At 44.9% G+C, this 143,760-nt stretch overlaps 2 protein-coding genes across 7 annotated transcripts in view; one reads left to right on the forward strand and one right to left on the reverse strand.

The window, feature by feature from the left end:
• The first annotated feature begins 6,754 nt into the window (after nucleotides 1-6,754).
• AKAP12 (A-kinase anchoring protein 12) lies at nucleotides 6,755-111,102 on the forward strand. 4 transcript variants are annotated; one of them, XR_007152304.1, is made up of 5 exons: nucleotides 6,755-7,071; nucleotides 65,530-65,644; nucleotides 104,390-109,394; nucleotides 110,076-110,408; nucleotides 110,505-111,102. XR_007152304.1 is itself a non-coding variant. In XM_047859578.1 (4 exons), exons 1-3 carry the CDS (start codon nucleotides 6,910-6,912, stop codon nucleotides 109,384-109,386), a joined length of 5,274 nt encoding a protein of 1,757 aa, XP_047715534.1. In that variant the 5' UTR covers nucleotides 6,755-6,909; the 3' UTR covers nucleotides 109,387-109,394; nucleotides 110,076-111,102. The 4 variants fall into 4 exon arrangements, 3 of the variants coding, with proteins under 3 accessions (XP_047715534.1, XP_047715536.1, XP_047715535.1); XM_047859578.1 differs by having other exon boundaries at nucleotides 110,076-111,102; XM_047859580.1 differs by lacking the exons at nucleotides 6,755-7,071; nucleotides 65,530-65,644 and adding an exon at nucleotides 86,154-86,351 and having other exon boundaries at nucleotides 110,076-111,102.
• Nucleotides 111,103-120,968: 9,866 nt separating this feature from the next.
• ZBTB2 (zinc finger and BTB domain containing 2) overlaps nucleotides 120,969-143,760 on the reverse strand; it is a 23,846-nt gene continuing 1,054 nt past the window's right edge. For 2 of the 3 annotated variants that reach the window (XM_047859893.1, XM_047859894.1), the window contains exons 2-3: nucleotides 129,206-129,390; nucleotides 120,969-123,758 (exon numbers count right to left, since the gene is read on the reverse strand). In XM_047859893.1, the coding sequence (XP_047715849.1) occupies nucleotides 122,387-123,758; nucleotides 129,206-129,378 (1,545 nt within the window). In that variant the 5' untranslated portion in view covers nucleotides 129,379-129,390 and the 3' untranslated portion in view covers nucleotides 120,969-122,386. The remainder of the gene's footprint in view (nucleotides 123,759-129,205; nucleotides 129,391-143,760) is intronic. The other variant, XM_047859896.1, reaches the window with a different exon arrangement.

The raw sequence follows: 143,760 nt of genomic DNA on the forward strand, positions 1-143,760 counted from the left end.
CAGAGCCCGACATGCGACTTGAACTCACAAACCATGAGATCATGACCTGAGCCGTAGTTGGACGCCCAACCTACTCAGCCACCCAGGAGCCCCTGTCAAAAAATTTTCTAAGTGACTGTTGGCAACTTTCAATCATGGAATCCGTTCTGTATAGTTTTGCTTGAAATACGAATTTGCAATCACTCTGGATATTCTTTTCACTAACTCATTGTTTTTACTTAGGAAAACATCCTGTAATTTTGCACTCTGAAACAATCAGTGTTACAAATTCTCTCATAGAAAGTAAAATTCAAATAGTTTACTCATAATTTCTTCCAAAGAATTCTGAAGAGCACAACATTCAAAACAACATATCCAAATGATTATTTCATTTTTCAAAGCTTTCATTGACTTAATAGCATAAGCAGCTGCATATTTTGGAACCTGTTTCGTGTAATTAATTATGCTCCCAATGAAGTTGTAATGAAGTAACACGTTGGGGGGGAGGGAAGGAAGGGGAAGTGTATTTAGTTTCATTATTGATTTTCTATCCTTTATTCTGATTTATCACAGCTATCCTTCCTATAGATACTGCATTTATAGAAGTGACAAGAAGTCATTAAAAAGAAAGAAAGAAAGAAAGAAAGAAAGAAAGAAAGAAAGAAAGAAAAGCAGCTGACAGAGTTAAGATGAATCCTCAGGAATACAGAATCTTAACAGGACATCAAATGAGATTTAGATGGAAACTCTATGTAAGATGGGATAAAATGGTCAACCTCTTCTGTGTACCTGATTTTAATAATTCTTCAGGTCAACCGTTGGTCTTGTCATTGTTAATCACATGCAAATGACAATTGAAGTATTTTTTGATGTTAAAGACAGCAAACATATTGTAGACCTGAGATTAAAAATTCAGGAATTGGGCGGGGGTGGGGGGGCGCCTGGATGACTCAGTCAGTTAAGCATCTGATCTCAGCTCAGGTCTTGATCTCAGGATTGCTAATTCAAGCCCCACGTTTGAGTTCTGCACTGGGCATGAATTAAAAAAAAATCTATATATATCTATATATCTATATATATATCACAAAGAGGCAGTCACCTGGCTGGCTCTGTTGGTCTTGATCTCAGGTCATAAGTTCAAGCCCCCCGGTTGGGTGTAGAGTATACTTAAAAAAAAAATTCACAAAGGGATTCAAGTTAATAGAGGAACATAAAAATCTCTCAGTAATTTACAATGTATATTTCTAATGTCTTTTATCAGTAAGCAATGCTGACTTTTGAAACCCAAGTCTTCAGCTTTGAAAAGTCCCAAGCATTTTGCCTAGTACTTAACTCAATAAAAGTTTGTTGAATTTACTATGTTAAAATATATTTTTAAATATATTGGATACTTACAGGACCTGTGTAGACTTTGTGAAGGGATTTGATGTTATGAGGATTACAGTAACTTGGTCTGCTCTGGGGAGTAGGAACCTTCTGGATACCTTCAGATACCCTCTCCAATGTGTACCCGCGAAATCTTTCTCCATACTGAGCAAACTGTTCGCTATATCATAGTTCCAGTCATGAGTAGGTGGAGAGCAGCACAACTCTGGAAAATTAGGAGTCAAAGCTATCCTGGCTTATTGGTGACTGCATTTCTATTGCATTCATTTGCTTGTCTGGTTATATTTAGGCACATTTTGAACGGAGCATGGCAACTATATCAAATTAGTTCTCTGTGAATAATTGCCTCTATTATATAAGCTTCCACGGTGGCTGGAAAATATAAATGAAAAAAATATATACATACGTAAAAGAAAGGATTAACTCCTCTCCATCCCACTGCCCTTTTTGTTATTTTGGCATAATCTCAGATTTGGGGCAAGAGCCAATCTCAAATCTTGGTAAATGAAACTGATACACAAAAATCTGGCTTTATAGTTAACCCAAAGCGATAGATTTCTTTAAATTTAGAAGAATAGGGGCACCTGGGTGGCTCAGTCGGTTGAGCATCCGACTTCGGCTCAGGTCATGATCTCTCGGTTCATGGGTTTGAACTCCATGTCGGGCTCTGTGCTGACAGCTCAGAGCCTGGAGCCTGCTTTGGAGTCTGTATCTCCCTCCCTCTCTGGCTCCCTTGCACTCACACTCTGTCTTTCTCTGTCTCAAAAAAAAGTAAACACTAAAAATTTTTTAATTTGGAAGAATGGCATTTGCCTGTATGTATAATGTATGTGTACATGTGGTTGGCCTTTGAACATCATCTGTATATTGAACTTTTTCCATAGCTTCTGGATGAATATTGGATTATTTGTCATGAATAAAATGAAATTGTCAATTCTTATAGTTTTCTAGTTTATAATTTGCAAATGCAAGAGAGGAGAGTAGGAGTTGGGTTCTTTGATGATTTAGATACCTTGATGTAAGCAGTTAAGTCAGAAAAAAACTAGGCTTCTTATTTAGCGAATACAGTGAAGTGATAAGAGGTAGTTTCAAGAGTGAAGAATTTCCATGTTCTTTTTTTTTTAATTTTTTTAAATTGTATTTATTTTGAGAGAGACAGAGACAGTGTGAGTAGGGGAGGGGCAGAGAGAGAGGGAGAGAGAGCGACAAAGAGAATCCCAAGCAGGCTCCATGGTACCAGCACAGAGCCCAATACGGGGTTCGAACCCACCAACTGTGAGATCACGACCGGAGCTGAAACCTAGTCAGACGCTTAACCAACTGAGCCACCCAGGTGCCCCAAGAGTTTCTACGTTCTTTTAAAAAAGATTTTTTTAATGTTTCTTTATTTCTGAGAGACAGAGAGAGACAGAGCATGAGTGGGGGAGGGGCAGAGAGAGAGGGAGACAGAATCCGAAGCAGGCTCCAGACTCTGAGCTGTCAGCACAGAGCCCTGCATGGGGCTCGACCCCATGAACCGTGAGATCATGACCTGAGCCCGGGTTGAACGCTTAACCAACTGAGCCACCCACGTGTCCCAAGAGTTTCCATGTTCTTTTTTTTTTTAATTTTATTTTTTTTAACGTTTATTTATTTTTGAGACAGAGAGAGACAGAGCATGAACAGGGGAGGGGCAGAGAGAGAGAGGGAGACACAGAATCTGAAACAGGCTCCAGGCTCTGAGCCGTCAGCACAGAGCCCGACGCGGGGCTCGAACTCACGGACCGTGAGATCATGACCTGAGCCGATGTCGGACGCTTAACCGACCGAGCCACCCAGGCGCCCCAGAGTTCCCATGTTCTAAGCGAAGTTGCCTGAAGGCTTTGTAGCTAGAGAATGAATCTTTGGGGTAGAGTTAAGTGTTGGTTTTAAATTGTTATAATATTTGTAATTATTATTGCTTTTCCAAGGAGTTGTATTAACTCAGGTATAAAATGTTTCACGTTTGTGAACTCATTTAAAACATACTTGAAAATGTTTTGGTGTGTGCACCAGACACCCAGCTGTGGCTTTAAATTTTATGGGTAAATCTCGTGTGACCTGTCTTTCTGGAGAAGCGAGCGTGAAGCCTACGAGTTCAGCCTGCTGTACGGGCCACGTCTCTTTGTTTTGGAGAAATCTCGAGCTGTTTTTATGAGAGTATCAACTCTCACAGGGAAACGACTCAACGTCAGCTGCCCCATGGGGGAGGATGTGTGGGACACCTGCGTCCTGCTGTTTGGAGGAGAAACGGGCTGCTGGCGACATATCGGGCTAACTGACAGCCTTGGCCCGAGAAGTGGAAAACTGAGAACAGCGGCCTTCCTCGCTGTCATGGACACTCATCCAAGCAATTCTAAAGGAGTCTCCGAAACCCGAGAAAAGAAAACCTTGGCGACTTGATTTAGAAGCTCCAGTGGGAAGCACAGTAATGGAAGTGCAGTAACTCTGTGCTTGGCACCTACTAGGCACTCGATAAATATGTGTTGAAAAATAAAGGAGTGGTGTACCTGACTGGCTCCGTGGGTAGAGCATGTGGTTCTTGATCTCGGGGTTTAAGTTCGAGCCCCAGGTTGGGTGTAGAAATTACTTAAAAACATAAAATCTTAAAAAAAAAAAAAAGGAAAGAAAGAAAGAAATGAATGCATCAGCTTCGTAATGTTCTGAATGGCATATCTTCTGTTCTGTTGAATGTTCTTTTTTTTAAATTTTTGAATGTTTATTTTTGAGAGAGACAGAGACAGAGACAGAGTGTGAGCAGGGGAGGGGCGGAGAGCGAGGGACACAGAGTCCAAAGCAGGCTCCAGGCTCTGAGCTGTCAGCACAGAGTCTGAGGTGGGGCTTGAACTCATGAACCAGGAGATCACGACCCGAGCCGAAGTCAGATGCTTAACTGGCTGAGCCACCTAGGTGCCCCTGAATGTTGGTTTTTTTGTTGTTTATTTATTTTTGGGAGAGCGCAAGCGGGGCAGGAGTAGAGAGAGGAGGACGGAGGATCTGAAGAGGGTTCTGAGCTGACAGGCTGACATCAGCGAGCCCATGCGGGGCTTGAGCTCACAAACTGTGAGATCATGACCTGAGCTGAAGTTGGATGCTCAACCAACTGAGCCACCCAGGTACCCCTATTCTACTCAACATTCTAAATAACATATTCAGAAAGTTGGGACATGTCATTGCTAGGAATAATAAATAGCATAACTACTCTTCTTAACAAAAATAAGTCCATGGAGAGTAACCCCCCAGTTTACAAGCAGGGATGGAAAAGTTGAGAAACCAAAGGTGCTTGTGTGAATTTACAAAAGAGCCTGTTATTCTTAATACCTCCTTATCAGGGAGCTGTTTCAGGCAGATTAGGGAATACTAGAATGTGCGTATTTCTTAAAATAAGATTTTACTTAAAAAAAAAAAAAATCAGACTGTGAGCGTGTTCGTGGCCTGGAAAATAAACCTAAAGCAAGCATTTGCTAAACTAAGCAGACACTGGCCATGTCTTTCTCAGTATGTGGGTTTGTATACTGTTGGTTTGAAATCTTTGGCCTTGCAATCTTTATCTGAAAATTTAAAAGCCGGGAGATGTGAAAAGCTTTGTTAAGAAGTTCCCAAGAATGGAGTAAGTATAATCTCACAGAATGGGACATTTTGATAGTGTTTGCACTACTTACTGATACATTCTTTTTACGCGCTGACGTTAGTCCTTCTCAGATAGGCTTTAACAGCATTTTTAGCCCTTAACATCTTAGGTGAGGCCTAACTGCCACTTTTCACAAGTAACCCTGAGAGGAGAGAACACTTTCTACAGAAGGAGAGTGAAGTGTGGTACATAGGTTCGGTGTGGGAAGAGGCCTTGCTCTTGTGTCTGCCTGAAATGCCGAGCACCTCATTTAATTGCCCTGGGCCCACTTTTCCCCCACGCCATTGGTAAGATGAGAAAAATAGCACCTACCTCCTAGAGTTGTTGTAAGCATTAGATATGATTAGATATGCAAAGTGCTTTGAATGGTGCCTGGCACATAGTGAGTACTGCAATGTTTTCTAAGTGGTAAACATTTAAGTTGAAATGGTTGGAATGCTTAAAAATTCTGAAAACCCCACCATGTTGCAAATATATTGCTTCTTGCGGGATATATTCCAGAGAAAGTGGCCTTTAGGTACTTCTTCAACTAAAGACGATAAATTGAGAAAAATTTTATGCCGGATAATCGTGTGCCATCATACTGCACCCCACAGTTAATTAGGCCCAAAATATTCTACTGCTGAGCTAACCGCTTGCATCAATTCTCCACTAACTCGTACAAAATCTGGGTATAGGATATTCATCTGGTATCTCGTGTTGACAACCCGAGTGTCTTCATTCCTCCAACTATTTGTGAAAACTAAGGCACTTAGTTGCCAGGTAAAACTGGCCCCATCACCTTCATGCTTATGTGCCAAATAATCCAGCTAAAGATTCGATTTCGTTCAAATATGGCTTGGCTGCCTGCTACCTTCATATAACAAGCATTAGATCCAAGAGTATGACGGATAAGAATGCAAGCCACTTAGGCTGATCTTATTTAAAGCCTCTACCTATGGAGAGCTACCAACGGCAAGGGAACAGATCTACGTCGTCATGTCTCCGCATGGCGCGAGGGACAAGTGGCCTGTACCTCCAGCATCACGCCCTCAAAGAGAGGACAGGCTCATTTCCCGTCACCGTCTCCCTTTCCCGAATTCCCCAGGGAAGGAGGGCAGCCCGCGTTGCTGATGGCATCGCCTGACATCACTGGTTCCGGATGATAGGCGAGCGTGGGGCCGCCTGGCCCACCTCATCCGTGGCCTGACTGCATTAACCTCTCGGTTCCCAGCTCGGGCCACGTGAGGTGTCCTAATATGGTCAGACTCCGGAGAAGGCGAGGAGCGCTTGCCTTTCTCCTGCTACCGGGGAGGAGGCAGAACTAACGCTGGGGGGATAACGCTGTCTGCAGGAAAGCTACTGGGGACCGGGGTTCGCTTCTGGGCGAATGGAAAGTGGGCTGCAGCAGCAGCTCTGGTTCTCAATCACTTAATAAACCTCAGTAAACCCAATCGCCCCGGGGGGCTTTCTGCCCTCCCCTCCCCTCCTGCAACCGTGGGTCTTCCTCCCGTCCCCACTGAGCAATGGGAAGCGCCCAGGGGTCGGGGTGGGCTGCCCGCCTGGACCTGGGCTCGAGGCTCGGGCTGCGCCTCGGGTCCTACAGCCTGGGGGGAGATGCTGCTGCAAGGCGTGTCTGGGGCTGTGCTCATGTGATGAAGCGAGGGAAAAACAAGGGGGAGGAGGAGGAGGAGGAGGCAAAGAGGTGGCTTTTTTTTTTTTTTTTTTTCTTTTAAGGAGTTTGCCGCGAGCGCGTCTCGTTCATTCGCAGTCTGGGCGCGTTCGGAGGAAGACGGCGGGAGAGGAAGGCGTTCTTGGGACCTCGCGGGCTCACGGCTTCTCGCTCTTCTCCGCGTCGCTGCGATCTGGGGAAGGTGTAACCGGGCAGCCAGGCGCGGGAGAACCGCAGGAGAGCCATGGGTGCCGGGAGCTCCACGGAGCAGCGGAGCCCGGAGCAGCCGGAGGCGGGGAGCGCGACGCCGGCCGAGCCCGAGCCCAGCGCCGGCGGCCTTGCGGCGGAGGAGGCACCCGGCGCGCAGGGGGATCCGGCCATCGCCGCCGCCGACCCCGCCACCAAGGTACGGGCGCGCCGGGCCACCTGCCCGGGGGTGGGGGGTGGAGGGTGGTCCCTCTGATTTCCGCCTGCGAGAACTTCCCGGCCCGTCCAGCCCATTTGCAAACTCGGGAGCACGCACCCCTCTTTCTAGCTTTCCGGGGTCTCTTGCGCCGGGGGTGGGACCAGAGCAGCAGCGAGCGCGGCGGGCTTGCATCTTTGTCGTGGGTCCCCGGAGGAGGCGACTGCGCCTTCCGCAGTAATAAAATCCGCCCCCCGCCCCTCGCTAACCGAGCCTTTCTCCGCACTCTTCCGGTGGGAGAGACCCAGCCCGAGACGCACGAGCTGCGTGGGGGAGTCCAGGGGGGAGGGGGAAGTGACCTATCGACCGAGGGTCCTGGGCCCCCCGCCCCTCTTTCTCCCGGATGTGGAAAGTCAACTGTTGTCGGGCCGGGACCCGTGTCGCAGCCGGGCGGACCAGCCACCCGTGGGTTCCCCGCCGCGTATGGTCCTTGGCACCAGCTGTGCCTGGAGCGGCCCGGGTTTGGTACCCAGTCTTGCTGCCGCAGCGCTCGCGCAGACACCGCCTTCCTGATGCAGAGAAAGCCTGGGGTGTAGCTCGCTCCGAGCCAAAGAAAACCTGGGTAGACGCTGCACTTCCAAAACGAATGACAGGTTTCGCAGACAGGGCAGCGTCGTCCTTTTCGCCCAGTTCATTGCCCGTGGACTCAATTGGATAAACAAATACTGGGGGAGAAGTGAGAACTTCTCAAAGGATGCGGTCAGAGGCGTAAGCGAGCATTCATTCCTTGCACTCATGTCTGTGAAGGCAGTGCTGAACCTCCTGGAAATTTTGTATTTTATAGCCTTAAGTCACGAAGGCTGAAATATTTACTCTTGGCGGCTACAGCCGCCAGTACGTTGGCTTGTTCGGGTAGTTGTATTTTGTTTTTATTACATAATCTATTTTCCAGCAAATGCGTTCATTAGCAAGGCGGCACCTAACCTGTCCTGTGATATCTTCTGGAAAGATGGTGGATAATCGTATTTAATACTAAAAAAAAAAAAAAAAAAAAAAAAAAAAAAAGGACATACTATGTGTTGTATCTGAGGATATAGGATATGAGGACCTTTAAGAGTTATCAGGAAGTGTAGATGTTTACAGTGTGAAAAACAACCTCCCGCCCTGAAATCTAGGTAAATTTCTCTCAACTGTGATGTCATCGTTGTGACCTCTTTAGCTGTCCTAGTCTAGTTTGGGCTGAGAGAGTGCTCTTAATTAGATTACCTCTAGCGTTTAACTTGTAACTACTTGTAAAACCCGTGGTCCCTAGAGCTGTAGGTGGTACCAAGTACCAATTGCCTGGAATATCGAATTTTCTAAGAGGTGCCTAAGCTTTAGGCTTGAGTCAGGTACTATCCTATTGAGATCTGACTCTCATTTTAATACTCACCGTACGTCACCTTTTGATGCCGACTACTGCCAAAATGGCCTCATGAGCAGTATTTAGAGTCCCGTAATGAAAGTAGTTTTAAGCTGTAATTACTAAAAGCTTGCAATTGGGGACGTTTTTCCCCTCGGTTTTTACTGCTTCAGGTTATCTTAACAGTTCATGCTGAAATAGGATACCTAATCTGTTAAATAAATCTGGTAAACTTGAATTCGTTCATTTAAGAACTATTCCTTTGGCTCTCTTTTTGTCCTTCCGTAATCCTATCCACCCTCTTTCCTAGTCACCACCGTCTTGAAGCAGCCAAGCCACCTCCTTTAAAAAAAATTACTTAAATAACATCTAGAATATCATTGAACTCTTTGGCATCCTGCCCAGTTATCAATTTGGAGACAAATCAATACACTTACATGTCTCCTTGGAAAATGGTGTCGTTTTTCATTTCAGCTAGCAAAATTTATTACTCAGGTTTTGAAAACCTGTCTTTTCGAAAGGACTCCCTAATTAAGAATGACTCAGCACAGAGCTCTTGCCTCCCCTCTTTGCCCTGTTAAACCCTAGTTGCTGACCTTCGAGTAATCCTGTGTGCCATGCCAGGCTCCTGTAGCACCCTTCTTCCAGCAGTTTCCACATTTGTAGGTTTAGTGACTTGACTAAGTGTTCTCCTGGCTGTTGTAAATGCTCCACGGGACAGGGACCGTATGTGTGTTTTTGCTCAAGTGTCCCCCCCCCATGTGTGACATGCTGCCTGGCGTGTAGGATGTACTGGCTCCCTGGTTTTGATTGGATGCTACTTTTTCTACAATTTAACCTTGGACCATCTCATTGTCGTGATCTGCCTCTTGTATCAGTGACTAAACCACAGGTTGTTCACAGACCAAGTGACTGTTTTGGCAAAAACTCTTTGGGGTCTTTGGTTTCTATTTCTCTAGAAATAAAGTGACTTGTTCGCATTGCAATTTCAAATTGTCTTTAATTGCAAATGCACAAAATATTGTGAATGCAAGGGGCTCAAGTGAGACCACTTCCTAGGTTGAATTAGTTATGAATACATCTTGAGCTTTCTTGATTGCGTGTGTGGACATTTGGGGGTTTAGACTAATACAACCCCCCCCCCTTCCCTGTTAGGATGCTGATCACAAATTAAAGGCTATTTACAGATTTTTTTTTTTTCCATCTCAGTGATGTTTATATGACATGCATGCTGCCTATTTAGCAGTCCAGTTTACTTTCTCTTTTTTTGTGGTTAATTTTAGTCATCAGCCATTTACTGAGTAAGTACTTCTTAGAAGACATTACACTAATTGAATATCACTCCTAACAGGTCAAATGGAGTGTTAAAACTTGATTACTCAACCCTAACATTTAGGTGCACTGAAGCACAAGTCCTGGGTTTATCTGGTATATTTCAATAAAATGGAATCTTTTCAATCTTTTACAATCTTATATATGTAAATTCTGGGGGGAATTGGCTTGATCAATTATTTATCAGTTTTAATTTTGAGACTTGCCCATTTTGGCCACTGCAGGGGCAGGAATTTCAGACTACCCCAATGCAGTTAGTAAATGAAGCCTCATATTCCTCAATCACCTATTTTTATTTTTTTTTTAAAGATTTTTTTAAAAGTTTGTTTATTTTGAGAAAGAGCAAGCAGGGGAGGAGTAGAGAGAGGGAGAGAGAAATAATTCTAAGCAGGCTCCGCACTGTCAGTGCAGAGCCTGATGCAGGGCTTGAACTCGTGAACTGTGAGATCATGACCTGAGCCGGAGAGATCAAGAGTCGCTTAACCGACGGAGCCACCCAGCAGCCCCAATCATCTGTTTTTATTTTTATTTTATTTTTTTAATATGGGAGGGCTTTAAGTGGAAGGATCTGTTCACAATTTTTTTTTTTTAAGTTTATTTTTGAGAGAGAACGCTTGTGCTTGTGTGTGAATGTGGGAGGGGCAGAGAGAGGGAGAGAGAGAATCCCCAGGAGGGCTCTGCACTGTCCATGCAAAGCCCAGGTGGGGTTCGGACTCAAAAAAGGTGAGATCATGACCTATGCTGAAGTCGGGCGCTTAACTGACTGAGCCACCCAGGCGCCCCAATCATCTGCTTTTTAAAAGTTTGTCTTTGAAAGAGTATTTTTTTATTCAGATGTTAATGTAGACATGACATTTACTTAAAGTTTCTGGGAAATCTTGAATTTTTTTTGAGCAGCAGGCAAAAATTTATTAGAGTATAAGATCAGAAAGGAAAAATAGTAGGAAAGCTCTCTTTACAGAGAGGGGACGTTCGAAAGTGAATGCCTCTAAATCTTGATTTCTTGAGCCAGGCGAAGTTTGGACAATCATAATTCTCCGGATTATCCTTCTTGTATTTCCTGCTCAAGCAATGACTTCAGAGCTGGAAACGGAGCAGTGGTCAGTTGCAACGGTGAGGCCAGTGTCCCTGGCAGGTGGGGAGAGGAGACTCTTCACTCCTTCTGGTTGCTTTTCCATTTGGTTACAAGAGCTGTGAATCACCAGAACATAAAGATGTACTCAAGTAGAAGAATCCATTGTCTGATTGGTAGATTTAAGGATGTCTTTGCCCTCCGAGCATGAGGGCACACAATTGAGTTGGCCAGCTGCATTTCTTAATTCTTCCCAGCCTGAGGTAGGATGCTTTCTCCCACTTGCCTTCTGTTTACAAAATGGGAACTAAGGAAGAAAATGACCTTCCTGTGATGATGTCACCAGTTTTAAAATAAAAGGGCCAGAATTTAGAATGACTAGGAGAGAATTATGTGTTAACAGAGTGGTGGTTTGTGAATACAGGCTACCTGTGTGCCTATGGATTTCTCCCAGATTCCAAGAGGCACTACTTTTGAGTAGAGCACAGGAGATGTGGGTGTGAGGACAATCACTTAGGATAGGTAGCCTGTGGGGACCGCCATGCCAACCCTTCAATCCCTACTAGCCTTGTAGCCTAGTGGATGTGTGAGATCAGTGGAGATTTCCTCCTGAAATAGTTCCTTCTATGATGAACAGGCCTCAGACAGTGTATGCTTTTGAGTCCACTTTGGGTCAGCTAGCCTCTACCTCAGATCCCTTTAAAGCGAATAAGGGGGCGCCTGGGTGGCGCAGTCAGTTAAGCATCCGACTTTAGCCAGGTCACAATCTCGCGGTCCGTGAGTTCGAGCCCTGCGTCAGGCTCTGGGCTGATGGCTCGGAGCCTGGAGCCTGCTTCTGATTCTGTGTCTCCCTCTCTCTCTGCCCGTCCCCCGTTCATGCTCTGTCTCTCTCTGTCCCCAAAATAAATAAATGTTGAAAAAAAAAATTTAAAGCGAATAAGGATTATTCTCATTTGGTATTTTATAGGATAATTGATAAAACAAAATGTTATGCTTTATTTATTTTTAAAATTTTTTTTAATGCTTTATTTATTTTTGAGAGAGAGAGAGTATGAGCTGGGCAGGGGCAGAGAGAGAGGGAGACAGAATCCACAAAGCAGACTCCAGGCTCTCAGCTGTCAGCACAGAGCCTGACATGGGGCTCGAACCTGTGAAGCACGAGATCATGACCTGAGCCGAAGTCAGATACTCCACCAACTGAGCCACCCAGGCACCCGTAAAATGTTTTGCTTTAAAAAGGTATTATGAAGTGCTCGCTTCGGTAGCACATATACTAAAAAGGTATTAAGAAGTTGTTTCTTTTTCTCCATCAGCTTTAACTCACTGTTCTAGAATACCACTGAAAGGCAAACCAAGCTCAGTGGTGCACATCCTTGGCCTCTGTGATTCTGTATGCGACAGTCTATTCGGGAAGTAAGAAATTCAGATTTATAGCACTGAGAAAAATTTATCAGTCCTTTTATCTCATGAAAAAAACAAAGCTATAAAATATCCTTGAACCCAACACTTCATTGTCTTACACCTGAAAAAATTATAATTTAGAATGTTTTATTTTAAAATAATAAGAAATATGAAAAAAGCTGAGTTTGGAAGGGAGAAGCACTATATATTATAAATGTGCAAGCTTATTTAAGAGAAATCTTAAAGGGGCGCCTGGGTGGCGCAGCCGGTTAAGCGTCCGACTTCAGCCAGGTCATGATCTCTCGGTCCGTGAGTTCGAGCCCCGCGTCGGGCTCTGGGCTGATGGCTCGGAGCCTGGAGCCTGTTTCCCATTCTGTGTCTCCCTCTCTCTCTGCCCTTCCCCCGTTCATGCTCTGTCTCTCTCTGTCCCAAAAATAAATAAACGTTGAAAAAAAAAAAAAAATTAAAAAAAAAAAAAGAGAAATCTTAAAAATCTGTAATATTTATTTGACTTGTCTATTTAGATTTTGGGTTATTTTCTTGCTAATTAGCACTTTTTTAGAGACCCTAAGGGTAGGGTTTTGTATGGTCAGTGTTTTGTTTCCAACTCGAAAAAGGATTAGGGGAAGATGTTAATAATCTGTAATAATTTCAATTATCCATACATTCATATTACTTATGAATAATTGAGTTATTTAAAACTGGCTATAATCTGACATTCTTAAATCATAACATCTTCATAAGATCAAAAGTCCTTGTTTATTCTTATTGAAATGATTTTTATTTAAAATCATTGAATAATAGGATTTATGTTTAATTTTTTTAAGATTTTTTTTTTTTAAGTCACGTCTACACCCAACGTGGGGCCCGCACTCACAATCCGGAGATCAAGAGTCCCGCGTTCTCCCTGAGCTATCTGGGAGCCCCTAATGTTTATTTTTCTAAAAATGTTAATGGTTGAAAACTTGGATTTGTAGAGTTTGGTGAAAAGTAAGTCTCTTGTCACCTCCCAGCCACCAAGCATTCACTGTGGATAGTTTGAAACCAAAGTTGGTGGTTTCTTGCATGTTCTTTCAGAAGCTTTATGCATGTAGAGTATATAAATAAGAACAGGTCCATTATTTTTTAAGTAATCTCTACACAGTGTGGGGCTTGAGCGCAAGACCCTGAGATCAAGTCGTCTGTTCTTTTTTTTTTTTAACTTTTTAATGTCTTATTTTTCATTAAAAAATTTTTAAATGTTTGTTTTTGAGAGAGACAGCGTGAGCAGGGAGGGGCAGAGAGAGAGGGGGACACAGAATCCAAAGCAGTCTCCAGGCTCTGAGCTGTCAGCACAGAGCCTGACATGGGGCTCAAAATCATGGAGTGAGATCATGACCTGAGCCTAAGTTGGACAATTAACTGACTGAGCCATCCAGGCACCCCTCATGTTTATTTTTGAGAGAGAGAGACTGAGCACGAGTAAGGGAGGGATGGGGCGGGGGGGGGGACACACAGAATCCGAAGCACGCTCCAGGCTCTGAGCTGTTGGCACAGACCCCGGCACAGGGCCTGAACCCACAAACCATGAGATCATGACCTGAACCAAAATCAAGAGTCGGATGCTGAACTCATTGGACTGAGCCACCCAAGTGCCCCTTAACCCCCCACCCCCATTCTTATTTATGGCTACATAAATTTTCCCTTTATGGGTTGAAATGCAGTAAAAGTTTAACCAGTCCCCTGTGTTTACATTGACATTTTCCTAGTCTTTTGCTCTGTTAAGTTGCCACAGGGAATATCCTAGCTCTGATATCTTTGTATGTGTGCAAATGTGTCTCTAGGATAGATTTCTGGAGGTGGAATTGCTTGCTCAGAGCATTTATATGCATTTAAAATTTAGATAGCCCTTGCTAAATTTACCTTCCAGGGAGACACTCTGTATCCCCACTCTGAAGATCACGAGTTTTTGGATGATTTGCCTCAGTGCAGGGCAGATTTGCTAATATTTGCTACTCTGCACCCAAGTTGGCACTTGAGTTTCCTCGATGTGTTTTTAATTACGTATATCAGCCATATGCTTTTCCTCTCCATGCCACCCGATCACGAACCAGACTGGTTTCCAGAACATTAAAGGCTATGGCTTATTTTACTGTTAATTTTTAAAGACTCCCCCACCCCACCTCAAAGTTACTCAAAATAAGGAAAAGCAAGTTTAAGAGTAAAAAGTGGGGCGCCTGGGTGGCTCAGTCGGTTAAGTGTCCGACTTCGGCTCAGGTCATGATCTCGCGGTCCGTGAGTTGGAGCCCCGCGTCGGGCTCTGTGCTGACAGCTCCGAGCCTGGAGACTGCTTTGGATTCTGTGTCCCCCTCTCTCTCTGCCCCTCCCCCCCTCGAAAAAACGAATAAACGTTAAAAAAAAAAAAAAGTGGCCGAAGTACTGCTTGTGTTTACTCATTTTTCCCAAATTCGTAAACAGTCTTAATTTTATTTACTTGGACAGTGATCTACTTTAGCAATCGTAAAATTTCTCCCCTGGGAACAATCTAAAGTCATCTAGTTGCCAGAAATTTCTCCATACTTCTGATCCATGAAATGTTGGAACCTGGGACTGGGGGGCGGCAGAATTCCACTCCTGGGAAAACAATAGACTGAAGATCCCCGCCCCGGGCTCTGTTCTCATTCCTATCACAAGCTATAGCCTTCCTCTGTTAACTGGAATAAATGTGATTTCCCAGAAAAAAGATAGGTGCTCAAAGCACAGAAACTACAAGGTCTTTCCCAGACCATGTTAGATTTTTCTTAATACGCAGATTCATGAGAGTTGAAAGGTTTTTGTCTTCCAGGCAGCTTGTCTGTGATGTTTTTTAAAAAGCAGGGTGGGTGGGGCGCCTGGGTGGCTCAGTGGGTTAAGCGTCCGACTTCAGCTCAGGTCGTGATCTCGAGCCCCGCGTCAGGCTCTGAGCCTGGAGCCTGGTTAATATTCTGTTTCGCTCTCTCTCCTCCCCTCCCCTGCTCATGCTTTGTGTCTCTCTCAAAAAGAAATAAACATTAAAAAAAAAATTTTTTTTTTTTTTTTAAAGTAGGGTGGAGTATGGACAGCCTTGTGGTTTCATTCTGCCTAACTTTAATTCCGGTTTTAGTAAATGCCAACTTACTAAATGTCAAAGTGTTTGATTTGTAAATGAGACAAGCTAGAATTTAAGAAGGGGAGGATTATTGCCACTTATTGACTGATCTTCTGTTTGTTAATGTGCAGACATTGTGAACCGGGTTGCACAATTGAGTAACCTGGTAGCTTTCACATCCTAGACACATTGAAGCAGAATCCCGGGCAACTGAAAGGTCAGGTGATCAGCACCTTAATGCTCACCAGGTATTCTGATTTGCCTGCTGTGGCTGGCATTGCCTTAAGGAAGGAGGTACAGGCTATAGGGGCCCACAGAGGGCCAGGGAGAAGTGGTCCAGGCCAAGATGACAGCAGAGACTGACCGAGGTTAGAGCCCGTGTGGGTGGGAGGGAGCGTTTCAGATGATGTTGGAAGAGCCGGTATTCCGCCCCTCACATTTTCAGGAGAAAATAAAGGGAAATATTCCTCCTACATAATTCCGTCCTTGATTCTACTGCGTTGAGAAGAAGTGTGCTGCCAGCAGAGGCTTTTCTAAATGGAATGTTATCCTATTCAGGATAAATACATGTTGAATTCCATGCCATTATCCTTTCTGAGCAAGGAGGAGCCTCTTGTCAATGTTCATTTTCATTTCCACCCGGAGCCTCTTAAACCTCTTCCCTCATTTGTCAATTTTAAAACCTCTGCCGTGCCGGGTAAGTGGAAAGGAGCTGAGGGCTGAGTTTATGGTATTCAGCTGGTGCAGAAATCCTTGAAGAACTCTTAAAACCTAACCAAGTCGTTGATGATCAGAATAGGGTTCTGGCCTTGCTTGTCATGTGACTACTCAGTCTTGATTCCATAAACATGCCTTTACTCTCTGTTCTACTCCAGGCACGGTGCCAGGACGGGGGATGGAAAGAAAGAACCCCAAGAGCTCAGGACTAAGAAAGTCACAAGCTTTCCTTTCCACACACTTGCTAGAAATGAATTGTTCTATGTCTGGAGGGAGAGATCCAAATTTATTTGCCATACTGGTTACCTCTTGTTTCCAGGACTACTGATTAAATAGTCACTTCTGTTTAAAACTCGAGTTTCCCCACATATGCACAAATCTGTTGCTTACTGATTTCTTTTTTCTTAAAAGGAATTTCCTGCTGTGTTTATTCGTATTATAGTAACTTAAAAGCATTAAGGGAGTGGCTAAAAATGTAATCAGTTACAATAGCTAGCCTGTGGTTTACATCTTACATCTCAAGTGTTACCTGTAGAGGCCGCTTTTAGACAACAAACTTCAGCAGTGGAAACTTGATCGAGGCACAAGGGCCCACAGGGACCACCGGGCTGAATACAGACAGGCCCACCAGGCGACCCACCTCAAAATATCCATGGGCTCTAACTGACCAGTGGGGCTACTTACAAGCGGGCACAGTTACCAAAAAAGGGAAAATTCCACACATCCCCAAACCTCCTCACCTTCCTCCTTTAAATACAGCCATCACCCACTGCCTTGTTGCAGACCATCTCCCCTTTGCTCTCCTGCCCGCCGCTCCCCTGCAGTGTATTTAATAAACTTCCGACTTCGGCTCAGGCCACGATCGAGGTCTGTGAGTTCCAGCCCCACGTCGGGCTCTGTGCTGACCGTTCAGAGCCTGGAGCCTGCTTCGGATTCTGTGTTTCCCTCTCTCTCTGCCCCTCCCCACTCAAACTCCCTCTTTCTCACTCTCTCCCAAAAAGAAATAAACATTAAAATTTTTTTTTTTTTTTTTAAAAACAAACTCCTATCTCCTTTGTTATGCCTTGGTGAATCCTTCCACCTTCCCGTGCCACCGGCTTCCACCCATTGGTTGCCCACATTTGGGGGTCCCCATCGACACACCAGGGACACCACATTACCCTGGTCTGCCATGGCAATGGTGAGTTCATACGTACGTAAATATAAAAAAGTGGGAAGCAGACGTTACGTTCTAAGCTTAATTTTTCTTGGTGTGTAATAACTTGCATTAAAAATAGTCAAGTGTAGGGGTGCCTCGGTGGCTCAGTCGGTTGAGCGTCCAACTTTGGCTCAGGTCACGATCTCCCAGTCTGTGAGTTTGAGCCCCATGTCAGGCTCTGTGCTGACAGCTCGGAGCCTGGAGCCTGCTTTGGGTTCTGTGTCTCCCTCTCTGTCCTCCCTCACTCGCACTCTGTCTCTCTTTCACAAAAATAAACATTAAAAAAAGTAGGTGTTGGGGCGCCTGGGTGGCGCAGTCGGTTAGGCGTCCGACTTCAGCCAGGTCACGATCTCGTGGTCCGGGAGTTCGAGCCCCACGTCAGGCTCTGGGCTGATGGCTCGGAGCCTGGAGCCAGTTTCCGATTCTGTGTCTCCCTCTCTCTCTCTGCCCCTCCCCCGTTCATGCTCTGTCTCTCTCTGTCCCAAAAATAAATAAACGTTGAAAAAAAATTAAAAAAAAAAAAAAAAGTAGGTGTTCCATAACCACTTAGCAGGTGAGAGGAATTGGTCCAGATGCTTTGAGAAACAGAGAGATGAGAACACTCAGCTTTATCTGAGTACCTCATAGTCTGAGTGAGGGCAGAGGGTCCCTCTAGGAAACACTCCATAAAAACGGGTCAACTAAATTGGATAGAAAATAGAAGAATTGCCATTACTTGGTACGTGTCTTCTCAGTGAATTGTCAAGATAGCTGCCGTAGGGAGAAAACGTCTTGGAAAGTGTTGCAGGTGCATGAGGCCATGAGTTGGGAGGCCAGAGGGACCAGCAGATAAAGGAGCTGCATGCTTGTAAGGGGCAGATGGAAGCAGCAGGCTGCATAGAGCTTGTTGGGGATGCTGCACAGGCAGCCGAGAGCCAGGGAGGGCCGCTCGTGAAGAACGAACCGAAGATGCAGGTGCCACGTGAATGGGTGGATGGGAGGGTGGGGGGCGGGTGGGGAATGAGGCCAGAAAGGGTGTTGCCGGGAGGTGGTGCCAGATAACATTTGCACCATCTGGTGATGTAGCAGATACTCAGGACCCAGTGGGGATTGGGTGCAGGGCATAGGTTTGCATGCGGGCGGCCCACAGTACCCGAGCGGTCAAAACTTGGCCTGCAGAGTACCTGGGACAGGCAAGAACGTTCCCCTCATGGTGTAGGTTGCAGTTCATTGTCTATCGCTGTAAATGTACCGTGCCGAGCCGCGGTTTATGCCGCAGAGAGGATCTTCCGAAGGGAGAACATCACTTGGTAGTAACAACTTGGGACTTGTGAAAAAGAAGTTTGCAACAGACTTTATAGGCAATGACGGAGGACTCCCATGAGACCAATACCATTTCTGTAACAGCCATCCCTGTCAGAGCAGAGACCATGGCATTGGGTGCAATCCAGGATCACTGGGTGGTGCAGGTGGGGGGCCTAGAGGAAGGCCAAGTATAAGCAACTTAGGGTCGTGGCTGTGGACAAAGTGGAAACGAGTGACTATTAATAGAAATCTAGGTAGAACAGATGCCAGTGAGTTGAACAGCTATCGGACCCACTGCTGTATACAGCAGGGACTTTTACCCCAGCGCATCGGGTCCGCCTACAATGAAAGCCTCTGATGGTTGACTCACGTTCCTTCCACTTGTAGGCAAGGAATCTAGGTAACGTGGAATGTTTACTTTCAAAGAAGACCCTTTGTGATTTTTTCCGTCTCCACTGCCTGCCCTCTGTTTTGTTCAGGGGACGATTTATGGTTCGCCATTTTTCGTGTCTGAGCACATGATTTTATACTGAATTGAGCCATTACACACCGTGGGCTTGGTCTGCAGCAAGGATCAATTTTCTATCATCACTCCCTGATATTGACCATTTTAATTTAAAACCTGTTTTTTAAAGACATTTTTTAAGACATTGCACCCCTGATAGATTTCCTGACTCCATAAAATATATATTGTTGTGATGCATAAAATAGGATTATTGATGTCTCTAATGGCTTCTAATCTTTTTTTTTTTTTTTTTACATTTTCAGTGCTGGGTGATAATTTTTCACTAAGTTAGCAAACTGTAGAATGCGTCTTAAGAAACTTTGGTTTGAGGGGTGCCTGGGTGGCTCCAGTCAGTTAGGTGTCCGGCTTCAGCTCAGATCATGATCTCGCGGTTTGGGAGTTCGCGCCCCGCGTCGGGCTCTGTGCTGACATCTCAGCCTGGAGCCTGCTTGAATTCTGTGTCTCCCTCTCTTTCTCTCTCTCTGCCCCTCCCCTGCTTGTGCTCTGTCTCTCAAAAAGAAAGAAAGAGAGAGAGAAAGAAACAAACTTCGGTTTGAAGTTATCCTTCATTTGGATAACAGTTTTACTCCATACCCATAACAAATTGCAGGCTGTGCAAAGTTCAGCCTTAAATGTGGTCTATCTGCTTTGCATTTAAAGTCGATGTACACTGTAGTAATTGGAGGGCCGGGGTGGAGATAGGTTTGTTTGTCAACTATAGGAAATTGCTAAGAATCAGCCAGGCTCTCTATGATGAATTTTTCTTCATTATTTTAGAAATGACATGTTTAATATTCAGACATGAGCTTCCCTCTCTGTCTTTCTCTAGTTCTTATTTGAATTCCAGTTAACAGAGTGTCGTTAGTTTCAGGTGTATAATTCAGTGACTCGGCACTTAGACATGAATTTCGGACTCCTGTAGTGTTCATCTAAATATTTAAAGGGAAATTTTTGTTCTTGAGCTCTGTTTTCCATGAAGAAAGTTAGTGAAAACCAGTAGAAAATGTCACCACTAATGTTTACTAAATCAGTCTTGATTATTACCATCTTTTCTCCAATCCTGACAAAAGTCAGTGTGTAAAATTTAAAGAGAAAGTAGTTGACAGGACTGGGGACAGATCCCTAGTTGATCTGGTTTTGTAGCTGATAGTTTTTCTTTGTAAAACTTTCAAGAGTTTAAGTTAACTTTAAATGCAATTCGATGGCAGTTTTAGGTCTCTCAGTTACGATATAGAAAGCTGGTTTGCTTTGATTAAAACGGAGGTCGGTTATTCTTTTCACACTAATTAAAGACATACTAGATCTTTTGAACGCTCAGAAGGTTTTTGTCCTATATGCAGAGTCTGTGGTGACCAAAGAGGACGTACAGTGTTATCTAGAGAGCGAGATTTCAAGTCCCTTTTGGAACTGTGCCTGATAAACAGTCCTCCAGGAGAGGAAGGAATGCAAAGAATGCTTAAGTATTCAGGGAACTAGGTCATGGTTTAAAGTATTACATTTGTCAGAGAAAGTTTCTCAAGCCGTCCCTATGATCCTTGGCTCCTTGCTTCGTCCTTACCCAGTGTGCTTTAGTCTTCCGGCAAATTAAGTGCCTGGATTCACTTCTCAGCCTCTAGGAGGGCTGGTCTAGAAGTAGCAGACCACCTTGCAACACCAAAACAAAGGTAAGGCTCTAGGTTAGTGACTGGGAAGCCATAGATGTGATTAAGTGGGTTTTATTTATTTTTTTTCCTTAATTGCATGATCTCAGACTCAAAATTTTTATTTAAAGAGTATGTATGCAAGCGATAATAGGCTATGCATAGGTATATTTACAAAGAAAGGGAAAATCAGAGAGTTCCTTTTAAGTGAACAGGGGTTGGTGGGGGGAGGGTCTTTCTTTGCAGTGGGTGTTAAGCACCTCAGGGGACCAGCCCGGTTTCCTGCAACTACATATGGCCACAGTGCCCACAGTTTATTGTGGACTTAAGCTCATGGGAACCGTACTGTAGCTGAGTGTTGGACAAGGGGCACGGCCGTGACAGGTCCGGAGGCAAGAGGGAGCACGGACTGAGGTACCAGGAAGGGGGACACAGAGGATGCAATGCATGGAGTGTCCCCACAAAATTCATGTGCGGAAACCGGAACGCTCAGTGTGATGGTGTTAAGAGACGGGGCCTTGGGGAGGTGATGGGTCATGAAGGTGAGCCATCGTGATCGTGTTAGTTACCTCACAAGAAGAGGCAGGTGGGTGGCTTTCTCGCTCCCTGCCACGTGAGAATAGGATGAGGAGACAGCCCTCTCAGCGGGACCCAGATTGGCCCCCCACCTTCACCTTGGACTCCCTGCCTCCAGGACTGTGTGAGAAATACACGTTTGTTGTCTAAGCCCCGGTCGTTTGTCATAGCAGCCCGAGCCAAGATCGAGGAAATAGAATCTATGGTGAATTGTTGAAGAACGGAGAGCCTTCAGAGGGGGCAAGAACGTTGAAAAATAGTACAATAATAATAAAATTTGCAAAGTGATGAAATGGGGCCGCCTACTCTTCCTTAACTGCAGATCTTGGCCGCATCTTTAGTATGTTGGTAATTATTAATTACGCCTCTCCAAAAGGGGACACATAGTAGGCCTCTTTATGCAAACGCAGTTGAAAAAAGCTGGGCGAGAGAAGAGAGCGTAGCTGGAAGAGGGGTTGAGGAGGGCCCAGGGAGGCACTTGAGGCCCTGCTGCGGAGAACACTGAATTCTGGGTGCGGCGTCTGCATTTATTGTGATGGGTAGTGTGGAGCCAATAATTAGTTGGGATCTACGTCTGCATCTGTTAGCATGTAGACGGGGACCGCAAATTTAACAGTTATTCCTAATCTGAGACTGAGACAATAATTCTAACGTATTAGGGAAATGTGTTCTTTTTTGGTGGGGGGCACAGGAAGGATGGGTTTTCGTTTCATTCATGTAAAAATGATGGTATTTTTTTATATATTAAAAAAAAATTCTTTTTAAACATTTATCTTTGAGACACAGAGCATGAGTGGGGGAGGGGCAGAGAGAGGAGGCGACACAAAATCCGAAAGAGGCTCCAGCGGCTCTGAGCGGTCAGCGCAGAGCCCGAGGCAGGGCTTGAACCCCTCAACCGTGAGATCATGACTTGAGCCAAAGTCGGACGCTCAACTAACTGACTGAGCCACCCAGATGCCCCCCTGAGCCACCCAGATGCCCCTTATGTATCTGATTTTTAAATGAGCCACATGTAGAGAAATTCCTCCTCTCTGGTTAAACTGGGAAAATGGGGGCTATGTCCCAGCTTTTAAATGTGTGTTATTTGGGAAATGCCTCAGATCAGCCTGAGATGAAATATTTCATATTTTCCTATCCTTAGTAAGTGATGTCTAGACTTGCTAATGGTGGGGGGGAGGGCCAAGAAAGAAGTAGAAAATTGAGGTAACAGTAAGGATCATTAAAATTTGGGGGGCTGACAAATGTCCATCGACGGATGAATGGATAAACAAGATGTGGTATGTATACACACACACACACACACACACACACACACACACACACATATACGTACACACATATGTATACGTATATACATATGTGTACACATATATGTACACGTATACATATATGTATACGTATATACATACATAGGTAATGTATGTACCTATGTATGTATATGTATGTACATATATATGTACGTATATATATGTATGTATGTATATAGTGGAGTATTACTCGGCAATCAAAAAATGAAATCTTGCCATTTGCAACTACATGGATGGAACTAGAGGGTATTATGCTAAGCGAAATTCGAGAAAGACAAACATCATATGACTTCACTCGTGAGGAATTTGGGAAACAAAACAGATGAACATGAAGGGAAGCAAAAATAATATAAGAACAGGGAGGGGGACAAAACATGAAAGACTCTTAAATATAGAGAGCAAACAGAGGGTTGCCGGAGGGGTTGTGGGAGGGGGCATGGGTCAAATGGGTAAGGAGCAGTAAGGAATCTACTCCTAAAATCATTGTTGCACTAGATGCTAACTAACTTGGATGTAAATTAAAAAATAAATTTTCAAAAAATTTTTTAAAAATTGGGGCTGAGGACAGTTTGGATGAATTTCATTGTTGAGGTAATCCAGATAATTGCATCAGATTGAGATTATTTTCAGTCTGCAGTGAGTCTAATAATAACTATTTATAGACTCCATTTCTATGGCACTTAATTGCACGTAGAGCTAAATATCCTAACGCAAGCCACGTTATGCCTTCAAACTTTGCCTTAACCATATTTTCTGGAGCCAAAGACAGTTGGACTAGTGTGAAGTTAAATGCTGTAAATTGTGTTCCTCAAACCCTTTCCAGCTCCTGCAGCGAGTACTGGTTGTATTGTAGCTGTATGTGAACCTGAACGGAGATCAGGGGAAGGTCCAAATAGAGCCTTTTTGAATGGAATTGCAAATTCTTCTGGCGAATAAGAGTAAAGAGAAATGTCATCTGCTTGTTGCTTTTTATGGTCATGAAGAAGGAAAAATCCTCAAAGTTTATGATTCCTTTACTATGAGCCAATCAACTGGCTTATATGGGCTTCGGATAAAAAGTTGAGAAAGACACTGATTTATTTTTTCTTGAGTCTGATGAAAGCAAATAAAGCAAATAACTGTATTTGGGATTGTAACTGAGCAAAATTTTTAAGATAGCTGCTGCTTTTAAAATCTAAGAGTCAGGGTGCCTGGGTGGTTCAGTCGGTTGGGCATCAGACTCTTGATGGACTCAGACTCAGTCAGCTCTGATGGATCAGACTCAGGTCGTGATCCCCTGGTTCACGAGATCGAGCCCTGCGTGGGGCTCTGTGCTGACAGCACGGAGCCTGCTTGGGATTCTCCTGTGCTCCGTGTCTCTCTCTCTCTCAGAAATAAACATTAACAAAAATTTAGGGGCGCCTGGGTGGCTCAGTCGCTTAAGCGTCTGACTTCCGGCTTGGGTAGTGATGTTGCGTTTTGTGGGTTTGAGCCCGTGTCAGGCGCTCTGCTGTCTGCGTAGAGCCCACTTCAGATCCCCCCCCCCCCCCCCCCCCCCGCTCCTCCCATTGTCTCTCTCGAACATAAGCATTAAAAAAAAAATCAAAAAGTCACCATAGGGCTATTCTTGGGAGATTGTTTCAGGCCACAATAAGCTGGAGCAGGTCAATCTAGGCATAAGGTACTGATTCTTGCTTCTGAGTAAGTATTGGCTATTATTGGGTTTATTTTTTAAATCAGTGTATACAAAATCTATATTAATCGAATATGCCCACTTACTGACCCTTTTCTTGAGTGTAAATTTTTTTTTTTTTAATGTTTATTTTTGAGAAACGGAGGTGGATAGGGCATGAGTGAGGGAGGGGCAGAGAGAGAGAGGGAGACACAGAATCCGAAGCAGGCTCCAGGCACCGAGCTGTCAGCACAGAGCCCGACGCGGGGTTTGAACCCACGAACTGCGAGATGGTGACCTGAGCTGAGGTCCGGCGCTCAACCAGCTGAGCCACCCAGGCGCCCCTCTCTCTCTCTTTCTCTCAAATAAATAAACTTTTTTAAAAAAATGAGCCATCAAAGTGAAAATTGAACTAGGAAGTGGAGCTTTTGTTTCACTAGCTCTTGAGTTTAATACCAGGGTCTCCCTGTGGTTGGCTCAGCTCCCAGTTTTGGGGCTGGTGGGTCCAGGACCACTGCAGTGTGAAGGGATCCTGGCTGTGAGGCCAAGAGAACATGTCTTTTTTTCTTCTCTCTTCCCTCTTCTCTTTCTCCCTTCTCTCCTTCCTCTTCTCCCCCTCTCCCTCCTCTTCCTTCTCCTTCGATGTCTTTTATTAACTGAGGGGATACTAGACAGCTCCTAAGGTACCAAATGCACTATATTTCTAAGTATTTTAGGATACGTTACTATATCTGTAAGGGGCAAATGATTCATCTTCATTAGCCAACCTCTTATCTCCACTGTCCCGACTCTGCCCACTCCATCATGGCCTGGAAGTAGCTGATGCCGGGCTGTACGAGCAATTTGGGTTCGGAGGTAAGTCGCACAGCCTAAATTAGAAGCAATACTACTTATTTTTCTCTTTAATTTGGCTGTAACTGACAGCCAGGCCCCTGCAATCACCCCCTTTTCCCTTCCTGTTTTGCTCTGCTTGCCTGACATCCCAGTTCCTCATCCTTCCTACTGGGCCCTGATGAATTCCATTCCATTTCAAACACATTTCCTCCCTTAGCACCATCTCCCAGCCGATTTGCCTTCCATGATCAAGGCATGGTCCTTAGGAGATTCTGTCCTCTCCAGGGTTTTAACACTAAATCATGTCCACCAAGTTTCAGTCCCATGTATAGGTCTGTGCATTAGACAAGTTTACCTTAGGGGAAGCCTTCCTTCTGTCCCTTTGGCCCCGCTTGTTCCCATAAAGGGGAACTCTTGGAGAATGGTATCCCTGTCTTCATCTTCTCTTCCTGTCATTTATCAATGTCCAGGCCGCCGTGAAGTGTTCGTTGGTTCCAGTTCTGGCCCCTTAGATCTTTTCCTTGTTCCCAAATTGTAAATATTCTATGTCATATATGCAACATTCATCTAAAAACTAGTCTTGCGACTGGAAGCCCCCACTGCCCAGGCCACTGAATGGGTAGGAGCAACACTGAGTGTCCGTAGGCTGCTTTTCCAGAAAGACAAACATGAGGAAATGAGGTTTTGGGAAGTAGTTACTAAAAGGTGGGGGTGGGGGGTGGGGAAACAGTCTTCCTGGTTCTACCCATTTTTCTATACATATAATTGCTTTATAGATGTAGATGGTTATAAAGTTAGAAGTACCCTGGACCCCTGTAATTGGAGAGGCCCTCTGCTTGCAGGTGTATATAGCCCTCCAGACTTTCTTTGCTTCCAGTTACGCACCTATCATTCCCGTATTCTTTATTCCCCAAGTTACATCTTTTTTTTTTTTTAAACATTTATTTATTTTTGAGACAGAGAGAGACGCAGCATGAACGGGGGAGAGGCAGAGAGAGAGGGAGACACAGAATCGGAAGCAGACTCCAGGCTCTGAGCCATCAGCCCAGAGCCCGACGCGGGGCTCGAACTCGCGGACCGCGAGATCGTGACCTGAGCTGAAGTCGGACGCTTAACCGACTGCGCCACCCAGGCGCCCCTCTTTTTTTCTTTTTAATGTGTATTTTTGAGAGACAGAGAAAGAGAGAGAGAGAGAGCACGAATGGGGGAGGGATAGAGAAGGGGACAGAGGATCTGAAGTGAGCTCCACACTAACAGCATTCGGGCGTGATGCAGGGCTCAAACTCATAAACCTTGAGATCCTGCTCTGGGTCAAAGTTGGTTGCTCAACTGACTGAACCACCCAGGCGCCCAGAAACCAATGGTTTATTAAATGTTTTCTTTTGATCTTCTATACATTTTTTTTTCCCCTTTCAATCAAGGTAATCATGAATGTAAACATCGCATGTCTAATTGTAAGTACTTTTCCATTGTGGTGCAGTAGTCACATGGCCTCAGAGAAATGGCGACACGACTGAAGTCAGTTTTCCGCCACCTTGGCCATCATCGATGCAGACTGTGGTATCTTCATCATATTTGTACGGAAACATCATTGCAGTTTGGGCTATGCATGGATTTCGTGATTGGGTCGGCTTTTATTTTGGGAATTCTGTTTGAAGCAGAAACCTAGGCAGTTGACTTAAAGGTTCAAACATTTGATTTATTGTTATTTTCCTTTTCAACAAATAATGTCCGGTACGAATTAACTGACGTTTAGAAAGTCTGTGTTTTCCTTCTCCTCCCCACCTCCGAAAAGAAAATCCCTAAAGCCTCTCTAACTTTTATGGCGAACAGCTAGGCTTAGTATAGGAGGCAATCTCAGTGAAGCCAGCGTGTATCAGGACTGTCACACGTGAAGACTGCCTCAGCCCCCGACAGCTGGAGAGACATTCCGCAGTGCCCACCAAGTCTAAGGTGTTGACAACGTTTCTGGGCATTACTTCTGGGCATTATACTTCAGAGTTCAAGCACATTTTCTTTGCCTGCAAACCAGACCGTTTGCTGCCCGAAGTTCTCTGCCTTTAGATTGATTTCTTGTATGTGTATGAGGTGTTGATGTGACCTCCAGAATCCTGTCTTCTTTTAAAGTTCAATGTTCTGTGACTCACATGCTGATGATCCTCTTAGAGTCTGGTAATGTAAAGGCAGAAGTACCACTTGCTGAACTAGAAGCTTTGGGCTTTCTCTAACTCACAACTCAAAGTAAACCGGTCTGGGAGGCCCCCGTTCAAAAACTACTAAATTCCTTCTGTTATTTCTTCAGATATTGTTACACCACAGCCTCTCGTGAGGTGTATCATCCACTGGCTTGGCTTCCGTTATGTCTGTGAGCTGTTGGATTCTGAAACCGTCCGTCTCCACCTGGGACACCTCTGTCCCGTTGTCTTTTGTCCCTTCAAGCTGAGCCCACCCACCTCGAATCTATACCTCCTGTCCTCTTCCCTGTCGATTGCGTTTTCCAGATTGGAGCAGGTGGAGAGGAGACTTCTGTGAGAAAAGCTAGTGAGATACAGAAGGGATGGAATGAAAAAGAGGAAAGTAAACAAGAGAACATCCTCTTGGAGGGTAGCCTGACACTCCTAACTTTGCCATAGTGAAAAAGCCAGGAGCAAGGAGAGGTCCTGAAAGGTGTAAATGAACTACTGACCTGCCTTGAGGGCCGGAGGCAAAGCCTTTTAAGTCAAAAATATTCTATGTTTTGGGCGCAAGAGTGGCTCAGTCGTTTGAGCGGCTGACTTTGGCTCAGGTCATGATCTGGAAGTTCATGGGATCAAGCCCTGCAACAGGTTCTGTGCTGACAGCTCGGAGTCTGCTTGGGATCCTCTCTCTCCCTCCCTCTGTCCTTCTGAGGCTTGCTCACTCTCTTTTTCAAAATAAATAAACATTAAAAAAAACTGGGGGCGCCTGGGTGGCGCAGTCGGTTAAGCGTCCGACTTCAGCCAGGTCACGATCTCGCGGTCCGCGAGTTCGAGCCCCGCTTCGGGCTCTGGGCTGATGGCTCAGAGCCTGGAGCCTGTTTCCGATTCTGTGTCTCCCTCTCTCTCTGCCCCTCCCCGGTTCATGCTCTGTCTCTCTCTGTCCCAAAAATAAATAAACGTTGAAAAAAAATTAAAAAAAAAAAACTGAACAGTACATACATAGGTATATAAAAGGCAATTCTTTTTCCTTACCCCATCCATCCCCTATCAATCTTCTCTCATCATAAAGAACTGCAGTTAACCGTGATTATAATATTCTTCTTGGCCTAGAATGGATTACTCAGTGGATATGTGAAAAAAAAAAATTGGTGATCACCAGAAGTCAGGTTGGGTTCACTAAAAATAAACCCAGTAATCAAACCTCTGCTTCTTTTTTTTTGTTGTTGTTTTCAGGTTTCTGTACTATAGCATTTTTGAGATAAGACTGATAGCGTTTCTGGATTCTAGCAGAGATGTGACAAAATTGAATAGTTCAGCAACTCTCCTTAAATGTGGTCAAACGTACGGTTGGATAAACATAGTTGACACATCATCCTAGTAAGCGTCGCCAGCTACAGAACTCCCTCGGCCTGGCCAGAGTTAATGTTTTACCAGCTTGCGTCAGAAGTGACGGCAGATGTCTCAAATTGGCAAATGACTGAAAAATTAGAAAGTGAGGCTGGATTGTGAGGCATGGCGACAGTGTTGGGATAAAGAGGAAGGACTGTGTAGCTCTCCCCGCACCAAAGCAGACGGGCGTGAAGCACACGGTGCAGGACAGAGAAAGATACTGGGGCTGTGTAAGGACAGGGAGAGAGAAGTGCATCGAATCGAACGGAAGAAAAACGCCCTGAAATGCACGAGTTCCTGTGCTTTTTGAAAAACCAAATTCTAAAGCAATCGGGCGACACGCTGGACCATGTCGAGTGTTCACATTTTTTTGTGCCAGCACGCCTAACTTTGGAAGTTCAGCAAAAAAGGAATACAAGAGCAGGAAAACTATATGCCATGCGATGATTATTACCACTGTTTATCGCTGCCTTGTTTAAGGTACGGAAAGATCGGCAAAGTGAATTACGTGTGGCGCATACACTAGATCCTTGTCATTAAAGGGTCGTGAGAGGAATTTGTGGCATCCTGGCCACATGTGTGGTTTCAGAATGCGGGGGAGTATGCAGAACTGACTTCACAATAGCAATTCTTTCTCTATAGTAGTGTGAAAAGGTGTGCCTGAAAATGAAGCGTTAGAGTGACAAGTGTTTTAGATGATTTCTTTAGTATTTTTCTTTTTTTAAGATCGTTGAGGGACGCCTGGGTGGCTCATTCGGTTAAACGGCCGACTTCGGCTCAGGTCATGATCTCTCAGTCCGTGGGTTCGAGCCCCATGTCGGGCTCTGTGCTGACAGCACAGAGCCTGGAGCCTGTTTCCGATTCTGTGTCTCCCTCTTTCTGACCTTCCCCTGTTCGTGCTCTGTCTCTCCCTGTCTCAAAAATAAATAAAACGTTAAAAAATTTAAAAAAAAAAAAAAAGATCATTGAAAAACCAGATCAGCGTGGGAGGGAATTTCGGATGAAAGAGGATCTAACTTATAAGCTGGAGGGAGGTAAATCACTATTGTTTATTATCTTTATTCTTTTAAGTTTATCTTGAGAGAGAGGACCAGTGGGGAAGGGGCAGAGAGCGGGGAACAGAAGATCCGAAGCGGGCTCTGTGCTGACAGCGGGGCTTGAACCCAGGAACCGTGAGATCATGACCTGAGCCGAGTCACTTAACCGACTGAACCACCCAGAAGCGCCGATAGCTGGGGGTTTTAATTGATTTTATGTTGACAATAGTATAAAATGAGGGAGGGTGGCTAATACACAGCGTTTCAAGTATACTCTTAATGCTTTGTTAATAAAAATACTATACTGTGGTTTGCACTGGTCTATGTGGAGTAGTGTCCTTAGTAATCAGAGCTACATTTTAAAAACTACATTTAAAAAAAAATTTGATTTTAAATTTTTAATGTTTATTTTTTATTTTATTTTATTTTTTTTTAACGTTTATTTATTTTTGAGACAGCATGAATGGGGGAGGGTCAGAGAGAGAGGGAGACACAGAATGTGAAACAGGCTCCAGGCTCCGAGCTGTCAGCACAGAGCCCGATGCGGGGCTCGAACTCACAGACCGCGAGATCATGACCTGAGCCGAAGTCGGACGCTTAACCAACTGAGCCACCCAGGCGCCCCTTTAATGTTTATTTTTGAGAGAAAGAGAGAGAGAAAGAGAGAGCGCGCGCGCGCGCGCACATGAGTGGGGGAGGGGCAGAGAGAGAGGGAGACACAGAATCCGAAGCAGCTCCAGGCTCTAAGCTGTCAGCACAGAGCCTGACATGGGCTCGAACCCACAAACCGTGAGATCATGACCTGATCTGAAGTTGGACGCTTAACCAGCTGAGCCACCCAGGCACCCCTCTATGTGTAAGTTTTTGAGTGACTACCAGACTTCTCCAAAGCAGCTGTGCCATTTTACTTTCCCACCAGAAGTGGAAAAGGGTTCCATTTTCTCCACATGCTCCCTGGTACTTGGTTCATCTGCCCTTTTGAATATTATAGTCATCTTAGTGGGTGTGCAGTGCTTGTATCTTACTGTGGTTTTGCTTTGCGTTTCCTTGATGACGTCGATCCAGTTTGTTTTTAGTGAACTAAATTTCCAGTGTCTATCTTCATCCACATAAAGCTAAAAATTAAAGACGCCTTCCGGAAGACTGTGCAGCAAGCCCCCTGATGCATCCGTGTGAACGTTGTGGGCTGTGCGCCCCTGGTAATTGAAGCAGTGCTCTTCTGGCTTCTGAAAAACGGTTCTTAACAGCCATGACTATTAAGCTCTTATCTGTTAAGATAAATTCTGCTTGTGGATGGGGGAGTTGCTCAAATAATAAAATGTTCTGGGGCGCCTGGGTGACTCCGTCGGTGAAGCGTCGGACTTCGGCTCAGGTCGTGATCTCCCAGCTCGTGGGTTTGAGCCCCACGTCGGGCTCTGTGCTGACAGCTCGGAGCCAGGAACCTGCTTCCGATTCTGTGTCTCCCTCTCTCCCTGCCCCTCCCCTGCTCACACTTTTTCTCTCTCTCTCTCAAAAATAAATAAACATTAAAAAATTAAAAAAAAATGTTTTGTAGTAGGAAGGCGTAATGGTGAGAATTTCTGTTGGTTAAACATAATTGTACGGAAGCAGTTCAAGACTGACCGGTCATGAACATTTTGCCAGACTTGTTTTTGGTCTCTTACATGTGTCCTTTTGTTTGAACTCTGAGACGTCAGAATACTTGGCAAGAGGTTAGCACTGATTCGTAAGAATAAATTCCTCATTCTTCTTCACCACAGTACCATTATCCCACGTGAGAGGCTTAACATTAATTTTATCATCTAATAATAGAGTCCATATTCAAACTTACCCTATTCCTTAAATGGGTTTCATACCTGCGTTGCAAAAAAAAAAAAGATCCAGGATCTCCTCAAGGTTCCCAAATTTCATTCAGCTATGTTTCTTTTTAGTCTCTTAAACTAGAATATGTCTCCCATCTTCTTGTTTTTCATGGGATTTATTTTTATGGAGAGCCGGCCAGTTTCATGCATAGTGGGTTTATCCAGTTTGTTTTTCTACGACTGGGGAACATTCTTAGCCAGACTACATCTCCCTGATGTTTAGTGCTTACTGTTACATCACATCAGGAGTCTAGAACATTGGGTGGCCCCACTCTAGGCGATGCTAAGTTTGATGATTTGGTTAAGGGCTCGTACCAGATCTCCTCATTAGAGAGATGCTTTTCCTGGGGCTCCTGGGTGGCTCATTCGGGTTGGCGTCCAACTTTCAATTTCAGCTCAGGTCATGATCTCACGGTTCGTGAGTTCAAGCCCTGTGTCAAGCCTGCGGTGCAGAGCCTGCTTGGGATTCTCTCCAGCTCCCTCTCTCTCTCTGGCCCTCCCCTGCTCTTTCTCTCAAAATAAATAAACTTAAAAAAAAAGAAAAAAGAAGCGAAGCTTTTCACTGTGGGGTAACATGGCATGTTGATATAGACCGTACTGTGGCCAAACGATGTCTTAGCATCCGCTGATGATTCTTGCCTGACTCCCGTTGGAGGTTTGCAAAATGGAGACACTCTTATCCACTATTTTTTCTACATTTCTTCACTTGGCATTCTTAGGTATAAAAGACTTTTTTCCCCCCCCTTTTTCCCCCGTCTTTTCTCCCTTTGTTTTCCCCTTTACATTAAAGATAGTTTTCAACAACGTTACGAGCATGTTTCCAATTTTTATTTCAAACTTGCCTCAAGGAAGGAAATCCCTAGCAGGGCACTTCAAAGACTCCTCTTGGTGGGGACATGTCATAGAACAAGAGAAATGGTGAGATAATTGTTGTTGGATTGGTTAAAAGAATGGGACCAAGGTGGTTATTACCCTTAGTTCTTGAGGATCACCTGGCTGGGAGTGGTGATGGTGGAGGGGGGGTAGGGTGGCAGGGAAGGGGGTCACTAGAGTAGCACATCTGACTTTAATTAAAACATGTCAGAAAATTTTGGCAGAAATGCTTATTTTTTTCCTGAAGGAAGTTGTGAATTACCTGATGAGACATAAGGAGTTCTGTATCTGAACAGGTCAGGGTCTTTAAGCATTGTAAATATGGAAACTAGAAATTGTAGAAAGATTAAAAAATAGCAGGAAGAAAAAAGTTCCAACTTAACATAGCCTTTATCTCTTTTGTATGTTCTTAGAGAAAGACTCACAGTTTTAATCATTTTTAACTTCAAAGCTTTGAAAAACAGACTCAGGTTCATAGCAACTATGGTATGAAAATGGAGGTAATAGTTCTTTTTTTCCTTTCAAAAAATTTTAATGTTTATTTTTGAAGGAGAGAGAGACAGAGCATGAGTGGGGGAGGAGCAGAGAGAGAGGGAGACACAGAATCCAAAGCAGGCTCCAGGCTCTGAGCTGTCAGCGCAGAGCCCGGAGCGGGGCTCGAACCTGCGAATCGTGAGATCATGACCTGAGCCGGAGTCAGACACTTAACCAACTGAGCCACCCAGGCGCCCCCGTTTTCCTTTTTTAAGTGTTTATTTTATTTAATTTGAGAGAGAGAGCGAGGGGAGGGGCAGAGAGAGAGAAAGAAGATCCCAAGCAGGCTCCATGCTGTCAACAAAGAGCCCCACATGGGGCTCTATCTCAAAAACCGTGAGATCATGACCAGAGCGGAAATCAAGAGTTGGCCATTATTTTACCGACTGAGCCACCGGTGCCCATGGAGGTCATATTTCTAAGTCAGTTCTCCCAGACCTGTTTGAACCCCATGAAGTCAAGCGATGGTGCTGATTGTGTTACCCTGACTGCCATTTTTGTTGCAACAAGCTGTCCTTTTAATGGCTCTTAACCTGCTGTTTCTGGAAGACATTTGGGAAGCCAGAGGTTTGGCAAATGAGAATCTAGAGCTGGACAGTGTCCCTCGTGTTAATTTGAGGTTTCCATTGTTAGTTGCATTCAGGGTGTTGAGCCCTCCGAGCGTCCCTTTAAGAGTGCACGTCCATTTTACGTTGAGAAAAGGGAACAAAACCATTGAATACATTTTTGAAAAATGAACCCACCCTCCAAGAAAGTGGTGTAAAAAACAGCTTGACTATGATCTTCCCTTAGAAACACTATCGTAGGAGACATCACATTGCTAAAGTTCACATGTTGCTGTAAAAGACCTTTGAATGAATCATTAACAGGTTTTTTTTTTTTTTTGTCAGAATACTTTACACATTTTATATTGATTTAGTAATTTGAATGTTTAAAAAAATCTCATACTATCACTGGAAGAAGTAAGATTTTATAGGATTATTTTCCTGCCATCTGTCTCAACAGGACCACCTACATATCATTTTTTTATCCAACAAGTTGTACATTTATATTTTCCACTATAGTGTGGGATTGCAGAAAGGCTGTTTTTATTATTTCTGTTGAATGACTTTATGCAGATTAAGCCATTAGAATACCTCGCTGACTTGGAAAAATGTTCTAATTATCTAGACATCTAGACTGGTTTTGTTTAATTGGTTAACATTCATCTTTGCAAGAAGAAAATAGCTAGAAAATAATAAAAATTAGATTGAACTCACTAGCCATTTGTCTCGGTCCTACAATTGCTCATTGACACATTGATCAGACTGAAATTTTGTGTACAAACAGAACTCTGGTAGTGTTGAGCCTCCACGGACTGTGAAATACAGTTTGCAGAGAGTTAATAAATTTTGTGGGTTTTTTTTTCCTTCTGTGTTCCAGGAGACCTTTTAAATCTTGAAACAAATTTACATGTAGCAAAGCTAAAACTGTGCAAGCTAATTTTCCTAGCAAGGTGTTCTGGTGGTTGGAATCACTGTTGCAAAGGCTCCTTAGGAGAAGCCAGCAAGGGGTTGAAAATGTAGATTTCTACCTGCAAGTGTCTGCTTCCTGTGTTTGAAAATGATGAAGACATTTGTATAGGTGCTAATGCGCTCCATTGCATGTTTCCGTTTTTGCTTAGGGCTTTAGTGGAACTGAGAGAGAAAGGCTAATGAAACGGAGTTAGCTTTAGCTTTGTCAGCAGTTCCCCCCCCCCCCCCCCCCCCCCAGTTGTTGAAGGGATACGATCAGGCTCACGCCCCAGCTCTGCAGTCACTGCAGCTTGTCTCCCTGGGGACAGAGCCTCACACAAAGGCAAGCCAAGCAGGACTGGGAGTGGCTAGAGGAGCACAAGACACCTGGAGATCCAAGATTTGGAGGAACTTATTATTTATTTACCATTTATTTTACCTGCCCCACCCCCACCCCCAGGAAGTCGTTGATTGTGTTTTATCACAGTCTTGTGCCTTTATGAAAGATTTAGATAGCCCGTTGATTTCCCTGTTCCTTTTTATTGTTGTGTCTCTTTAAAAGAAGAATACAAGGGCACCTATCCTTTACAAGACTTATCCTTTTGGGATTGATGTGGAAGGATTGACTTCGAGGTGGAGTTCTTTGTGAGCCCGAGCTCAGTTTAAGCGATGTAAGACAAATCTTGCTCACGGTCATTTAGTTATTTAGCAAGATAACAAACCTAAAAACAAACACAGCAAGTTATACAGTCTTGAAGATTCGGAAGAAAATGAATCCGTCCTTTCCTAGGGGTAATTACTTCTGCAGCTGTTTCAAGGTGGGTTCTGTACTCTGGGGCTCCAGATCTCCATCAGACAGATGGAGATGTCGAGCAAATGTCTGAGCACGGTTATTAATCGATGGGGCTGCAATAAATGTTTGTCAGTTATAAATGTTATGTAGACTGGAATGCTTTACTAAGCTATACATATATATATATATATATATATATACACACACACATACATATATACGTATATATATGTGTGTGTGTACACACACACACACACACACACACACACATATACACACACATGCTTTTACTTAAAAAAAAAGAGAGACCTGGATTTTATCTTTTTTTAGGGGTGGAAAGTGCCTATGATAACCACACCCATACAGATAAGTAACTCATTTTCTGGGTCTGCTCCTCTTTAAGAGAGTTTTTAAAATGCAAAATGGATGGAATAAGAAATCCAGGCATATTGTTCCTAAAGGTCTAGACATTTACGAGGGGGAGAGCTTTATAGAACTGAAATAATACAGAACTGTTAAATTCCTTTAACTCAAAATTTGCTGCTTAATAGAATCTCAATAGATATTTATTGAATGAGTCTCACACTTAGATCTTAAAATGAGAAGGCATAAAACCACAAATAGACCATGCCTCCTATTTTCCCATTTTCTTTGGTATAGTATATTTTAACAGGGCTATAAATCCTACTTCTTTTTTAGCTTTTCCCTTCTGTTCTTTTTGAACAAATATAAGACATTTTAAATGCTAATAAGTGTATACATAGGAACAGATTTTAGGACTAATGTGTGGATTTTGTAAGAATTTATTCTCCAAGTGTATTGGTTTGCCAGATACTGGTGTATCTTCTAGTAAAAAAAAGCATTCATCACTGAACTATACGAGACATGGTAAGCCTTCCCTTTTCAGACCCTTAGGGAGTAGCTCATAGATGCGTGTGTTTCTTGCACTACTGTGGAAAGAGGAATAGTAGATAGAATGTGTTCATCTTCTCATTTGTATTTTATTTAAAATCTACGATAATGAAAATGTATCGTGTCTGATAACTGAAAATTTCATGAATTAACTGCATATTAATTTCTGTGTGAATGTTGGGGTCTATAATGTATGAATGTGGATAGACTCACAGTGAGGGAGAATTCGTGTGCTGTTTATCATTATCAAAGATGCAGCATAAGTCCGGTTGGATTTTGATTTGGGAAAGGTCCGTTCTTTAAACACAGATATGCTGGAGATCGCTTTCTCTCTGCAGTAGACAGTGGTGCTTCAGTTATGTGAAGAGAAGGCCTCGTTCATGACTGAGCTTCGGACAATGAGTTTAAAAGTGTTCTTCCAGCAAAACCTCCTGCTTATTTTCTAAAATCCTTCAATAAATCTTTAAAATTTTTTTTTTTTCTCAACGTTTTTATTTATTTTTGGGACAGAGAGAGACAGAGCATGAACGGGGGAGGGGCAGAGAGAGAGAGGGAGACACAGAATCGGAAACAGGCTCCAGGCTCCGAGCCATCAGCCCAGAGCCTGACGCGGGGCTCGAACTCATGGACCGCGAGATCGTGACCTGGCTGAAGTCGGACGCTTAACCGACTGCGCCACCCAGGCGCCCCTCAATAAATCTTTAAATTCATACTGTACTCTTTTAGTGGCCTAGAATGCCCACACCCAGAACCTTATTCCAGAACTCTTGGGAAGACACTTGTTATTCTAGTGTTGTTTTTTTTTTTTAAAGATTTTTTTTTTCAACGTTTATTTATTTTTGGGACAGAGAGAGACAGAGCATGAACGGGGGAGGGGCAGAGAGAGAGGGAGACACAGAATCGGAAACAGGCTCCAGGCTCTGAGCCCTCAGCCCAGAGCCTGACGCAGGGCTCGAACTCACGGACCGCGAGATCGTGACCTGGCTGAAGTCGGACGCTCAACCGACTGCACCACCCAGGCGCCCCTAGTGTTTTAAAAGATTGTATTGTCGGGGCGCCTGGGTGGCTCAGTCGGTTGAGCGCCCGACTTAGGCTCAGGTCACCATCTTACACCTTGTGAGTTCACCCCCTGCACCAGGCTCTGTGCTGATGGCTCAGGGCCTGGAGCCTGCTTCAGATTCTGTGTCTCTCTCTCTGTCTCTCTCACTCTGCCCCTCCCCTGCTCACGCCTGGGGTCTCTCTCTCTCTCTCTCTCAAAAATAGACATTAAAAAAAACTTTTAAAAAAAGGTTGTATTGCCTAGTATTATCTTCTTAAATATTATCTTAAAAAAAAAAAAAAAAAGTAAAGATACAGGAGACAGGAACAGTGGCCAGGAAGCTGGGATTTTTGTAGGGTGGTTTCTACTCCAAACAAGGTCTGTGACTTTGGGGCAAGTTCTCTCAGAGTTTGGTTCTCAATGGTGTAGTTAGAGGAACTATTCTAAATGATCTTGAAGAGGAATCCTTCAAGCACGACTGTTTCATGATTTTGCTGTATGTAGTTTTTATTTATTTATTTTTGAGAGTGGGGAGGGGCAGAGAGAGAGAGAGAGAGAGAGAGAGGGAAGATCCCAAGCAGGCTCCCACACAGTCAACATGGAGCCGGATGTGGGGCTGGAACTCACAAACTGAGACCGGGACCTGAGCCGTCATCAAGTGTTGGACGATTAACTGAGCAACCCAGGCGCCCCTATGTCTCCTTTTTAAAAAATATGATATTATTAGATACTTTACAAAATACTCAGAACACTGCCCCTCCCAATTTTGGCATATGAAGACTATCTTTCATTTACAGAATTCCCTATGTTTCCATGTCACTTAACAAATACATTACAGCTGACTGAACCATTCTTTTTATTTGCCAGTGAACACAATGACAGCTTATTTCCATTCCGCAGGGAGTGACTTTGTTTACGGGCCCTCCCCCTGTTATTTCCGCAAGGTAAGCGTCCAAGGCTTCGTGACAGAGTAGAAAGAACACGGGCTTTGTAGTCAAGACATGTGTTTGAATCCCTGTCTGCCACTTACACAAGATAAGTAGCTTAACGTGAAGTTTTCCTCTACAAATTGGGTAGAAGGCTGCAAAGGGCTTGTGTTTACAAGTTACGCTAATTTCGATGCCACTGGGGACAAGTAAGTGCTCTGACTTTGCTGCCGCATCCCTGATATTGGTAGTTTTCCCTTGACAGGCCAAGGATGGTATCTTAAGTTTGCTTTGGTGTTTGCGTTTCTTTTTAAGAAAAAAAAAATTAAAAAAAAAATTTTTTTTTTCAATGTTTATTTATTTTTTTTGGGACAGAGAGAGACAGAGCATGAACGGGGGAGGGGCAGAGAGAGAGGGAGACACAGAATCGGAAACTGGCTCCAGGCTCTGAGCCATCAGCCCAGAGCCCGACGCGGGGCTCGAACTCCCGGACCGCGAGATCGTGACCTGGCTGAAGTCGGACGCTTAACCGACTGCGCCACCCAGGCGCCCCAAGAAAAAAAATTTTTAACATTTATTTTTGAGAGACAGAGAGAGGCAGAGCAGGATCAGGGGAGGGGCAGAGAGAGAGGGAGACACAGAATCCGAAACAGGCTCCAGGCGCTGAGCTCAGCGCAGACCCCAGTGCGGGGCTCGAACTTGTGAACCATGAGATCGTGATCTGAGCCAAAGTCGGACGCTCAACCGACTGAGCCACCCAGGCGCCCCTGGTGTTTGCATTTCTTTAGTTTATTAGAGCAGACAATACATTTCCATGTGTTGATTCATGGATTTAATTTCATGCTATCAATGGTATTTATTGCCCACTTAACCTATTGGGGTCTTATTATATGCTTCAAAACTCATGGTTTATAGTTTCACATTTGCAGGCAGTCAGCTATATAATTTTTCCAAATTTTGAGTGTGTTTGTGTGTGTGTGTGTGTGTGTGTGTGTGTGTGTGTGAGAGAGAGAGAGAGAGAGAGTTGTTTACAGTGTCTTCTTTTGGGTACCAGGCAAAGCTCCCAGTCCTGACTTAACCCATTGTGTCCTGATGATCCCACAGAATTTTCAGTCTTGGGTTTTGGTGTGTAAAGCATTCTACGTGAGGTTGGGACCCAGTTTCTTGGGGCTTCTTTTCTCCACATACGTTTTTGTTTATTTAACAAACACTTAAATAGTGTTTACTCTGATTTAACTTGAGCAATCCTATTGATGTTATGAGTTATTAGCCCCATTTTACAGATTAGAAAACTGAGGCACGCTCTGAGTGGTGAAGTAGCTTGCCTAAGGTAACACAGCACCAGGAAGCAGAGCCTGGGTTGAAATCCTGGAGATCAGGCTCCAGAGATGGCTCTCTTTACCTCTTATTATGCTAATGGAGTTATTCTAATGGAGCATACCAAGTTTTTCCCTTTAGTGCGTGGACCAGTCACATAACTTGGTTTTGGCTCTCACATAAGCTCACCCCTCACATTTGCAGGGCCCAAGGCAAGAATATAAATGAGGATCCGCATACCACATGTCGAAATATTTTAAGTCTCTTAATCAAGCTAATAAACTGTTAAATGTTGTATCCTCGTTCCTGACCATTAAACCTTCATAATGACCAGGAAGGCCAAATCTGAGCATAGAATTCTTTTCATTTTTTTGAAAATTTTATTATTATTTTTAATGTTTATTTATTTTTGAGAGAGACAGAGTGCAAGGCGGGTAGGGGCAGAGTGAGAGGGAGACACAGAATCCGAAGCAGCCTCCAGGCTCCGGGCTGTCAGCACAAAGTCTGTCCCGTGAGCTGTGAGATCATGACCTGAGCCAAAGTTGGACGCTTAACTGACTGAGCCACCCAGGCTCCCCGCATTTTTTTTTTTCTCTAGTTTATTTACGGAGAGCAGGAGAGAGGGAGAGACAGAGAACGAGTGGGGGAAGGACTGAGAGAGGTGGGGGGACAGGATCCGAAGCGGGCTCAGCGCTGACAGCAGTGAGCCCCAGGCGGGACTTGGACTCACAAGCCACAAGCTCGTGACCTGAGCCCAAGTCGGACGCTCAACCGACTGAGCCACCCAGGCGCCCCTGCGCTTGGAATTCTTAGACCTTCCATGTCAGAATGTGGGGATGCGGGGAGCAGCAGCATCCGGCCCGCCCTCTTCTCACTCCTGGCTCACCCTCCACCTTGAGGGGCCTTCAGCTCACGCATGTGATTGTCTAGCTCATGGTCCGAGCTATGTCCCTACGCCCCAACCTTCACCGTAACAAATGCCCTTTGGCTGGCTTCTCGGCCCTGTGAGCACCATGATCTTGGGTCCCCGGGGCAGGCGGGACATTGATTTCAGGTAGGTTTCTACTCTTGGTGCCTGTAGGGAGGGGAGAGCCAGAGAAGGGCCAGAATGGGAGTCTATCTAAAGTGAGGTGCTCTTTGGCCTGAATCTAACAGTGTTATTGCTCATCTGGATGCTTTGAAGCCATTGCTTCTCTCCTGACGCCTCTCGTGTGTGGACTTGATCGCATCCTTGCTGTCTCCCTCCACTTCTTGTTATTACTCTTGACGTTCAGGTCAGACAAACGTGAATTATTTACTTAGAGCATATCGTGCGTAAGGTGCTGGGTGTGTAAGGGAGATGCTGTCCCCACCCTCATGAGTCTCTATCTCAGCTTAGCCCTCGCCAGCTTCCCACAGCACAGCCCGCATTCACGTTGTGTCAAAGTACAGAGGTGATGGTGAAGGATATTGATTTCTTCCTGATTGGCCCAAGACGGATCCTTCTGGAAGGAGGGTAGGGGGAGCAATGGAAAGAGGAGGCTGTTCTCCAAGGAGGCTCCGCTTGTGCTGTCGGATGGTGAGGAGTTAGGGTTTAGGAGGCAGGCGAGACTCACATGGCAGATGCAGAACTAAGGAAATTAACAGGGAGGCCAGCTGTCCGGACCCTGCAGGCAGCAGGAAATCAGACGTGCAGTGTTGATGCCTGAGCTAGGGCAGAAATCAAAGAGTGGATGATGCAGACAGCACTGAAAACTCAAAAAATGATGGGACTTGATGGTGTAATATGATAGGGAAAGGATAGGATAAACCCGGCAGAGAGGTTCAGGGTAGGACCTGAGGCCCCTGCGTGGGGAACGACACTTATTTTGGAACAATGCTGGGAGTGTCTGACCACAGCAATCCCCCTCAGGTGAAAGGTTCCTGCTAAGAATGTAACAGATACCGCCTAAGACCTGACTAAGAATCAACAGTAGACCATAAAACCTGTGACCCACAAGGGACCGTATGGCCACAGACCGCCCCTCCTACATTGGAAACGAGCCAATCGGGAATGGACAACCCAGCACCTAGAGCTATCAAGCCAATGAGGGTTGGACCTGAGAAGGAACCAGCGGGATGGGAGGGGGAGGGGACGACCAGAACCTTATGTAAAACAAGTCCCGCCTCTAGTCCGCGGGCATTTACCTTTGAACGTCCCCTCTGTGAACGGAGCTTTCCTACTTTTCTTACTTTCTAATCTTGAACTCTAATAAACTCATGCCTGCCATTCATCCTGTGTCCACTCTTCATTCTTCGAGTTGGAGACACAACGAATCCCTGGTACTGCGGTAAAAAAAATCTTGCAACAGTATCCGTGTGGGGTTGAATGAGAAGCAGAAAAGCCCAAAACGATCCCCCAAGTGTCTAGGTTCTTAAACCTAAGAAGTTACTCCTTTCCTGGAAAGTAGTATCGAGAAAAGATGGCCTGGGGGGGGGTGCCTGAGTGGCCCAGTCAGTTAAGCGTCGGACTTCAGCTCAGGTCATAATCTCTCATGATCTCAGGGTTCATGAGTTCAAGCCTCTCTGCTGTCCGTGCGGAGCCCGCTTCTGATCCTCTGTCCCCGCCTTTCTCTCTCTGCCCCTCCCCCGCTCGCTCGCACTCTCTCAAAAATATAAATAAATAAATAAATAAATAAATAAATAAATAAATAAATAAATAAAAACTTACGTAAATACAAAAAGATGGCCAAATGCTAGGAGAGGGCAACAAAAGCAGGGATTTGTTCTTTGTAATGCTAATAGCTGACATTGCTTACTACCTGTCGGGTGCTTTCTTAAGCACTTAATACGCACAAACTTGTAAATCCTCTTTCTACCGAGGGCAGAAACAGGTACCTAGAGAATCTGGGAGTCCTTTTTTCAGCGTCGGGTCCTGTTGGTTTCATCTCCAAAATACATTACAGGTTGAGCGTTCCTGTCCCCAGACTCTCCTCTCTGGTTCCAGTGCTGATATAGTTGCAGTCTCCCTGCCTCCATTCTGGGCCTCTTTCATTCTGTTGTCCACTTTGCAGCCAGGTTGATGGTTTGGGTGGTTTTCAGTGTGTTTATGGTCAACTGACATCCCATAAAGCGTGCGTGAGGTGTGTGGCTTTGGTGGATTCTTACAAAATGAACACCTTCGTAAAGAGCTTCTGTGTCAGTTTGTAGAACATTGCCAGCGCCCAGAATCCTCCCTTGTGGCCCCTTGCAGTGCGAATTGTGTCCCCCTTCAAAATTCGTATGTTGAAGCCATAACCCCCAATGAAACTATTTGAGGATAAGATAAGGAGGTAATCAAGGCCAAATGAGGTCATGGAGTGGGTCCTGATTGAAAGGATTTATGTCCTTAGAAGAAGAGACACCAGAGAGTGTCCCCACTCATTATCTCTGTGTGCCTTTATCTCCTTCCTTTGCCCTGTGAGCGCACAGTGAGAGGGTGGCCATCTACAAGCTCAGAAGCAGGCTCTCATCAGAAATCAAATTGCCTGGCACCTTGATCTTGGACTTCCCAGTCTCCACAACTGTGAGAAATAAATTTGTTGTTTAAACCACCCAGTCTGTGGTATTTTCTTATAGCAGCTTAAGCTGACTGATACAGAGGCTTTGGAAAGTGAGCTTAGAAGGTCAGTAAAGAAAACAAAATGCAAGAAGTATGGATAGATAGTGGTCTAGGTTGCAGATTCATTCCATGGACTTGTTTTAAGAATAGTGTGAGGGGCGCCTGGGTGGCTCAGTCGGTTAAGCCTCCGACTTCGGCTCAGGTCATGATCTCACGGTCCGTGAGTTCGAGCCCCGCGTCGGGCTCTGTGCGGACCACTCAGAGCCTGGAGCCTGTTTCAGATTCTGTGTCTCCCTCTCTCTCTGCCCCTCCCCTGTTCATGTTGTGTCTCTCTCTGTCTCAAAAATAAATAAACATTAAAAAAAAAATTAAAAAAAATAGTATGAAGAATGTAATATGAGGCAGCAGAGTGGGGAGTGTATTTTGGGTCAAGTAAGACTAATTCCATCATACAAACTTAACTATTAAAGCAGAATGTTTATCCCCTACTCCCCATAGGCAGTGACTGGACAGGTTTATAAGACATTTGCTAATTTATATTTCAGTCTCAAAGCTTTTTCCCCCATCATTATGTGAACGGATAGCAAATAATATTTTTCTGTCTGGACAGTGATTCACTTTATTGAGTTTGCCATTGAACTATTTTTTCTTTGCCTGGAAGGGGATCATACAAATTAGAGAAAACTGCATTTCATTTTCCGTGTGTCTTTTTCAAACTGCAATCCTCAAGGGGGAGTTTATGGAAAGGAGGGAGAGGTTGCTTTTTAGCAGAATAAAATGCACATTTGAGAAGAATGATAAAACAAAGTTATTTTTTTTTAATTTTTTTTTTTTTTTTTTGTAGTAACGTCTCCAGTAATCTCTTGTTTAGGAAGGAAAAAAAAGTTTTTAAAAAAATTTTTAACGTTTATTCATTTTTGAAAGACAGAAAGAGTGTGAGCAGGGGAGGGGCGGAGAGAGAAGGAGCAGAATCCGAAGCAGGCTCCAGGCTCTGAACTGTCAGCACAGAGCCCAGCGTGGGGCTCGAACTCACAAGCTGTGAGACCATGACCTGAGCCTGAGTCTGATAACCGACGGAACCACCCAGGCGCCCCCATCAGCTGTCTCTATTAGATGCCAGCTGTTTATGAAAGCACTTGTGGACAAGGCAAACCAGTCTGTTCTGTCTATCCTAGAGTCAGATCATTTGCTGACTGAGATTCCTGAATGTGGTCTGTTGAGAATGGTAGGGCTCAGAGCTCAGAGTTCTGAGCTTATATTTTCTAGAACAAAACAAATAAGAACCAGAGCTGCCAGTGTTGACCTGACCAAGATGCCACAGTCGTTGGTCTGGCGGAGCCAGCTGAGGTGGGTGCAAATTCATTAAAGAACCATGAGCACACTGTTTAAACTGACTTTTCAAACAGTAGCTGCTAACATTAATTACGTGCTGTTGTAAAGTTGGTAGTTACAACTGAGGATTGAAAATTTTAATTCATGTTTTTGTGGGATTTGGGATACATCTGTCTTGTGTCTCATTGTCCCTACCCCACCCTACCCTCCCTACCCCGGAATTAAAAACTTCTGGGGGCCCCTGGGTGGCTCAGTCAGTGAAATGTTGGACTCTTGGTTTCCGCTCATGTCATGATCTCGGGGTTCGTGAGTTCAAGCCCTTCATCAAGCTCTGTGCTGAGAGTGGGGAGTCTGCTTGGGATTCTTTCTTCTTCCCTTTCTCTCTGCCCCTCCCCTGCCCCTGCTTGCTTTCTCTCTCTCAAAATAAATAACGAAGTAAAAACTTCTATATTTGAAGACAGAGTTCCTCCCAAATTAATGCTTCTGTCTCGTAAATTGGGACAAGACTCCTTGAGTATTTATGTGGGGGCCTATTCTCTGTCCCACTGTCATGCTGATAAAGCTAAAAATTAAGGTATTAATACCATTACTAGACGTTCTCTATTAGCTAGCAGCTCTAAAAGCTATTTTGACAGGTATAACTTATGATTTATAAATTAGGTTAATGGACTCCTTTTTTACTGGAAAATGCACTTGTGTGAGATCACTTATATTTAAGTAATAATTAAGTACCAGTGGCAAGTGCAAATGCACATTAAGAGATTCAAGCTGATATCTTCCACCCTGAATGCTTAGAGATGGTTATGCACATTTACGTTTCTCTGTAAATGCACCATGATGCTTAGCCAGACTGAACACTTCTTTTGTGTTTTTTTATGTCCAATACTTTCATTTTATTTTATTTTTAATTAATTTATTAAAAGATTTATATCCAAGGGGCGCCTGGGTGGCGCAGTCGGTTAAGCGTCCGACTTCAGCCAGGTCACGATCTCGCGGTCCGGGAGTTCGAGCCCCGCGTCGGGCTCTGGGCTGATGGCTCAGAGCCTGGAGCCTGTTTCCGATTCTGTGTCTCCCTCTCTCTCTGCCCTTCCCCCGTTCATGCTCTGTCTCTCTCTGTCCCAAAAATAAATAAACGTTGAAAAAAAAATTAAAAAAAAAAAAAAAAGATTTATATCCAAGTTAGCTAACATATAGTGTAATAATGATTCCAGGAGTAGAATTTAGTGATATTTAGCAATTCGTTACTTACATATAACACCCAGTGCTCATCCCAACAAGTGTCCTCCTTAATGCCCCTTGCCCAATCAACCCATCCCCCCACCCACAACCCCTCCAGCACCCTCATTTAAGAGTCTCTTCTATTTTGCCCCCCTCCCTGTTTTTATATTATTTTTGCTTCCCTTCCCTTATGTCCATCTGTTTTGTATCTTAAATTCCACATATGAGTGAAATCGCATGATATTTGTCTTTCTCTGACTAATTCCGCTTCATAGTTCCATCCATGCAGTTGCAAATGGCCAGATTTCCTCCTTCTTGATCACCGAGTAATATTCCATTGTGTGTGTGTGTGTGTGTGTGTGTGTGTGTACCACATCTTTATCCATTCATCAGTCAATGGACATGTGGGCTCTTTCCATACTTTGGCTATTGTCGATAGTGCTACTATAAACATTGGGGTGCCTGTGCCCCTTTGAAATAGCACTTCTAATTAAGGCTTTTTAGAGTGCTTGCTTACACACTAGGTGAATTTTCTGAGCTCTATGTATCAGAAACAGAAGTCTGAGGGAATACATTTGGTAGCAAAGCCAAGCAAACAGACAAAAAAAAAAAAAAAAAAAAAAGCCCCCAAACAGCTTGTAGTTGATGCAGTTTTTACAAGGCTTTGTCAATGACAAAAGTTTTTCACAATGTCTCCTTTTTAGAAACCCCTTTGGGTGGAGTCAGATCCCGAGAAGAAAGTTGGTCTATGTGTGGTGGAACTTATTAAAGAACTGTGTGAAGGGACGCCTGGGTGGTTCAGTCGCTTAAACATCCGACTTGAGCTCAGGTCTTGACCTCACAGCTTGTGAGTTCGAACCCCCTGGCGGGCTCTGTGCTGAGAGCTCAAAGCCTGGAGCCTGCTCTGGATTCTGTGTCTCCCTCTCTCTCTCTCCAAGTATAAGTAAACATTAAAAAATTAAAAAAAAAAAAAAAAAAAAAAGAACTTTGAGAATTTTCTCTAAAGTTTATTCAGTCAGAGAGAGAAAGAGAGAGAGAGATCACGAGAGCGCGAGCGAGCAGGGGAGGGGCCGAGAGAACTTTCTAAAAACCAGGAAAATAAGAATCCAGAGCTGCCATTTTTACATCAAGGTGTTGTCTTTCTTTTTTTTTCTTTTTTTAATTTTTTTTTTTTTAACGTTTATTTATTTTTGGGACAGAGAGAGACAGAGCATGAACGGGGGAGGGGCAGAGAGAGAGGGAGACACACAATCGGAAACAGGCTCCAGGCTCCGAGCCATCAGCCCAGAGCCCGACGCGGGGCTCGAACTCCCGGACCGCGAGATCGTGACCTGGCTGAAGTCGGACGCTTAACCGACTGCGCCACCCAGGCGCCCCAAGGTGTTGTCTTTCTTAGAATAAGTTTCTTCATGCAGTCCAAACCAGTCTAGATTTATCTAGAGAAAGGAAGCATGATGGCCTTTGAATACAGACACTGTGGGGGGAGGGGCGTCCCAGATGCCACTTCGCTTCTCCAGGTTTTATTACTAGGCTGGTGTCCCGATTATTTGGAACAAAAGCCAAAGTATGCTTAACTTTCTGAGACGTGTGTTGTGTAACCTAGGACTGTGATTCTTTATTCTTTGAGTAAGAGGATGACTAGTATGTTTGGGGTTTGTGTCAATTTTGTTTTTATTTTGTTTTGTTTTAATGTCCTTTTCCTCGTCCAGAAGGCAGGGCCGGGGAAGAGGCATCTGAGCAATATTGTCTGGAAGCTTACTGTTGACAGAAGAAACGTATTGACCAATATAACTCTGCTCTTTTTTTTTTTTTTCGTTTATTATTATTTGTTTTATTAAAAAAAAAAATTTTTTTTTTTTTCAACGTTTATTTATTTTTGGGACAGAGAGAGACAGAGCATGAACGGGGGAGGGGCAGAGAGAGAGGGAGACACAGAATCGGAAGCAGGCTCCAGCCTCCGAGCCATCAGCCCAGAGCCCGACGCGGGGCTCGAACTCCCGGACCGCGAGATCGTGACCTGGCTGAAGTCGGACGCTTAACCGACTGCGCCACCCAGGCGCCCCTGTTTTATTTTTTTTTAATTTGTATTTAATTTATTATTTTTTTTTTTTTAATTTTTTTTTTTTTTTTCAGCGTTTATTTATTTTTGGGACAGAGAGAGACAGAGCATGAACGGGCGAGGGGCAGAGAGAGAGGGAGACACAGAATCGGAAACAGGCTCCAGGCTCCCAGCCATCAGCCCAGAGCCCGACGCGGGGCTCGAACTCACGGACCGCGAGATCGTGACCTGGCTGAAGTCGGACGCTTAACCGACTGCGCCACCCAGGCGCCCCATAATTTATTTTTTTAACATATATCCAAGTTAGTTAGCATATAGTGCAACAGGGATTTCAGGAATAGATTCCTTAATGCCCCTCTCCCATTTAGCCCATCCCCCCTCGCTCAACCCCTCCAGCAACCCTCTGTTTTTTTCTCCATATTTAAGAGTCTCTTATGTTTTTGTCCCCCTCCCTGTTTTTATAAATTTTTTTTTACATTTATTTATTTTTGAGAGACAGAGCACAAGTGGGGGAGGGGCAGAGCAAGAGGGAGACACAGAATCTGAAACAGGCTCCAGGCTCCGAGCTGTCCGCACAGAGCCCGACGCGGGGCTCGAACTCACAAACCCCGAGATCGTGACCTGAGCCGAAGTGAGATGCTTAACCAACTGAGTCACACAGGCGCCGCCCCCCCCCCGCCTTTTTATATTATTTTTGCTTTCCTTTCCTTATTTTAACTGTTCTTAGGATAGTCACTATTTCTATATAGAAAAAAAAATATTTTAGTGCCTCTGCATGCTTAGAGGACCTAGTATTACGGTGTTCCTTCTCAGTGAGTTCAGGTTGCTTGATCAGGGCCATTCGGGCGACAGGACACGGAGGAGGCCAAGGTGCCATCTTGGCTGAGCGCCCCACGACGGTGCTAGGTAAGAGATCCTTCCAGCATGACCCTGCTGCACCAGCTGGACACCATGATGAGCCGAGTTTAGGCCGGCCGGCCGGACATGAAGCAAGGCCTGCTGCCATCTCTTTTCTTCCACCCCGGCCCTCCCCTAACCTCACCTCTCCCCTGCCCCCGCTCTTCTCCATCCTGGGGGGTGTGCCCGGTGGAAAACCTCCAGCCAAGCCGACTGATCCCTGGCACGAGGGCCTCCAGCATTTAGTCAGGATGCCTCACTGCCTTTGTATCAAATGCTGTACGAACTCACCTGCATTCTGATTTGTTTTCCTTTTGAGAGCTGTTTCCCCGTTGTGGCAAATGACCCAACCCGGGGTCCCCGTTCACCAGTGGTCAGTCTCCTGCGGTCAGCATCTGCCTCCGGGGACGGCGGCTGCCTGTGCGAACCCCCTGAGGACCTGTAGAAACTCCTCTAACAGCTGGGTACCATTCCCTGGGGTTCTGATTTCATTGGGTCGGGGTGGGGCCACGGCAACTTTGCAAAGTGTTCGTCCCATTTTCTAGGCTCTGGATGAGAAATGTGCTCAGAGGTCTCACGGCTAAAAAGGAGGCCCAGCTGGGATTCCCTCCCCAACTGCCTCACTGGAAAGCACGCCCTTTTGTCTCCCGTGCCCTCCTCTGCCACTGGGTCTGCAGAAGCTTTGTAGTATTTTTACCAGTTAAGGGCATGGTCCTGCCATCACCTGCCTTTTATGAATGTGTGGGCCTCGGCAGTCTTTGTTTGACTCCGACCTGACTTAACATAAACACTGGCTGTGCTCTGGCCGCAGGACCGCTCACGTCACTTTTATTTTGGTCTGCAGCAGGCCATCTGAATTCCGGGGAGCACAGAGCTGAGCACACACGTCCGAGAAATCCATGTCAGTTTATCATTTTGCTTCTGCTCTTAACCAGCTACAAAACCCTAAATGGATTCTCCAAAATGGCGTCTTCAAGTCCATTATCAGAGCTAAATGTTTAATAACTTTATTAAATAATCCATGCCATGGTGTATAGGAAACTCTCTTTAGTTTTTTGTTTGTTTTGTTTTGTTCTCTTTTTAACATGGAAGGGGGCATTTCTGAAAGTCTGGAGGGCTTAGCATAGCTCTCCCGTCCCCCACTCCTCCTTCCTTGCGGAGTGCCTTTCCTAAAAGCTGCAGATTGGAGAGGTTCTGACTGTGCCCCTGCGTGGCAGGTTTCAGAAAGAAGCAGATGTGAGGCAGACATTTAATCAATCGAAAAGCGGTTTAGAATTCAGCCTGGGAGGCTATAGATTCGCTTTTCAGCAAACACAGCACGGCACTCTGGAAAACTCTGTGTTGCTTTTCTCGTCTGTAGCACGTTTTTCTCCGCGACGAGGCTAGAAATATTTGGAGTAGAACATTGTGGAATAGCAGTTGTTGGTTCTTTGCTAAATCACATTACCTTCGTTCTCCTGAAAACAAGACCAGCAGTCCTGCTTGTTCGTTTCCTTTTTTCACATCACAGGGCCCACAGACTTAGAACTGAAGTAGCAACACAGCGATCAGTACATTCACTTGGTGATCAATAAATTCACTCTCTCTGGATTTTTTTTTTTTTAATCAGCAGTTATTTTAAGCAATGTGGTTCAAAGGCAGTACAACCACTAAATAGGCATACTGATAATGTATGTTATTTAACTTTGATCTCAATTATCCTCCTGATTAAATACTTCGGTTGGGCAAAGCTTGTAGTAAACTTACGGTCTCATTTCCCCTCGCTGTAGTCATCCACATGGTGTAGGACCTGTAAGAGGTGGTAATTTGTGGGCTGCTTAGAACAAGCAATTAAACCAATTCATCAGGATGGGAGAAGAGCTTATAAGACACCCTCTCCAACTTTTCCATTTCTGCCTTTCTTTCTTCGTATATACAGATGATAGCCCTCTACCACTGGACTCTCGCTCGATCCCAGATGTCTATTTTGGTTTGCATAGTGGAGTTAATTGTGCCAAGTTCGGGCGCTGCACATTTTTCATAACTTACTCCCTCTCGGAAGTTTCTGATGCTCATGGCTTAGGGATACATTTTTGGTTAGAAGAAATAATCCTAGCGCCTAAAGGTTTTTGAACCTTAAAATCTATAAACTTTACTTCAGGTGATGTTGGTTTCCTCCTTTGTCAAAACTGTTTACCTCTCAGGTTAAGAAACTATCCAGCCTTTCTAAGACATACAGTGGATTTTAGAACTTTTTGTATTATTGAATTCCTAAGCAAGGATGCGATAATGGTATTTTGCTACCTAATGCAGATCCCTTTGAGAGAGTCTTTTTTTTTTTTTTTTTTTTTTTATGTTTAGTTTTGAGAGGGGAGGAGCAGAGAGAGAGGAGACACAGAATTTGAAGCAGGCTCCAAGCTCCAAGCTGTCAGTGCAGAGCCCAACGCAGGGCTCGAACCCATGAAATGTGAGATCCTGACCTGAACCAAAGTCAGACGTTTAACTAAGTCACCCAGGCGCCCTTCCCCACCTTTGAGAGGGTCTTAACAAGAGACTAGTTACTCGAGTTTGGTGTGTAAGGATTAGGTGGGAATTGGGCTCCTGATTTCTGCAACTACATTGAACTTGATGGTACATGGATCAAAAGGAAAAGGCATTAGAATAGTCAGATGCTTCAGAGCACCAGTCTTTTGCTTTTTTTTTTTTTTTTAATTTTTTTTTTTCAACATTTATTTATTTTTGGGACAGAGAGAGACAGAGCATGAACGGGGGAGGGGCAGAGAGAGAGGGAGACACAGAATCGGAAACAGGCTCCAGGCTCTGAGCCATCAGCCCAGAGCCCGACGCGGGGCTCGAACTCTTGGACCGCGAGATCGTGACCTGGATGAAGTCGGATGCTTAACCGACTGCGCCACCCAGGTGCCCCACCAGTCTTTTGCTTTTAAGGTACTCATCTTCACTGTTCTCTTCACATTAATATTTTGCTTAATTTGCATTTGGGATCTGCAGACAACAGTGAAGTCAATATGGCAGGCAGTTGATTCCCCCCATACATCTTGCAGGTGCAACAACTCCGAGGAGGAAAAATAACCTGTCTTAGACATTCATCATATGGCATAACACTAGAAAATGTGCTTTAAGGATCCGTATCCTGAGATGTACAATTTGACAAGATCTGGAGAGCCTCACCCCACTCTGAGGTCCACACTCAACCAACCAACAGATGTTAGCTGCCTACTAGGGTTTAAACATGGACCTTCAGCATTGCTTAGAAGCTTAAGATGAAAGTCATTAACCTGAAAGTGCGGCTTGTTTCCTGTCCTTCACACAACAAAGTTTTCAACTGTTGGGTTGTTTAGTCTGGTCTGTTCCCCCCAAGTGGACACACCGGTCCCGCCACTTTGAATTTCTGTATTAGATGGGTTTTATCAGTGACCCAAAGGTATATAAGTAGGACCGTGTTTCCTGGTTTAGGGAAGTTGGGGGGGGGGGACAGTTTAAGCTCCCCCCTTTTCTGATTCAATGAGGCTGAGTAGTGGTTCTTAGCCAGGAGTGTTAGGATCACTACCCAGAGGGGACACGTGTTCGGTAGAGGCCACCAGCAATACCTCCTGTCCTGTGATTCCAGCACACAGGAGGATGCTGGGGCTATCAGCGTGCCAGAATCCTTGACCTAGGATTCACGTGTTTCTGTGGTTTTATTGAGCATCTCTGTTCTAATTACGACACAGACCTAAATGCTGTGGGAGCTGCCAAGTAAGCCCTTCACGTACTAGAATCCTGGTGGACCATCTTCACACAGCGAATTGCTGTAATTAATTGGTAGGTGGTACTTTTCATTCCCTCATGTCCAGCAGAGATCTTATAAATTCCCTTTGTCTGAAATCAGCACGGTTGATCTCCTACCTCTACCAGATTTAGAGCTCTGTTTTCTTTCACATACTTTCCCAGAGAACCGAAGATCTTTAGTACGTTTTAAAACAACTGTAACTCCTTTTTAAAGGAGGGGAATATCCGACTGAAATGTTGTGTGTTAAAGCATATGGCATTTACTCTGGTGTCTTTACTTAACGCGGGCTGTTATTAATTGCGGTCTACGAGGTGGGCAGGTCATTTTAGAAAACGTTACAGTGGGGCGCCTGGCTGGCTCAGTTGGTAGGGCGAGCGACTCTTGATCTTGGGGTTGTAAGTTCGAGCCCCATGTTGGGTGCAGAGATTACTTAAAAATAAAATCTTAGAAAAACTTGCAATGATTTCCTCCCTAGTGGTTCAGAATGCACACTACAGAGAGTTTTCCCAAGATCATTTGAGCCCAGCATACTTCTGAGATAATGCCTGGTACAATGGCATTTGATAACGCCTGGTGTACTGAGTATTGATATTTCAAAAGCCTGATCAGTTGGACGGCGTGTTTTCTTTCCGTGAGGTTGGTGGGTAGGGAGCCCCATTGACTCTAGCGGATGGTACCGACATGCCCACCCCCTTTTCTGGGTACTTCAGATTAACTCAGTCATGTTCAGTGTCACCAACCAGTAAGGAGATACTTTTGTTTGTTGGTTTTGTTTTGCTGAAGACAGGAGTGGGAAGAAATAGCGCGGAATTAAAAGCAAGCAGAGGTTTTATTTCGAGATCGGGTGTTTCAGGGCATCTTACAACTTTAAGGTATTAAAAAATGTTTTTTAATGTTTATTTATTTTTGAGAGAGAGAGAGACACAGCCCGATGCGGGAGGGGCAGAGAGAGAGGGAGACACAGACTCTGAAGCAGGCTCCAGGCTCTGAGCGGTCAGCACAGAGCCTGACTCGGGGCTCGAACTCACGAACCTGAGATCATGACCTGAGCGAAGTCGGTGGCTCACCTGACTGAGCCTCCCAGGTGCCCCCCAGGGCATTAGTATTTTAAGACGTGGAATTGCCGCCTCACCTACAGCAGGGCATTTTTCAGGAGGAAAATCAAGATCAGCCAGAGATCTCCTAAGGTCATTTCTCAGATAAGGACATCTCGTTTTTAGCGGTCACTAGAATCACTCTTGCCCCCGAGTATATACTGTTCTTGATTTCATGTGGTATGAAGAGCTTTTGGTGCAGTGTTTATACAATACTCTGAAACATTAGAAGCACTTCTTTTCTCTCTTTAAAGGCTTCCTAGTTTAAGGGCCTCCTTTTTTGTTGTTTTTGTTTTTTGTATCGTTTTGTGAATCGCCATGCATCTTTTCTAGATTCATGGAATACAGAATAATACAACAAACCCCCGTACCCATCCACCAGCGTCAGCTGTGACCAACATGTTACCAATCTTAGTTTTGTCAGATTGTAATTTTTACGTTATATTTGCTTCTCTTTTTTTTTTATTTAAAAAAAAATTTTTTTTTTCAACGTTTTTTTATTTATTTTTGGGACAGAGAGAGACAGAGCATGAACGGGGTAGGGGCAGAGAGAGAGGGAGACACAGAATCGGGAACAGGCTCTCCAGGCTCCGAGCCGTCAGCCCAGAGCCTGACGCGGGGCTCGAACTCCCGGACCTCGAGATCGTGACCTGGCTGAAGTCGGACGCTTAACCGACTGCGCCACCCAGGTGCCCCTATATTTGCTTCTCATAAAACAAATACAAGATCTGGTGTCTGCAGACCTGTCATTATAAACATAATAGCTGAAGACTTTGTCAGACTTTACAGAATTGAGCTTTTTGGGAATCTTAAAAAGAAAAACCTTTTTACCACTCTCATTCTCGTACGTTTTATTTCTGCAACTCGGAAGTGGAGTGTCCTTGGGGTGGAGACAGCCTCTTAAGGCTAACTTGTTGGGAGGATGGCTGTAGGGGAAGGCGTAGAGGGATTCAAGAATTCAATCCAGTTAGCTTTCAAAAACCAGGGCTGTAGCTTGTGAAAATTTTTTATAAACATGGATTACGGATGGAGTCATCAGTTTCTATATTTAGCTTTCAGCTTATTTCTAGAAATTTAAATTTTTGTTTAAAATTTTTTTCTAGTTTATTTAAAACTGAACTGTTGGCACAGAGCCCGACGCGGGGCTCGAACTCACGAACCACGAGATCATGACCTGAGCCTAAGTCAGACACTTAACTGACTGAACCACCCATGCCACCCCTAAGGCTTATTTTTGAGGCACACACACACACACACACACACACACACACACACACACACGCACACACACATACACGCACGCACGCACGCACGCGGTGAGCAGGGGAGGGGCAGAGAGAGAAGGAGACACAGAATTCGAAGCAGGCTCCAGGCTCTGAGCTGCCAGCACAGAGCCTGATGCAGGGCTTGAATCCATGAACTGTGAGATCATGACCTGAGCCAAATTCAGATGCTTAAGTGAGCCACCCAGGCCCTCCAATTTCTAGAAATTTTAAAACAATTTCTGAAATTCTCTTTGTGCTTGTGTTTACTAAAAGGGAGGGATGAAATGGTTTCACCATATTCAGGTGTGTGCTGTTTGGACAGTTTGGTTCTAGAGTGAATATAATGTTTGGAGCTATGGCTGTTGACTTGTGTGAAATAAGTCTTCAGCCATAAAGATGGTCAATTTTTTTTTTTTTTTACCTTTATGTAAACTCTGCCTCCAAATTGAGGCTTGAACTCATGACCTTGAGATCAAGGGTTGCATGCTGTAACAACTGAGCCAGCCAAGCGCCCCAAGATGGTCAACTTTTTAAGCGGCGTTGACAGATGGGCTCATTAATCCCCATGCAGCCATGTATACGTGTGGTGGTGGGGAGGGTCCTGTACGGTCTCCTGCTCACAGCAGGATAATTGTGTTTTGCTACCTGAGGGTCAGACCCACCAGGAACCACCCCGGGCAAAAGAGCTTACATGTCTTGAGTCATCGTTTCCTCTTGACCAAGTTTATTCCAAAGCTCTGGCCTGCTTACTAGAGGGGTGCCCTGTGTCTTGAGCTATAACCCTGTTTTGTGTGCAAGATCGGGTATCGTGAGATGCATTTTCTGTAGACACATGGCTGTATCTAATTTAAAAAAAAAATTTTTTTTAACGTTTATTTATTTTTGAGACAGAGAGAGACACAGCATGAATGGGGGAGGGTCACAGAGAGAGGGAGACACAGAATCCGAAACAGGCTCCAGGCTCTGAGCTGTCAGCACAGAGCCCGACGCGGGGCTTGAACCCACGGACCGTGAGATCATGACCTGAGCTGAAGTCGGACGCTTAACCGACTGAGCCACCCAGGCGCCCCGAGGACAATTTCTTAAAAGTTGGCTCTAGCACGATAGAAAAATACGGGAGTAGATCACGGGTGGATTTGGGCAAGTGGACTGAGACACAGCGGCTTCCGACACCTTTTCAATTGAGGAGAGCTTTCCCAAATATTACTTCACTTGAAACTCAAGACGATCTGAAAACCAAGATGGTCTTTGTCCCCATGTATATAGTTTGGAGAATGAGCCCAGAGGTCAAGTTCCATAGCTAACAGGAGCCATACTGTGCCGTTTGCTGTTTCCTCCATACTTCCTGTGGTTAACAAAACAAAACAAAAAACAACTCGGGTGTCTCTCCTCTGCTTAGACCTTTGTGTCAACTGCCTTGCCCCTCTCTTCCTACCCAGACCATTAGACAACTAGAAGGCTTACAAGCCTTTATGCTAAATGTTGTGTTGAGTGCAGAGTGTGGACAATCCAGAAAGAACTCTTGAAACTTTCTTTTTTGAAAAAATGTTTTAATGTTTATTCATTTCTGAGAGAGAGAGACAGACAGACAGACAGACAGCACAAGGGGCCCCCGGGGGTTGGCAGAGATAGAGGGAGACACAGAATTCGAAGCAGTCTCCAGGCTCTGAACTGTCAGCACAGAGCCCAAAGCAGGGATCGAACCCACAGGCCATGAGATGGTGAGATCATGACCTGAGCTGAAGTCCGACGCTTAACTGACTGAGTCACCTGGGGGGCCACTTGAAGCATTCGTTTTGTAGGGGGGAAGTGGGCCTGGGACAAGTAGTTCCCTTTATTTTATATATATTTTTAAGTTAAATTATTTATTTGGAGAGAGACAGAGGGCACAAGTGGGGGAGGAGCAGAGAGAGGGCGAGAAGAGAGCGCAGAGCCGGATGTGGGGCTCGAACTCACGAACCACGAGATCATGACCTGAGCCAACATCAAGAGTCGGACGCCTGCCCGACTGAGAGACCCAGGAGCCCCATTAGATCACACTTATGACAGCAAAAGGCATAATAAAAGCAGCTGCAGCTTAGATTAGTAGTGGACTTATTAAGAACGTGTCGGGGATGCCCCAGATACTCTGTGAGGTAGATAAAAATGAATTCTTATCACATTTTTACAGAGAAAGGGAGGTAGGAGAGGCTAAAACGTGTGGCCCAAAGCCACAGATCAGACCCCGCTCTCCTAGCCACCTCCCATTTGCTGGCCTGGAAGGAACCCCACCACGTTTCAGCCTGAGACAATGAGGGGACAGTTCTAAAATGCCAAAATGAGGTACTTAATCTTGCCCCAGCGAGTACCAGTACCCAGTTCTCCACTCTGCTTCTGAGCCCGCTGTGTTCTCTACACTTGAGGGAATATGGATTAGTTTGCATGACCAAATGCCTGAAATAGGATTTCACTGTTGCATTTCTGTCTTAAAGCAGTTCTGTTTTCTCATGAAATTCATGTGACTGGTAAGAAATTAGAATTACAATGCTTCCCTGTAAAGCAAAATTTTCTTAGCGGCCTCTTGCCCATTCTAAAAATAAACAAACCGAGACAGAATATCCAGCGAAGGAAAAGCTCTCCCACCCCCCAGTTGTAAAAATCATCATGTTACTTAGATAAAGAACATAACATAGAAACATAGAACATAGAAACATCGGAACATAGAAAAGTAGAAAAATAGGGGTGCCTGGGTGGCTCAGTTGGTTGAGCGTCCAGCTTCGGCTCAGGTCATCTCACGGCTTGTGGGTTCGAGCCGCGCATCGGGCTCTGTGCTGATGGCTCAGAGCCTGGAGTCTGCTTTGGCTTCTGTGTCTCCCTCTCTCTCTGCCCCTCCCCCACTCAGGCTCTGTCTCTCTGTCTCAAAAATAAATAAATATTTAAAAAAGGAAAAGAAAAGTAGAAAAATAGAGGGTATCAAATATTCATGGTTCCTTCCTCAGTGATATTTTGATATATTGCAGTATGAACGGTATGGTAATGTTGCTGTTTTCCAGTATGTTCTTGTATGTATTTGTAATCATTTTATATGTATAACTGTTATGTTCGCTCTTTTTTTTTCAACTTTTTTTTTTTTTTAATTTATTTTTGGGACAGAGAGAGACAGAGCATGAACGGGGGAGGGGCAGAGAGAGAGGGAGACACAGAATCGGAAACAGGCTCCAGGCTCCAAGCCGTCAGCCCGACGCGGGGCTCGAACTCACGGACCGCGAGATCGTGACCTGGCTGAAGTCGGACGCTTAACCGACTGCGCCACCCAGGCGCCCCTTATGTTCGCTCTTTAAATTGAATATCACAACATAAAGTACATCCCCATACTATTACATACACTTTGTAGGTAGTATTTTTAATGCCTGCGAGATGCACTATAACCATGCCCTAAATTTTGGATATTTAGAATTATTTCTTAAGTTAATTTTTGAAATCTTTTGACTTTTGTCCTCTTAGTGTTTTTTGCAGTGACCTTAACTGTAGGAATTAGATCTATTTAATTTAATTAAGTAAAGTGTCTCCTCTTCTGTGCCTTACTCTGTGGCCTAACAGTTTATATCATGTTTAGAGTTGGGTTTACATAGCTTTCTACTTAGATTAGTTTGAAATAAAAATGGCTACTTTTTAAAAGAAAAGCAAACCTTTCAAAACCCATAATTCTGTTGGTGTTCTGTAATTGACCTCTAAATTAGAAGGAAACTTTTAGCTTAAACATAACCCAGGCTGGCTGGTATTGTCACGATGACTTTTTTTTTTTTTTAAATAAATGTTTATTCAGTTTTGAGAGAGAGTGTGTGAGCAGGGGAGGGGCAGAGAGAGAGAGGGGCACAGAAGATCTGAAGCAGGTTCTGCACTGACAGCAGCCAGCCTGATGTAGGCCTGGAACCTACGAACTGTGAGATCGTGACCTGAGCCGAAGTCGGTCGCTCAGCCAACAGAGCCACCCAGGTGCCCCGACAATGATTTGTATTCTTGCAGCCTGTGTCACTTTTGTGAAATGGATTGACTGGGGTTTTTTCCTTCAATCAGAAATTCTGCTCTTAAGAAACTCAGTGCCAAGGCAGAACATGCTCGCGTTAGGCCGTGTGTGTAGCTCAGGTCACCTGGGGTGAGTCCCGGCTTCCCCACATCTTGGCTCAGCCCCTTGGGTGCAGTACCTCTCCCCTTCTGCTGGCCATAAAGTGGGGGTGATGGTAAGAGTTTCCTTAAGGTGGACGGTTAAATTAGCAAATGTATATAAACGACATTGGTGATATGGGTCCATAATACATGTACTAATATATCGGGAGCCTCGGGTAGCCTGGTGTAGAGCTGTGATAGTCTTGGCTGTGTCTTCGTCAATATTTTTGGTTAATGGTGTGGCCGAGGGGGTTATTTAAATGGTAATCACATTTGGAGATCATGTGAACAGACGGGTGAAAGGTCCATGGGATCAGTTTGGTCCATTGCTCAGAGGATCTGAAAAGGTTTGTGAACCCTGGAAAGCCAGGTTATTAGCATGTGATAGCCTCAGAATCTGGATTTTAAGTTTCAAAGCATTTTCACCTTTGCAATGATAAAGTAAATAAAAAGGAAGCCATGCCTTCATATAATATATATTAGTTATGCCTCAAACAAAGCAAAACAAAACTGTGTCTCTTCCCCAACACCCTTGCAAAGGGCAGAATAACTAAAATTCCAGAGGCAGCATTTGTTAAAGATTTTGTATAATGTTGTTACAGTTTTTTTTTTTAATGCTTATACAAACATCCGAGGGAGCCCTCCCACCCCCATCCTTCTCTTTCTCCCTCCCTATAAGTGGGTTATTTTTGTCTTATTTTTTTTTTCTATTAAAAAAAATTTTTTTTTTAAATGTTTATTTGTGTTGGAGAGACAGAGAGAGACAGAGCACGAGCCGGGGAGGGGCAGAGAGAGAGGGAGACACAGAATCCGAAGCAGGCTCCAGACTCTGAGCTGTCAGCCCAGAGCCCGACGCGGGGCTCGAACTCACGAACTGTGAGATCATGACCTGAGCGAAGTCGGACGCTTAACCGACTGAGCCACCCAGGCGCCCCTATTTTTGTCTTATTTTAAACACATAAAGGAATCAAACATTCTCTATAACTTGCTTTTCTCACTTAAACTGGAGACATCTACCTATGTCGGGGTGTCTAGGTTGACCACGTTCCCTTCGATGCTGTTATGTGGGTTGTGTGTTGTGTGTCATGGTCCCTATACCTGCGTAAGGAGGGAAAGCCATGTCTGCTAGGATAGTGTGGTGGGTGGGTATGCACATTCCAATTGTTTCTGGCTATTTCCAAATGGCTTCCCAAAGACATTGTTTACGGAATGATAGTCTCATCTCTATTTTCTTCTATTTGACAATTTTATTTATTTATTTATTTATTTATTTATTTATTTATTTATTTATTTATTTAAATGTTTATTTATTTTTGAGGGAGACACAGAGCACGAGTGGGGGAGGGGAAGAGAGAGAGGGAGACACAGAATCCGAAGCAGGCTCCAGGCTCCGAGCTGTCAGCACAGAGCCCGACGCGGGGCTCGAACCCACGAACCGTGAGATCATGACCTGAGCCGAAGTCGGACGCTCAACTGACTGAGCCACCCAGGCGCCCCATATTTGACAGTTTTAAAGGTTTCCTTCAAAATGCTCTATATTAGAATGGAGAAAAAGACATTGAAGAGTTTTCCTTACAAGTTTTGTCAGGGATTTAAAATCCCCCCAGATCATCTTTTTTTCCCCCAGATCGTTTGTGCGTGTGTCCCTGTCATACTGACTCGCTTCTGGTTGCTCCTGCTCACATCCACCTAACATTCCGTTTCTGGGGCTTTGCCAGAATTGCACTGGTTGGAACCTCATTTACTGCAAGTAGGGCAGGACTGTGGGGGACAGTGTCACCTGTGAAGGTCAGCTGATCATCCGATGAGAACATAGACAACGAGGGTCACTTCTGTGGTGAAAGAAGTTGCTTCAGCAGGCTCGTCGCCTCTACCCCCAACATCCCGAGAGCTGTCGAGAGCCCATCTGTTTTGTTCATTGTTTAACTCATTCATTAAAGAGCTTAATTCTCCTGGGGCCCCTGGCTGGCTCCATCAGTGGAGTGTGTGATCCTTGACCTCAGGGTTGTGGGTTTGAGCCCCGTGTCGGGCGTAGAGACTGCTTAAAAATAAAACCTTAAAAAAGAGAGAAAAGAGCTTGAGACTCCCACTGCTTACTCTGCAAAGGGGCTCAGAGCAAGTCGTGGGCAGTCCTGTGGAGGAGGAAGAGGAACGAAGTCTGGTAGTTTCTTTCTGCAGTGTCCCGGCTGCCATTTTGGAGATTCCAAAATCTTATAGGAACGAGAGGAAAATACTGCTGCTGGAGGCACTGAGGTGTTTTTTAAAGCTTGTTTAGTCGTAATGTGGGAATGCTTCACGGGAATAAACTCTGGCTGACCCACTCAAAGGATATAAGCTTGAAAACATTTAGGGTTTTGATTTGCTCGAAAGAGGCGTTTACGCTTTTTGAAGCACAGATCCAGTGGGAATAGAGGTTTTCTGGTGCTCCCTATGTTCAAATGCAGAGAGCATGTCTTTTAAGTCTAGTGTCTACCTCTGTGTTTGTACAAGTGTAGAAGTAAGTACAGAAGGGTTGGAGAAAGCTGAGTGAGGAAGCTTCAGAATGAAAGAATGGAGTAGAGGGGCGCCTGGGTGGCGCAGTCGGTTAAGCGTCCGACTTCAGCCAGGTCACGATCTCGCGGTCCATGAGTTCGAGCCCCGCGTCAGGCTCTGGGCTGATGGCTCAGAGCCTGGAGCCTGTTTCCGATTCTGTGTCTCCCTCTCTCTCTGCCCCTCGCCCGTTCATGCTCTGTCTCTCTCTGTCCCCAAAATAAATAAATGTGGAAAAAAAAAATTTAAAAAAAAAAAAAAAAAAAAAAAAAAAAAAGAAAGAATGGAGTAGAAATTTCCGCTTTTTCTTTTCTGGAAACTTGAGTCCCGACGCTGCTTTCCTCCCTGAAGTAGTGACCCGGAACACTACATCTGGCTCCGACATTCACCTCCCGTGTCACTAAGTTGTGCGACTGCCTCCTTCAGTGTAACTGATAAATCAATCCTTGTCTTCTGTGGGCATTTGAATTACAGGCAAAAGAGAATGGCTGAGTTCACCTCAGATAGGTGCTAATTGACAACGAAATGCATCCACTATGTATGAAATAATCAGGCATAAAACATGTATTCTCCCTTTTTAAAAAAATGCTTATAGATACATATACACATAAGAAAAGACAGAAAGGACTTAAATGTTAAGGAACAGTGGGTTAGGTTTCTTACAATTTGAGGTGACCTTAATTTATTGGTAACTCTCAGAAGCACCTGAACCTTTAACAATAGTATCAACTGTGTAAATGGTTGGGGTTGGGAAAAAAAGGAAAACAAAAACACTATTTTTGTCACAGACAAAAGTGAGTTTTTCCTTCTGCAAGATTATGTAAACAGCATCTCCAAGCAAAACACAGAATGGTGGAAATATCCGAATATGGCTAGGAATGAAGTCCCATTTTTGTGTGGAGTGTTGGTGTCTCCTGGGCTGTGAATGTTCACTTGGGGGGTATCACCCGTGGGGGTCAAAGCTTGGGTGGCCCACTCGCTTTGAGACTCAAGCTATGCTTGTAACAAAATTGGCTCAAAACTCAGTTTCAATAATATCCCTGTCATATATTGTCTGGTACCAACATTAATCCATCAAGTGCTTTTTGGAAATAGGGACAGGGTCCTGTGGTCACTGGAAATAACTAATCCATAATCATCACACTTTGGGTGTAAGGAGGGCTAGCAAGTAATGTCAGATTTTAAGACTCATCTGATGTTATTTAATGTACTTCATTATATGTATGTAACATTTACGAGGAGAGGAAGGTTTGTGCCTGTGTCCTGTAGATGTTTTGCATTTAAAAACACTCAGTTTGGCTCTGGGTAAAGATAGCATGAGTTTGACAATTCGTAAAGAATTACGAGAACTCTTCCAGGAATTACAGAAATTCTGTAGGATTCTAAACGGTAAAACTTCAAACTGTTGGTTCCTAAACAAGGGGCACAGTTGCCCAACGTTTATTGCATTGAAAAATTGAGGCATTAAAACTGCTTTCTTGGGGCGCCTGGGTGGCTCAGTCCGTTGAGCGGCCGACTCTTGGTTTTGGCTCAGGTCACGCACAGTCTTGTGGTTTTGTGAGCTCAAGCCCTGCCTGGGGCCCTGCGCTGGCAGCACTGAGCCTGCTTGGGATTCTCTCTCTCTATTCCTCTCTCTCTCTCTCTGCCCCTCCCCTACTCATGCTGTCTCTGTCTCTCAAAATAGATAAACTTAAGACAACACACTGCTTTCTCATGTTCCCCATTTAGTTTGCATATCATGGTGCATGCACATCAAGCATTTTTTAAATTTTTTTTTTTTCAACGTTTTTATTTATTTTTGGGACAGAGAGAGACAGAGCATGAACGGGGGAGGAGCAGAGAGAGAGGGAGACACAGAATCGGAAACAGGCTCCAGGCTCCGAGCCATCAGCCCAGAGCCCGACGCGGGGCTCGAACTCCCGGACCGCGAGATCGTGACCTGGCTGAAGTCGGACGCTTAACCGACTGCGCCACCCAGGCGCCCCACATCAAGCATTTTTTAGATTGAAGATCCACGGGATTTCTGCGGAGCTCGCAATAATACACGTTCCCTGCTTTCCTCCTGCCTCTTCTTCACGTTGCTAATCAAATCTGACTTGGACGTGTTCACATAACCAGTGATATTTAGTCCAGATACTCTTAAAACGCTGACCTTTTTGCTAATGGGCATTGTGGAGACCTCCCTCCCCACCCCCCACCCCCCACCCCCACTTTTGTCTTTAGGTTTCATTTCAGACTCCTATCTTTCATAGTTTGGTAAGAGCAGACTTTAAGTGGAAATGTAATCTGAGCATTCTCATAAGTAGACTCAGCGTGGGCATTTTGAAGCCGACTCTTCCATCTGGGGAGTAAGTATTAAAAAGTGCAGTGGTATTATTTCAGGAGGCAGCCCGTGCCGCCGAAGGGCAGCTTTGCTGGGAGCCGGCAACAGCCAGGTGAAATCAATTTAGCTCAGTTCAAGACTTCCCGATTGACGTGTCTTGAACCTGCTGTCCCTTCAAGGCTGCGATCAAAGTCCGTGGTTTGGCCAATGTGCTCTGCTAGCCTGTAAGCGGCACGGACTGATGCCAAGGGGAGTGGTGGGCCCGGAGATTTCTTTGGGCTGGGCGGGTCTGGAGACTGCGGAATGCTCTTAGTGCCATTTTTTTTTTTTTAAATTTTTTTCTTAACGTTTTTATTTATTTTTGAGACAGGGAGAGACAGAGCATGAGCAGGGGAGGGGCAGAGAGAGAGGGAGACACAGAATCCGAAGCAGGCTCCAGGCTCCGAGCCATCAGCACAGAGCCCGACACGGGGCTCGAACTCACGAGCCGTGAGATCATGACCTGAGCCGAAGTCGGACGCTCAACCGACTGAGCCACCCAGGCGCCCCTCTTAGTGCCATTTTATCGTTACGCACCGCAACAGGTCCTTCAGCAATCTGTAGCACTGTGGAAAAAACCCTGGAAGTTCTTGGTGGGGAGTGCTGGCTTTCAGGCTATGGTGCTTCCTTCTGAGCTGTGGGATCTGTGGCCCGCCAACCCCCACCCTCTGTGATCCCACTGGGTTCCAGTGTCCTCTGCTCTAAAATGGAAATAACAGCACCTGCCTGCATTGGTTTTCATATACTGGGAAATGTGTGCAGATTGTAAAGCATTGTTGACATCCTGAGGTTCCTAAATGGTTATTGAGCTATTTTTGTAATAGCCTTAACACTTTTTACCTATATTCTCAGGTTTAGAAAAAAAAAATAAATAATATAGGGGCGCCTGGGTAGCTCAGTCAGTTAAGCATCCGACTTCAGCTCAGGTCATGATCTCCCGGTCCGTGAATTCGAGCCCCGTGTCGGGCTCTGTGCTGACAGCTTGGAGCCTGGAGCCTGCTTCGGATTCTTTGTCTCCCTCTCTCCCTCTCTCTCTGCTCATGCTCTGTTCATGCTCTGTCTCTGTCTCAGAAATAAATAAACATTAAAACAAAATAACGGTATATCTATATGTCTACTATTTTTGCAACTGAAAACATCATTTGCATAGGGTATTTTCCGGGTTAGAGGACCAATGTCCATTTTAGTAACATTTTAAAGAAAAAACTGACTCGGAAAAGCATGTGTGATGCATCTCTTCTTTGTTCTCTTGTCTCTGAGTACACTGGTCTTCAAACCATGGGGTTCCTAATTTGCCTCCCTTCTCTGCCTCCCCTGCACCTTTCTTTTCTCATATGCCCATCACGTGGGAACTTCAGTCTCAGCTTTATCCGTACTCCCTTTTCTCCCAACACCCCATAGGTCGGGGCTCCTCTGTTTATTGTGACTTGTGTTTCTCCACCATGAGTTTCCATAATTGTTTATTTACATGTCTGCCCTTTCGCCTGGGAAGGTCATATTGTCACTTAGGTATATCCTGGTCAAATGTATAACCTGCATCTAAACACAAGGAAAAACGTTGCTTTAAAGAAAACAACATTTTTTTCTTGAAGTCTGCTTTTGATGGAAGTTTGTAAGCTCAAGGGGGCTGGGACCACACCTGACTTACTCGTTGTATATTCGATAGGACTGGGCTGTATGTCAGGGATGGCATTTAGGTGAGTGAATGGATGAAGGAGTGGTGCACACATTTGCCCTGATAAAACGCCGTATCTGCGCCCGGGACCTTTTGTAAGGTAGCGGGATCATGCAGCGTAATAAAAGACTTAAATCTTCATCGTCATTGAAGTTTACATGGTTTTGTTTCCCGTGTAGCTCCTCCAGAAGAATGGTCAGCTGTCTCCTGCCAATGGCTTAGCTGAGGAAGAAGATTTCAGCCCCCAGGAGGGAGCCCTGAATGGCCAGGAAGAAGAAGTCCCTGTCACAGATGGTAAGCTGCCTCTTCGGGCTCTGGGCGGAAGCAGGGACTGGAGGGTGGACGACACCTGCAAGGAATCCGTGGAAAACAAGGAAAACAGGCCTGGGAAGAATATAGAACATCCCGCCTGGGGTTGCCTGATTTCGACAACAAAAGCGATCAATTGGTTCCAAAGGGAAGTATTTCTCTATACTTAGGTGTCGGAGTGAAGTCACGTTTCATGTTTCTTAGATATTTTTATCTGGAACTTTTTTTTTTTTGCCTTCTCTCAACTACTCGTCTGGTGTTCACTGGCGTTCCTGTGAATTCTTGTTGGAAACCCCAGAGTCGTGGTTGCTTTAAGAGTCAGTTTCTCTCACTCTGGAGAGTAGCCTCCTCTCGCACAGATTTTTCTAGTTGTGTATGTTTCAGGATGCACGCTTCTCTTTGCCCGTGTTTTCTAGCTCTTGAGACTACCAGGTCCCACGGGGGTGGTTACTAGAAAGCGAATCTTTCACCACATTGTCACCTAGTTCGAGTCAGCCCCCGCGAGGTAGCAAGGACCATGGTTTAGGGTCATTAGGGTCAGAATCAAGTACCTTGACCGAGCACCCTTCTCTGTGGAAGGGCCACAGGTTGAAGAAGAAACTTCCTGTGTCTCTTTTCATTCAATCGTAAACAAAGGGATAATTTCACAACCACTCTAGAAGATATATGAAATGATGATTTGGCATGCAGTGAATTATGTCTTCTATGCAACATAAATAAGACAAATGTAGGGGAAAGCCCCATGAGAGGAGACTGGCCATGGCCTTGGTTAAATGAGACTCTCCTAACATGTGGAACCTGTTTCTCTTCTTGCTCAATACCCCCATGGAGCTACTTCAAGCAGCGAGCTGCTTTTGAAGTTGGTGGGAATACTGATCTTTATATAACACCACAGGCACAGTATAACGTTAGAAATATATACAGTCTCACAGAAGGGAGGATTTGCATGACCCGGTGTGAAAGTTTCAAATCATCTCTACCAAAATAAGTGGAATGGCCCCAACTCAAATTCCAAAGGCCCGGGCTTTGTCCTTCCCATGGCAGCTTTTGAATCGAGTCAAGCCACAGCAGGTTGGGAGCCTTCTGTGGCCAAGCCAACTGTGCTCGGTGCTTCAGGGAAGATGAACAAACTGAGAAACGACCCACCACTGGTGGCGGGGTTGGGGGGACAACAAGAAGCGGGTCTATAGCAGGATCAAAGGAAGGTCAAGACAGAGCAGCGTGGTGGTTATCGTGTGAGTTTTGCAAGGAGGGAGAGCTGCCCTCCGTTCTGGTGGTGCAGCCATTTGAGATCCAAGGGTGGATAAGATCTGGGGACGGAGGCAGGGTAGGGGTTAGGTTTGTTGACAAGGGATGAGAGCCAGAGTGAGTAGAATAATAACAGCCAACACTTCGCAAGCTTTTCCTCTGGGTCCTGGATCTGTGCCTTTTGTGCAGTGTGGTCTTTAATGAGGCGGGTACTATTGTTCTCAAGGTTCAAACCCAGATCAGCAGATTCTCAAGCGTGAACTCTTAACTGCTGTGCCTTCACTGTGCTGAGCACGTCCAAAGCCTTGTCCGTTAGGACAGTGTCTTCTGAGCAAAGAATAGAACGAAAACCCAGCAAGGAAAGTGTACTAGATAACCGGGCTGTGAAAGCAGAGTGCACTTGAGGAATATTTAGTAGCAATGTGGGATCACTGAAATACACCACCAAGGGAGAGCCTGGCTCCGGCAGGCTTCCTATCTGACGCTGGCTGATGGATGTGATCAGCAGAAGGCAGAGAAGGATCAAGGACATGCCTTAGCAGAAGATCATTCCATTGTCTCCCTGAGCTGACCTAGGCTTCTGATCATGGCCTTGGGGCTCGAGCAAATCTCCAATACCTCCCTGCAAGAAAAGTGGCAATTAATATACCTTGCCCTTCAAAAGGCCTGAAAAGGCCTTGTCACCTACGAAAAGACAGGCAGGGGGCCTAGGGCTGCAAAGGCCACCACCTGAGGCCCTGCTTTTAGGATGAACTGTCATTCATTGACTTACTAGGGTCTCCAAGGGAGCTTGGTACACTGGTTTTTTTTTCTTCTCCCTTTTACTTGCCTGGCACTGTAAATACGGACAGTCTTTAGGGCAAATTATTAAAAAATATTTTTTCATGCTTTTCTTTTGGGCGGTGATAGCCTAAGGCTATATTTTATGGTTATTTCCAGAAAATCTCTTCCCCAGCGATGCTTACGATAATGTAAACAAAGGCATGATTTGGTGCATAACACTTAATTGTAGGATTTGAGGGACCCGGGTTTCCACTCCTGTCCACAACAGTAAGAATAGATCTGACCCGTCTTGTTCCCTTGGAGAATTGACCAACAGTGTTGGTTCTGCCATAAATGGATCAATTAACGGGAGAAAACTGTGAACAAGGGCCATTCCTGCTAGAGGTTTCTTAATGTTTGTTTATTTTTGAGACAGAGAGACAGAGTGTGAGCGGGGGAGGGACAGAGAGAGACACAGAATCTGAAGCGGGCTCCAGGCTCTGACCTGTCCGCACAGAGCTCACCGTGGGGCTCGAACTCACAAACTGGGAGATCACGACCTGAGCCGAAGTTGGATGCTTAACAGACTGAGCCACCCAGGTGCCCCCTGCTAGAGGGTTTTTAACTTAAAGTGGCCAAGGGGCATCTGGGTGGTTCAGCCTGTTGGGCATCTGATTTCGGCTTACATCATGATGTCGAGGTTGTGGGTTCGAGCCCCGCATTGGGTTCTGTGCTGACAGCTCAGAACCTGGAGCCTGCTTTAGATTCTGTGTCTCCCCTCTCTCTTTCTCTGCCCCTTCCTTGCTTGCTCTCTCTCTTTCTTTCTCTCTCAGAAATAAACATTAAAAAAAAAAAATTAAAGTGACCGACTATATTTAGACAGAGCCAGAAGTGAAAATATTTTCTGACCTTAACTTGCTTGTTTTCTTGCTAAAACCAGGAATAGTGGTAATTCAGAACCAATCTTCTTCCTAGAATGAAAATGGAATCCTGTTTCCTTGTAAACTTTCCATAAATGACACAAAAAAGGAACTTCTTCCTAAATGCTAATCTGTGCAGCAGGGTTAAATATGTATATAGGTATTTTGTAGAGGACTTGAAGATTATGTAATTTCACGGGCCATCTTTTAGAAAGCAGACAATCAGAGTTGAAAACAAATAATTATTAAAATTAAAAAAAACCAATTCACAACAAATTACTTTAGCCTTGGAGATTTACCCCTTCTGAATTCTTTTTGGGTGGTTTACCATTTATCAAAACTGCTTCTGCAGAACCGCAGCCTTTTCCCAATTAGAAAAATCTGTTGGGGTGCCTGGGTGGCCCAGTCGGTTAAGCATCTGACTCTTGATTTCGGCTCAGGTCGTGTTCTTGTGGTCATGAGATCGAGCCCTGTGTCAGGCTGTGTGCTGACAGCACGGAGTATGTTTGGGATTCTCTCTTTTCCTCTCTGTTTACCCCTCCCTGGTTCACATGCTCTCTCTCTCTCTCGCTCTCGCTCTCTCGCTCGCTCTCTCTCTCAAAATAAACTTAAAAAAAAAAAAAAAGAAAAAAAATTTTATCATGCCATGCTATCCCCAGCATTCACAGTGGTTGCACGAGTGCCATTAGTTCTATGGAAATCTGCTTCTGTTGAAAAGATTTTTAAAGGGGCGCCTGGGTGGCGCAGTCGGTTAAGCGTCCGACTTCAGCCAGGTCACGATCTCGCAGTCCGGGAGTTCGAGCCCCGCGTCAGGCTCTGGGCTGATGGCTCAGAGCCTGGAGCCAGTTTCCGATTCTGTGTCTCCCTCTCTGTCTGCCCCTCCCACGTTCATGCTCTGTCTCTCTCTGTCCCCAAAATAAATAAAAACGTTGAAAAAAAATTAAAAAAAAAAAAAAAAGAAAAGATTTTTAAAGAGCCCTCTCAGGACGCCTGGGTGGCTCAGTTGGTTAAGCGTCCGACTTCGGCTCAGGTCATGATCTCGAGGTCTGTGAGTCCGAGCCCCGAGTCGGGCTCTGTGCTCACAGCTCAGAGCCTGGATCCTGTTTCAGATTCTGTGTCTCCCTGTCTCTGACCCTCCTCCGTTCATGCTCTGTCTCTGTCTCAAAAATAAATAAACGTTAAAAAAAATTTTTTTTAAATAAAATAAAATAAAATAAAGAGCCCTCTCTGTCCCAAACTGTCATTTTTTTATAGTCTGTGGCTTATGGATTTTGTATGAATTAAATGCCTCAGCAAGAATGATTTTTAAAACATTACAGATTGGTCCAGGTCTAATTTTAGATTTAAAACTTTTGCAAATTAAAACTTTCCAAAAAAAAAAAAAAATTGTAGCTTTAGTATCTGTTGCACAGATTATTTTTTTTTTTCCAGATGGGAAAATTCAATATTACAAAATCAAAAAACTTAAGACCTTCCTTATTTAGATGATATATTTTTATGAAATAAGGTACCTACCCCACTCATTGCCGTGTGCATATTATCAATTGATGGTCTCAGATCTTCAAGCATTTGGACTTATCATTGATAAGGCAGTCATTTCTGTTTCCTCTTTGAGATTTGCCTTTCTGCAAAGCAGACACAGCAAACATTGTAAAGCACGTGAATGCCATGATTTTTCCGTCTCCACAGGTCACATTTGTTTTTGTGAATAAACAAATCTTTTTTCGCTCTTAAATTTTTGTTCACGTGTGCGTTTATACTGGTCACGTGCCCCGAATGAGGATGTTTACACCAGCGACAATGGAGCGGTAGTCGGGGCTCTGCTCCTGACATTTGCCACTCTGGAGCCAGCAGCATTCCGAGTAGCAGCCAGCTTTGTTAAGCTGATCAGAACGGTAAGGAGGGTCATTGGTGGGATCCAGAGGCAATCCTGGGAAACGCCAAGAAAAATGTAAAAACAGGAAAACCCCAAATGTCACTTAAAACAGAAGTCTTTTAGAGAATGTGTTTCTTACATTCTGCAGGATTCCACTTTGCTACAGCATCTGGATATCGTCTCCCCGATACCGTAACAAAAACGGGGTATCCATCGCTCAAGTTATCTAGAAGCTTAATTTGCAACCTTACGGACAATTTCGTTTTCCTAATGGTGCTTAATGTCACTGTCTTAGCTTTTATTAGGTTTGCTGTTTGAAACCTGCCAGATTCTGGTGTTTAGTGGCTTTGGGATTCGGAAAAGCCAAAATGTTACTGACTGCCAAGTGATCACAACCTTCCCCGAGGACCTTGGTACCTTACAGAAAGTCCATTCTGGAATTACCGGTAGTTCTTTGCTTTTTGATCACTTAAGAACTTTATCTGGACAGTGAGTACCTAAGATCCTTTCCAAGTCTCTGTTAGAGGATGACCCCCCCCCCCCCCATGCCCACCATTCTTAACTGTGAAGAAACAGGATTCCATCCCTTTTCTATTTCAATTTATGACATAATTGGGACCTTGTTAGTATTCTCACGAAGTCATGCCTGTTGCCCAAATTACTACCCTCCATTCCTCCTTTATTTTTTCCCACATTGGGTTGTCAACGTGTCACGTTGACTATGCCTGTCTCTTGCCTCCACTTCCGCTAATATACAGGAACCACGGGCAGAGATTTCTTGGGGGGGGGGGAGGTCTAGTCCATATGGTTCAGTGCTGAATCCCCCAAGTCTGAGCTGTCTGGGAGCACCTGGGTGGCTCAGATGGTTGAGCATCCGACTTCGGCTCAGGTCATGATCTCACGGTCCCACAGGTCATGATCTCACGGTCCCACATCTGCTGCCAGCCTGTCAGTGCAGAGCCTGCTTCAGATCCTCTGTTCCCCCCCCCACCCCCCCGCCCTTCCCACCTTGCGCTCTTCCAAAAATAAATAAATATTTAAACAGTGTCTGATACATAGTAAGTGCTCAACAAATACTTGAACACATGAAGGCATGTTTAAGTTGACATTAACTAATGAGTTAACATTTACTCATGAGAGAGGAGGATCTATTAGTTTTTCACCTTTGTGCAACTTAATGGATTTACCCCAGACCTCCTTTCCTTTGGTGTATCAGCACTAACAAAGCTGGATCCTTCCCAGCACACCATGCCGTGTTCTTACAGGTGCTTACTCTAGATTATCCAGGGGTTGATCGTGATGAAACGAGGACTCAGGAATGCTATCCCTCGTGAGTGCTCAGTAGACAAAGAGGAGCATCCCTCCCTCCCCTGCTTTGGTTCGAATACAGTGTTATTGCCTGACATTTTCTCAAGCTGTATCCTGTTTTGTAATGTTTTGAAAACTAGAGGGAACACTCATAAAATAAGACTTGAACGTCAGCAAGAGAGTACTGTAGTTTGCAGTTTCTGGGAACCGGTTTTTATTCATGTTTTTTACAGGGATGTTTTTAGAGTGCCTCTGAAATTATGCCATTGACAGATAACTACTGCTTTCATCTTTAAAGAAACACAGGGTTTTTTTTTTTGCTTTATGTTTATTTATTTATTTATTTTGAGAGAGAGAGTGCACACATGCACGTGTGCACACGTGAGCGAGGGAGGGGAAGAGAGAGGGGGGAAGACAGAGAATCCCAAGCAGTCTCCAGGGTGCTGGCAGAGAGCCCAACGTGGGGCTTGATCTCACAAACCATGAGATCATGACCTGAGCCTAAATCAAGAGTCGGAAGTTTAACTGATTGAGCCCCCAGGTGCCCCAGGTTTTTTTTTTTTTTTTTCCTAGTAATTAACAGCTAACTAACAGCTAACCCTTATAGGGAAGAATTTCTTCCTCGAACTATATTCAAGTCTGACAGTGCAATGAACCTTTATTATTCCTTCTAACGTGAAAAATGGTGGTCAGGGTATGGACTATGAGGAAAGGAGTAGGAAGGACTTCTGGTCCTTTTTATGCTAGGTTTATTCTAGGCAACAGAAACATGGGGACACTGTTTCAGTCACTGTTTTTTTGTGTGTGTCACCCCGAGTTGAATGTATCCCCTTATCTCACTGATCATCAGTTTTCCTATGTAAAATCAGCATCCTCAGCCAACTCTGAAATTCTAGGACCGAGTAACATCAGAATTAACCAGTAATGTAAACACTGAAAACCAAATGATGGGTTAGCCGCTGAAGACACCCAAGTGACCTTGGGCAGGTGGGAATCTACCTGGTAATTCTATTATGCCCTTTTGTGAAAACACTTTCTTTTTCCTCTAATCTTCTTTTAAAATTTTTTATAATGTGTATTTTTGAGAGAGAGAGAGAGTGAGAGAGAGTGGGTACATGTGTGCGCGTAAGCAGGGGGAGGGGCAGAGGGAAAGGGAGACACAGAATCCAAAGCAGGCACCAGGCTCTGAGCTGTCAGCACAGAGCCCGATGCCCCGATGCGGGGCTCGAACCCAAGGACCCAGAGCTCATGACCTGAGCTGAAGTCAGGCGCTTAACTGACTCAGCCACCCTGGCGCCCCCTTTTTGTCCAAACCCAAAAGGCATCTTCTAGATTTGGGGCACATGGCTGGGTCAGTCGGTGGAATATATCACTCTTGATCTCGGGGTTTTAGGTTTGAGCCCCACATTGCCTGTAGGGATTACTTAAAAGTAAAAAAAAAAAAATCTTAAAAAAAAAAGTCTACTTCTGTATTTGAAATTTTAATGTAATGAACAAGCTCAAGAGGGGAAAATCAAGATGTCTCAACAGATAATCATTTAGGTACAAAACAAAGATACGTAGCTTCACAAATGTGGCCACACGGTGATGTCTTTCCCCCTGTATGGACGATTGAAATTATATAATAGGATTGGTTATGTCCCCACTGGGTGACAGTGATAAATTCCATATCTGCTTGTCCTGAAGACGGGCATTCAACCTTAAGTTGCACTAACCTTAAGACTTACCTATAAATAGCTGTAGGTTTGAGGCTGGTCAAGTCCACTAAGCAGGGTCATCGTTGTGGTCCACTTGAGGAAACACATAGGGGAGACGGTCTATAGGCTGGTCTGCGTTAGTTGCCAAGATTCAGATCCTTTCCCTTGGAGGGACTGAAGTGGCCTAAGGTTAATGGTTCTTTAATTGTGACTAAGCCCATTTGGAAACAATACATTATTTTAGCCATTTCATTTATTGAACAACTGTCTTTTAGATGCTTTCTCAAAGACTGACTCATTTTTTTTTTTTTTTTAATTTTTTTTTTCAACGTTTATTTATTTTTTGGGGGACAGAGAGAGACAGAGCATGAACGGGGGAGGGGCAGAGAGAGAGGGAGACACAGAATCTGAAACAGGCTCCAGGCTCTGAGCCATCAGCCCAGAGCCCGACGCGGGGCTCGAACCTATGGACCGCGAGATCGCGACCTGGCTGAAGTCGGACGCTTAACCGACTGCGCCATCCAGGCGCCCCAACTGACTCATTTTTAAAACGGTTCCAATTTAGGGAGGAGCATGGAGGAAGAAGGACTCTTGATTTGGGGGCCCGTGAGTTCAAGCTTCATGTTGGATAGAGAGATGATAAATAAACTTCAAAAAACTAAAACAATCCCATTTTCACCTAACATAGCAACCCCCAGATGGATGGTTCCAGCAATGGTATATTCTCGAGCACCAGGTCCCTATGTTATATAAAGGAGGATGCTTTGGTAACTTCCAGAAGATACAGTCTCTGGGTTTAAATTCTGTCGAGTGAGTCTTATTCCTGAATACCATACTTTGTATGTTTACCAACTGCTTCTGCCCTTGAAGTGTCAGTATAGTGTGATAGTAACAATGTATGCAGTTCTTTTTGGTGAAGAGCAACATATAGGAGGTTTAGTTAATCGAATGAACTGGTTGCTTTCACCTGTCTTAACATGGACACTAGCGTTTAGAGACAGACAAACACAGGGCGGTTACCCTCGTATCAGGCTGTATCAGTTTCCCAGGGCCGCCCCAACAAAATAGTACAGAACAGGTGGCTTAAACAGAAATTTATTTTCTCACAACTCTCGAGGCTGTGAAGTCCCAAGTTCAAGGTGTCAGCAGGTTCAGTTTCCCCGAGGCCTCTCCTTGGCTCTCCTTGTGGCTGTGTTCAGTCTTTCCCCTATGTATGCACAACCCTGGCTTCGGTGTGTCTCATGCTTTTTATAAGGATGCCGTCAGGTTGGATTTGGCCCATGACAGGGATCTCTCTCTAAATTAATCACCTCCCTAAACACAGGCGCATTCTGCTATGCTGGGGGTTTCAGGCTTTAACTGTGCAGAGGGCACAGTTCAGCCCCGAACACCTGCCTGCATGATCTGCAAAATCTGGTTTAGTGGCCTTAGTGAAAGGGAGCTTGGAGGTGGTCTAGACCAGGCTTCTGCCCCCCATACAGGCGGCTCTTCTGCTTAAACCTGCTCTGCTCTGTTCCCAGGACTGCCTCCTGGAACTACATAGAACGGACTCACCTCCTTTTTCCACATGGTAGCCCTCTAAGTATTTGAAAACATTTATCCTGTCTTTCCTTTAATCTTTTCTTCTCTAGGCAAAACATTTCCAGAGAAAATAAGCCGTCTCACGTTTAAAGAAAAATGCCAGTGCTTATTATGTATTTCGAGTATGCATGTGCTTGATGGAAACTTGCCAAGCACAACTGGGTTTCAATTTAAATATTCCTGCTTTTTGGGGCGCCTGGGTGGCTCAGTCGGTTAAGCGTCCGACTTCGGCTCAGGTCACGATCTCGCGGTCCGTGAGTTCGAGCCCCACGTCAGGCTCTGGGCTGATGGCTCAGAGCCTGGAGCCTGCTTCCGATTCTGTGTCTCCTTCTCTCTCTGCCCCTCCCCCGTTCATGCTCTGTCTCTCTCTGTTCCAAAAATAAATAAACGTTGAAAAAAAATTAAAAAAAAAAAAATTAAAAAAATAAAAATAAATATTCCTGCTTTTTAAGAAGAGTTTATTTCTCAGCTTCTTTCTTTCTTTATTTTTTTAATGTTTTTATTTATTTTTGAGACAGAGAGACAGAGCATGAGCAGGGGAGGGGCAGAGAGAGAGGGAGACACAGAATCCGAAGCAGGCTCCAGGCTCCGGGCTGTCCGCACAGAGCCCGACGCGGGGCTCGAACTCACAGACCGTGAGATCATGACGTGAGCCGAAGTCGGACGCTCCACCGACTGAGCCACCCAGGTGCCCCTCAGCCTCTTGAAAACGTGAGAACTTGGTTTGCTTTATACCAAGTATGATGTCCTGAAAGAATTGCTTGGAGTGGAGACAAGTACATTGATGGAGAAGCAAATGAAGGAGGCTCCTTACCAAGGATGTTGCTAAACAAACTAAAGCCAAATAGAGGGAAGAAAATGTCAGTATACTTTGATGTATTTCTAATGTTGGAATTAAAGTCACTCTTTGGCATTCACTCATCGTGATCATAAGCATACAGCCTTGCATGACTTGATGCAGTAGCTGAAGGTGACAGTAAGATGACCTCCACTTAGTTCCAAATCATTGCCTGTTACAAATGAATGAAAGATGCTTTAGTTTGTACATTGGTAGCTTCCTGCAGAGCCACCAGCTAGTGGCCTCACTGTCTAAGCTCAGGGAATGAACTTTTTACAACAGAGAAGCATTTTTCTCATGTGTGTCCAGTGTGGGCCTTAAACATCCACCCAGTCGTGTTAATTTCCATTCATGCACTCGAACATACTAGGATTCTGTCAGTGTTGTCTTGATACGTGTATCACTGTTGGAATCTGGTTCTTAATCCCTCGGATGGCTCATGGTTTCTTAAAGTCTTCTGGAAATCTTGCAACAATGGATCTCCATGTGAATCCATTTATCCAACAAGCTGAGTTCTTAGGAGTTCTTTCAGTCAAGAAACCCATGCCCTTCGCTTCTGGGAAATTATTTCATCCATTCCTCTCTATTTCTTTGTTGTCTTTTTGGAATTACTCTTATTCAGATTTTAGACCTTCTAGAATGGTCCTAATCAAAACCTTTTTTTCCTATTATTTATCTCTTTGTATTTGGCTCTGTTTTCTGGGAAAATGTCTTAAGACTAGATTTAACTTTGTTATTTTTGTTTTTAATTTCTAAGAACTGATTTTTTTCCTAAACAATTCATTTTTGAAGTATCCTGTTTTTTCTTGGCTGCAATATCTCTCTGAGGATTTCTTTGAAAGTTTATTTCTCTGCATAGCCTCAGTCTCTTCCAAATTGCTTTTTTTTTTTTTTTTTTTTCTTTTTTTGGTCTTTTATAATAGGTGTTTTTGTTACATGTCTGATTCAGGGGCTGTTTTGTCATATTTAAAAATTGTTTAGGACTTGTGTTACTGGGACAACGTGGCCATCCCGGAAAGGTGATCTGGTTGATCTTAACATCTCTTTTCTTGGGCTGGTCAAATTGCCCCAAGAAGACTCTTGTTTTCTGGAGTGTTCAGTCTCCTCTTTGGAGCCCAGTAGGGGAGAGTCTGGGATCGGTGTGCATAAACTCCACTTGCTTTTCAGGACAGTGGGCTTTGGTGTGCCTTTGAGCGTCTGTTCCCCACCTCCCAGACTCAGGTGCACTCCAGTCACCTCTGGGGTAGATAAGTGAAGAGCGTCTGGCTATGCAGAATGTGGGAGGGGAGACCTAGGGTCTTTTTGTTTTAAATAAAAAATGACACACATAACAAAATTTGCCAACCTAACCACTTTTAAGCACCCAGATCGGTGGCATTCAGTACATTCCCGTGTACGGCCATCACCACTATCCATCTCCAAAACCGTTTTCATCTTGCAAAACTGAACTTCTGTACATTGAAAACAACTTCTGGGGTGCCTGAGTGGCTCAGTCGGTTGATCCACAGACTTCGGCTGAGGTCAGGATCGGGCTCTCAGCGGAGCCTGCTTTGAATTCTCTGTCTCCCTCGCTCTCTGCCCCTCCTACCCTCTCAAAACTAAATAAATGTTAAAAAAAATTGTTTTAACCCCCCACAACTTCCCATTTCCCTCGCCCCCTGGCTCCTGAGCCGAAGCCGGACGCTCAACCAACTGAGCCACCCAGGCACCCCAGTCTGAGGCTTTTAAAGGCGATTTCTATAGCATAAGTTGAATTACTTTTTCCACTGATAGTTCAGGACGCAGGTATATTGAGGGGGTCAAACCAGTTACCATGTCAAATTTCTTATGTTTTCTGTCTTTTCCTGACCTTGAAGTTTATGCATTAAATCTTGGTGATCCAGGAGTATGTTTCTTGGAGGGAGTGGAAGTTAAACCTGCTGTCATCCAGAATTTACTCTTTATCTGAGCGGTAAATTTTACACTGACTTAAAAAAAAAAAAGCACATGCTTTTAACTATCACACTCTAGATTTGTAAAAAAAAGTCATCTTTGCAACTAAATTGTAATTCATGTGACTACATGATTAAATATATTTCTCCTGCAAATGTCAATTTTTGCTTTGCATTTATTTTTGAAGCCGGTCTAAATATACTAGTAAGTTGACCTTTTAGATGAAAACAAATCATTGAAAGCACTTTTTCATTGTGTATGATTATAATGAAAGTTGGTGGGAAAAGTAATAGATTGAAACATTAACTCAAATATATTAACAAATTAAGAGATGACGAAAAAGACAGGTGTACCAACTAAATCCATCAATGGGAATTTAATTCCTTGCCACATTGAGGCCACCAGGAACTCATCTGTAGTCCAACCAAGTTAGATTTATTTAAGTGCTAAACCAAGGGAGGATTCCTGCATGGAAGTCTTTGTAATGGGGAAGTGGAAGGGCCTTGTTATAGGATCTGGGCTAATGCTAGATAATTCTAGGAGAGTGGAAAGGGTCAACTCTAAACTGGACCCTGAAGTAGTGAGGGCAGTTCTGTGATTGGGTGTCTTGTAATTTCTGTCCAGAAAGCTAGGAGATTAAAGCAGGATAGGATTGTCATTGGAAAAGTCGCAGAAAGAGGGGAACATTCAGTATTTTGTAGTTTCAGAGCTGTGCTGCAGCCACATAGCACTTGAACATTTTGCTAATCCTATTTGAGTTGTGCTTTGTGAGTGAAATACATACTGGGTTTCAAAGACTTAGTACAAAAAAAAAAAAAAGGAATGTAAACTATCTCATTAGTGATTTTTCATATTGAGTACAGGTTGCCATAATATTATGTTGATACTAGGTTAACCTCATTTTTTCAGATTCATTTTGATGCGGCTATTAGAAAATTGGAAGTTGTATATGTTGCTTGCTTGGGGATTCACACCGTGGTTCAGGAGGACAGATGCCGAATGCTAGTGGGCTCTGGGGGTGGGGGGTAAATAACTATTATTGTTCCGAGTCTACCTTCAGCTTGTCCCCGCTGGCCACCCCGCCCCCCGCCCCCAACCCCTTGATTCCTTTGGTTAAGACTCCAGGCAAATTAAGATCCTCTCTGGAAAAGCGAGAGGAAAAGGTGCTCAGAATGATTACTTCTAGCACAAGGTGATACTTCTCTCATTACCATGCATTTCTGAAAAACTGATGAAAAAGTAGCACTCTTGCCTTTCCAGAAATATTTTTCAAAGAATTCTTTAAAATGCGGCTTATCTGTATTAAAGACTACTTCTCAACCTTCTTTTCATTATCACCCCAGAAAGGAATGTTTTTAGATATTTTCCTAGTGCACCCCCTAAAATTTGAATAGCATAGATGAATTGTGTATCAGTTTAGGTTATCTAACTATCTATCTATCTATCTATCTATCTATCTATCTATGCCTCATATACACATAGCCTCCTCCTCATGAACCAGTTTTCTTTCCATTGAAAGCAATATCACCCCTGTTGAGAGATGCATGGTTTACAGTGATAAATATTAATAAATGTTAATAGCTAACATTTATTCTGCTTCTAAAATATACTCAATAGTGCTGGTGTTAACCTCAGAATAACATTACTTTGGGTGACATATTTATTCCCCCAATCAGTTGAAGCCCAGAGACTTAAATACTTTGCCCCTAGCCATATAGCTAGCAGAAGCAGAACTAGAAGCTAGCTTTTCAGACTCTACTTTGGGGCAATACCAAAGACAGAGATATTCAGGCTTAAGATGAATCGAAGATTTGAACACAAGGCATTCAGGAAATAATTGATTCCTGTTCATGTATCCGACCAGATCTGGTAGTAAGGCACGTTTTTCTTCATAATTTTTAAAAGATCACACTGAAAATTTAATGTGCTTTTAGCTCGCTAATTTATATGTTCCAGTGGTTGGAGAGTTGAAGATCAGGATCATTTGGACCACTGTGCTTTTTTTTTATAGAATATCAGAAGTACTCCTAGATTCAAGGTCTGGGAGTGCTGGACCACCCTATCCAACCCAGAGCCAGGCATCTAATATGCTCGCATTCTGACCATAAAAGCAACAAAGCTGTGGAAGATTTGTAAAATGTAGGAAAATACTGAGATAGAGATTGCCCATAATTCCACTGTGGTTGGCTTTTGTTGTTTTTCTTCCTGGGTTTTCTTCCTCAGCCTCAGGTACATATGCATTTTATTTTATCTCATTCTCTTTCTTTTCTTTTAATTCTTTTTGGTACATATGAATTTTAAAAAGCAAAATTGCGGGGCATCTGAATGGCTCTCTCTGTTAAGCATCTGACTCTCAATTTCTGCTCAGGTCATCATCTCAGGGTCAGGAGATTGAGCCCCAAGTGGGCTTAGGAGTCTTCTCTCCCCCTCCCCCTCTGCCTTGCTCCTGCTCACGTCCGTGCTCTTTCTCTCAAAAATACATACGTAATAAAAAGCAACATTGAGATTATATTCAATATGTAGTTTATACCAGCTTTTATCCTGAATAAAGCTGTGAACTTATATATTGATGTAGCCATTTTCCTTGTCATCAACTACTGCACATATGTTGTTTTTGCCAAATATTCCACCGAAGGGATGAGATACACCATTTTCCTACTAGTGGGACACATCGGCTCTTTACATATTGTACATCCCAAGCAGTAAACATTCTCAAACATAAATCTGTATCTGTCATTTGGTGTCTACAACATTCCCCTTGAGGAACTCTTCAGATTATTTGTTGAGGACTTTGAGTCAGAATAGCCATGTCTCTATATAAACATGTCCAATTCAGCTGGACCATAAGATTCAATTAGCTGGTATTTGTCTGGGTATGTAGCATGGGGACAGAGCCCAGGAGAACCTACCCATCCTGCATGTGACTTGCTAATGTCATTGAGACAGTGTCTGCGTTCCTCTCTTTCTGCAATTTTGAGCTCATCCTTAGATTACCTTGAAGCCTTTTAGCGTCCCAGTGGTGAACAACGCTCCCTTTGATTTCACCTGCTCTCTTCCAGCCATAGGAAAAAAGAAGCGACTTACGGGTTGTTGGTTGATTCTCCTCCAGGTTACCGCCATCTTGGAAAGGCAGTGAAAGGGGGTGGGGAGACCTGGGTTTGGTGTCTATCTCCCCATTTCCCCGCGTTTCATATTTGGGTTTAATACTCAAGCCCCCTTGGAGGCCGTGAAGGAAGGTGGTATTGGTGCTTGTTCTGGTGTATGTGCCCCTGTCCCCTCCCTCTCAGGAAAGAGAGGTGTCCTTATGGTGTCCTTCTACTGGCTGTTTGTCTGCTGGGCCTGCCCTCCCTCCCCCACTGCCCCCCAGACCGAGGCAGATTGTACCACCAGCACCACCATGAATTTCAGAACATTTCCATCCTCTCCTAAAGAACCCCCAAACCTGTTAGCAGTCAGTCCCCCTCTCCCCACCCCTCTGGTTCTAGGCACCCATTAGTCCACTTTCTGTCAGTTTGCCTATTCTGGATATTTCACATAAATGGAATTAGAGGCACCAGGTTGGCTCAGTCGGTTGTTGAGCGTCTGACTCTTGATCTTGCCTCAGGTCGTGACCCCAGGATTGTGGGATCGAGCCCCACGTCGGGCTCTGCACCGAGCACGGAGCCTGCTTGCGATTCTCCCTCTGCCTCTCTCCCCAGCTTGCATGCAACCCCCCCCCCCCAAGTAAAATAAATGAAGTAAATAAAAGTGAATTTATGTCAGTATGTGCTCTTTGGTGACTAGTTTCTTTCACTTAGCAATTTTTTCATTCTTTATCCATGTAATAGCATGTATACTTAATTCCTTTTTTACTGCTGAATAACATGCTGTTGTATGATATACCTAACTTAGTTTTCCATGCATCAGTTGATGGATATTTAGGTTGCTTCTAGTTTGGGCTACTGTGAATAATGCTGTCATCAGTATTCCTGTGCAAGTTTTTGTGTGGATGCAGGTGTTTGTTTCTCTTGGGTATGTATCTAGGAGCAGAGCTGCTGGGTCATAATGGTAAATCTATGTTTAACATTGTGAACAACTGCTAGACTGTTTTCCAAAGCAGCTACACCATTTTACATTTCCGCTAGCAATGTAGAAAGGTTCTGATTTCTCCACTCCTTGTTATTGGCCATCTTTCTGATCATAGCCCGCCTAGTGGGTGCAGATTGGATCTCATGGTTTTGTTTGGCATTTTCCTAATGGCTGATGATGTCGAGTGTCTTTTCAGGCGCTCACTGTCTATACATTTGTGTATGTACTTTAGAGAAATGTCTACGTAGATCCTTTTGCCCGTTTTTTTTTTTTAATTGGGTTATTTGTTACAAAGCTATTAAGTGGTCATTCAAATTCAAAAGCCCCAGATATGTACTTCTCGTTCTCATTTCAGCTACCATCTCTGTCTCTTCCCTTGTGTTGTTCTCGCCATGTACTCTGAACTTGAAGCTATAAGGAACTCATCATTGACCGACTGTCATGTCCTTCTTGCCTTTGCTCACGGCACTCCCTCTGCGTGGACTGTCTTCCTTTGCGCCCCCCTGGGAGGACTGGGAGGGCTGACCCCTTCACACATCCTGTGCTGTCAGAGGCTAGCTCGGATAGTTTCTGAAGTGAGCTACATTAGAGTGTGCCCACTTTGGCCTCCGGATGTGTCTGCCACCAGAGGACCTCCCCAGGGCCAAGGATAATCTCTAATTGTATCCCTGGGTGCACAGCATAATTAACACAGAGCCAGAATGTGGCAAAGATTTGTTGAACAAACCATGCAGGTTTGGGAAAACACCTTTTCTGTCCTCTACCTATTTGTGATATGGTAAGTATCTTCCAGAACATAATTTGTGCTTTGGGTGATGGTCTCTTCCCCTATAATTTTACTTTAATAAAAACAGGGAATGGAAGTGATAACAAAAGAAAAAGTTTGCTGCATTGTATACTGACCCTAGTTCTGATCTTTACTTCTGCTTTCATCCTGATTGATGACTTTTCTTTGTAAATGCAGACACACCGAGGCTTAGCCAGCAGCTGCCACACACGCCCTGTCCTTGGGTTACTCTTAAAGGGGGAGATCAAAGGAGAACTATCTGCTGAGAGTCAACAACTTGCCACCTTTCTTGCTCTGCTCTCTGCCTTGTGTTTTTTTTTTTTATTATTATTTTTTAACGTTTATTTATTTTTGAGACAGAGAGAGACAGAGCATGAACGGGGGACAGAGCATGAACGGGGGACAGAGCATGAACGGGGGAGGGGCAGAGAGAGAGAGGGAGACACAGAATCGGAAGCAGGCTCCAGGCTCTGAGCCATCAGCCCAGAGCCCGACGCGGGGCTCGAACTCACGGACTGCGAGATCGTGACCTGAATCGAAGTCGGACGCTTAACCGATTGAGCCACCCAGGCGCCCCTGCCTTGTGGTCTTAACTACTTCTATAAGAATAGCAGATAAGATGTGTTAGTATCTTTACCAGTGTCTTAAAAAGAAAAAGCTTAACAAAATTACACAGCAGTACATTTATCTTTTTTTTTTTTTTTAATTTTTATTTATTTTTGAGAGGGGGAAGGGCAGAGCTGGGGGGTGGGTGGTAAACAGAGGATCTGAAGCGGGCTTTGCACTGACAGCAACAAGCCTGATGTGGGGCTTGAACTCATGAACTGTGAGATACTTCTTTTTTTTTTTTTTTTCAACGTTTATTTATTTTTGGGACAGAGAGAGACAGAGCATGAACGGGGGAGGGGCAGAGAGAGAGGGAGACACAGAATCGGAAACAGGCTCCAGGCTCTGAGCCATCAGCCCAGAGCCCGACGCGGGGCTCGAACTCACGGACTGCGAGATCATGACCTGGCTGAAGTCGGACGCTTAACCGACTGCGCCACCCAGGCGCCCCTTGTGAGATACTTCTTGAACTGAAGTCAGACACACTCAACGGACTGAGCCCTGCCCCCCCCCGCAGTCACCCCTCCATTTATCTTTGCAAGTGTTGTTCGGGGCCTTAAATTTGTTAACTAGTGAAGTTTCCTCCAGTCCAGCTCGTGGAGCTTCTGGTGCCGGTCCTTCTGTTAGAAGTTGGACTTCCAGGAAGGAAAGGAGCTGGTAGCACAGTTAAGCAAGGTCAGAATCAACAAGACATACCCATAAGTGGGACATGTGTATTTCAGAGGTGGCAGATGATGGCCATGTGCTGTCCCCAACAGTTAGTGCTGAGTAGTGAGGTATTACTGAGACCATAGGTCCCCGAGGTAGTTGGGGCTCCTGGGAGAGTTGAAGAAGTGGTGTGGGCTCCATGGGGGCGGGAGGGACGGGGGACACACTGTTTGGACTGATACACATGCTTAGGAAGGCTGTAGAGCAGTCATTTAATGTAACAGACCACCAGTGCAGCCTCCAGAGTCTCTTTTATCCATGATCTGTTACAGCCAGGACTCCCCAGCGCTGGGGCTGCAGGTGTAGGCGGGGAGAGGGGAGAAATACAGAGCTGCTGTGACCCGACCCCTTAACTGTGCGCTACAGAGGGACCGGACCGTTCCACCGGCAGTATTTCACACACACCAGACTCTCAATATAATTGAAGCTATTTGTGAACCCGAGTTAAGAGTCTTCTAGAGAAGATGAAAGGTTAGAAAGTGGCTTGCTTTGGGAATCAGATCCCAGCCGTTAGGACAAGGAGCTCATCACTCCCTGTTCCCACGGGCCCTTAACGGCCAGGCTGGGTGTTTGCTGGGATAGAAGAGAGAAGCCCGGTCAGTGGAGAGGCTGAAACTGATTTTGGTTAACAGGGCTTGATTGCTGGGGACGTTGCCGCCTTAACTCTGCTCAGTTTAGGCCTGACCCTGGTGTGTTGCGCCTCCTGGTGGCCAGAAGAAGCAACTAAGTTCCAGCCAGCATCTCTGTGCTCAGCTTTTTCTCGACCCTTCTCCCCCACCCTTCTCTTCACTCTGCCCACTCTGGTCCGCCCCAGGCCTCTCTCTGCCCCCCACCCAGTAACGAACAAGATCTGAGCTTCTCCATCTGAAGAGAAGAGCAATAGTAAACCGTTCTTATGTTTGCCCAGGGGAAGAGCCTGTGGTAAAGGGGGCCAGGCAGGCAAGGCATGTGGTGATAAATAGTACAAGGGGGAAAAGGAGGCGGCACAGCCAGGGAGCCTACACAGACCTACCCTAACAGAAAATTGTTATAGAAAAGAGGGTCAGAATTGTAAGACTTGTTTGTCACTTATCTTGTGTTTTTATGTAGAACATTCTAAAGTTTCAGGGGAAAAAAATGTTAAGAATTCAGGGCTGCCTGAAATTTTCAGAATTTTTAATGTAGGTTCTGACCGATTTCCATGCAGCGTTGCTTGTATATTAGAGATAGGACAGTGTCTGCATTTTGGAAGATGGCATAGTTTGATCTAAAAATTTAGTTAACTTACATCATAAAAATAAAACACAGACCTATTGCTCAAGTATTTGGGCTTTTTAAAAGTTTCCTCGAGGGGCGTGCCTGGGCGGCTCAGTTGGTTGAGCGTCCAACTTCAGCTCAGGTCATGATCTCACCGTTGGTGGGTTCAAGTCCCCCGCCCCCACCCCCACCCCGTCGGGCTCTGTGCTGTCAGCTCGGAGCCTGGAGCCTGCTTCCGATTCTGTGTCTCCCTCTTTCTCTGCCCCTCCCCTGCTCACACTCTGTCTCTCAAAAGTAAATAAAAATGTTTTTTAAAAAAAAAAGTTTCCTCGATCCAGTGTTGGGGACAGAGTTTGCCTTGTAACCGCCCATCTCAAAGACCAAGAAATGGAACAACCGAGATGAGTGGCCATCCCCAGATCAGCGCACCTTGTGTGTGTCAAACATGGTAAAAATATGAAATATTCTAGGTGCTAAAAAGCAAACAGTGCTTTGCACCTCATCAGCCTTCACACAAACCAGGATACAGGACGTGCTGTAAAAACTGGCCGTAGAACGTAGTATCTGTGCGGTTATTTGCTTTAAGTAAGGCTAAAAGCTGAGACACAGAAGTCGTAAATCAGCGCCAGGAATGAAGTAACGGTTCTGATAAAATGTTGCTGACTCTGGGTTATGCATCCCAGCAACTTCTAAACCCTCCCCGGGTCGCTTTGCAGAGCCTCGCTGACCATTAACGGAGACCAGCGCGGGGGAGGGCTCCTCGCCTTTAAAATAAAGCACGTGACGCCCGCGCTGTGCCAAGTCCCAGCGCGCGGGGGGGGGGGGGGGGGGGGGGCGGGGCCGGGTCCCAGCCCCCCGCTGGGTGGGCGGCCGGGGGTGGGGCCTCCTATAATTAGCGGGCGCGATGCACCCTCGGCCCCTTTCTGCCGCAGCTCCGAAGGCACCTTTCGTTGTCCCGGATCCTCTGAGGGTGGCTTGGCGGTTACTCCTTGCTGATCGCAGCGAGGCCGCACGGGGTTGGCAAGACCGCGTGGCGCGTCAGCCCGCCGCCAAAGGCCGGCCAGGACCCGCTGTTCTCACCTGCGGGTGTGCTAGTAACTATGCTGGGCATCATCACCATCACAGGTAAGGCGGGAGCCGGGCCGTTGCGTTCTGCGCCCGTAGCAGGTGGAATACGTGCGCCCTTCGCCTCTCACCTGGGTTTGGGTGGAGAGTTTCGAGGTCCGTGGCTGAACACACCGATGGGAAGGTCGGCAGACGGACACGAATGCCAATCAGAAGAGCATTCGCTCTCTGGCTCAGCAAGAACCCGACACACCCGGCGTTTTCCTTTCGCCTCGGCGGGAGTCTTCCTGTAGGTACTTAGGGGAGACTCTCAGTGTAGTTTTTCAGGGGCGGGAGAACAGCACCAGCTGAAGAGAGAGACGTGGTAGATGGGGGCGAATTGGAAAAATCGGTGTGAAAGCCTAACCTAATCTCTTGTAGCCATAAAAAAGTAAATTCCTGGTTTTGAGATAATCACGCTGTTTGGCCTTTTGACCTGATTATTAGAAACTTTCAGTGAAGGTGCACTTGGCGATTGATGGGGTGGGGGCGGGTCTAAGATGTTAGCTGTGGTTTCAGTGATGGTTTTAATGAACACATAGTACAAGGTTGATGGGCTAGCAGGTAGCAGCATTTAGGCACTAATAGTAGGAATGTATGTTTTTAAAGCGTCCTTTCTAGAAATCTAGTTGTGAGCATGAATTCTGATACTTAATTCCTACCCCTAGCAAATGAGTTATATATATATATATATATATATATATATATCAGACTTGGAGAAGGTACTGACAACTTTTCTAAATTGTATTTATTTGATCATTAATCCAATTGTACTGTAGCCTGACTCCTTTGGAACCTGCCTGTTTTCTCCTTCTCTCTCCCTTTGCCACTCATCAGGAAGAAAACTCCCATCTGCTAATTTAGATTTCTAAGATCAGCTCGTTGCTATTTGAGACCACTCACCAAATCTACGTATTTGCTTAAAAGGGAAGTATAGAATTTCTAGACTTTACATTTTTCTCAATATAATTGCTTCTGCAAAGCCTGATTCTTCTGTGGAATTTTAAATGAATGTGAAAGTGTAGCAAAACTAAAAATAGCTCTCACTTCCTATAGATTAGCTTGTTTACTTGGAGATTTCCTCAGAATTCCTTCCTCAAGTTAATACTGTAAGCCTTTCTACCATTTCTGTAGCATGAAGGTTTACGAGATACCTAAGATCTATCATCGAATAGACAAAATGCAAAATATGCATTTTGCAAAATGAAATAAATTGAAAACAAAATTTTTAATTTTTTCTAGCTCGTGACTTTACTGTGAATGAAACCTAGAAATCCCAAACCCTGAGAGAGGCTGCCTGGGAGGGTGGTTTGTAGGGTGTCACAGCTGGGGGGTGGGGTTCTGTGATTAGAACTTTCTTTTGGGTGCTTTTTTCGTGTAGCACAATCTTTAGTATATTCCCTATCTGGTTTATCACTTGGCGAGTTTCTTACGGGAAAGGAAGGTGTTTCTTTTTCGAAGTAATTAATAGGTAACAAACCTGGGGTACATGTAGGGCTTCTAAAAACTGGTTCAGATAATCCCCATAGATAGACAAATGAACAGAAATAGTTGGAAGCACTATTTTTAAAGGCAGCTTCAAGCAATTGGATTGATTACTTTCTGAGCTTAAATTCTATTATCATGTTGGTATGGAGGATGTGGCAAAATTTCGTGCCAGGAGGTGTACAGAAATTCTTACCTCCAAAAATCGAACTGCGAAGAAACATTTTGTGGTGGATGAAGTAGAAATAACAGGGAGTTTGAACTATCTTTTTTTTTTTTCCTTTAAAAGTTAACCTGATAAGGAAGATTTATAGTGACTAGTCTTCAGTTGGTCAGAATCTTGAGAAGCAACGAAGGCTTTTAAAACTGGCCTTAAGTGTTAATTAAATATCAGATTACTCATCTACATAATGTGAAAGAGAGTTCTAGTCCTCTGCAGTAGTATGTTATGCACGGAGCATTTAAATTTCACAATGAACAGGAAGGGATTGGACTGATAATATTTTTGTGCTTAGGAATGAGTTTCCTTTTCTGGAAGCAGGGAAAAGCTGTCCCTTAAGGGCTGTTACTCTCCCCCACTGCCCATACACAGACGAGTGAGATGAAGGCAGCAGAACTTGAATTGTAAAATGATTGCATATTCACATTACATACTTTGTCTTTCTTTTTTTTTTTTTTTTTAATTTTTTTTTACAACGTTTATTTATTTTTGGGACAGAGAGAGACAGAGCATGAACAGAGGAGGGGCAGAGAGAGAGGGAGACACAGAATGGGAAGCAGGCTCCAGGCTCCGAGCCATCAGCCCAGAGCCCGACGTGGGGGCTCGAACTCACGGACCGCGAGATCGTGACCTGGCTGAAGTCGGACGCTTAACCGACTGCGCCATCCAGGCGCCCCTTTCTTGATATCTTACCCTCATCACCACATGAGCAACCCCTCGCTTAAAAACTAGAAAACAGGGGGTGTCTAGCCAGATCAGTCAGAAGGGCGGCTCAACTCTTGATCTCAGGGTTGTGAGTTCGAGCCCCATGTTGTGTGTAGAGATTACTTAATTTTTTTTAACTTAAAAAAAAAATTAGCACACGTGATCAGATACAATGATGATGGCAGTGTCTTCTCCCCACCAACCTATTAATGGTATGCCAGGGAAAGAAGCGTTTTTTGAAGTTCAAAAGGTACTTGGAAAATATCTTCCCTATTTGTTCTAACTCATGCACGTTATTGAGACTAACCGTAGATTATCATGAGGAATTAGGACAGCATTGCTCTTTATCTCTAAAGTAGACTGGGAAAGGAAGAATCCCAACATTCATGCGAGTTCTAGATGATTTAAAATGCCTTTCTCTATGCAAATCATACTACAAGATAACAAGAGAAGCCTCCACGTGGCTGCTTGTGTCTCCCATGGAGGCTTTTTGGTGTACACCAGAAGCATCTGTGACTTGCCAACTGCCCGATCTGTGTGGCAGTTATCCTGATGCCCCGCGAGAATCCTGCACAAAGTGGTTGTTTAACCCTCTTTTTAAGACGAAAACTAAGCTTTTCTTGGTGTTCCGTAGCTACGAAAAAGCACAGCTGTAGAGTACCTTGTAAAGAGCCTCTTTCTCACTGTGTAAGGGATGTTAATACTGGTTCAGTGTTACCCCTGTTTTCACCTGCCCAGATGTATAAGGAACCATTGAACATCACTACTGAGGCCAAGGCCAATGGTGACTCACCTGTACGCCTCCGATATGGGGTTTTGCCTCTCTGAGTTTTAATCCCACTTAAACATCTCCCCTTTGAGGTTTTGTGGTTAATGAGCGTTAGAACAAGGGGAGTGGGTGTGTAGGATATAAGGGAAGGATTTAGAATGTAGAGAATTTCTGGAAAAACTCCAGGACAATGTTGCAGATCGTAGGAGAGAGTTAACCAGATCCAGATGTCAGCAGCCAGCAGGCCCGATGTGCCTGGGGAACAGCGCGCTGGTTCAGTTAGTGTTGTAGCTTTTGCAATATTGCACTTTTTCTCTGACCAAAAAATCACAGTAGTTGTGCCATGGAAATTTGAGAGCTACGTTTGGATAAAAGCATTGAAAATTTGCAGTAGGTGAGACTTTTTTTTCCTTTAAAATTCTAAACTAAAAGGAACAAGTTATACTTTTATGTCTTAATCTCTTAAGTATTTGGAAGAGTGAAAAGAGACTGCAGGTTTTGGGTCCTGGAACTGTTGATCGCATATGTGGACATTGGAGTGGGGTGTCTGTGAGGAACACAGCATCCACAATAGCACTGCGACTTTTTGGGGATCATGTCCCTTTTGAAACTTGGGAAGTTGGGGGATTGTTACTTTCACAAGGAAAATGTATATTGGCCCATGCACAATATAGATCTCTTGTGACTGATTTCGTAAAATTGGGGTCGACTAACTGGACATTTATCTGGAGATTAAACATTGTTTAGTAGAAAGTGACACCTAAAAAGCTGTAATCATTGTCTACCAAAGTGGGTTTCTATACATGAAATGCTTTCAAGTTTTCCTTTCTTTCTTTTCTTTTCTTTTCTTTTCTTTTCTTTCTTTCTTTCTTTCTCTCTCTTTCTGCCTCTTTCTTTTTCTTTCTTTTCTTTTCTTTTTTCTTTTATCTTTCTTTCTTTCTGTTTCTTTTCTTTCTCTCTCTCTTTCTCTCTTTCTCTTTCTTTCTGTTTCTCTTCTTTCTTTCTTTCTTTCTTTCTGCTTCTCTCTCTCTCTTTCTTTCTCTCTCTCTCTTTCTTAACTTTTTAAAGTTTATTTTGAGAGAGAGCAAGTGTGAGTGGAGGAGGTTCAGAGAGAGAGAGTGAGGGAGAGAGAGAAGCAGAATCAGCCTCCATGCACTGTCAGTGTGGAGCCTGGTGTGGGGCCTGATCTCACGAACTGCGAGATCATGACTTGAGCGTAAATCCAGAGTCCACCACATAACTGACTGTGCCACCCAGGCACCCCCAAGTTTTCTTCCTTGAGACATCATTAAAGATACTTTTCATCTATTCTCAATTTGTTTGACTTCATTAATATTCCCCGGTCCATAGACTTCTTGTTTTTGTTTAACTTTGAGAGGGCTTACTATGACAAAGTTTTACAAAATATTAAGAAATACATAGGAGATTATTATTAAAGCTCTGTTACAAGTTTTCCTATGTTGTAGTAAAGAGAATAATGGCTTATGCTTTCAAAAATGAAACTATTGTTATGGGTGTTCGCTCCAGAAAATAAGTACTACTGGGTGTCACATTTCTTCTCCATTTCACTGTCTGCGCTTTTTAAGGATATCGCTTCATTTGTCTTAGAGAAACATAAGACAAACAAGCTTACCCAAAGTCTCTGCTGGTAGGACAGCTTCCAGAAGCTGTACTGGCACTTTCTTTTGTGTCCAGCATTGATATACTGTGTCGGTTCACCCTAAGGGTTTTCCTTCTAGGGCATATTCAGAGAATTAAGTGCATGAAAACACCTTGTACATCTTTTTTTTTTTTTTTAACTTTATTTATTTTGAGAAAGAGGGGAGGGGCAGAGAGAGAGAAAATCCCAAGCAGTCTCCACACCATCAGTACAGAGCCTGACTTGTGTCTCAAACCCATGAAACTGAGTTCGTGACCTGAGCCGAAATCAAGAGTCAGACGCGTGACCACCTGAACCACCCAGGCGCCCGATGTACATCATTTTTATTTTTTTAATTTTTTTAGAATTTATTTATTTTGAGAGAGAAAGAGCACACAGGGGAGAGGCAGAGAGAGAGGGATGGAGAGAGAGAATCCCAAGCAGCTTCCGCGGTGTCAACACAGAGCCCGGGGCAGGGCTGGATCTCACAAATCGTGAGATCGTGATCTGAGGCAAAATTAGTATCAAGAGTCAGACATTTATTTAACTGATTGAGCCACCCAGGCGCGCCCCCATCATTTTTCAACATCATCTTCTCTGAGGTACCTGGGCTGGCTCTGTCAGAGGATCGTGTAGTCTTGATTCTGTGTTCCTAAGCTCGAGCCCCACGTTGGTTGTAGGGATCACTAAAATAAATTTAAAAAACAAGTCCTCTTGGGGCGCCTGAGCGGCTCAGTCAGGTGAGTGATCTCACGGCTTGTGAGTTCGAGCCCCGCACCAGGCTCTGTGCTAACAGCTCGGAGCCTGGAGCCTGCTTTGGATTCTGTCTCCCTCCCTCTCTGCCCCTCCCCCGCTCACACTCTGTGCCTCTCCCCTTCAAAAATAAACATTAAAACAAGTTTTTAAAAGCATCCTTTGCATTTCCAATGTAATGTTTTCAACAGATGCACTCTCTCACACGGGCACATGATTAGGGCCTCCTTCCAGACAAAGGGAATAGAAATGCATGGTTTCTGCGCTAATGTCTGTTTGAGAAACAAGACTTCTGTGACGCTGTTCCCACTGATGGTCGACGTGGGAAAACACGTCAACACAAGCCGTGTACCCGGCAAAGTGGTGTGAAACGTGGCTCTCATGAGTGTGTGGACCATGGCGAGCACTGTAGTCAGTCCTCGTCCTTGTGAGTGGCTGTGGGGTGGGGTGGGGGGGACCCCGCATGTGCCAGCTCTCCCTCCTGGAGGCTTTTCCAGTGGACACATTAACCGGCTTCCTGTCCAAGCCTGTGTGCGGTCTTTGATGCCAGGTAAGAATGCGGGGGGTTCTAGCCCAGTCCCCGCGGCAGTGGATAAGCGAACACGGTGTTTGGGCTTTTTTGGGGCATTTGAGAAACTAGCTGGATTAACAGCAGTGTGTTCAAAGTGGGTAATTTGGGCGGTTCAGAATCCCCCATGAGTGAAAAGATACTGACATGTGACATCAGAAAGGCCTACTCTAAAACTAGTTTCTGGGGAAGGACTTTTTCGGGCACCAGGAACGTGTATCCCCCCAATCAGTGATGCTTCGATGAGCGGGGCTTTTTGATTTTCCTCTTCCTATCCAATCTGACAAATCTAGAGCAGATGATCCTATATGGAGCCGATGTGTTGAAAGTTATAGTAGAGGAGGTTTTGAGGTCATTTAAAAGTAAATTTATTAATGAAACGTTTCTGAGTGTGGTTTTGAATGGATTCTACTGTGCCGAGCCTGGGTTCGGCGCACACACTGGCCTGTGTTAACTAGGTTATTGTCCCTGGCCGTCTGTCTCTCACCAGCTGCCTTCACTCCCAGCAGCCAAACCTGCTGGTCTGTGGTCCTCTCCTCCAGGCCAGCAGCCTTGCTCCCCATGCTGTGATCGTTAACTCTTTCAGAACCGGCATGCAGACAGCACCTAAAAATACCCGTGAAAAGGTTTCCGCTAACCCCATGCTAGAACAAGGATGGGAATGAGGATGGTCGGGTCTGGAGAGCTCCCCCTTCAGGCAGCACCTGGGAAACGCGCGGTGATTTCATTTTGCTGCGTACAGCCTGGCTGGGAAAGCAGGGGAAGGAGTTAGTTCAACACAGAAAGGCTGTGGCCGCGTTAGACTTGCCCTTGGTCCAAAATGGGGTAAAGGATCTGGATCCTCACATGGTGCAAATAAAGAAAAGGAGAGGGAGGGAGCCAACCCAAGGTGTTTGTGCCCCATTTCCCCCCTCGGTATCTGTGATGGGAGTCAAAGAGGTAATTTAGGTATAACATGGCATTCAACTATACAGAATTTGAAAAGGCACCTAAGCCTTATGTATGGTAGATTTTTGAATCTTCTGGTCTAGGAAATTTGCAAGGTTTCCAGTTTGGGAGAGCCGAAAGCTGTTCAATACTGCCCTCTTCTGTTCAAACCTGGTCAGGGGTTTGGACAGTGATTTATACAGGTGAATATTTGATGCAGAGTGTGGTGGTGAAAAATTGGGACCGACGAATTGTCTAACAATAGGGGGAGGCAAAAAGAAATTATGCAGCCATTATATCATAGTTTCGAAGACTATTAAATAACTTACCCAGAAAAAGCTATCACAGTTCCTTAATAGTGGTCATCTCTGGACGTTGTCTTTATGAAGGTCATTTTCCAATTTTTCAAATTTCAAAATCTCCTGCAATTTATAGATCATTTTTGGAATTGGTAAAAAAAAGAAAAAAAAGATTATGCTTAAGTAGTTCTGTTTGACGACAATGAGGGAAAAAACCCATTAGAATTTTTGTTTTATTGTTTTATAGATAGCTGACTGATACTTCCTCCTAAGAAGCCTTAGCAGGAAGTACTAAAGGTGACCTATGTTTCAGGTGAGGACATTCAGGACAAAAACTTCAGGAAATTTGCCCAAGGGCCCAGTACTAGATGTGGTGCACCTGATATTTAAACACAGTCTGTCTCCAGAACTTCTGTTCTTTTATCTTCCCCTCTCCCTGAATTGTGTCTCTTTTTGGGGGGTTTGGGAGAGAGTAGTTTTCCTATTAATAATCTCCTTGATTCTTTTATAACTGTAAATTTTGTACCTTTTAGTCACTTTTTTCTATTTAGCCCATCCTTGAGTGATTTTTTTTTTTTGAACAATGACTTCAAACTTAACAGAAAGTTGCAAAAATAAAAAAAACAAGTACAGGAAACACCTAATTACCCTTAATCTAGATTCATATATTGTTAGCATTTTACCTCATTTGCCTCTTTATTTAGTTTTTTGCTCTCTGTGTTAAGAAAACCCAAAAACCAGCATGCAAGTTCCTGTTATGTCTTACATAGGCAGGAGATGAAAAATTTTCTGAGCCTCTTGCAGATAAGTTATAGTCATCATTTCCTCTTAAATACTTATGTTATTTCCTAAGGATAGAGATATTTCCTTTTTTAAAAAAATAGTCTTTACATTTATTTATTTATTTTTGAGAGACAGAGAGAGACAGAGCATAAGCACGGGATGGGCAGAGAGAGAGGGAGACACAGAATCCGAAGCAGGGTCCAGGCTCTGAGCTGTCAGCACAGAGCCCGACGCGGGGCTCGAACTCACGAACCGCGAGATCATGACCTGCGCTGAAGTTGGACGCTCAACCGACTGAGCCACCCAGGGGCTCAGAGATACTCCCTTTTATATCCAGAGAATGGTTATTCGTATCATATATTTACGTTATTACAGTAGTATATAATGTACCATACCTATTCAAATTCTGTCAGCTAATTTAACAGTGTCCTTTTTAGCGTTTCTCACCTTGCATTGTAAGATCATCTTCAGTCTTAATGCATCATATTCTTTAGCTTCTTTTAATCTGGAACATTTCTACAGCTTTTCTCCTTTAAGACATTGACGTGTTTGAATGTATAGCTCTCCTCTCCCCACTCCCACCACCCTCCTTAGTGTGTTTTTTTTTCTCCTATTTTACCTGTAGGTTACTTATTTATTTTTAAATTTTTAAAGCTTATTTATTTGAGAGAGAGGGAGCTAGCAGGGGGCGGATAGAGAATCCCAAGCAGACTCCACGCTGTCAGCACAGAGCCCGATGTGAGGCTCGAACCCACGACGGTAAGATCGTGACCTGAGCGGAAACCAAGAGTTGGACACTCAACCGACTGAGCCACCCAGGCACCCCTCTGTGTTTATTTTGAAAGAGAGAGGGAGAGTGTGTACCCGTGAGAGTGGGGGAGGAGCAGAGAGGGAGAGAATCCCAAACCAGCTCCACACTGTCGGTGCAAAGCCGGATGCAGGGCTCGAACTCAGGAACCATGAGATCATGACCTGAGCTGAAATCAGGGGAGTCCGATGCTTAACGAAGTCACCTAGGTGCCCCGGTTAATGTTAAGTTCTTGCCCAATTTCTCCACTGTATAGGGCTTCCCACCCTTTTAATTATTAAACATGTAAATATCCCACATACTCTGACACCCATTGATTCTTGCCTTATCCAGTTTTTATCATAATGGTTGCAAAATAAAGGTCAAGTGATCTTTAGAATCACTGTCCGTGAGTGGGTGGGTAGGATATATGTGTTTTTTTTTTAATTTTAATTTTTAATTAATTTTTTGTGCAATAATGATTTCAGTGGTAGAATCCAGTGACTCATCACATGCATGTAACACACAGTGCTCATCCCAACAAGTGTCCTCCTTAATGCTTCTTGCCCAATCAGTCCATCCGCTGACCCAAAACCCCTCCAGCAACCCTCAGTTTGTTCTCTGTATTTATGAGTCTCTTATGGTTTGTCCCCCTCTCTATTTTTGCTCCCCCTTCCCTTACGTTCATCTGTTTTATATCTTAAATTCCACATACGAGTGAAGTCATAGGGTATTTGTCTTTCTCTGACTTCTTTCACTTAGCATCATACCCTCTAGTTCCATCCACGTAGTTGCAAATGGCACGATTTCATCCTCTTTGATTGCTGAGTAATGTTCCATTGTACATATATATCGCATCTTCTTTATCCATTCATCAGTTGATGGACATTTGGGCTCTTTCCATACTTTGGCTATTGTCGATAGCACTGCTGTTTATTTTTTTAAATTTTTTTATTTTTTAAAAATGTTTATTTTTGAGAGAGAGAGTGACAGAGTGTGAGTGGGGGAGGAGCAGAGAGAGAGGGAGACACAGACTCTGAAGCAGGCTCCAGGCTCTGAGCTGTCAGCACAGAGCCCGACGTGGGGCTCAAACTCACAAGCCATGAGATCATGACCTGAGTCCAAGTCGGACACTTAACTGACTGAGCCACTCAAGTGCCCCTCTTTCTTTTTTTTAATAGCATGACTATAACCATGAAAAACTGCTTTTTACACTGCAATAGATAGAATTTAAATTGCTGTCTACATCAGACATGATAGCAGTTTTCCCATCCAAGTGTGGGAGTTGAGATGTCTAAATACTTTTTCTTGTTGTAAGTTCCATTGACAAATTATAAAATCTTATCATGATTTATGGAAAGTAAGAATTTTAGCACTTTGAAAGTGTATGAAATTAATTTTTCCTTTAAAAAGACACTTTTTTTGTTCCTTTTTAAAAAAAATTTTTCTAATGTTTATTTATTTTTGAGACAGAGAGAGAGACAAAGTATGAATGGGGGAGGGTCAGAGAGAGGAAGACAGAATCTGAAACAGGCTCCAGGCTCTGAGCTGTCAGCACAGAGCCTGACGCGGGGCTCGAACTCACAGACCACGAGATCATGACCTGAGCCGAAGTCGAACGTTTAACCGACGGAGCCACCCAGGCGCTCCTTGTTCCTTTTTAATGCATTGACTCTCTAAGTGTTTCTCTCCAGCCGTTGGTCCCCCAGAGATGCCACACCCCCATTATATGACACTGGCCAAGTCCTATGACCATTAAAAAAAAATAGAGTGTGTTTTTTTAGAGCAGTTTTAGGTTCATAGCAAAAACGAGTAGAAAGTAGAGAGTTCCTATATGCGCCCTGCCCCCCTCACATGTGCCATCCAATCCCTCTTCCACTAACAAATCCCGCACCAGAGTGGTACATTTGTTACAGTTGATGAAACTACATTGACATGTCATTATCCCCCAAAGTCTCTAGTTTATATTAGGGCTCACTCTGGGGTTTTGAACAGATGATGCGATAATCCTATGTATCCACCTGTATTGCCTCATGGTATATAGTTGACCCGTGAACAACATGGGGGTTAGGGCTCCCCAGTTGAAAACCCATATACAAATTTTCACTCCCCCTCAAAACCTAACTACTATTAGCCTGCTGTTCACTGGAAGTGTTACTGATAATGTAAACAGTTGATTCACATATATTTTGCATGTTATATGTATGATATACTCTATTCTTGTAATACAGTAAGCTAGAAAAAGAAAATGCTATTAAGAAAATCATAAGCAAGGACGGTGCCTGGGTGACGCTTGATTTCGGCTCAGGTCATGATCTCGGTTTGTGGGTTCCAGCCCTGCCTCGGGCTCTGCGCTGACAGCATGGAACCTGCTTGAGATTCTTGCTCTCCCTCTCTCTGTGCCCCTCCCCCCTATCAAAAATAAACATGTTAAAAAAAAAAAAAGAACGATAAGAGAAAATACATTTGCAGTATTGTGTTGTACGTATTGAAAAAATCCACATATAAGTGGAACTGCACGATTCAAACCATGTTGTCGAGGGATAGCTCGTTTCACTGCTGTGAACATCTTCTGTGCCCTGTCGATTCATCCTTACTTCGCTTCCAACCTTTGGCAACACTGACCTCTTTATTGTCCCTGTAGTTTTGCCTTTCCCAGAATGTCATATGGTTGGAATCATACAATACATACATACCCTTTAAAGATTGGCTTCTTTCATTCAGTGATACACATTTAAGGTTCCTCCGTATTTTTCCATGGCTCTGCTGGCTCATTTCTTTTTAGCACTGAATAATATTACATTGTCTGGATGCACCATAGTTTATTCATCCATTCACATAATGAACATCTTGGTTGCTTCCAAGTGTATGCAATTACGAATAAAGCTATTAACATAACTATAAACATCCATATGCAGGTTTTTGTGTGGACGTGTTTTCAGCTCATTTGGGTGAAGTACCAGGGGGCACGGGACATGGTAAGAATATGTGCAGTTTTGTGGGAAACTGCCAAACTGCCCTCCAGAGTGTTTGTACCATTTTGCATTTCCCACATAACCATTTTTGAAGTCCATTTACTCCCCAGTTGGAGGGACAAGGTGAACTCTCCCTTCAAACCCTAAGCCTTTGTGACTCTAAATGAGAGCTTTGCGGTGGGAACCTGCGTGACGTCCCCGGTTCTTGTTCTAATACTCAAGACATTGAAAGTTTTTGAAACTGAACAAACTCATGCACAAGATCCCGCTATCCCTTGAGCCATCGCCCCGTATTGCGATTTTGGAGGGCACCTGCCTTCTGGCTCAGATAAGGAGGCGGGTCAGGGATCCAGCAGTATTTAGGTTTAGCGGTTTGGCAGTCATTTAGCCACGAGAGTTTTGGTACTCGAATGGGCGTGAGTTTGAAGAGATCACATCGAGGTGAAGCACAGGGCCCCCAGGGACCCTTCTTTGAAGGCGCGTGAAACCAAAGCCCTCGGCCACTGGGCCACGAGGAGACTGTGCCCTCTGTGACGCACGCGGTGACCCCCAGGGGGCGCCCTCGGCATCGGCACCGGTGTCCGTCCCGCGATGGGGCAGCCGTGGGAAGAAGCCTGGGCCTTCTCCGGCCCTGTGGCGCTGCCCCTGCCGGAGGGTGCACACGATGCCCTGGTGGAGTAACCTTTGCCGTGAGTAGCGCGCCCCCTGGTGGCTGTCGGCCCGGGGACGCGGCGGGTGGGTCAGCTTTGAGAGCCACCCGCTGGACCTTTCATGAGTGCCGGCCGCCCCTCGGCGTGGGGGCTTCCAGCCTGCCTCCTTTCCCTTGCTCTGACCAAGCCCTCGGCACGGAAGCCCGCGGGGAGGTGTTGGGAAGGGACCCGGCGGCCCCGGTACAGCCGACGCCCCGGGGTTCGGATGACCCAGCGGCCCGGCTCGAATACGAAGCCCGCCCTGCCGCTCCTGGGTCGTGTCTCGTTTGCTGCGGGCCGGAGCGGCGGTGGAGCATGTGCCCAAAGCCTGTGCTCCCAGAGCAGTGACCCCACCCGGACCCAGGCCGCACGCACGCCGCTTCCTGCTAGGAAAGGACACAGCCCGAGGACTCAGGCGTGAGAGGGGCGTCGGGCTTGGCCCGAGGTGGTGGCCTGCCGGGGTCACCTGGGAAAGTCTTTGTACAAGAGTATAAAGAGAACATGATACAGGTCTCAAAAAATCACTAGCATTTACCAACGGCCAGAAACAGCTTGGAGGAGAGCGAATGGGGGATGTGGCACAGGACAGACGGGCCTTGCTTGTTCGGCCTCACCGTGGGGAATGTGTAGCCGACTGCGTAACAGGAAAGGAGGCTGAAAGATGGAATCCAGGTTCCAGTGCGTTTCCCAGCCATCGCCCGTGGTTTGGGGCAGAACAGGCACCTGTAACGTGGAAGGTGTGGTCGGAGCTGGCTTTTTTGTTGGTCGTGGTGGTGGCTGCAACTAATTGACCCTTGGTTGCCAGGCTGGGTGGCTTGGAAGATTGTGTCGGAAGTCCTGCAGCCATTAGGGGTAGGTTACAGCATCACTTTGTGATCAAAGAGGTATTTTAGGAAGCAGAGCCTCCCTGGAAGGTCTGTCCCGGCTCGGGAGGGTGCGGAAGGGAAGTAGAAGCTGGAATGAGGGCTGAGTTCTGCTGTGTGGCTCTTAACCCAGAGCACAAAGGCCCCTCCTGGGCCAACGGTGGCCCAGTCTGGAAGGCTGTTGTGACAGCATTAGCTCCTGGGATTCCTTAGGTCAAAAGACACGGCAGACCAGTTAGGATTTAAACATCTCTTGTGATCCTTAAAAAAATGTGTTCAGCCCGTCTATCACTCTGTCTAAAGAGAACCAACTCCGTATTGCCAGGCTGCGCCGGGACGGTCAATAGCTGTTTTGTTCTGCCGGTTGACAGCTGTTAATCTTTGTCTCTCTGGCTTTGACCGTACACATTCCAGTCATCCCAGAATTTAAGAAATTTCAAATCGAAACAGATTTGGGAGCATCGAGGGGAATCAGGGAGGAAGATGGTAGGTACACCACCTGTTTTCTCCCACCGCGTTAGCAACACGTCTCCGCGTTTTCTAATAAATTTTGGAAAGGTTGGGTGAGGAGTGTTCTTTTTCTCTCCTACGTTGCGGGCAGGAAACTTTTAATGTGTATTCGTGGACATTTTTAGTAAAATTGTACGAGAACGGACTTTATTGTTGGGGTTTAACTTTTTTTCTCTAGCGTATTTTCAGCGGTAGTAGACACTTTTTTTTTTTTTTTTTAAAAAAAAGGTCACATCTCTTGTGTGGCGTTAAAAGGGTGTGTGGAAGGTTTTTCTTGTGCATGTCCTTGCACCATTGGGGAAATTTGTAGAAAGTAGTTCGTGTCATGGAAGTGGACTTAACTCAAAGAAACCTTTAACCTTTACCGCGAGCAGGTTTATAATGGGAACACGTGGAAATTTACAGCATTTTTGTATTTGAAAAGATTATATACGTGGTGCCAAAAAATAATGGGAAGAGCATTCCCGGAGGACTTCTGGAGGAGGTCTGTCTCCTGACTCGGAAGAAGTGTCTGGGGATACTCTAGGAAGTCCAATGACATACATCTAGACAGTCTCAATTTTTCTTTCTGTTGGAATGTTTGCCACAGTGTGGGTGCTGATTATTTCTTTATTCTTTATAAAGCTTCAAGTTGCTCAGAAACGTGTATTTCGTAGTGATTTTTTTTTTTTAAAGGGAAATCAGGAAGTGTACTTCAGATGAAAATAGTGAGACCCTTGGTTTTCTTCAGACCTCCTTCTCTGTCTAAAATATTAAGTTCTCTGTTGTTTTTTTTGAATTTGTTATTTATTTAGTGCTACCTCAGACGCTGATGTCAGGTAGAACCAATGCGAATTTCTTACAGAAAAAGGTAGAGACGACGATGTCACGGTCAAAGGCCCTGTCCACACAGTGCCATGTGCTTAGTATGAGAATACTTCTTTAGTTTCTCTTCCTTATGGTCTGCAGAATAAAATAAAACCCACCCAGTACTGCGATGGAGACTTGTAGACACAGATTGTAATAGTTCACATCAAGGATAAAACTATTCTCGTGGGAAAGAAAGATCCTATAAGCTGGGTGAAGTTACGGATTTGGGGAAGCATGTTGTTTTTGTCTTTCCAAATATATCTGTATTTCACATATTTATGGATATGTTCTATGTGTTGGTATGCATACTGTTTATAATTACTGAGCTTCATCTTCTGTGGGCATTAAGTGTATTATTACAATGAAGACCTTTTCTGTGTTCACTTTAATTGACTTTTTTGTTAGAGAAAGCAGTACATATTCTAGAGGGAAATGGATACAAGCCAAACTAAAATATATCACATTTCCATCCCCCAGAGATCATATGTGAGGTAGGTGTGTATGTGTTGGGGGGGTGGGGGTTAAATGTGATCGTATTGTATATACTATGTGGTAACCTTCAACTCTTTCGTTTTGGTGAAAATCCCATCTCCTCTAATCCCAAATCATACTCACATTTTCCCAAGAAAAGCCAAAACGTCCTTTTGTTAGTTTGCCCTAACTAATATCCAATCTAGGACCATGCCCAGCCTGACTTACTGTTATGCTTTTTTAAATTTACTAATTTAGCTCAGTACCCCTCCCTTTTATTACATCACACTGACTTGTTTTTTAAACATGAGTTTTTAAATTTAAAAACTGCGGACAAATACACACACCCATATACACTTGACCTAATCCACCAGTTACTGATATTTTAGCACATTCTCTCCCCTGCCCCCCACCCCAGCCCTCAGTGTCTCTCCTTAAACTGTTTGAAAGTTACTTGCGGACAGTCTACGTGCGTTTTGGTTTCATTTTTGTCCCTTGTGACATTGATGTGTCAGACCAAGCTAGTTGTCTTCTAGAATAGCCTTCCTTGATTTATCTGATTGTTGCCTTACAGATTCCATTAAACATTTTTAGTAGGAATACTGTAGGTGATCTGTTGGCCTTCTCAGTGCCTCACATCAGAAAGCATGCTGACAGTTTTGTTCTGTTATCAGGGATGTTAAGTTTAAGGCAGTACCTGCCAGATCTCGCCACTGTAAAGGAAGTTTTTCCCTTTTGATCTGTGTGTTAATACTCTAAAACTGTAGGTTTCCTGACAGCCTTTCGCCCAAAGGTTTCTAGCATTTCTGGATCTTTGAATGAGTTATTACAAAGGTATGGGTAAAGAGCGGTTTCCTTCATCTAATGACAAACGGCCACCTAGGCTTTTCCAGATAAAATAACCACTTCAGCTATAGGGAATCTGACAGTTTCCTTGCTTTGTGTTCTTTTCTATGAAAACTCTTCCCCTGCCCCTGTCTTTTTGTTTGTTTCTTTTTGAATGGCTGATTTTCATGGTGATATGACAAGCTCCAAATTTATCAGTCACGCCCACCTTCAAAAGAGGAAAATTTCCCGTAACCACACTTGCCGTGAAACAGGGCTGCATTTTACTTTCTATTTCACATAACGAGAAATGATTTTTACCTTTCTAAGCAACTGGAAACGTCCAGTGCAACTGGCCCTACAGGTGACCCGAACTACAATATGGCTTTCTTCTCCCCAAATAACTACAAAAGAAAATCCACTTACGGGTATCGTACTTGATGAATGACAGAAGTCCATCTTTAAATACCACATCGCTCCACATCTTGAAGGCTGAACAGCTGTTTGTCCTGGTCTAGGAAGAGCCTATGTAACTGGCTATAAAAGAAACATCTTTGTTAACTCTTGTCCTTAATACATAATATGTGAATCCCGATGCAGTAGAATTTTGAATTCTAAAGAGAATGACTATAGATCAAAGTGGAAGGTAATCTAGATTTATTGATTGGTCTTTCTCATAAGGAAATACTGCCTGTTCCCTAGTTACTTTTTTAGTATCACTCTTGATTCGTGGACTCTCGTTTTGTGACCCATCATTGTCATTGTTGTTTGCCATGCTTCAGCTTTTGGATGCCACCTTTTTAAAAACATTTTTTTATTTGAGTATAGTTGATACACAATGTTACATTAGTTTCAAGCGTAGACATAACGATTCTACACGCTTCTGGGTGGTGTTACGGAGCACCTCCTTTCTGTTCCTCACTTTGCCTGACCCGGCCTGGAATTTCCCTGTGGAGCCCTGGTCCGTTTTTTGGGACTTGTTACAGAGACCAGCTAGTTATCACATAGAATGTCCCTCCTTAGATTTGTCTGGATTCTTACTTTTTGTTATTCTTTAGCTTATTTCTCCTAAACGGGGTGGATTCTTTAAAAATTTTTTTTTTTTTCTTCCAACGTTTATTTATTTTTGGGACAGAGAGAGACAGAGCATGAACGGGGGAGGGGCAGAGAGAGAGGGAGACACAGAATCGGAAACAGGCTCCAGGCTCTGAGCCATCAGCCCAGAGCCCGACGCGGGGCTCGAACTCACGGACCGCGAGATGGTGACCTGGCTGAAGTCGGACGCTTAACCGACTGCGCCACCCAGGCGCCCCAAAACGGGGTGGATTCTAGATCATGGGTGTGATGATTGATTCTGTTTTGCATTGCAACAGAGCCTATGCCGTCTGCCTGACCCACTCTTAGTGATGCTGCAGCTACTTCTGCTTACTATGCTGGTACTTGAGTGTGTTCACTTTTCCTTCATGGGGACCAGAAGGAGCAGAGTAGTATCTTTAAACCTGAATTCTTTTTTTTTTTTCTTTAATTTTTTTTTAACGTCTGTTTTTTATTGAGAGACAGCATGAGCACGGGAGGGGCCGAGAGAAGGGGAGACACAGAATCTGAAGCAGGCTCCGGGCTCGAAGCTGGCAGCGCAGAGCCTGATGCGGGGCTCGAACCCACGAACTGTGAGATCATGACGTGAGCCGAAGTGGACGCTTCACCGACTGAGCCACCCAGGCGCCCCTCTTTAAACCTGAATTCTTAAAGTTCCTTTGAAAGAAGTAGCGTTTGCCTAATGTACTGAGATTTGCAAATACTGATAAGACTTTAACTCTGTCCTGGAATTGCCTGCCATTAAAGAACGTATAAATGGGTTATGTTTTTTAAAATATGTAGGGTTTTGTTGAACTGTAATAATTTTCTGCCTTCTCCCCCACTGCTCTCCTTTTTCTGTTAATAGTTGGACAGAGAGAGTCAGAAGATGTGAGCGAAAGAGACTCAGATAAAGAGATGGCTGCTGGTTCAGCGGTTGTGGGCGACATCACAAAGGATGGGCAGGAGGAAGTGCCTGAAATAATCGAACAGATTCCTTCTTCAGAAAGCAATTTGGAAGAGCTAATACAACCTACTGAGTCCCAGTCTAACGATGTTGGATTTAAGAAGGTGTTTAAGTTTGTCGGCTTTAAATTCACTGTAAAAAAGGATAAGACCGAGAAGGCTGACACGGTCCAACTGCTCACTGTCAAAAAAGACGAAGGTGAAGGAGGAGGGACGCCGGACGGGGCTGGCGACCACCAGGAGCCCAGCCAGGAGACCGGGGAAGCAACAGCCAAAGAAAGTGAGCTAAAACAATCCACAGAGAAACCCGAAGAAGCCCTCAAACACGAGCAGAGCACCACGGAAATTTCGCTTCAAGCTGAGTCTGGCCAAGCAGCAGAGGAAGGCAGAGATGGAGAAGAAAAGCAAAAGGAGCCCGCCAAATCTCTAGACTCCCCGACGAGTCCCCTGGCCAGCGAGACAGCGTCACCCTTCAAAAAATTCTTCACTCAAGGTTGGGCCGGCTGGAGAAAAAAGACCAGTTTCAGGAAGCCTAAGGAGGATGAGCTGGAAGCTTCAGAGAAGAAAAAGGACCAAGAGCCAGAAAAGGGAGACACACAAGAACAGGAAGAGACCTCTGAGAAAGCGGCTCCTCCTGAACAGCCACAGCCACAGGAGGCCACCGAGAGCGCCGGCGAGGCCCGACTGTCGGCGGAATATGAAAAAGTGGAGCTGCCCTCCGACGACCAAGGGCAGGAGGCTCCTGAAGAGAAACCCGCCCCTCTAGCGACGGAAATATTCGACGACAAGGTGGAGATCGTCGCAGAAGTCCACGTCAGCACGGCAGAGAAGAAAACCGAGGAGCAGGAAGCTGAGGTGGAGGAAGCGGAAGCCGCGGAGCCCCCGCCACCTGAAACAGCTGTGGAAACCCCGGCTGAACTTGAGAAAGCCAGGCCCGCGGCGGAGCCGGCGAAGGCCACGGAAGCGTGCGCCCCCGGCGGTGACCACAGCCGCCCCGCCGACCTGAGCCCCGAGGAGAAAGCGCCCCCCGCCCACCCCGAGGGCCTCGCGAGCGAGGCGGATGTGCTGTCCTCGCAGGAGAGAACGAGGGCGCAGGGAAGCCCTTTAAAGAAACTCTTCACCAGCACCGGCTTGAAAAAGCTTTCCGGGAAGAAGCAGAAAGGGAAGCGAGGGGGAGGAGACGAGGAGGCCGGGGAGCATCAAGCCGCAGCGGAGTCTCCGGACAGTACCGACGAACAGAAGGGCGAGAGCTCCGCTTCGTCGCCCGAGGAACCGGAGGAGATCACGTGTCTGGAGAGAGGCGTCGCGGACGCACAGCAAGAGGGGGACGCCGAGGAAGGCGCTGTTTCGGACGGGGAGAAGAAGCGAGAAGGGGTCACTCCCTGGGCGTCTTTCAAAAAGATGGTGACGCCCAAGAAGCGTGTCCGGAGGCTTTCGGAGAGTGATAGGGAGGACGAATTGGAGAAAGTAAAGAGCGCCACCCTGTCTTCCACGGAGAGCGCAGCCTCCGAGACGCAAGAGGAAGCAAAAGGCAACGGAGAGGAGCAAAAGCCCGAAGAACCAAAGCGCAGGGTGGATACTTCAGTCTCCTGGGAGGCTTTAATTTGTGTGGGATCGTCCAAGAAAAGGGCAAGGAAAGCATCATCTTCTGACGACGAAGCGGCACCAAAACCAGCGGGAGGAGAGGGCCAGAAGCCAGAAGATGCAGGAAAAGACAAAGAAACGGGACCAGATGCTGCCCTCGCTAGTTCCCAGGAACACGATCAAGGGCCAGGAAGCTCCTCCCCCGAGCAAGCTGGGAGCCCCTCTGAGGGGGAGGGCGTTTCCACCTGGGAGTCATTTAAAAGATTAGTTACTCCAAGGAAAAAATCCAAGTCAAAACTGGAGGAGAAGAGCGAAGACTCCGTAACTGGGCCTGGCTTAGAACATTCAGCTTCAGATGTCGAACCCGGGAAAGAAGAGTCTTGGGTTTCAATTAAGAAATTTATTCCCGGGCGGAGGAAGAAAAGGTCAGATGGGAAACCGGAACAAGCCACCGTTGAAGACACGGGGCCAACAGAGGTCAACGAAGATGATTCTGATGTCCCAGCTGTGGTACCTCTGTCCGAGTACGATGCAGTAGAAAGGGAGAAAACCGAAGCACAGCAAGCCCAGAAGGGCGAGGAGAAGCCTGAGCAAAAGGTAGCTGTTTCTGTGTCAGAGGAGCTCGGTCCGACTCTGGTTCATGCTGTGGCTGTGACTGTTGTTGACGGGGCCAGGGCTCTTAGCAGTGTTGAAGAAAGGTCACCCTCTTGGATATCTGCCTCAGTGACAGAACCTCTTGAACAAACAGAAGAGGAAGCCAGACCCCTAACTGAGGAGGCATCTGAAGGGGAAGTCCTTGCAGAGGAAACCCCCGTTGTTGCCAAAACTCTGCCAGAGGGTCAAGACGCCATTGACGACACAGTCGTCAGCGAGGTGGAGTTGACTTCTGAAGCCGTGACAGCTGCGGAAACTACGGAGGCATTTTGTGCCGAAGAAGCAGCAGAAGCATCTGGTGCTGAAGAGACCACCGACATGGTCTCAGCTGTTTCTCAGTTAACTGACTCTCCAGTCACCACAGAGGAAGCGACGCCAGTTCAGGAGGTGGAAGGCGGTGTGCCAGACATAGAAGACCAAGAGAGGCGAACTCAAGAGGTCCTGCAGGCAGTCGCAGAAAAAGTTAGGGAGGAATCACAGTTGCCCGACGCCAGAGGGCCAGGAGACACGATGCAGACAGTGCAGGAAGTAGGGGCCGGAATTCCAGAGAAGGTGGACGCGGAAGAGGGTTCTCAAGAGCCGGATCTGAAGAAAGAGACGGACGTAGTGACAGAAGTACACGTAGAAGAAACTGAGACCGAGACCTTGACACAGGAGGAGGTGGTTGTACAGGCCACCCCCGAAAGCTTGGAACAAGTTCCTCGAGTCGCAGACAGTGTAGAGCCTAGTGAGCTTAGAACCACTTGTCCAGCTGAAACCTTGGTTGGGGTAAAATCAGAATTTATTCTAGAACAGGCTGTTGCTCCCGATTCAGCTGAAACCCTTACCGACAGCGAGACCAACGGAAGCACCCCAGTAGCAGATGTTGAGGCTCTAAATGTAACACAGCAAGAGAAGATGACAGACATCCACGAAGATCCCGAGGTCGCCTCTGGGGTACAGTCACAGATCACAGAAGCAGAGGCCGTTCCTGCACCAGAACAGATGCCTCCAGCACCTTCTAGTCTTCAATCCCAGGAAGAAGATACAGGACATTCAAAAATGGAAGAGGTTCGGGAACATACAGATGAAGAGGTATCAGTGGAAACTGTACCCGTTCTTTCAAAGACTGAAGTGACGGAAGAGGACGGCCAGTCTAGTGACCGGGAAGCCGAAGGCACACCGCTTGTTGAAGGCCCTGAGGTATCTACAGACACTGAAACAACGGTCGGTGAGAAAGAGACCATGGAGGTTGCCCTTGAAGGTGAAGTCACCGAAGAACCTGAATTTCAGAAGAATGATGATACTGAACTCCAGAGCCACACGCCACCTCCTCCAACCCAAGTGGAGGAAGAGCTGGTAGTTGAAGTAGAAAGGGAGAAAACGGAAGCAAAGCCAACCCAAGCGAGTGAAGAAGAACTTGAGCAAAAACCAGCCGTGACAGTATCTGAAGAGCTTAGTAAGCAGCTGGTGCAGACGATTAGCGTGGCCGTCGTCGACGGGGAAAAGGAGGTGACCAGTTTGGAAGAAAGTTCTCCTGGGCTGGCTCAAGAGGACGCGGTATACACAGAAACTCCAGCTCAAAGCTCTGAGCCGTCATCACCTCTAACGGCTGCAGCAGTGGAGGAGAAGGTCTTGGGAGAAACCGTCAAGATTTTAGAAACACCTGAAACCCTGGAATCTGCAGATGCACATTTAATACCAGAAGAAAAATCCTCTGCAAAAGATGAGGACTTCACTGCTCAGCCAGGGGAAGACGAGGTGCCCACAGGGACGGAGTCTCAGCCGGAATCGGTACCGGAGGCCGTATCGGCCATGCCTGAAGGAGGGATCAGTGCTGACCTGGAAGCAGACGAAACCACACCACAGAAACGGGCCTCAGATGAAGAGGACGAGCCGGCTGGTTGCCAGGAAGCCCAAGTAAGTGAAACTAGCAAGGAAGATTTAAAGGCTGAAAACGAGATTTGGAAACTTGAGACTGAGAGCAGTAAACTTGTACAAAATGTGATCCAGACCGTTGTTGACCGGTTAGTAAGTACTGAAGAAACAGCCACTGATTTCCAGACACAGGCTCAACCTATACAAGCTGACACCCAGGAAGCTAGACCGCAAATGGAGGAGAAAGAAAGGGAACTTCAGGCCTCTGCACAGGACGAAACACACACCGTGGCGGCCGAAGAAGAATCCACGCTAACCACCGTGGAACAAACCCACTCTGACGTTTCCAAAGCTGTGAGCGAAGCTTCCGAAGAGATTCCAGCCGTGGAGGTAGAAAGTTCCGGTGTAACCGACCAGCAGCTCGAAGAGGCAGTTCTCCCGTCGGAGGAAAAGAAAGAAACAACTGGAACAAAGTCTATTCCAGAAGATGGCGATCGTGCCGAGTTAGGCGAAAGGATAGAGAAGTCGCTGTCTGAATCCCAGGAAGATGAAAAGGATGATGCTGTTGATGACCCTGAGAGCCACCACTCAGCCCTGGAAGATTCTGAGGCCTCAGGAGGCTTAACCAAAGAGTCCCTGGACACAGATGGACCAGCGCTGAAAGAGGAGGAAGGTGGCCAGGAAGTAGAATTTCAGGAAGGAAAAGCCCACGGTGAGTCAGACGAAGAGATCGAAACCCAGACACCGGGAGAGACGCAGAAACAAGAGGAAGAACCAGCAAAATCAGAACCCACAGGATCCTAAAACGTCACGTAAGCGAGCTTCCTTTCCTTCCAAAACACTTTTTCCCCTTTCGTGCCACTTGGTGGCAAATCTGCTATAAAGGAAGCGGGAGTTTAAATAATTACGACTTTATGCAGAACCTTCAGTTGGGGAAAAAGCAGTCAAGTAGATCAGGAGGCCTAGCTTCCCTTCCTTTTCCCCCTCACTGACAACCCGTTCAGTCTTACTGGTGTCATGAAAACAGTGACTTGGTTTTACCCCCCTGTGACTGCTTTCCGAGAAAATAAACGGGGCACGTGTGTGCGCACCAAGTGTGCGTTTGCGTGCTTGGCTCAAAGGCATAAGAAATACGTTGCGCTCAGAGCACCATACTTACCAGTTCATTGAATTTTTCCTCAGAACTAGAAGCCCAAAGTAAGTTTTTATCCTACAGCTGGAAATTGTAGTTTGTAGCTCTCTGGAAAAAAACAAAACATTTTTGGCCACCGGTAGTAGTAGCCAAGCATTTAAAAAATCCCCAGTGCGTGTGATGCGCCTGAATGCTGGAGCCACAGCCGCCAGTTTTTGGTGACCCAGCCCGACCTGCCGTGGGCCCCCAACCCACTCGCTTTCTCAGGGGCTGGACTCCGGCGAGTTGGGGCTTCCGCGGCTCGGGGAATGAACGGGGGAGGAGAGGAGACTTGACTCACTTTTGATTCTTCCTCCCACAGTTCTGCCCCGTGTGTTTGCAAGACCAGAATGTGAAGACAGGCAGTAGGAGGAGATGAACGCTGCTGACAAAGACTCACGACCAGTATTTCAGACTCCGAACCGAAGAACAGGCCCAGCGACTGACCTCCTCTCTGGAGCACCCTGACAACCCTGAGGCAGCAATCGGGGGCTACAGCCATTTCCCGTGTCCTCTGCAGGGCCACCCCTCTTCCCCGCCGCCGATACCATGTAATGTTTCTGATTTAAGGTCCCAAATTCTCCACCCGGAACTGGAGTTGGCCGCACCTAGTTCTGCTTCTCAAACTGGAGTATCATTCCTTATGTATTTATATGTATGTTTTAAGTAACCCTCCTGTATCTATTGTATATTTTTTTCCTTAACGATTAAGGAAATGTACAATACGGTGCATTCCTTTTGTATCACGCAGGATGTGGTGGAAGCTCTAAGCCTCAGCTGTAACCTGTGACAGCAGCTTCCTTAGAAACAACATTCCTGATCAGAAGCTACGGTTCGTACTTCAAAACCCACTGAGGGTCGGGTCCGTGTTTCAGGCCGCTCTGAAATCGCTCACTTTCCTGTTCCGCACAGTGTGCTAAAAATAAAAAGCTTTTTGGGGGGGAAACACAGAAGGTTCCATTGTTACTGTGAAATTTTTCTTTCTAGCCCAGTGGGGGTTGGAAGGGAGTTTTTTTCAGTAGCGGGTTAACTTTAAGCCTTTTCTCTGAATTGTTGTGGCCGTTTGGACAGATGAGTGCGCTTGAATCCCGAGGCAAAGTAGTGAAATGTTTTTCATCTTATCAAAAAGTAATCGACTATTTTAAGTTTTTTATTCTACTCTTATATGCTGGACCACATGCACACACAGCATGAAGTAAGTCAGGTTCTTTACAGATGGTATTTTGCTAGGTACTGGATTGTGTCTGTGCCATATCTGTGCCCACTCTTTTAAGGACAACGTTGCATTAAGTTCCTTTGGATAAACTGTGATTTGACAACTGATTTAAATAAAATATTTGCTTCACTTAGATTTGCTGGTTTTATTAGCTACCAGGGAGCCTGGGGCATGTTTGCGGAGTTCTAAAAGCAGATGAGGTAGAAGTTTCCAGTGTGGTTACTACGTCATCCTGGTTTGTCACCGCATTATACTGGTTTGACGTAACGTCCAGAGGAACTCCTAGCAAAGAGGCATCTGCTAAAACACACCGGGAGTTTCTTCCGACGGACAGCATTGATCCAATGCTACCATCTGGTGGTGTCTTCCTGAAAAGGTCAATTTTCTGTTGCTATTTTTGGTTTGAAACAACGAGACATGTCTAGAAAGAAACTTCTCTTTTAAGATTTGTTACAATGTTTATATTTCGGGAGACCGAGCGCAAGGAGGGGAGGGGCAGAGAGAGACGGAATCTGAAGCGGGTTCCAGAGCCCGGTGTGGGGCTCGAGCCCTTGAGCGCGAGATCATGACCTGGGCCAAAGTGGGATGCCTGACTGACTGAGCCACCCAGGTGCTCCTAGAGAGAAATTTTAACAAGGCTTCATAGTAAAAATGCCTCGCCCAGCAGGTGATAGTGGACTTTTTTTAATGTCAGTGATTTAGGATTCGTGCTAATATGTAAGGAAGGGACTGTCAGACAGTTACCACACCACAGTCACCCGTGTCCCGTAAAGTCCCACTTTTTCACGTGTGGAACTGGCCTGGCATACATGCTTCTTAAATTTCACTCAGACCCAGAACCCGCGTTTGCAAACTTAAATCGTGACTGCCAGTTAATGATTTTAAAGCATTCTAGACATTCTAGAGAGAGACCCCTTTTAGCAGAAGGAAAATAGGCTGTTAAAATGAGAAAGTAGTTGATCTTATCAACGAACCTGATTCCCAAAAAAAAAAAAAAAAGCCATATTAGACGTTGATAACGTGATACGGCATTCTGATAACAATGTATGGTGTTGTAGTTGGGAAATGTTTCATATCCTTTTAGGAGTTATTCTCACATACGATAGTCAACCTTGCTTAATTATTAAACTTTAAAATGCCCAAATTAAAAAAAAAAACAAAAAAAAAAAACAACCCTCTGATCTAAGTATCTTTTGCTGACTCGAGACTTAAAAAATCCAAGTGCTGCTGTCAATGTTTGAAGATCCACCAAGAGGCACCGGAGATGAGAGCGCTTGGTAAATGGCTCCTGATAGGTCCAAACATGAGCTTCCTCTCTGTGGCATGCGGCGGTTTTGTGCTGCTTTGAACAGATGAAAGATTCCTGTAGTAAAGTCGTAAACAATTTTTTTTGGGGGGGGGGGGTTGTAAACCCCATCCTGGCACTCCGTTCTGTGTTTGCTGTTCTCTGACCGCCTGTGGCCAAGTCTCTCTGGTCGCGGCAAGTGGTTTTCCAGTAACAGCTTCACCCGCGCTTTTCATACTCCTATCTGGATGCGCCCCGGATCCCTTCTGTGCGAGCCCTAGGCCCATGTCTGTCAACCGACACTGTGTTATTAACCAGAGGGATGCTGTTAGCAGCATGAAATACAACTCTGTATGATAATTCTAGAGCTGCTGTTACTCTGTGAAGTACTCGACAACCAAATGTAAACCGTGTGCCTATATTTCGCTACTTTGGGCATCACTATGGAGCCATGTACAATAGGAAGCAACGCAAGACTTGTAAACTCTCACCACTGGATACTGAGGAATATAAAATGTTCCCTCCGGCCCCCCCCCCCCCCCCCAGGTTATTTTGCTAATGGTACACACGAGTTGCCTCTCGCTGTTCACACAGACTTTGTTCCAATACGTTCCTTTGGCCGTTTGGGGCTGCAAATAGTCAAGGGCTGGAGAGTTTGGCTTTCAGTGTAAGCTTCAAGCATAGCAGTTGCCTTTTAACCTGAGACAATATTTGCTTCCTAGTTCTGTTCGGAGGCAAGTTTTCGTGGATCGAAATAAAATGCAACCTAATTAAATGCCATGGATTTTCTTTCTGTAATTTCACCTGAATTCAGGTTTGATTGCTTTTATCTACTGTTGTGATATTCATCACACGTTTCTTTTAATTACTTACCCATCTTTTACAACATTTTCCACAGAGTCTCATGGGAGTTTGGGACGTATCTGGGGCATGTGTCCATGCATGAAAAACTAACAGTGATTCTTAACCTTTTGGGGTCAAAGGCCCCTTTAATTAGAATCTCATTTAAGCCTCTGGCTTAAACTCTTCCCCCCCCCCCCCCCCCCCAATAGTCCCACAGACCTCCTTTGAAATCTTGGCCAGAAACTAGAACCAGAGTTAGAAAGGAAATGGACACAAACTAAGGAATCCCAGGTGGTAAAGAGGGTGGAAGCCGAATGCACAGTGTCCTGTAACTTTGTCGACATGACTGTGCATTTCTAACGTGGTTCTGGAAATGGATCTGTTAGACATCCTGGCACAATTCTCGTGTGAATGCAGGTTTCTCTGCCCCACCAATTCCTTCCCATCTCCCGCCTGGGTCGCTGGGAATGATCTGGGTCCTAATTTTACATATGAGAAAGCTGAGATTTAGACTACGAGCTCTTAAGTGACTTAAGGTTTTCTCGTTTCTCACTTTTACGGTTTTGGCTAAGGGGACCAGAACTTGGGGATGGCATGATGGTGAAGATAGTCGTGACTTTTTAAAAATGCTATATCACAGCTTAGAATCTGTTCTTTTTTGATGTCTAACTGTAAAACACGTTGTTACTGTGCCCTACCTCCAGTTACGAGTAAGGTAATCTAACTGCATGCTCTTCCATTGTGAAGTATTACAATTAGCCTTTTTTTTTTAATGTTTATTTTTGAAAGAGCACGAGCGGGGGGGGGGGGGGGAAGGGCAGAGAGAGGGTGACAGAGGATCTGAAGTGGGCTCCATGCTGACAGCAGAGAGCTCGATGCGGGCTTGAACCCATGAACCGAGCTGTGAGATCATGACCTAAGTCAGACGCTCAGAACTGTCTGGGCCACCCAGGTGCCCCTAAACCTCTTTTTTTTTTTTTTTTTTTTTTAATGTTTATTCATTTTGAGGGAGAGAGAGAGTGTGAGCTGGGGTTGGGGCAGACAGGGGAGAGACAGATTCCCAAGGAGGCTCTGTGCTGTTAGTGCTGAGCCTGACATGGGGCTCAGTCTCAGGATCCATGAGATCATGACCTGAGCTGAAATCAAGAGTCGGGCACTTAACCAACCGAGCCACCCAGGCAACCCTACGTTGGTTAACCCAACCTTAACGTCTTAAGAGCAACTTTACTGTAACACTCGTATTTTGGAGACCAGAGGCAGAATAACATTTCCTACATGAAGAAATTGGGACCCAATGTGTTGTTTTCCCATGGCAGGATATTGAGTAGTAAAGTCTAGCTCTAACTCAGTTCTCTGTTTTACCTTCTATTCTTTTTTTTTTTTTAATTTTTAAAAATATTTTTGAGATCGAGGAAGACAGTGTGAGCAGGGGAGGGGCAGAGAGAGAGGGAGGCACAGAATCTGAAGCAGGCTCCAGGCTCTGAGCCATCAGCCCAGAGCCCGATGCGGGGCTCGAACTCACGGACCGCGAGATCGTGACCTGAGCTGAAGTTGGACGCTTAACCGACTGAGCCACCCAGGTGCCCCTACCTTCTATTTGTTCTAATTTGAAATACCTTGGTATAATTAAGCACAGAGGCAATACTATAAATATAAAGTAAGCCAATTTCAAGTCCACACTGCTTGATTCTGCTCAACCCTGTTAGCCTCAGGAGCTCACCTGATACCTGGAAAAGCAGGTAAGTTTTCTCTAGAACTTGAAACCTGGACACGGTTTGTGTTCTTTTGGAAGATTTTCCAGAAATGATACTGCAGAGTTGGCCAGTGGCCCATTTTAGGGAGTGAGATTTATCCTAAGAAATCGTTAAACTAATTTAGCAGGGAAGTGAAGTGATCCTTGCGTTAGTGGTTCCCAAGGAAGTGTTTGGGCCTGCGCTACTGCCCTATCTAATCCCCCGTAGAGTTTTTGGTTTCAGTGGTACGGGTGTTAACTGGAATTCAATGTGTTGGGGTTGTAGAGGCTTATCATCTTGCAAGGTCCAGGACAGCCCTTAATAAGAAAGGAGTTTCCACCTAAAATGCAATGCATCTGGAGAATTGCTTCCAGCTTCTAGAGAATTAAGGACTGGAGGTTGGAAGGAGACTAGCAACCACGTGGGTGTAATTATCCAGGCAAGGGTTGATAATGGCTGATTCCAACATGGCAGTTTGGAGAGCCTCGAATGAGATCAAGAGAGATTAGGAGATAGAATCAGTAGGCGTGACACCTCATTCCCTGTCAGGGGAACTATGTAGGATGAAGAATGAAGTTTCTGGGTTACCGGCCTGGATAGGAAGCCAAGTCCTGAGATGGGTGGGGCCAGGAGATAATCAGTTTGGGAAATGTTTCATTAGAGAGGCCCAGGAGCTATCCAAGGGTAAATACAGGATCGGCGGCTGCATGTGTGGGTCTCTAACAAGAAAGAGTTGAGGACAGTGAGACGTCAATGGCTCCTCTATACCCTTGGGGACACACGGGGGAAGTAACCTCCATAAACCTGCAACATTTCTTCAAATCTCACGCATAAACTTTGGTTGGGAGACTGCGAAAGACGAGGCTTTCCTCACCTTGTCACAGCAGTCTCATTTTAGAACGTAGGACCTCGCACTTCACGAGAGTTTCCTGCTGTGAATGTGCTGTAGGAACTAGAAAGCAAAATGCACCGCGTTAATATTAGTAATTAGAAGCGAAAGACATTCTATAAAACTGTCCGCCAGAGGCAACGTTGTGACTTCTGATGACTGCTGTCTCCTTGAACATTTTGGTAGATTCAGAATAATGACACTGATCTTCCTAAAATGTTATAAATATACATCGTATTCAGACCTGCTCTTTTTTACTTTTTTATTTTAGTTTTTAAGTTTGTTTATTTTGAGAGAGAGAGAGAGTGCAAGCAGGGGAGAGGTAGAGAGCGATGGAGAGAGAGAATCCCAAGCAGACTCCAGAGCTTGAACTCACAAACCATGAGATCGTGACCTGAGCTGAAACCAAGAGTTGGTCGCTTAGCTGACTGAGCACCAGGCACTCCCAGACATGATCTTTTTTGGAGATGAAACATCCACTTGTCTGTCATCGACATTTCTTTCCTCCCTGCTGCCTTTTCAGCATTTGTGGCCTGCTGCACACCTCCCCCAGGGAGACTTGATGGCAGGGACCAGACCTCCAGCATCCTCAGACATCCCCAGGTTCTCCAGACCCTTCTATCATGCAGGCTCCCTGTTCTCTTTCCCCTGCCTGTGTCCCCATCTTTGCTTATGGGTGTCGCTAATTAACTTCAAAGATAAGATTCTTTAGTCCCTTTCCTTTTGCTGACAAATTATAGAAACACATTGAAACGACTAAGAACCAGGAAGGGTTTCCCAGGCAGTGTGGGGGTGGTGGAAGGGCCCCGGCTTAGACCTGGGCTGCGTGCTTCCCTCTACGTGGTTGTGTGGCCTTAGCCAACGACCTAACGCCATTTTGTTTCCTCATCCGGATCCCTGCGTCTGTTGCTAAGGAGGATGGCTAGGTGGCCTCTTCAAAAACTACTTAAGGTATTTGATGACTGGGCTTCATTCTTCTCTGTGCTCACAAGTTACAGGGGCATTTAGAATGAGAACAGGAAGGTTTAGAATAAAGCCCAGGGCCTCTCAAGCACACATTTCTTCTAAGCTCCTGTACCAATCTGTGGAGTGTACATGTTTCATTAAGGAGCGCTTTGCTTCAAGGAAAGAAGAACGTTAGAAATGTCCCAGATCCCTGTCTGGCCCTTTCTTAGCTCCCCTGGGTTATTATAATTCTGAGAAGCAAGAACTAAGAAAGGACAGTAGTATAGCAGAAATGACACAAGATGCTGTGGTTCTCAAAGTGGCTTCTGGTACCATCATCATCTCATCTGGGAACCTGTTACAGATGCAAATTCTTGGGCCTGACTCTAAATGGACTGAAGCAGATACTGTCTGTAAGCAGTCTCTTTTACCAAGCCCTCCAGGAGATTCTGATGTGTGGCTCTGAAGTTCTGGTTTTCGGACCACTGCAGTAAAATAAGGCTATAGGATGGATTTAAGTTAATTGCCTCAATAGCAGAACAAATAGGTTAACAGGTGAAAAAGCTTTCCCCTCCCTGCTCCTGGCACTTCTCCCCCACCAATTGCTTCCAGCCCATAGAAATGTTTGCACATTTGGGAAAATCTTCCCCCCACCCCCCGCCCCCACCTCATAATATAATTTGGACAAACTTAGGTCTGAAACCAAATGCAACAAAATAGGTCAGGTGAGCAAGAAAAGCCATGCTTTGTATTTCTTGCTTTTTGCTGAATCAAAGGCTTGTCAATTACAATACAGGACTTGTCAATTGCTAAAGGCTGGCTGGTCAAAGGTGCATGTTAGGTGTAGAACATCTCTAGGGTAGAAGAAAGAGCATTTTGCTTTTTGAGTGAGCCACATGGGGTTTGGAATCCTGATTGTCTCTATTGGACTGGATAACCTCAGAGAGGTTAATTTCTTTGGAACTCAATTTCCTCATCTATAAAAACAGGACACATGCCTGGCAGGAAGGTTGGGAGTAAATGAAAGCATCTAGTACACACCCAGCTCAGGATCTCACTCTCCCTGGCTCCGCCCTTTCATGGATATTGTGTTCTTCACAAGGAATGATCTTCATAACCATTAGGGAATTTAGGCAGGACAGGTCATTATGTATTTTCCAGAGAATAGCAAAAGCTTGAGTCAAGAGTAACCGTGTTTTAGGGGCACCTGGGTGGCTCAGTCGGTTAAGCATCTGACTTTGGCTCAGGTCATGATATCACAGTCCGTGGGTTGGAGTCCCACGTCGGGCTCTGTGCTGACAGCTCAGAGCCTGGAGCCTGCTTTGGATTCTGTGTCTCCCTCTCTCTCTCTGCCCCTCCCTTGCTCGTGCTCTGTCTCTGTCTCAAAAAAAAAAAAAAAAAAAAAAAAAAAAGAATAACCATGTTTTATGTTTGGAAGTATTTCGACCTGAGACTTGAAACACAGAATTATCATTTCACCCTGGTCCATTTTTTTTCACATTAAATATTCTGAGTCTCCTTTTATTTTGTTTTGAGGGCTATTAACAGTTTAGTTGATATTCTTCCAGCTGTGTTTAAGGAGCTAGTTCTGGAAAAGGCAGATTAATTGATGTGCAATAATTTGTTCCAGACCAAAATGAAGAGCTAAAGCAAAGCAGAATGCAAAGTATTTTGAGGATTCTGAAAATTGTCCTAAAAATGCTGTCAACCTCAAGAACAATTTCCATTCCAATAAACTACACTCCCCATATGAATAAGTTTGTCTTGACATTCATCACTAATGAATGAGTGAAGAGGGCTCCCCTGCTCCCACTGTAATTCCCAGCCAAGTCTTAGGAAGTACCCTGCATACACCATTCTCCCCAACCATCCTCTTAAGTGCCTTGATCTTTTTAATAGCAGTTCAGTGGTTTACCTTTTGAAATGAAGGGCTCATTTTGCATGCCTCAACTCTTGCCCTTTCTTGTGAGAGATTATAAATGACAATAGTGGCTGGTTCCTATGACTTTTTTTAATGTTGATTCATTTTTGAGAGAGAGAGAGTGTGTAAGTGGGGGAGGAGCAGAGAGAGAGGGAGACACGGACTCTGAGGCAGGTCCCAGGCTCTGGGCTGTCACCACAGAGTTTGATGTGGGGCCCGAACCCATGAACCTTGAGATCATGACCTGAACCGGAGTCAGATGCCCAAATGACTGAGCCACTCAGGAGCCCCTAACATTTTTTAAAAAATATTTTATTTTTAAGTAACCTCTACACCCAACACAGGGCTCGAATTTACAACCCCAAGATGAAGAGTCATATGCTCCTACTAGGAATTTACCCAGGGGATACAGGAGTGCTGATGCATAGGGGCACATGTACCCCAATGTTTATAGCAGCACTTTCAACAATAGCCAAATTATGGAAAGAGCCCAAATGTCCATCCACTGATGAATGGATAAAGAAGATGTGGTTTATAAATAGAACAGAATACTACTTGGCAATGAAAAAGAATGAAATCTTGCCATTTGCAACAATGTGGATCGAACTGGAAGCTATTATGCTAAGTGAAATAAGTCAGAGAAAGATAAATGATTTCACTCGTGTGGAATTTGAGAAACTTAGACTATGGGGAAGGGAAGGGAAAAATAGTACAGAGAGGGAGGAAACCATAAGAGACTCTTAAATACAAAGAACAAACTGAGGGTTGATGGGGGGGGGGCTAGGGGGAGGGGAAAATGGGTGATGGGCATTGAGGAGGGCACTTGGGATGAGCACTGGGTGTTGCATGTAAGTGATGAGTCATGGAAATCTACTCCCGAAGCCAAGAGCACACTGTATATACTGTATGTTAGCTAACTTGACATTGTAAAAAAATTTAAAAAGTCATATGCTCTACTGACTGAGCCAGCCAGGTGTCCCCCTATGACTTTAAAAAGAAGGTTTGGAGTCCACTCCACTCTCCATTCTTAGGTCATTATCCAAAGTCGCTTTATATATGTATGTATATATTTCCAGTTTTATTGGAGAATTTTTTTTTTTTTTTTTTTTTTTGAGAGAGAGCACACGTGCGCAGGGAAGGGGCCGAGGGAGAGGGCGAGAGACAATCTTAAGCAGCCTTCACACCCAGCGTGGAACTCCATGTGGGACTCCATCTCATGACCTCAAGATCATGACCTGAGCCAAAATCAAAAGTCGCTTAACCAACTGAGGCACCCAGGTGCCCCAATAAATACCTTTGAATGGCAACGTTTTCTTCCCATTACAGCCGTATTTCTCATGGTAAAGTGAAATCCTACAATACTTTACAAATTTATTATTTAGCTCGATTTGTTGAATGAGTTTTTGTTTGAATGAATTTGAATGAATTTGTTTTCCCCATGAAAAGAAAAGTAATAGAACCAGTAGTGTTAATAGGGGCTAGAACGTGGAGAGTGACAGCTTAAGTTACTTCTGAAGCTTAAGGGGCTCAGACTGATTACATCCTCGACTGAAATTTGCAAAGCTTGTTTAAATTAGTACCATCAAAAATTAAGAATAAATTGTTAAATTTATAACCTCTTGGGATTAAACAGCCATGGAACATTCTAGGGTATGGAGGGAACTGACAGGTCTGTCCCAGGGGAGGTGGCCACAGACTATCGCTTAAGAGCCCTGCACCCCACCCATAATGAATAGCTGAACACAGGTCCTGCCCTTCCCCCCTCCATCAACTTGCGGGAAGTGAGCTAGGGCTGGCTGGCGCCTTACCCTCTCTCATCACCCACCAGATCCCTCGTGATTCCCATGACTTTCTGCTGTTTAAGAGCCTCCGGCCACATCCCATGTCTCTTTGAGGCTGCCTGGAGTGCTGTGGAGGGCTGTGAGGCATGCCTGGATTTCCCCTTCCACAGAATTTCAGAGAAGTTAACTTGGCTCAAGACTTTCATTTAAATTGGGAGATGTGAATATAGTTTCAACAGAGGAAATCAGTGGAAACCTCTCAATATTTAAGAACCGAGGTTTACACAGCATGAACGTGTGTCACTTTTAGGTAAACGCCTCTTGGTCTCTTTCTTCCTTGGAAAAGTTGGACTTTCAGATCCATTCCTGGCCAAGGTTGGACCGTCCATAGCATTTTCGGATACAGTTGACTTATTTGATTCCCACAATATGACGATCCACAATTGCCACTGTCTTTGTTTTGCAGATGTCGAAAATGCTGCTCAAGTTAGGGGACCCGCCCACGGTTCTGCAGATGGACAGAGAGAGGCAGCAAAGAGAGGCCTTGGTCTCTACTTCTGCTTTTTGGGCAGACGAACTGATACACAGATAAAATAAAATACTCACTTAATTAAATGTTTATTCCATGAAAGTATGTATAAAAACTTACAAATCTGCGAACTCAACTATACATGAAACAGGATGACGGGATATTCAGTTTTTAACATATACGTACAGCACAGCTATGAACTGTTTTTCCCTTTCCCCTTCGGTCCTTATTTCTGGCTCCTGTTTAGTCCTGTGAGACCATTCTGTCATTGGCGTAAGGAAAGATTCGTGGACACAGTTTACTGCTTTCAGGCCAATGGAGGAAATTTCAGGTGTTTAAAAAAAAAAAAAAGTGGAGACTAACATCAAAATCAAGTTGTTTTTTGGGGTTTTTTTTTTTTTTTGTTTTTTCCAATCAGCAATTAGGCGTTTTTGTCCTGATTTTTCTTTGCCATTTTTGATGCTTCAACAAATGTTGCCAGTAAACTATTAGCATTAACTTTTAAAGTCATTAAAGTCACCACATGCTTTGCTCACAACTTCCCCTCTAGGATCCACGTTCCTACGTGCACACTGATTTGAAGCAGCTGGTTGGTGCTAAAACAGATTTAACACTGGCAACTGCTGGAATAGCGTGTCATTTTCTATTCAGAAAGACAATCTACTGCACAGGACTTTCAAATCTGATTTTTAAAACAACCGACAGATTTGTCAGAAACTGAAACAGAGTTTTGTTACTGTTCAACTTTGAAAGAAGCCAGCAATTAGCTAAGGCATGTGCATTAATTCACCTGTTTATAGCAAATACCCACACATTTTCTCTTACAAACACACACAACTCACAGCTTTGTCATGTTCTATCCAAAAATTAAGATTGCCATCACATTATTACTTTTACTCTCTTGTGTTCTGTTCAAGTAGATTTCTTAGCTAATGATTTTTCTCGACTGGACATAATCTCAAAGGATGCATTCTGAAATAAGACACCTGGAGAATAAATACTGAGAGTGTTTTCTTGGGTTAAAAGTTTCCCCCACACCTAGATTTTGCATAGTACACAGCCCAGCTGTATCTCTAAGAAGCATGCTGTATTTTCCAACACTTTCTGAGAAGGAAGACTTCTTACCCAGGGAAAGTCATAATTCTAGCTTACCAAATTGCATTCTAGTTGTTGTGTTTTGTTAACAGACCCTTCATTAGTTCCAAGTTTGCTTTTAAATCATCTAAAACGTCTCAAAATCTATTTGAGTTTATAAGTACTACTGACCATTATCTTTCCAATATCCCTTGAATTAAAGTAAACATGTTCCAGGTTTATAATGCACAAAGCCTTTACGGAGGAAGGGCTGGGGTTGGGGAGGAGGGGGTGAGGTGGACAAAGGGACCAGGGACCTGTTTGTATCATGCCATGGAGAACTACAGTTCTGAATTGGGGCAAGGGAAAGGAGACAGTCTCTGTAAAAACGACATTTTTTAAAAAGATAGGTAACATTCAGTCTAACAACACTGTTTCCTGTTCCTTTTTGATGGAAGCTAACACTGGGTGGTCAGGTTCCGTTACTTCTGCGTCCCCACTGCCCAGCAGAATGGACCGCCCCTCGTCCAGGGCGAAAACGTCCGAGTTCTGGTTTTGGCACGAATGTTTAACAACCTCATTGGGAGTGGAGAACGTTTTGTCACACAAGTTGCATTTGTAGGGTTTGTTGGTCTGTACCAACATGTTGTCCATCTGACTCCCTTCCTCAAACGTGCAGAGTTCCAGAGTCTGTTTGTCCACCATGGTGTACGTGTCGATGCTCTGATTGAGGCATACGTGCCGGGCGGCCTGGTTGGCCCTGCAAAAACTCTTGTCACAAGTGCTGCATTTGAAAGGCTTCCCGGTGTGTATGTACATGTGCTCCCTCCAGTGGCTCTTCTGGATAAACTTTCGGCCGCATATCGTGCACTCATACTTGCGTCTCTTTACCTCCCTCTCTTGGTCCGCCTGCTCCAAGTTGTCAATGTCCGCGATGTCCGAGGGCGGGGGCGTCTCCGAGTGCTGCTGCCCATCGATGATGGGAGAGTCGGAGATGTGCTGCAGCTCACTGTCACTTATCATCCCAGCCTCAGGCACTTCCATGGTGTCTTTGCCCAGGTCGGCTGCGTTGCTACAAAGAGACAGGGGCACGCGGCTTTCTCCCGGCTGGCTGGACGTGAAAGGTACGCCGGTGTGAATCTGGAGGTGTTCCCGCAAACTGCTGCGGAGGGTGAAGCGCCGGCCGCACAGGTGGCAGGCGTAGTACTTGGGAAAGCTTCCGTTCCTCTTCATGATGCTCGGCTTGACGTGGGCTATGGTGAGGGATGCGGGCTGTTCGTCGGACGAAGAGGCTTCCAGATTGGTCTCCTCCCCAGGGGGAGGGGGAGGCACGGGAGTGGAAACGAGTTCTGGAGACAGCGAGGTCTGCAGGGGGTCCGAGGGAGTCAGATGTGTCCGATTCACCTGGGCCAGATTGGACGTCAGCTGAGACAGCGGTGGGGCCTCGGGCACCTGCTCCTGGCTCATCCTGGAGGTCTGCGGCCGTGGGTCTCGCCCGAGTTTCTCGGGTGCCGAAGCGATCTTGGTGGCTTGTCTCAGCTGATGGTCTGCAATCTGAATGCCGTACAAGGAAGAGGCCAGCGGGAAAACTTGGTCGGGATGAGAAAAGGCTCCTTGGCTGGCCAGGCTAGCTTCTTGGATCAGTGGGTAAGCGTGCAGAAACTTGATCCCCTGTTCTAACCGAACGGGATCAATCAGCTGAGGCGCCATCTTTCCCGTGTACATCAGATGTAAGAGATAGCTGAAAATATCTGGCTGTATGTCAGTTGGTTTCAAACGGACACACTCACTGAAAGAAACAAGTGAACAATTTGTAAGGAAATGTCAACTCGCGTCTCCAATGATAACATGAACTCTGGAGAAAAAAAAAAAGGCAAATGAAACGAGAACATTCCCCATTTCTTACTGTTAGTGTTTCGTGAAATGGAATACTCAAGGGAGATAACTGGCACCTATGTAATTTAATTATATTAAGAACAGAGAGAAATACAATAAATAGATTTTCGAGGACTGGGAACCAAAAAGTTCACGTTAAAGAAATATGACATCTTAGCCCCTAGACTCTTGAAGTTTTTCTCCTCATAATCTATGTACATTTCTATCATATCACACTATATTTTTGTGTAGGACTCTAGGAGATCTTTGGCTAAAAGTCTTGGCATCTTCTATTGACCCAGTGCCATCCAGAGCTCAGCAGGTGATCTTTCAAAGTAAATCAAGCAATCTACCCGATAAGAAAGTTTCTTCATTTGTAAAATGACATGGGGGGTGGGGGGGTGTGTGAGGGCCTGGGCTAGAATGAACCAGTGCCTGAGAGCAACGCAACAAAAGTGAAAGAAAAAGAAAACCTGACTGTGCTCTGCAGCTCCCTGATCTCCCTCCAGCATGGAGGAGGAAGCACCGTTAAGAGATGGAGGTACATTCTAGCTCTACTGGGGCCGGATTACCTTCCCAGTATTGCTAGATTGCATCACAAAATAGTTCCGGGACAACTTACCAAAACATCACCATCACCGTCACCAGAATTACAACTGGGCTTCACAGGCATTATCTCATTAAGTTGCCATTAATTCTCATTTTCCGGATGAGGAATTGAGGCTCAAAGAGATTCCTACTTTGCTCAAAACCACAGAGTTAGTAAGAGGGTCTAACTAAATCTTGGTCTAATTCCAAACCCGTGACACCAAAATTGTGTAGAGCATGAAAACAATCCTATGTGGCATTTAAGGCAGATCTGATTATTCCCATTTGACAGATCTGGAACCTGAGATCACCAAAAGTTAGGTGATTTATCTGAGACACCTAAAGCAGATGGTGGCATTGCTGATTTTCTAACTTTTAGACGTTCGTGTTTGCCTCATTCCAGAAACATCATTCTGGTCAAGCAGCTATACTCAAGTCCCAAAGAACTCTTCCTAAACCATCAGTAATGACAGAAATTCGAATGCATCATTAGAAAGCAATGATATCTATCTATATATTATGAGGTATGTGCTATCATCCACTCAGTGAATTATATTCTACAGACAATATAGACAATGCATTTTCAACTTCAAAGGCAGCTTCCCTGAATGCCTTTAGAATTTATAATTTTTTTTTTTTTAAAGTAACCTTCAAGTCCAGCGCAGAGCCCATCACAGGGCTTGAACTCATGACCCTGAGCTCAAGACCTGAGTGAGGTCAAGAGTCGGACGCTTAACCAACTAAGCCGCCTGGGCACCCCTAATCATTTTTTTTTTTTATTATACCACTTACTATTATAACTTTTTGTCTCCTTTAGCTGTTTATCTTAATAATAAATATTTTCCAACATGCTAAAATAGTAACAGTATACCTTGCTCTTCCAAATTTAACATTTTATTCTATTTTTTTAAAGGTGACTGTAATAGCAATTTATAACAACAGATTTGAATAATTGCTGTTTTGCTATCAACGTGTGTATATTTCAAGATGAATGCATACACTAGTCATGTGAAAAACCTCTGACTACAAAGTATGAAAAGTCAAAGAATAAAAAGTGGCAGCACTTTAGCAGCAGAAAGAACAGAGCTTATGTGATTCTATTTTTTAAAAAGACACACAGATCACTCGCTCATCTTCCTTTGGAGTCTTTTATAGTGCTTTATTTATCTTCCTTTAAATAGGAATGCAAACACAGGCGGTCTTCCCTTTAAGCACAGGGCGACTGCCAACAATACTGGGGGTATACTGGGATGCCTTTAGGTGCTCTAGGGAAGTTCAATATTCAAAACAAAGCTTCAGGGATCATGTGTGGGGAATACTTTAGTCATGCAAACAATCCCCTCCGAAATCGAGAACGGGGAAACCATAGGCCTTTAGAGTACAAAGTACTCCCAGGAGACTATAGGGCACCCTTGTTCTGCCAGGATGGAATGTTCCTCCAGGCAGAAGGAAGGGACCCGTGGCTTCCCAAAAAGAAAAGGGAAGGGCAGAAATCCAAACGGGGGCAGCATCTGTGAGCGGGAACTAGCAAGCAGGGCCTCTTTCCATCAAAATTTTGTTACAAGTTTTGTCATTTCCCCTCATTTGTTATTGTACAGGTTGTCCTCTGTCTAGTGCCACAAAGGGTGGTGACTCAGCAGAGCTCAGATTTTAAAGAATTGTGTGCAGTCTCTGAAGGCAAGGAAGAAATGGGGCTGGGAGACCCAGCCAGGCCGGAGGGAGAAGGGCCCCAAAGTGGCCCACTGGGCTGGTGAGGACGCACCAGGGAGAGGGAGGCGGGGAATCTCTGGGAGTTCATGCGGCGCCCAGGGAGGTTCCCAGAAACCAGCTCTCTTCATTGCTTGACTTTTTTTTCTTGAAGCCAAAGTACACATGCACACATATACACATGGAGACCCTTAAAAAAAGTTATTTAAAAAAGCTCCTTAGGTCACACTGCAGCCATCTCTCTGACTGCTTTCCCTTCCAGGCAGCTAGACCTCTCAGCTTGCTCTGGGCCAGACTTCAGTCATTTCCAAGTCCTTCTGGAAGGACATAGCTCTCCACAAGATAATTACACCTATGTGGTTTGATTTGCAGATGTCTGCTTGAGACAACACTTTTATGGGAAAAACACAGTTTTAGCACAGCTACGAGCCCTTCACGCAAACTTTCACCGTAATTCAGTTTTAATTTTTCCTTCACTAGAATATCAAAGTAAAAGATGGGCTTAATGAACTTTGGAAATAAGGAATTTTAAATAATGTCCGACCTCATCAGGAGGTTGTGCTTAGCAAAACTTGCCCCTCTGCGGTTTTACTTTTGGGAGCTCTATGTTTGTAGTTCTACAAGATTTAAAACTTCCCAGAGTGCTGCACACGAGACAGAGATATAGCTAGTGGTTCTGCAGGCATTAAAACACGCTTAAACCAAGTGTGCAAAAAACCATATTCTCAGTCCACCTTTTGGGTAGTCAGGTGGCTGTTCAGAGCAACCTTGCAAAAAACGCCTTGGTTTAAAAGCGTGCCTCTGGCCTTCGACCAGGATTTGCTTGGTGTCCATGAGAAATGTCGCGTGCCTCCTCCAACAACAACACTCGATTGCTTACATTTGGGACTCCTATCCACACAGATCCCACATTTCCTTGTTACAAAGGCATTTAATTGCCCTACATTTAAGTTTCTTGCATCTATTTAAAACTCATTATATTGTATTCTTTTACTCCGCCAAATGAAAATCTTCCTCCTTTCAAGACAGTTTCATTCATTGTGTGGAGACTTCTAAGTACCCATTAGTTATGAAGTCTCCATATCCTTAAAAGGGAACATCCTTAGTGCCTGAGATAAAGCAACCTCTGCTTGCCATTATTCCTATTGTTTCCCCATTCTGCTCCCCCAGACATTTAACAAGTGGCTATTATGTACAAATACCGGACCTATACACTGGGGCTTTCAAAAAGATTTGTAAAACCCAGTCTCTGCCCTCAAGACACTTACAAAAGAGGAGGGGAGAGAAATACACAAAGAACAACACAGGGAAAACGCGTGGATCTTGTAACGGGCAAAAATAAAGTGCTAGGAGATGTGGGAGAGGAAAGAAGTGGCTTTTGATCACTTTGGATGGGGGGGGGGGCGGGGCGCTGGGCTGATGGAGTGGAGTGGCCTGGTGGGAGGGGCGGTCCCAAGGGGGCTTGGAGGTCAGGCTGCCAGCCTGCGGGGCCTTGAAAGAGAACAAGGAATGTGTGTGCTGTTTTGATGAGTGGAGGCGATCCTGCAGGTTTGTGATCAAAGGACTAACACCACGGAGGGGATTTCTGATCCAAGGCGTCCTACCGTCAAAGCACTGTTCAGAAATATTAATCTCACAGTCGTGGAAAATGATTAGGAAATGGAAGGAAGTGAGAAGGGGAAGGAAAGGACTAATGCAAAAGGGGTGTGAGGGAAACATGGCTCAGGGGACCAGAGGATAGGGTTTTAGAGCGATTTGAAGAACAGGTCACCTGGAGATCAACAGGGAGGTCAGGGAACGACCCAGAAAAGGCCTAACTCCGCCTCAGACCGGCACATAGCTCCATTCAAGCCCACGAGCGGCCAGCCTCACGGCCTTGAGAAGCAGAGTTCTGGAGGACACAGAGAAAGGTCAAGGCCAGAGCTGTGAACTGGTGGTTTCCAGCAGAGGCAAAATCCAGGAGCACTAGCAGCTCCCCTTGGGGTAGAGTGCATATGGAAAGAAGCATGGAGGGCCCGAGACCAAAACTCAGCACAGCTCCCAGAGGGCAGGAGAACGGGACACTCTGCGTTGTCAAAGCACAGAGAACAACCCTGAGAGAGGAAGAAAACAGTAGGCAGCAAATGCTGCCTAGGACTGAGGCTGAGAAGCCAGAGGCTGAGAGAAGAGCCGTGGTTTTGATCAAGAGGTGACGTTTGAGAAATCATTTCGGTAGAGATGGGGCAGACACGGCGGTGGCAGCGGGGACGAGGGGTGGGGGGCGCACGAGCTAGGCTGCGGTTCGCCCTCTGAACACTTCCACAGTGAAATAAAGGAGAAACCGTCCTGTAAGTCAAGTAGACGCCACCACTGGGTGTCGGGGGCGTGGATCCTTCGGGGACTCGAACGTGGGGAGAGAGCGCGCGGTGAAAAGTACAGAACAAAAAAGTAAGAGGCGGGATCTGGTAGCACGACGCTTGGAGGAAGATCCCTTTTCCTTGGACATCCAGGGTCCTCTTCTCCGAGGCAGGAGAGATGGGAAGGAAAAACCAGGCAGAGATACGGAGGTAGACTGAGATGTTTTAAGAAAAAAAAGAAGGAAGCTGGGGAATTCATGCCCTCCAGCTTCCCATTAGACTGGCAGACCAGGATGAAGATTGGGAAAGGCATGGAGTAGGGGGGGTACTCAGGGGTCTGTGGGGGGAGACTCGGGGGTGGGGGTGGGGGGCCAGAGGAATGGGAGAAAGGGATCCAGGGGGCCGCTGTCGATCCTGCTGTGCAGGGGACACCCAGCCAGGGTCCAGGGAGCGGGGGTGGGGGTGGGGTGGGGTGGCAGGGGTGGGGGGCGCTCTGCTGAGGGCTTGCCGGTCAGGGATTCTCAATGGCTACTGAAAGCATGAGCAACCAAGATGAGCAAGGTTGGCAAGTGAGGTCACGAGGGAAAACTGGGAGCCTGGGAGCCTAGGATTCCAGGGAGAGGAGGTGAGACCCATGGTCTGGATGGGCAAAGAGCAGGTTCAGAGGGAAAGAGGGCCATGGAAGTTCAGCGTCTACAGTCATTAGATTATTATCAACCACGTTAGTTACCTGGTCTGATGGACAAACAACATCTTAAAGTAATTGGAGAATGAAGCAAGAACTGATTTGTGTGCCTTGAAGTACACATCGCCGATGGCAACCGTGCAGTCACACAGGAAACCAAACTCTCGCTGAGCGTTTAACTGTTGCAGGAGAATAAGTCCATGGTTGGCCAAATCCATTTTTTTAAAAATCTGCAAAGCAAACAATTTTTTTTTTAAGAAAGGTGATTCACAAGTAAGTATGTGTCCTTTTTTACAGTCACCGACAGTAACGATCACAGCTAACGTGTCATGCTAACAATGTTACGTAAACTCACTCAGTCTTCGCAGCAGCCCGCTGAAGTAACTCTGTCTTCACTTCCATTTTACAGATGATGACACTGACCGTGAATCGGGGGATTACGTGATCTGCCCACGAAACGGACTCAGTTGTCTGCTCTTGGGACAGCCAACACCCCCAGATCCGCTAGTCTTATAGTTTAAGATTCCAAATGCAAATTTTAACGACCTATCAGAAACTGTCAAAACTTCCACAGAGACCAATTAAGGTGCTGGGGTGGGGCCACAGCAGGATACAGTGAAGATCTCACTAAACTGGGGCAGTTTTCCAGCTCCCACAGTGTGGGCAGGGCCGCCCCTGGCAGTGATACAATTACTCCCCTGGATGCCTGCACTCCCGGAGGCAGGACGGAGGAGGGTGCTCTTCTCCCTTTTTTGTGGAGGAGGAATTGGGCTTTGAGAGGTGTAAATAATTTGCCCAGGCCATCTATCTCCAACGCAGGGGAGCCAAAATTTAAATCTGCGTGTTCTGAGTCCGGATTCTAAGGTCTTCATTCCTTACACTTCACCCACCGTAGCAAACCACTTGGCCTGAATCTATCTCCAGCAGGCGAAGTGCCTCTAAAGGGGACGGTTCATCAAATCAGGAGACTGCTCCTTTCCCGCAAAGAGTATTTATAACAGCTCACTACACACAGATCAGCTTTATACCTAACAGTAGACTCAATGTTATAAGCAGCGAATGCTTTCTCTCTAAGACTGTGAATGAGCAGAGTTGCCCACTCTCAGTACTGAACATAGTACTGGAAGTTCTAGCCACTGCAATAAAGGAAGAACGGAAATAAAAGACAGACACATACACACACACACACACACACACACGAACTAAAACTGTCCTTATTTCCAGATGACATTGTTGTTATGCAGAAAAAAATCCCACGGAATCTACAAAAAAAACGCCTGGAACTAATAAATGAGTTTGGCAACACCACTGACAGGCTATAAGATTAACATGAAAAAGTCAATTGTAATTCTATACACTAACTTTGAACTTGTGGCCACTGAAATTAGAAATATAATACCATTTACAATCACTCAAAAACGGAAATACATATGTGTCGATCTCACAAAACATGTATAGGACTAACAAAACATGTATGTTGAAAACTATAACGCTGAAGGGAAAAAAAAAATCAAAGAATATCTAACAAAATGGAAAGATGTACCGTATTTACAGTTAGGAAGGCTCAGTAAGAACATAAATTTTTCTCAAGTCTGTACATAGGTTTGGCACAATTCTTATTAAAATTCTAGCAAGATTTTTTTGTTGCTATAGATAGGGATATTGTAAAATGTATAATGTTAAGCCAAAGAAACCAGAAGAGCTAAAATAATTTTTTAAAAAGAATAGCGAATTGGGATGAGTCAGCCAGACTTCAGGATGCATCAGATAGCTACAGTGTCCAAGACTGTGTGGTATTGTCGAAGGGACAAACATGCAGACCAGTGAGACAGAATGAGCACCCAGGGCTGATGAGCATCCACATGAATACACGCAACTGATTGTTGACGAACTCACAAAAGCAACTCAGTGCAGGAACAATCTTTTTGACAAATGGCGTAGATAAACTGGACATAGACCAAAAAAAAAAAAAAAGCCCTGACCTAAGTTTCATACCTTCTATAAAAATTAACTCAAAATGAATTACAGACTCCAAGGTAAAACACCCAACTATAACTTTCGGGGGAAAAAAATGGGAGAAAAATCTTAGGGATCTAGCATTAGATACAGAGTTTTTATACCTAACATCAAAAGTATAATCCATAAAAGGAGAAAATGGTAAGTCGGATTTCATTAAAATTAAAAATTTTTGTTCTGTGAAAGGTCCTGTTAAAAGAGGCTGAAAAGGCAAGCTAAAGACCAGGAGAAAAATATTTGAAAACCTTTGCAAACCTTTTGACCAAGGACAGGTATATAGAGAATATGCAAAGAATTCTCAAAACCCAACAGGAAAAAAAAAATCTATTCAGAAAATAGGCAGTAGGCTTGAAGAGACATTTCACCAAAGAGGATATGCAAACGGTCCATAAACACATGAAAAGATTGCCAACATCATTAGCGATTAAGGAAAAGCAAACGAAAACCACGATGAGATTTCATTATAAACCTATCACAATGGCCAAAATAAAGTAATGGCAACACCAAATGCTGACAAGGATGTCAAGGAAGCAGACTCTTCAAACACTGCTGGGGGAGAACGTAAAATGGTGTAGCCACTCCAGAAAAGAGCAGTTTCTTAGAAAAACTCAATATGCAACTACCGTCCTATCGAACAATTATGTTCACGGACATCTATCCCAGAGAATGAAAACTTATGTTCACACCAAAACCTACCCGTGGATATCCACAACAGCTTTATTCCTCATAGTCAAAAACTAGCAACAACCCAGGTGTCCCCCAGCGGATGAACAGTTAAGCAGTGTGGTAGGCCCACACCACAGGAAACAACACAGCCAGCAAGGAGAAATGAACTACTGATACGTACATATAGCAAGGTGGATGAATTATGCAGAGGGAAAAGAGCCAATCCCCAAAGGTCACATACTGCATGATTCTACGTATTTAACATTCTTCAAGATCATAGGAACAGAGAACAGATTAGTAACAGAGGGTGAGGGGAGCAGGAGGGAAATGCGTTTGGCTTCAGAAGGGCGACATGAAGGATCCTTGTGATAGGAATGTTCTGCAGCTCAACTGTGTCAACGTCAGCACCCTGGCCAGGATGTGGGAGCACAGTTTAGCAAGTAGGAAACTCAGTTTACCGAGTTTCCACTAGGGGAAACTCAGTAAAGGGCTTGCGGGATCTCTATTATTTGTTGCAACTGCATGTGTATTTATAGTTGTCTAAAAATAAAAAGTAAAAAAAAAGAAAAGCCCACCACACATCAATTAATTAGCCAGATTAATAATAATAATAAAAAAAGGATAACTATGATGTTTAACTACAGAATTGGGAAAGCTAGTTTGGAGAATACATGATCAATACGCTTTTAAAAAAAAAACAGATCATGGCAATTCTTACTAAGCTGGTACTGATCTCCCCATTCTCCTTCCTGTTCTAGGGATGATCTGGCAGATTCAGAAATTAACAAGTGTTACCTGAAAGGAACGAACGAGACGGATCAATACCGTAAGAGACCGATCAGGTCACAAGGCAAGACTGGAGGATGTCAAGTCTCGTGTTTTCTATCCAGAGTTACATCCAAACATGAAAGGCAGGAGGGTCACTTAAGGCTGCAGCAATCTGGGTACCCAGACCTACACCGTAGGCTCAGTTATATGTTCAAATCTGTGGAAAGCATCAGGACCTTCGTCCCCCAATATTTCCTGTGCAGGGGAAAGCGCTAAGATTAGGAAGGGGACACAGAAAACGAGGCCTGGGGTTCAGGATGAAAACAAGAGACGGTGCCAGGTTGCAGGGTGGCAGGGGCTACAAAGAAACATCACTCGAACCTGACCTCTACCAGGATATAACTTTTAGAAGCTCACCTTCAAGGCTGTTCTCTGAAAAGCGCCAGACGACTTCCTTTTCCATCCTACTAACCTGCCTTTCTCTACAAGAAAGTGTAATACACCTCGAAGAGCAACCTGCCAACACTATTTCACGTGTTCTGTCTCTGATCATGGTTCCCTACATGTTTAGGTGGTTTCAGGTGTCATTCACGGACAGACAGCAGCTTCAAGTGCGAGAACATATTACTATTTATTTCTCGATGATGATGACAAGAGTGGCTGTTATTTACGGTGTGTTTCCTTGACCATTCATTTCCATATGCTCTTCGTTTAATTTCACGCTAAGGTATTTGAGGTATTACTGCTATTCGTATTCTATATATGAGGAAACAGGCTGAGAGGTTAGCTGATTTGCCCTTGATTATAGAATCAGAAAGCGCAAGAAGTGAGATTTCAACAGGGTCATTTGATTTGCTGGGACGTGCTATGTGCAAGTGTGTTTACAATTAATTGGAAATATTCTTATATTCTCCTATAACATGATTAAACAACATTTTTAAAAAATGTTTATTTATTTTTTGAGTGAGAGAGCAGGCCGGGAAGGGGCAGAGAGAGAGAGGCAGACAGAGAGAATCCCAAGCAGGCTCTGTGATTTCAGCGCAGAGCCCGACCTGGGGCTCGAACTGTGAACCGCGAGACCGTGACCTGAGCTAAAATCAAGAGTCGGACGCTTAACCGACTGAACCACCCAGGCTCCCCTCGGAAATATTGTTTTTATCGCTGCTTTTAAGTATATGTACTTGTTACGAGAAATTCAAAGATCACGGACACACAATAGTGAGTTGTCCATCCACCAACCCCCTCCGCCACTTTCTCCACACTCTGGCCACACTGGGTGTTACGGCCACGTCTTTGAGAATCTTTGCCAAATCCACGCTCGTTTTCCTACCTTCTATGGATTTAATGATGAGAGGAAGTATATTTTTGTGTTTATTGATCATTTACATTTCCTCCTGCATTCCCCTCATGAGCTCTGCCTGGTTTTCAATCAGGTTGTTTGTCTTTTTATTGATCTGTAAAAACCCTTTGTAACGTAATAAAAACGAGCCCTTTACCGCATGCCGCTAATATTTTTCTCACTTTCTTCTAATTTTGTTTTACAGAGATTTCTGACATATAATTTTATGTTTTAATGTCATCAAACTGATCAGTGTTTGACAGGACTTTGAAGTTTTTGTTCTTACATTAATGGATATACAGCCTCTCCTTCCATAGAGCAAAAGGTAGGGCTTCTCAATCCACAAACAAACGTATGTTTTTTTTCTTTAAGACCGTAAGAATGAAGCTATGAGAAAACTATGAGATGTTTCTTTTTTTAAGCGAGTCTACCAGTTACTTTAGGATCTCAATTTAGAGATCTCCTATTCAATCTAGAATAGGAAACAAACTGAACATGTCTTTTACAGATAGAGGGAAGAACACATGTACAGGGGTCTCAGGGATGGGAAAAAAACCAAACAAGAGGAGGGAAAATGGAAAGAATGTTCCAGATTCACATAGGAAACACAAAACCGTGTACATTTTTAAAAATCGTACTTCAGAGACCAAAGAAACCTTTCTCAGGGAGAAAAATAAGACTCCGCCCTAGAGTCTCACACATGTGAATGAGTCCGAGAAGACAGAGTGGGGGGGGGTCCCCAAGCCTGGGGGCATCTCAGGCAGTGCCCCCCAGCCAACAGCACTGCCATCTGAAGTCTTTCCTCCTCAAGGCCCCTTCAGAGCCATTTCCATGCAGCCTATGCTGCACTGGCTGAGACGGCACATCTTTTATGGGGGGGGGGGGGGGGGGTTCTGGTGGAGGTCACCCCCCCTTTGTGGAAATGGATGTCTGCTCTTCCCTTCCCACCAACTGCTGACCAGCAGCATCACTCCTGTGCCCCCACCCCCCACCATTCCCCACGCTGAAATGGCTCAGCAAGGTCACAGAGGACCTCTGCTCCCCAGCCCCACAGAGTATGCTTACTCGACCTCTCTGCGGCATTTAATACCCTTCCTCCTGCTCCATAAATACTGTCTTGGGCTCTGAGGCCACTGTGCTTTGGTTTTCTATCACCTCTGCCTGTTCTATTTTCATCGCCACCAAGGATTCCTCTTTTGCTGATGCCCCTCTGCCTTTTGTCCACAGCCTGCTTTTCTTTCCGTGGACTCCCTGTGGGGATCCAATCCACTTCCGCTGGGCCATACCGCAGCACCCCCTCAATTCAGGATAGGCAAGACAACTCAAGTCCCCTTTCCCCTCACCCTCATCTCCCCCCAAAGACAACAAAAGCCACGGACACAAACCTGCTCCCTCTGTATCGCTAGCTTAGTGTGCGGCACAGCCATCCACTCTTTGACCAAGGCAGGGATCTCCACGCCACTTAGGGCCTCACTTCCCTCACTTCTCAGTCAGTCACCTGGGGCTCACCAACTTCAACTCCTTACCCCCACCACCTTAGCTCTGCCTCCCTACTCATCTCTTCATTTCTAGCTCTTGCCCTTGAATCCATCCACAGGGAAGAGCCAGGATGATCTTCCCAAAGGTCAAATCTGATGTTACTAACCAGCTTAAAGTCCTTCTGCGATTCCCTACTGCCTTTAGGATGAAACCCAAATTCTTCAGCACCGCCTACCCGGCCCTGCATGACCCAACCCCTGCTTAACTCTGCACAACATACTCTCGTGCTGATCCAAACTAATGGTTTCCAGACTTTACGATTTCACAGACCTACTAAAAACCAATCAACCAACCTCAAAACTAGGGGTCCAACAGTATCAGTCCCTCTTTATTCTGCAAGAAAAGTCATAAAATATTCACATATCCTGTAGGATGGGGGACTTTTTTTTTTTTAAATATATATATATATTTTAGAGAGAGAGTGAGCATGCAAGCAAGGGAAAGGAGCAGAGAGAGAGAGAGAGAGAGAGAGAGAGAGAGAGAAAGAATCCCAAGCAGACTCCACACCTAGTGCAGAGCCTGGAGTGGGGCTCCTCAATCCAATGACTGTGAGATCATGACTAGAGCTGAAATCAAGAGTCAGATGCTCAACTGACTGAGCTACTCAGGTACCCTGTAGGACGGGGGACTTCTAAATATAAATGGGTAGAAAAGACATAACGTCAGAATACTTTTCTGAAGGAAGGGTTGTTGGCACTATATTCATTATAGGGAATACATTTTCTCATGCACAAAAAATTACTACATGAAATTTTATGACATTAAATTGTGCCTGGTTCTTTTCTTGATATAAGATTATCTACTTGATGATCTTTACGAAGTGATCAAGTATCCAACTTGTTCGGAAATTCAAGCATCACCACAAGCCCAGTTTCATCTGAATATGTTAATGATCATGGAGACAAAGTGATGTTATTTCGCTCACTTCGGAAACACTGGATGAAATGAGATAAAGCTGAAGAGGGGCATTTTTCTTTACAACCAGAAGGTCCAGAAGCCCAGACCAATCTTGGGCTCCCAGCAGTTTGCAACACTCCCTGCTCAGAGGCCTCGCTCTCAAAGCTGAGTTCAGCCCCTGATTTTATTCCCACTGTCAGGAAAGGAGGCCCGTTTGAAGGGGGCCTTAGAACCTCTGTGCCAGACCTTTGAACGTGCCACCTCCAGAGGGACTCACCACTTACCGCCCCCCAGCCCCAGCCCTATTTGTCCTCTGCAGAATTTCCGGGTCCTTAAGATCAGGAAGCTCTCCTTCCCCCTGGAGCACCTGTGAACATGCCAGTCTACTTATGACTGCCTGGTGCTTCCAGAAAGCCAGCATGGAGTCCTATTTATCATTTATTACTTTATTCCAAGTACCTAGAATATTGTCTGATGTTTAAAAAAACTATATGTTTGTTAATAACTATATGTTCAGAGAGAAGAATGTTGAGTGCCAGACATGGCTTGGCCTCTGACTAGCTGGGTGCTGTGCGGGAAGTTAAATTTCTGATGATCCTAGACTAACCTAAAAAGTCACATCAATGGAAAGGGAGCTATATTTTAGCAAAAGTTTTTGATTTTTTTTTTTTTTAAAGTAGGCTTCATACCCAGCATGGAAGCCAACGTGAGTCTAGAACTCATGACTCTTGAGATCAAGACCTGAACTGAGATCAAAAATCCAATGCCTAACTAAGTTACCCAAGTGCCCCAAGTTTTTTATTTTTTAAAGTTTATTTATTTTGAGAGAGAAAGAGAGAGAATGAGAGCATGCACGCACGAGAAGGGGAGGGCCAGACAGGGAGACAGAGAATCCCAAGCAGCCTCCTCGCTGTCAGTGTCAGCACAGAGCCCAGCGCGGGGCTCCATCCCACAAACCACGAGATCATGACCTGAGCTGAAACCAAGAGTCCGCGTTCAACAGAATGAGCCACCCAGGCCCCCAACCAAGTCTTTTATTTGTAAATGTCACTTCATCCTTCTTCATGAACTTCAGAACTTCAATTAAGTTCTGAATAGTGCTTTATACTTTACAGTATACTCTTTACACTCCTCATTTAATCCTCAACAATACCATGGTATATCATTTCCTTGCTATTCGGTATTAATTATAATATTAATAACCACAGCACTAATAATTAGTGACCACTTATTATGTACCAGGGACCAATTACCCTCTCTCCAGAAGGAATCTACCAGAGTTAGAAAAGTTAAGTAACTTGCCCACATGTAGGCCAGCTCCTAAGACGCAGATCTGGGAAGTCGTCATGCTTTTGGTGAAAGCCTTCTGAGGTGCCAGGCACAGTGGATGCAAGGGTATGCAGAATACAGACAGAGTTCAAGGGGGAGAATCAAACAAGTACACAAATGTACAATGTGAAGAAAAATATAAGGCACTGGGGTCCAATTTGCGGGTTGGAGGTCAGGGAAGTCTTCTGTGAGGAGACCTTGGTTAAGCAGATATTTGAAGAAGAGTTAACTGGGCAAGGATGGAGTATTCTGGGCAGAGGTCAGCATCTGCAAAGACCCCAGGATACGTGGGAGCAAGGTGCAACTGGGGAACTGAACGAAGGTCCGTGTGGCTGAAGGGCAAAGAGCCAGAAAGGAATAGGCTAGGTGAAGTTGGAGACTCAGGTCTTCTTAAAGATTTCGGTTCCTATCTTAAGAGCAACAGGGAGGCACCAGAGGGGATTCTGCAGCGGAAGTGACAGGATGGCCACACTGCAGGCGGGAGTGGTGAAGAGCCAGGTGAGGGGAGACCTTCCCATGGTCTAGAAGAGACAAGACAGACTGGGTGGTGGCCATCAGGATGGGGTGAGAGGGACAGGATTCGAAACGTAGTTAGAAGATAAAAACTCAACGGAATCGGTTGGTGAGTTAGAGGGAGGAGGGTGGGGGAAATTGAGGTGTCCAAGATAACTCCTAGATTTCTCGCTCGTGTGACTGGAGAGATCGTGGGGATTCCCACCAGGAGAGGGAAGACAGGCAAAAAGGCAGCTTTATGGGGAAGATCGCGAGGGTTATGTTCAGATGTGCTGGGACCAAGACACTTTTGAGATGACCAAGGAGAGGTATGAAGTATACTTTGGTTATATTGGTCTGGAGCTCTGAAGTCCTGCTGTGATTTATGTCTTGAGAGTCTTTGGAGAAGCCGGGTGTATCTGACTCCAAAAGTCACAACATTAAATTACTACATGATAGTTCAGAGAGGTTATAACGGCAAACAGAAGTCATCTGAGCCCTGGTCTTCCGGGTGTAAATTTCACACGTTTTCCTCTGTACTACTTGGCTCCACAGATCTGTCACTAATTAATCCTAGTCACCCAGGGCAGACATGAAATCTGACATGAAACTGAAGACCTATATAAAGCCCTCAACCAATTAACACTACAAATGGAACTTAAAAAAAAAAAAAAAAAACTAAATAAAAAAAATCATTTGTCTTTCTTAAATCAGAATAGTGAGCAGAAAGGCACTGAACAAAAGTGGAGATGGAGAGGGGAGACCATTCTTAAAAGTGGGTTTTCGTAGAATGCCTTCTTTATGCATGTACATGTGTACAAAGTTTTCTTTTCCTTAAGCAAACTCAGAGGGTGTAAGACACATGTGGAAATAAGTAAAAAACACTTTCCAGAGCTAAGTATAAATGACCGTTTATATAATTTAATGCCTCGCCACTGTTTCCCACACTGATAGTGCGACACTCCCTAGATGTGGAAGCTTTCAGCTTCCAGCACACAGCAAAGGTGGAGCTGATCCTTACGGAAGTTACTCATCGTTTGGAGGTGCGGCTGAATGGGCCAATGCCATCATATTATGTTTGACAACCCAAGTTCCTCCTATGTTTCCAGTATAAGGAGAGAAGACCAAAACAGCGCTTGGGAACTGATGACTCACTTTTTGAGGATAATAGCTCTCCTAAGATACTAAACACCACTTAGACTACCCATTTCAAGGGCACTAAAAGGGTCCTCTGAAGTCTTTAATTTTATTTAAGTGAAGCATAAATGAATACTGTAATGCACAGGACACATCAGTAACAGAAAAAGCACTACCCACAAGTAAGATTGATTCTTTCAAGTAGTTCAGACCACTTACCATGATGAAAAAACTGCTTTTTCAATTAGTATTATTAATAATTAATATTTAGGGTCTATAAAGTAAACCTGAATGGGACTAGTCATTTGAATTTTAATGTTTTCAAATTGTATCTCAAAGCTAGGAAATGTGTCTTAATTAGTTGTGGTGACAGGTTGATGTATTTTTCTTAACATTTCTTTAGTCAAGCCTCCTTGACGGTAAAGAGAAAAAGGCGGGACATAAACTAATCAATAGCTCTTACTTTGAATTTGAAAAACATTGAATTTGTAAGAGTTTGCCTTTTCGATTACGTGTTGCTGACGTTACCATTGGAGTTAGTTTTTAATTTCTAAGTGAAGGTCAGAAGGAGGTAGTTCCGGGATAGGCTGTGTCAAGGAGCCACAAATCAGAGATTTACGGCTAATAAAGACTTGATATTAATTAAAGGGATAATTCTAAAGGCATTATGCTATAATCAACTTTAAGGAAACCTACATATGATCACACAGAAGTGAAAACTTAATTTGCTGTTTTTACAAATCTCTGTAATAGAACACAACTGGATTCTGCATTTACTCTGCCTCTCCACTTACTTTGTTGTGATATCTTTTTTGGTTGAATATCAAAGAAAATCCAACCTCACCCACGTATGCAGTTGGAAAAATAAATATTTTAATAGCTTTTCTAGGTGACTGTGGACATTTTTCTTTGATACTACACCAAAACTTGGTAAGTTGCAGTTTCTTGCAGTTTAGCTGTGCGATCTAAAAATACATAATGAATGAAAATTTCCTACTCTAATGGAAGGAAAGTTCATTGCTCTATCTTGCTTTTTTTTTAAAAAAAATTTTTTTTTCAACGTTTATTTATTTTTGGGACAGAGAGAGACAGAGCATGAACGGGGAAGGGGCAGAGAGAGAGGGAGACACAGAATCGGAAACAGGCTCCAGGCTCTGAGCCATCAGCCCAGAGCCCGACGCGGGGCTCCAACTCACGGACCGCGAGATGGTGACCTGGCTGAAGTCGGACGCTTAACCGACTGCGCCACCCAGGCACCCCTCTATCTTGCTCTTTTAACAGATCTTTTACCTATGCACAGTTTTTAACATCACCCATCGGTCACTGGAAAATGTCAGCTCATCGAGTTATGCAGATCTTTCCAACGTTGACCCATTTTATCAACAGCTAAAAAGGCTAATCACATCTTGTTATTAAACAAGTTGTTCTGACCTCATGGAACCCTGAGGGGGTCCTGGAGATTCACAACGGTCTGTAGAACACACTTAGACAACCCCTTTCAGAAATTACTCTGGGGCTCAGAGAATCTAAGCATCTAGGTAGGCATGGTGTAGAACACAAATATACTTTGAAACTATTCTCAGATGATTCTTACAGTTCATCCTTGCTTGGTGCAGAGCTTAGGCGTGTACAGAATTTAATGGAACTATACCTCTTGTAAAGTAAAACCTCTTACAAAGTAAAAAGAACCATTTTGTGAGTCGTCAGATACATAAAAATGCTTTATAAATTCCTGTCTTTGCACACTGGGCTTTCTTGAAGTCAGAAAGTTATATGATGTGTACCTCATCCACATGAACTGGGAATTATGTGCTTGAGTGTAAATACTAGCCCCTAACTTGGCCTTCATAACAGAAAAAAAAAGTCCTAAAATATCCTGGACTGCCAACTCCTGGTTCTGCGGCTACTGGCTCCATCTCTCAATGGCATATTGGCATTGTAAAACACTAGCTCTTATTTGCTATTGATTCAAAGTAATATTTCAATTATTTAAGTTTCATTTGCTAATAAAAATATAACTTAACTTGAACATAAAAAAGGCTTAGAAAATGTTCTCGAGCTAATGCTTAGAATGTTTATAATTTTTTTTCTTTGGGAAAATAAAAACTCTCAATTACTTTTTAGGTTTTCAGAGTCATACTTAGCGACCATAAGGAATTAGGAAAAGGGATAAATTCCCTTTTCTGCCGCGTGCACTCTGAAATTTATGGTAAAGTCTTCAGCAGACCAGCAGTCCTTCCTTTACAGTGACAGGCTGGAACCACACTACCTGCTCAATGTTCCAAGTTGACTTCAGGGAAAGGCCAGCGGGCCTGGGGATGCAGCACTGAGACAGGTAAGAGATGGCAGGTCTCCAACTGCAAAGCTGATCCCCAGCCAATGCCACATACCTGCCTTAGAAGCCTCCTTCACTTTCTACCTCTAGGTCTGGAATTCTCAAGCTGGGGAAAGCGCATCCCCCTATTCCGGGACATGTAGCGTTTACAAGGCACATCTTAAAAGGTCAAGGTGGATAAAACTTTATATTTTACATAATTTTTACATTAAAACGGTACAGATCTTTGAGGACAGTGCAAAGTTCATATTGACCTTTAAAAACTTGAGAGAGGGAGACAATCTGAAGGAAGGCTCCAGGCTCTGAGCTGTCAGCACAGAGCCTGACCCTGGGCTCACACTCACCAACAGTGAGATCATGACCTGAGCCGAAATCAGATGCTCAACCAGACGCTCAACCGACTGAGCCACCCAGGCGCCCCCATATTAATCTTTAAGATAAAAAAGAAATTGTCATCGTGGACCTAAAACATGCACAGTGTTTACTCTGCTGCTGGAGTATTTCAGCAGAAGTTTGCAGAGCACCATTTATTTACACCCTCTTTGAGAGAAGCTTTAAAACTGTCAAGTGGTTGGGCTATACAGTACAGCAAAGTTTTAGGGGCGGTTTATCTGTTCCCCTTTCATGGTCTTCTCCACTACTATTTGTGGCACTTAATACCACCGGTATAAAGTTGTGCTTTGAGATCTTACCATGGTGTCAATAAACAGGTCAATTCTTTGGCTAGAAAATAACCTACAAACCACAAGTTTATTGAGAAATGCCCACTTTGAAGGAATGCAGTATTAGAACTTTTTTCTCAAAAATTACCTTTTAACAGTTTGAAAACACCCTGCATGTACATCCTATTATTTAATAACGGCCTGTTATTTAAAATGCAAAATAAAATCTATTTGAACAATGAATGTTGCTTTGTAATAAATCGGAGGACTTAAAATGGCTTAATTCTGATTTCCTATTGAAGCTTCAGGCCTCTCAAACTAAAATGCTAGTGATATGTACATCCTGCTCCCGTGCTCCGTCAGGGTCGACATAGATGATCTGTCCTAAAAAGGACAGTGCATCCCATTTAGGGAAACCCAGAGCACCCCGGAGCTCCGTGTGAGCCCGTGAACTCGTAATTCTGACCTTTTTTATGCTTCACTGCAACAAAAACTTATACAAATGAGTAGAATGGAAACACACTAAGTGGGACCATTGTATTTGATGAAGAGCAAATGAACACTGCAGCGGTGGGGCGGGGGTGGGGGGTATTTCCCTAAGGCATAATTAGGAGTTCAGCAGTTCCAAGTTCTCGCAGTCAATTGGCCTAGCAAAAACTGTCTGCATTTTCATCCGGCCCAATCACTTTCTTGCCTGCCCTGCTACCCTTGCTTTCCTATTGCCTCCTTTCACTACCAGCGAAACGCGACAAAAACCTTGCTTCCTAAGCACCGATGCATTATCAGTTCTCTTTTTAGCCTGTTTAAAAAATCAATGGTTTGGGGGTTCCGCTACACAAGAAAAACGCCTCGGGCCGGGGAAGCAGCCTCCGCGCCCCCAAGCTCCCCTTCTCAGAGCCCTGGGGCGGAGGAGTGGGGGAGTGGGAGACGAGGGCCGCGCTGGCCGGGAGCGCGGCTCGGACGCCGGTCCCACACCCCAAGGCAAAGCAGCCAGAAACCACAGCGCAGCTCCGGGCTAACCTCGGCCTCAGCGGAGGCGCAGATTGCCCGTGGAGCGGAAGCCCGAGCCTGCCGGCCTAACGCGCCCACACCCGCAGCCCGGGCCGCAGCAGTCCACCCAGGCGGCGCCCAGGGAGGCCTCCATCCACCCCGCCCGCAGGGGAGCGGCCCAACGGCCGCGGCGTCCTGCCTCGCCCCGCCCCGTCCCGGGGGGGGGGGCGGGGGCCCGGCCAGGGGCGGGGCCGGCTAGACCGGCAGGGGCCCGACGGGCCCGGGCGCCGCGCACCCCGGCCCCGCCCCCATACCCGAGGGGCTGAGGGAAGGGGAGGGGAGGGGCGACGCACTCCGGCCACGCCGCACGCTCTCCGCTTCCCTCGGTCCCGCGTGCGCGCGCGCGCTCTCCCCAAGTCCCGCGGAGTTT

The sequence above is a fragment of the Prionailurus viverrinus genome, chromosome B2 (assembly GCF_022837055.1).
Source record: "Prionailurus viverrinus isolate Anna chromosome B2, UM_Priviv_1.0, whole genome shotgun sequence".
Taxonomy (NCBI): domain Eukaryota; kingdom Metazoa; phylum Chordata; class Mammalia; order Carnivora; family Felidae; genus Prionailurus; species Prionailurus viverrinus.

Excerpts from the sequence above, each read along its gene's own strand:
- AKAP12 (XM_047859578.1), top strand. The coding sequence starts at position 6,910 with ATGGGTGCCGGGAGCTCCACGGAGCAGCGGAGCCCGGAGCAGCCGGAG. Across the intron at positions 7,072-65,529 it reads CCGCCGACCCCGCCACCAAG|CTCCTCCAGAAGAATGGTCA; the intron begins GTACGGGCGCGC and ends TTTCCCGTGTAG. Across the intron at positions 65,645-104,389 it reads AGAAGTCCCTGTCACAGATG|TTGGACAGAGAGAGTCAGAA; the intron begins GTAAGCTGCCTC and ends TTCTGTTAATAG.